This window comes from Triturus cristatus, chromosome 10 (assembly GCF_964204655.1).
Source record: "Triturus cristatus chromosome 10, aTriCri1.1, whole genome shotgun sequence".
Taxonomy (NCBI): domain Eukaryota; kingdom Metazoa; phylum Chordata; class Amphibia; order Caudata; family Salamandridae; genus Triturus; species Triturus cristatus.
The window spans coordinates 317,913,660-318,057,838 of record NC_140593.1 but is presented as its reverse complement, the minus strand read 5'-3'; the positions used below and the strand labels follow the sequence as shown (position 1 = coordinate 318,057,838).

Here is a 144,179-nt window from a genome sequence, read left to right as displayed (position 1 = left end):
GCTGTGAGCCAACAGTACTGCCCTCAGGCTCTAAAGTTGAGGGCTGCACCGCAGAACTTGTGCCCAGGAGTTTGCCTCTAATTCCCAACTGTTCTTTTTATAAGTCACTGGCTTGCTCAGCAATCCACATCTTGTAGTTTGAAACAACCCTGTCTGAACAGGTAATGAAACTGGCCAGTAATTGTTTGTACCAGGGATCAAGAATTGTGGCACAGATTTAATGTTTGGTTGACACAATGTCTTTTTCCACCCTTCTATTAACAGATACGAGAAGGATTAGGCTCTTTACCAACTCATGTGCATCTTTTTTTTGTCCACACCTCCGTATATGTCAGACACCTCCTTTAGCTGTTTCTGTATAATATGCAACAACAGGATAGCTTGGCCATGGTACTGACCTCCTTGCTGACTTCCCAAGTGAAAACCTCAAAAGGATGCAGCATCTCTGTCAGGCATTTGACTAGGCCCCTTTCATCCATCTCAATGATCATGCCTTTCACAGTTGCATCCCCTCTTTGTATGACATATTCATTGATCGATCTGTACTGCTCAAACTGGTTTCAACATGTAATAAGTTGAGTTCCAACATGTTGGCACCTCCTGTATGAGTGCTTTAACTGGCATTCTATTATCACGCTGAATGATCCTCAATAGCTTTAAAAGAATGGCTGAATGAGTGCAGATTCTTCTGCCGGTGGACAGTAAGTTTCTGACTCCGTCTTCTTTTTTGAGAAGGTCCTGTACAATGATATTGATGCAGCATGCCAAACACAGGACCCTGAAATAGCCACCATCTGCAAAATATGACTGCTATTTTCTGTGGCAACAAATCGAGTGTTAAGCCCTCTTGGTTGCAGCCATTCAAAGACCTTGTTGTTAAAGTCATCCAAGATGTTTGCAGCAGTATGGGATTTCTCCATGGCGAAAAAGGCAGCTGCCATTAAATATTTCACCAATGCCAATACCTGCAGATATAATTTCTATAATTACTAAGAAATGGATTTACAATGGAACCTTCTATTTGCCAGCACCTGAAATTAATGTCACCCTTTCGTATCTTTCCCACAAAAAATATGCTATTACACATAAATCAAGGGTATGTGTGCATTCTGAATAGCACCCATTGTAACAATGCCAGTTCCCTAGGGAACAGAATTAGATAAATCTGACATAAGCTAAGATGCACCACAAATTCATAAACAGTATCACTTTGTTTGTATTTAAATTAATATAAGAGGACAAGATAATCCTTGGTTTCAATTTCTTTATTCCAAATTCATTGGACAATGTGAAGCGATACAGCCTACGCGTTTCGTCCTAACACAGGACTTCTTCAGGGCAAAAGTAGGCAGGTGAGAAGCTTCAGAGTTGATTTGTTTGTGGCTATCCAATATACGCTGGGAATCTTCCATCCAGAAACGTTTAATTTATGAACCATATGTATACTCTATTTAAGAGAAAAGAACGTTCAAGATCATATTCGTAGAAATCCCAATTATGGGGATTCTTTCTCCTTGTCTGTATGCCGGGTTGGACTGGAGGTCGTGGTCCACTCACAAATGTGGAGGGAACCCTTGTACCGATCACGATCTGATAGTCATGACAGGCGGGCCACAGGCAAGTCCACTGTTACTGGAAGATGTACCTCGATCGAGGTACATCTTCCAGTAACAGTGGAGGAAGTGCAGGAAACACCACTTTGCGATGTGCAGCGGAGTTTTTTCCCTGCTTACGATCGCAGTATGTTCACGAGCGTGAGCTGCCACTCGGGTAGAATTTCTACCTGAGCAGCAGGACTATGAGCACAAACTGTAGTTCGCACTGCACTCCGCCACTCGCGGAACTTCGCGAGATTTTTTGTAATTTCGCAGAGTTCCGCGTAGAAAAACTCCTCAAACTACGCCCAGGCCTGGTTTCCAGTCCAGGGAGGACCTGGCCTGGCACTTCTTCTTTTTGCATTTGTCACCCCAAGTGGGACGGCTATGCCCAGACGTGGGTTCCGTGCTCTCCATGCCACTGGAGTCAAGCTATCCTGGCTGATGAGGGCTGAAAGCCCGAAACCGGTCCTAGGATGCTTGTTTCCAGTCCAGGAAGGACCTGGCCTGGCAGTTCGAGCTGGAATGTTCCATGTGGCACAGGGTCAAGACTGATTTGCATATGGCTGGGTCCAAACTGGAATGGCATGGTGAACAAAAAAACGATGGATTTAGGCCAAGATCTCTATACTGGGGTGAATGTATGACATTGTTCTGCATTCTGTCCATCAGTTGTTCTTTTTGCATTTATCATTTCACTAACCACCCAAAAGAGATCCCATGCGCAGTGATGCACATGTAATCAGTGGCTTAGCAACTGGTCCACATGTCTGCCATCCAAGCTTGTCCAACAAATTCCAACACATCGTGATTTAGCACTGGAACAGCAACTCTGGGAAAATAGGTCCTCCTGGAAACCTTCCATTTTGAGCAGATTGCCAGCACGAATTTTAGAAAACACACTCCTTCCATAAAAGAAAAAGGGAGGAGGTTTAGCGCTAACATTTTAGCCAGCTTCAAGCTGTACAAAGGTGCCATTGGGTGGTTGCATTCATACTGCCCCTCCAGCTTAAACATTCCAGTACTTACTTGCGCCCACTGGGGTGAACCACTCAAGAACTCCATCAGAGATCATCAGTTCAACAAGTACTTACTTGCACCCACTGGGGTGAACTACTCAAGAACTTCATGTACCAGCTTCCCTTGGGGCGACCCGGAGGAGGGGCTAGCGGAGTGCGGTCCATTGCGGTTGTTTATAAAAATGGCTCCCTTGAGCTTTGAGCTGACGAGCTCCTGGACGACGCAACTGCGTGCCTGTGCGGGCACTGAGGCCCTTGACGGTTGCTTGGCGGCCCTCTCTTCCACCCCTAACTATTTTCTCTACTGAGGAGGGAAGTTATCCCGAAACCCGAGCCATGTCTCGGGCGATATTTTAAAACCCGGGACATGTATCGGGTCTAGAGATCATCAGTTCAACAAGTACTTACTTGCACCCACTGGGGTGAACCACTCAAGAACTCCATCAGAGATCATCAGTTCAACAAGTACTTACTTGCACCCACTGGGGTGAACCACTCAAGAACTTCATGTACCAGCTTCCCTTGGGGCGACCCGGAGGAGGGGCTAGCGGAGTGCGGTCCATTGCGGTTGTTTATAAACATTCCAGGAATAGTAGCCTGATTTTCTTTTCTAGTGCCACTGATGTAGGCAGCTTCTTGAGAGCAGAAGGTGGTAAGCTCAATGTGCATATCAATCAGGCAGTCACAGTATTCTCTTGCCTTGGTGTCTCGACCTGTCTCTTATGCCATAGCAATTTTGCTGATGTGGGTGATACTACTGCACTGATGGGGAAAGGGTAGATTTGAATAACAAAAATGTCATCCTCTTCTTCACCTTCATCTTCCACCATTATCAGCTCACATTCCCTGCTCTCACCCCTTTTACCAACATGACTTGCAGGTTTTTGGCTGCTAAGGTGTGCCTCCCAGCAGATTGTGTAGTGTTTTCTCAAATGGGTGTTTGGCCTCCGGCTAGCACTCCATCTGTAAATGATGCATATGGCAATGTCCATCTCTTTCTCGCTAACTGTAAAGAAGTGCCAAACTGAGGAGGTCAACTTTCTGACACTGTCAATGCCAATATTGTAAGAAGTGGCGATAGGTGGGTATTTTTACATTTGCCTCTCTACAGTGCCTTCTTTTGCTGAGGTGGTTGTGGATGTTGGCCACTGCTGGGGCCTAGCAAATATGGAAGCTGGTAGTGGTGCTGGTATCCATGCCACATCCCTAAGAGCAGGTTGAGATGGGGTAGTGTCAGTCTCCACTGGGACTAGGCTAACATTCATGATGACTGGCTTGTTGTCATCCTCCTCTTATTCATCCATAACTCTAAGGCTTTCTGGAACATTCCTTTTCCCAAACCTCTCCTGGCATGTCTCAGACTGAGGCGGCATCCAAGTAGAGTCTTGCTCATCAAAAGGGGGGCATGCAGAAGACAATGGTGGAGTACCCCTCCTTGTTCTTGCTGGAGATCTGGGAGACAATTGATCTTCTGATAGAGGGGCTTCTTCTACTTCCTCAGCATGAAGCTCAACCTCCTGAAGTGCTCCAACTTCGGGAGGAGCTACTGCTATTGCTGGTTGTGGCTGTTGTTCCCTTAGCTGAGATTCCAACAATGATTGGGTACTACTTTGCAAAAGGAACTCCAATTCATTGTCACCGCTCATCGGCGTTACCGTGATTAGAGTGGCTGCCTCTGTTCCAGAAATGGGCTTGGGTGTAGTTCATGGTGGGGCCATTCATGTGGGAGTGCTGCTTCCACCTTGCTCCCTGGAGGCTGGTGCAGAAGGCACAAGTTTGCTAAAAAAAGATTCTGGTCAGCACAGCAGTGGTAGAAATCCGCTTCTTCTCCTCTACACTGGCCACTTTCTTGACAGCACCCTTCTTTGGGGCCATCTTGAAGCTAACAGTTGGCAGTGACACTTAGCTTCACAAGCTGAAGAGATGTCCATAATATGTGGTCACACGTCATGTCGAGAACAGGCCTTCTGTCTAGCAGTACTGTGGGTGATGTCTCTTTTCTTGTGCACATAACAGCAAACAAGAAAGAAGAACATCAGTGAAATGTGGCATTGTTGCAGTTGACAAAACAATTATAAATACGTCCCGCACTCCCATTTCTTCAAAGTTCATCGAGTGTAGTCATTTTGGGGTGCTATCCTGGTAAGTGCTATGTTCTGAAGCACTGTGAAAATACATATTAAGCTTGCTGATATTGTGTATATCAGTCCCGGGATGCAACCAGCACATTGTTGGATGAAAAAATCATCGTAAGCCAAAAAGTAATCAGTTTTAATCCACTTTCATCATTTTCCTTATAGGTTTTATTGTCCATGTAATTGAATAGGTGAAACATGATAATTCCAATGTGCAAATGCATGTATAATGCCACAGCCTTTAATACAGCATGTCGGATTCTCACATTTCATGTTTATATTTGACCCAATGCATTTCAGCCGTTCGGCCTTCGTCAGGGGTAACTCTGAAGTAAAGAAAAACATTGGATCGTGAATAGTTTCTCAAAACTTAAATACTTTCCTAATAATCTTAACAGTGTGAACTTAAAAACACTCTCCAATAAATAATCCCCCGTTTCTTATGAATAAGTAAAATCCGCTATTTGTTCAAAACCCATAACGTTAAAAAAACAACCGCATTAGAATCAAAATCATCATTTATTGTTAAACCCTTATGTTACTCAACACGTGCGCTACATTGTATCCCATTTCTATCTTCAACGTACAACGATCAAGTTCAAACCCATTCATAATATGCTCCCGCTAACATGGATTGCAAAAAGTTCTGACGTAGCTGTAACCCAACTAAGGCTTATATCCCCAATACCACGCCTTCCATTACCACGTGTTTCTCCACTGTGTGTGTTCATCGACATAAACAAAATACTTGAAAACGAAAATCAATCGTTATTGCCTCTATACATTTTAACGATACTCATCCGTGAAATAACATGCTTAAATAAACGTGACAAAAAACACAAAACAGTTCAGGATGACAATCATTTTGTTCAATAAATTAATATCAATGAAAATTATAATCAAGTTCATTTAATCCTCGGGTGCTGGGTCGGTTAGGACATCGTGTACACAAAACAATTATAAATACGTCCCGCACTCCCATTTCTTCAAAGTTCATCGAGTGTGGTCATTTTGGAGTGCTATCCTGGTAGGTGCTATGTCCTGAAGCACTGTGAAAATACATATTACGCTTGCTAATATCATGTTTCACCTATTCAATTAAATGGACAATAAAGCCTATAAGGAAAATGATGAAAGTGGATTAAAACTGATTACTTTTTGGTTTACGATGATTTTTTCATCCAACAATGTGGTGGTTGCATCCCGGGACTGATATACACAATATCAGCAAGCTTAAATTGTTGCAGTTGAATCAGTGGTACAAATAAACATTTTCACTTAGTGTGGTTAAGTTATAAATTCTTAACAATACAGTATATCAATTTGTAAAACCACACCAACATAAACTTTCATGTACACTACTGTTTTCTTTATGTGTATCAAGTTGGGATGTGGCACTCACAGATGTACAGGTAACATTGGAATGATCCTTAGAAAATGAATGCTGTTGTGTGGCTGTGCTAGTATAGCAGACATGGGGTTGATGCCTGATGTTAGGAAAATGGGAAAAAGAAAATTAATAAAATAGTTAGAAAAATTGTAAACAAATTAAAAACAAAGTACAAATATTGAAAAAAAGTTAAACAAAATACATCTGCATACAATTTATAACAAAAATTAACAAGAAAATTGAAAAAATGTAAATAAAAGTTAAAATTAAATAAAAATTGTTTGTGAAACTAGTATCAAAATAATAAAACAAATATAATTGCAGCTGTGCTATGAGAAGGGGACTGCCATGAGAAAACCAGTGGGATTTGGGAGGCAGAGAGTGGTACCGATTAAAAATGCTAAAAAAGTATACAATAATATATTAAACTCTCTTCATACAGTACACTTAGTATGAGCATTGAGCTAATAGGCCTCAATCATAACACACAAAATTGCCACCGACTAAATGGTCAAACAGCAAGCAAGGAGGCATGGCCACAACAAAGAACACATGCAGGTCTATGGCAAAAGCACACTGACTGGCTACACAAAATGGTCACTGAACAATGGTCAAACAACAAGCAAGGAGGCATGGCCATGGCAAAGTACAATTGCAGGCCTATGGCAAAAGCACACTGGCTGCCTACACAAAATGACCGCCAAGCACGTGGTTAAACAACAAGCAGTAGGAATGAAAAACAAAGAACACATGCAGGCCTATGGGCTTTGACTATACAAAATGGACTCTGGCCACATGTCATGGGGAACAAAGACAAACGGTAGACTATGGCAAACACACTCATGCTGGCCAGACAAAGGAGGAATGGTAAAACAGTTAAAAACAGGATTAATTCAGCAATGCCAAAACGAAAATTAAATGGGCTTCTAAAAAATGTTTTACAACGACATGTATCCTCCAAAGGCATCTAATATATCACCCCACCTATACACTGTTTGCAATAAAAAAAACAATGATATACCCCCCAAAAAACACATTTAATAATTTAATCCAATGCCATCCATGGCCTAAACGATGTTCCAATTCAACAGACACAACAGAAACAGTTGTTCATGCACCCATGACTAGTACTGGGCTTTCTGGCTAGAAGGCCCATTGGCAGACTAGGCTACATGTATTAAAAAACCATAGGAAAAATATACTGAACTGTGCAACATTTTTCCTTTATAAAAGAAGACAAATTACATGCAAAAACATAACTAGGCCCCTACTGAAACTGCAGGTCACGCAATAAAATAAATTAAAAAAAATTGGATAAAAATACAAATTAATCCTGGTGCATGCCCTCTATTAAACAATACTCTTATCATTTTTTTTTAACTTACTTGTGATATTTTTAAAAAAAAGAACTCAAATCCAATGGTGGATATGTAGCAGACACACAAATTGATCCTTCAAGCTCCAAATCCAAATGAGAAGTGACAAGGAGATAGACAAAGCACCTGGGGGGAGCCTGTTGGACAGGCACATGTTGTTGGAGTCTCTGGGGCACGTCCTCCTTGTTCAAACAATAAATGAAAAATAAAAAAAGGGCTCCTTGCCAATTGGACAGTCCATTTGAGAATGTTTATAACTACTAAGGGGCCGATTCCGATTCTGGCCGCAAAACGTACTGACCGACACGGACCCGAAACGGAGATCGACCGGCACGGACCGGCGCCGTACGACCTGTGCAGTACTATGCAACGCGTGTGAATTACAACCGACACGTACGGAATACAAGCCGTACGACCGAGCCGTAGGGAAAACAGTGATTCGCCCGGAAAACGGACGCAATTAGCACTGACCGACATGCACCAGGAATGAACACGACCGACACGTACCCACGATGTCCGATCCACACAGTACGATGCAATACATGTAAAACCAGACCGGCTCGCACGCAGCCCAAGCCGCATGACCGACACGCACAGAAAACAGGTACTTGAAGCAATAGAGATCTCCACGACCGACGCGTATGAAACACAGAAGAAAGTCAGCGTGAAAGACCCAGAGAAGCCCGCACGAGCCAACATCAGCATCCGTCTCAGTCAGAAGAACGTCTCCTTCATACCTTGAAAACCCAAAGGAAAAAATACAAAAAAATGGACCAAACAAGCAATGACAAAGTCAATAAATATAAAAAAAAATACTTGGAGCAAAGATACACCCACAACTCCACCTATATAAAGGAGACCAATCACTACCATGATGCTTTGCAAATGTAATACAACAGCCAGCAGAGAACACCATCACACAGCAACCACAGACACACTCACAACTCACCCATCACACAACTTTCACACCATTAGCACCTCACCAAAAGCACTCACACATACACTTAGCAAAACCGACACCCACCCACCCTCACTTGCACCCTCACATACACATCACTCACCACCACCACCCATCACCATGCCCCCAAAGAAGAATCCAAAGTTCACAGATAGTGAGTTAGAAGTGCTGGTAGACGAGATCATCAGAGTAGAGCCACATTTGTTTGGTACATTGGTCCAAAGGACCACCATGTCATAGAAAACAAAGATGTGGGAGAGGATTGTGGACAAGGTGAACACACAAGCACCAACGTTGCGCACAAAGGATGATATCCAGAACAGGTGGTATGACGTGCACAGGAGGGTCAAGAAACTCATTGAGGAAGATCACGCCTTGATTCAGCGCACTGGCGGTGGCCCTCCTGCCAAACCAGTATACTTCAGGTCCTGGGAGGAGAAGGTGCGGGACATCCTACCATCAGAGAGCATCCATGGTCAAGCAGACATACCAGAGCCTGGTGAGTACACAACCAACATACTCAATATTGTGTGGCAAGGGAACAGTGAAACCATGCACCGTTAGCAAAGCCACAGTAACCAATAGATAATCATCCCAAGATGTGTATGCTAGTCAGACAAACACCATATCTGCCATCTCATAGTGACTTGTAACTGTGTCATGACATGTACAAACCTACCAACAAATAGAGCAAGGCAGTGGCACAAAGCTAAATAAACACTGTCAGACAGTTTGCCACCACAAACACACTACCTCACAGTGCAGCTGACTGACAGGAATAGTGGGTATGCAGGTGAAGTGAGTGTATCCAAATTGGCCCATCAAGACCTCTCTGAACCATGCCCACATCACAGGGAGTGGAAAATGACTGGCAAGATGGCAGAAACTAGGTCCTGCTGTGGGAGCACAAGGCCTTGGTAAGGCTTGTGTACAAATCAGAAGAAGGACACCACTGCCTGACATCCTGAAAGACAACTTGCACGCCCTCCAATGGAAACACGTTTCATGGTGGGATGTCTGGCCGGGTGGGAAGGAGGACTGACAGCTCTGACCATACTTACCAGCATGTGGAGAAACACGCACCCCTCAACACAAACTCCACACAACTTACCGGGTAGAATGCATTGACACACTGTAGTGAAATATCACCTAAAGATACACCACACTGGGTGCTGCTGTGTGAAGCACAGGGTCTCTCTTTGGACTTGTAGCCAAACAAACACCATGACTTCACAGTCAGCCATCTTGGCATTGCTGTCACACTCCCTCACAGGGAAGCAAAGTCAAAAGGAAGGAAGTAGTTGCAGTCATAGACAATCCCCACCCACCTACATGGTCCAGCAAGCTCACACTGAACCATGCTCACCTCACAGGGAGTGGGAATGGACTGACAAGATGTCTGACACTGGGCTCTGTTGTGTGGAGCACACGGCCCTGCTGGTAACTGGGCACCAATAAACACCAGGACTGCAAGGTCAGCCATCTTATCATTGCTGTCACATTCCCTCACAGGGAAGCAGAGTCAAAAGGAAGGAAGTATGGGCATTCTGGGAAGGGGTGTGTAGCCAAGAGCATGATGGGAGTTGCAGTCACAGGCAATCCCCACCCACCTACATGGCCCAGCAAGCTCACACTGAATCATGCTCACCTCACAGGGAGTGGAAATGGACTGACAAGATGTCTGACACTGGGCTCTGTTGTGGGAAGCACAAGGCCCTGCTGGGAACTGGGCACCAACAAGCACCAGGACTTCACTGTCAGCCATCTTGCCATTGCTGTCACACTCCCTCACAGGGAAGCAGAGTCAAAAGGAAGGAAGTATGGGCATGCTGGGAAGGGGGTGTAGCCAAGAGCATGATGGGAGTTGCAGTCACAGACAATCCCCACCCACCTACATGGCCCAGCAAGCTCACACTGAACCATGCTCACCTCACAGGGAGTGGAAATGGACTGACAAGATGTCTGACACTGGGCTCTGTTGAGGGGAGCACAAGGCCCTGCTGGGAACTGGGCACCAACAGACAATGGGACTGCACTGACTGACATCCTGAAAGTTAACCTGCACCCACTGCAATGGTGGCATGCTTAATGATGGGATAACTTGCCTGGGGGAGAAGGAGGTCCTGGCTTGAAAAAAAATAACACGGATGCTGGCCATACACACACCTTCTCTGCTAAAACACATTGCACAAGTGGTACCAGTCACTCACAAAGTAACTGCCCGGGCAAGATGGCTGACATGGGTCTGATAAATGATGTGGCTGCAAATCACACATATGCACTGGCCAACCCAAACAAGTTCGCACACACAGCCATTGCAACCGTATGTTCAAACTCACTGTCTGGGGATGCAGTGTTCAGGGGTGCCCCCTGGCCTGGCTGTGGAGGTGTGTCTTGCAGATGACAAGTGTGGAGATCCATATATAGTACATTGCACAAAACACACAGGAACTCACATATACATCAGTGACAGGGGACATCTGACAGTGAATGGAATGGACACACCAATATAGCTGACACCGTAGCATGGTCTCATTCACACTAGGTGCTGTTGTGAGCTGCATTCCACTCCTACATCGTTCTGCAACATATGCATTATTCACACAACAAACCACTCACTGTCACAGATACTGTAGACACAAGGTCTAACCTGGACTGCATTGGAGGAGACATGCTACTCACAGCAGCAAAACCGCAACACACACAACACTGGCTATCACTGTCATGAGCATGGAAAAGCCAGAGAGCTGCCTTGCTCAATCCATATCACCATGGATAACATTGACAAGTCAATACACATATGCACGTAAAAAAACTCAGCACCAGACTCATTAACTATGGTGAAATGAGATGGGAACTAGGAACACAGGAAAAAAAACACTTTCTCCCAAGAGATCACAGGCATACCGGACTGTGACCATGTCGTACCAACACACCAATGTGATGCACAAAGACTAGCGAAAACTGCTACCACACATGCCCCAATCTTGCAATATATCCTAAGTGGAATTGCACGTATGTCCTCGTTAAAGGTCAAATGTGTACAGGGATGACACACCTGTGTCAGCAACGTGATGACCCTTGAGTAGTAATGGCCATGTACAGCCAAATCTATACATGAGCTGGGCATGCACACACTTCGACATGCACATTGAAATGTTTCATTTTGGCTGGGCAATGTGCCACCACAAAATCAATCTCTGTCGGTGACAACTTTAGAAAAAGCAGTGTACAGGCACGCATCCTGACGTACAGTAGAAAATATCATGTATGTGAACCATTGATGCCTGTAGAAACATAACTTATGTTGTGTGTCTCTTCCAAACACAGGTGGTGCTGGGTACACAGCAGCAAATGAAGAGGAGTCCCTGTCCCAGACTCTGGTGGGCCCTCAGCTCTCTGGTGTGGATTGGTCTCTGTCCTCTTCGGATGACGACGAACAACCTGGCACTTCCGATGTGAGTCATCATGCAGCACCAGCAGTACCAACATCTGCACCCCCTGTACCCACGCCTCCAGCATCTGGCAACAGACAGGGCACCCCTGCCAACACGGACAGACCAAGGCCACAGAATACCGACAGCACAGGGACACAGGACCCCAGTAAGCTACGGACAACACCACCAGCAACAACACCCAAGGGGGCCCAGTGTCACCTGTGCGTGCCGCCGCAGGTCTTGCCCGTGTGGATAGGGATGACGGGAGGGGTGGTAGGCAGAGGGGGCGCCTTGCAGAGGGGTCTGGACTGCATTATGACCCCCAACTGGCACGCATCATACATGGGATAGCACCGGAGGATTCAGCCAGGTAGTGGGGATCCTCAAGGACATTCAACAGGAGCAGGCTGCCCATCATGCCCACATGGAGGCAAAGTGGGATGCACTTACTGCGGTGCATCGGGACATACTCCAATGCCTCCGCCAGATAAGCACCAACATGTCCACACCTCCCTGTGTGGCCACAACATCTGTTGCCACACGATCTGCCAGTGTCACAGGGAGGGAGGATGACTCTGACGGAGAGTCCTCTGCACCGCAGAAGCCTGCACCTAAGGCTCCCCCCGAAGAAGAAGAGGGGTCGTCCGAAGAAGGACAAGTGAGACACAGATGTCCATGCACATCCCTCAGGGCCTATAAACCTGTTCTGGACAATGTTCTTTGTGTGCAAACTGTTCACCTTGTCGTATCTAACACAACTCGCCCACATGACATGTAGGGTTCATGTTGGTCCAATGTAGCAGTTGACTGTGGACTTTACTCTAGACATTTCAGCTACCAACACTTCCAACTTTACTGTGAACTTTGGTTTCAAAACCCAATGTACAGCACCCATCATCCTGTGCACTATCCTCACACATGTTTGTAAATACACTCACCAGTACACTATACTTGCCTCTGTTGTGATTCCAACTTGTCATGTGTCATGGAGATGTTGATCTGCTAAACAACACAGTGCATGCCAAATACTACAACAATGTGATCACCATTATGTGAGTCATGGAGATGTGACACATGTGAGGGAGACACACCTCTATGGCACCACAACACATAATCACTATGTCCATGTAACTCATCCCACACAATGATGTTGACCTGAAATACATTGGAATGCACAGGCACCACACCTATCCACAGTCAGTGGTAGCAATTCCACATGTGAGGTAAGCAAATGTCAGTCAGATGTGGGAAGACAGACAACGCACATAACAAAGCGTAGCACAGGTTCATTACACATCAGCAACAGGTCTATTCCACAATAGTTGCAAGGTAATTCTACATTACAGTGGACACACGGTCACAAAGTGTCGGAGAATTGAAGTCCAGGGGTGTGTGGTACATCACTTGATGGAAATTGACAACTTCCACACTGGTGTTGGATTCTGGGTGTTGGGGGTCAGTGTTGACCAAACAACAGGCAAAGTACCCTGGGAAGAACAGACACAAGACACAGTCAAAAGCACAGCAGAACAGGAGAGAAATGCAATACAAATGCACAAAACATGTCAAAATAAACCTACACAGAAACAAGTTAGCAGTTTGACACTATTGTGGAGTACAGACCACCTGAAAGGACACATCACTGCACACATCCAGTCAAGTTGTACACAGACACACTCAAACAGCAACAGAGCAGCCCCAACACATTTCAGGCTAACTCACTGCATTGACAGAACAACCCTGTAAACTCACATTCAGGTGAAGAAGTTGTTTTTGAGCTGTGTGCGGACGTCACCCTCATCATCATCATCACTGGCATCGTTGCCCAGGCCTGAATCCTCCACAGGTGGCGGAGGTAGGTCATCGTCATCCTGGATGAGAGGTAACTTCTTCTGCACTGCCATGTTGTGTAGCATACAGCATTCAAGGATAATTTTGCACACCTTTGCAGGGTCATATGGGAGGGCCCCTCCGGTCTTGTCCAGGCAGCGGAAGCAGCTTTTCAGGACACCAAAGGTCCGCTCAATCATCCTCCTGGTCCAACCACGTGCCTCATTGTAGCGCATCTCGGCTGGTGTCACAGGGTTCCTGAGGGGAGTCAGCAACCACGGCATGTTGGGGTATCCGGAGTCACCTACATACAAACAATTGAACAATTAGCTGAGTTTTGAAAAAGAGTGGAATACAACATTGCCAAACAAACACAATGGTAAACAGTCAGTACACGCCGACAAACCAGGCACGCTGATCAGGCATCTGTGACATCAGCGTTGCAATGCGACTACTCCTCATGATGTAGGCATTGTGTGCAGAACCGGGGAAACGTGCACACACATGTCTGCAAGACATACCACCAGAGCATTGATGGAGTGGAAATGTTTCCTGTTCCTGTATGCCTGCTCATGTTCCCGTGGTGGTACCAGGGCCACATGTGTACCATCAATAGATCCGATGACGTTCGGCATCCTCCCCAGTGTATAAAAAGCATCCTTTATTTCAGTAAGTTGACCTGGGCTAGGAAACTTGATGTACAGGTCAAGAAAATGCAATATCCCCTCCAAGACATTGCGTAGCACACGACTGAACATAGTTTGCGACATACCACCAGCAGTAGCCACAGTGTACTGGAAGGTACCAGTAGGAAAGAAGTGCAGGACTGACATCACCTTAACCTCTGGGGTCAGTGCTGTAGGGTATGTCCGGACAGGTAGCAGATGTTGCACCAACTGCTCCACCAACTCCTCAATCAGTGGCCTGGTGAAGCGGTACCGTCGGATGCAGTCGCGTTCCTGCATGGTTCAAGGTCTGGGAATGGTCTATGGACAGCTGGTGCCCTGCAGTACAGAGATGAACAAAGGAAGATTGTTGATTCATCCACCCATGTAGCGATGACCAAGCAAAATCTCACATGGTACATCATGACAATACACAAGGTACTGAGGTGTGTGCTGTTGGGTAAGGACACATATGTCACCTACATGCACATCACCTCACATCTCAGTCCACATGTCTACATAGGTTCCATGTAGTGCAATGGCCAATCATTGGGCTGTGTCACAGTACCTATGTACTGCCGTCACGTTACAAACACACACCACAGTGACAAGTGAGGCCTGATGTCTCCCAGGCATCACAGCTCTTTGACATGCAGATACCCAGGGTCCCTGTAGTGCCACATGGACACTGGCATGACATGGCATATCATGTACACGCCACTAAACAACCATGAGTCCCACAGGTAGTGGCCACTGTTGTCTCTGCAGGCCCTAAATGGACGTCATGTAGACACACACCCAACATCAATGTTGATGCACAAACCACATGAATGTGGAGACTGTCTCCTATTGGGCACATTTGATCAGCCACATCTGAGACACAAAATGCACACAGACTGTGGGTGTACATTAGAATTGGGGCTATAGGTCTCACTGTGACGTACATACCATCACACCCAGGACTCAGGGTGTATGTGACATGTCCTAAACATATCCTACCTGCAACTGTGTCCATGACTCAGGACCATAACTGTACAGTTGCACATCACAGTGGTAATGTGCACACCACACAAAGGATTCTGTCCCCATGAACACGTGCACAGCCTGGGAGTGGCTGCCCAAAAGTGCCACACAATAACCCAAATGTTGCCCCCCAAAACACTCTGGTAATGCAGCCTTACATGCCATGAGACACAGTGTGGCACATGCTGTAGTGTGGTAGGTGTGCACCTAAGTCCCTGGCAAGTAATTGTTTGTGGAAGCTGTCAAAAAGTCACACCAATGTCAACTGACGTGGGTGACTTCAACAGGGACGTATTGCACAGTTCTGGACTGAGCCGTGCGTACGCTTAGCCAAAGACCGCAATGAGAACCGATGCGGGTAACTGTCATGCATATGCGTCGTACAGGCATGGACTGAGCCGTGCGTACGCTTAGCCATTAACTTCAATGTGAACCAATGCGGGTGACTATCATGCGTACGCATTGCACAGTTCAGGACCGAGCCATGCGTACGCTTAGCCATTGACTTCAATGTGTACCGATGCGGGTGACTATCATACATACGCATTGCACAGTTCAGGACCGAGCCGTGCGTACACTTAGCCATTGACTGCAATGAGAACCGATGCGGGTGACTATCATGCATACGTGTCGTGCAGGCATGGACCGAGCCGTGCATACGCTTAGCCATTGACTTCAATGTGAACTGATGCGGGTGACTATCATGCATACGCGTCATGCAGGCATGGACTGAGCCGTGCGTACGCTTAGCCATTGACTTCAATGTGAACTGATGCGGGTGACTATCATGCATACGCATCGTGCAGGAATGGACCGAGCCGTGCGTATGCTTAGCCATTGACTGCAATGAAAACCGATGCGGGTGACTATCATGCATATGCGTCCTGCAGGCATGCACCGAGCCGTGCATACGCTTAGCCATTGACTTCAATGTGAACTGATGCGGGTGACAATCATGCATAGGTGTCATGCAGGCATGGACCGAGCCGTGCGTACGCTTAGCCATTGACTTCAATGTGAACCGATGCAGGTGACTATCATGCATACGCGTCGTGTAGGCATGGACCGAGTCGTGCGTATGCTTAGCCATTGACTGCAACGAAAACCGATGTGGGTGACTATCATGCATACGCGTTGTGCAGGCATGGACCGAGCCGTGCGTACGCTTAGCCATTGACTTCAATGTGAACCGATGTGGGTGACTATCATGCATATGCATCATGCAGGCATGGACCAAGCCGTGTGTACGCTTAGCCATTGACTTCAATGTGAACCGATGCGGGTGACTATCATGCGTACGCATTGCACAGTTCAGGACCGAGCTGTGCGTATGCTAAGCCATTGACTGCAATGAGAACCGATGCGGGTGACTATCATGCATACGCGTCATGCAGGCATGGACTGAGCCATGCTTACGCTTAGCCATTGACTTCAATGTGAACCTATGCGGGTGACTATCATGCATACATGTTGTGCAGGCATGGACCGAGCCGTGTGTACGCTTAGCCATTGACTTCAATGTGAACTGATGCGGGTGACTATCATGCATACGCATCGTGCAGGCATGGACCGAGCCGTGCGTATGCTTAGCCATTGACTGCAATGAAAACCGATGCGGGTGACTATCATGCATATGCGTCATGCAGGCATGGACCGAGCCGTGCATACGCTTAGCCATTGACTACAATGTGAACTGATGCGGGTGACTATCATGCATAGGCGTCATGCAGGCATGGACCGAGCCGTGCGTACGCTTAGCCATTGACTTCAATGTGAACCGATGCAGGTGACTATCATGCATACGCGTCGTGTAGGCATGGACCGAGTCGTGCGTATGCTTTGACATTGACTGCAATGAAAACCGATGCGGGTGACTATCATGCATACGTGTTGTGCAGGCATGGACCGAGCCGTGCGTACGCTTAGCCATTTACTTCAATGTGAACCAATGCGGGTGACTATCATGCATATGTGTCATGCAGGCATGGGCCGAGCCGTGAGTACGCTTAGCCATTGACTTCAATGTGAACCGATGCGGGTGACTATCATGCGTACGCATTGCACAGTTCAGGACCGAGCCGTGCGTATGCTAAGCCATTGACTGCAATGAGAACCGATGCGGGTGACTATCATGCATACGCGTCATGCAGGCATGGACTGAGCCATGCGTACGCTTTGCAATTGACTTCAATGTGAACCTATGGGGGTGACTATCATGCATACACGTCGTGCAGGCATGGACCGAGCTGTGTGTACGCTTAGCCATTGACTGCAATGTGTACCGATGCGGGTGACTATCATACATAGGCATTGCACAGTTCAGGACCGAGCTGTGCGTACGCTTAGCCATTGACTGCAATGAGAACCGATGCGGGTGACTATCATGCATACGCGTCATGCAGGCATGGACCGAGCCATGCGTATGCTTAGCCATTGACTTCAATGTGAACTGATGCGGGTGACTATCATGCATACGCATCGTGCAGGCATGGACCGAGCCGTGCGTATGCTTAGCCATTGACTGCAATGAAAACCGATGCGGGTGACTATCATGCATATGCATCGTGTAGGCATGGACCGAGCTGTGTGTATGCTTAGCCATTGACTTCAATGAGAACCAATGCAGGTGACTATCATGCATACGCGTCGTGCAGGCATGGACCGAGCCGTGCGTACGCTTAGCCATTGACTGCAATGAAAACCGATGCGGGTGACTATCATGCATACGCGTCGTGCAGGCATGGACAGAGCCGTTTGTATGCTTAGCCATTGATTTCAATGTGAACCGATTCGGGTGACTATCATGCATTCCCGTCGTGCAGGCATGGACCGAGCCGTGCATACGCTTAGCCATTGACTTCAATGTGAACTGATGCGGGTGACTATCATGCATAGGCGTCACGCAGGCATGGACTGAGCCGTGCGTACGCTTAGCCATTGACTTCAATGTGAATCGATGCAGGTGACTATCATGCATACGCGTCGTGTAGGCATGGACCGAGCCGTGCGTACGCTTAGCCATTGACTTCAATGTGAATCGATGCAGGTGACTATCATGCATACGCGTCGTGTAGGCATGGACCGAGTCGTGCGTATGCTTAGCCATTGACTTCAATGAGAACCGATGCGGGTGACTATCATGCATACGCGTTGTGCAGGCATGGATCGAGCCGGGCGTATGCTTAGCCATTGACTGCAATGAAAACTGATGCGGGTGACTATCATGCATACACATCGTGCAGGCATGGACCGAGCCGTGAGTATGCTTAGCCATTGACTTCAATGTGAACTGATGCTGGTGACTATCATGCATACGCATCATGCAGGCATGGACCGAGCCATGCGTATGCTTAGCCATTGACTTCAATGTGAACCGATGCGGGTGACTATCATGCATACGCGTCATGATGTGTTCATCTTGTACACGCTGCTTGTTGCTCCATCTCGTACCCGTTGCTAGCTGGTCCGTCTCGTAGCCGTGGATTGTGTTCTGGCGAATCGTACCTGATATGCTGCTTTTCCGGATGTTGTGACGTGCTGTGCGTGGCGACCCGTCCGGCGCGTATGAGTTGCGCATCGTACTTGTCCGGCCGGAAACTGCTGTGGGAACTGCTTCCGGGCCACTCGGTTCGGCGATCAGAGGTACGGTTCGTACGGAAAATTAAGCTTGAATCACAGCCTACGAGTCGGTCGGATTTGTTTCAGATATGCGCATCGTACTTCATTGCCCGGACGGACCGGCTCTGGGTACGAGTCGGTCGCAAGGTAAGGCTACAAATAGCTCTCGGAGAGCTGTCCGACCCAGATCTGAATCGACCCCTAATTGTCTTTTTGAGGAGATTTAGCTGCTTCTTGAGGAGAGAATCTTCTACAGGTTGCAGCCACGGTCGATCGCGCTCACTCACATACGTCACAAAAGAAGTGCCGGAAGTCACTGGTGCAGCATAAAGCCACTCAAATGGCAGAAAAATCTCACGGGTGACTAGAAAATCTTGTGGTCACTCACTAGCACCTAGTAAGTCTCTTATCGCTCACCCCACACTTTCAAAATGACATTTTGAGCGCGCCCACAAAAAAAATCTCTGCTTCGTTGAGGAGTGAAATGTAAATGTAAATGTCAAGGTACTTATAGAGCGGACTGTCACCAGACGGACACCTTGCGGTGTCGCCTTTGCGGTTTCCTGGCGCTGATACTCATACCGCTGTGGAACCCCTCCTGGCTTTCCCTGTGAAGTGTCCACTCCTGGGCACCCCCAGGGTGAAGCCAGGCATCCTTAGCGATGTTGGGGCCGGTGTGGAGGCTAAGCAAGCTATTGCCCAGAGTTGCAGCATGGGGCCAGTGATTAGAATTGGCACCGAGGCGAGAATAGACAGGTCCGAGGAAATTGAGCCCGAGCCCCGCCGAGGCGGGAATCGAACCCTGGTCCCTGGCCAGAACTCTGCTTCAGGGTCTGCCGCTCTAACCATTGAGCCACACTCCTCCTGCACAGTTTATTGGTAACTCCATTATCTGCGTAATGTGGAGTTGCCAAATTCCACAAACTCAGTGAGTGGAGCAGAGTCTAAAGCCCAGACCTAGTACTAAATCGGTTCCAAATGATTAGGAAATTACATACATCGTCGGAGTACTTACAGTACTGTCTCACAATGTGATGTTCCATGCCATTGAGGTGTGAGTATACATTTAGGGTACATGCTCGTGTGGAATAGTGGAAGTTCATTAAGTGGCTACTGACATGCAGCAGGTGGTATAATGCAGACATGTTGTGGTCATATGTGAGTGTGTACACTCAGTAATAATTTGGTATATGTGTATGACAGACAATTTGAGGTATTGTGAAGTCGCTTCCCTAGTATCTACAAGTTTAACCTTCTCTTCATGGAAAGGAGGTTCCCTGAGGCTCTTAAACTTTACCTGTTGTAATGGTTTCACAGTATGCTAAGGGAGATTGGTACTGGTGAGTACATCAATCAGGATTGGGCATGGCCATAGGCCTAGGTGGTCTCATGTCATATGGATATATGTGAGGACATCTCATCCAACTTTCAGCCATATAGTCACCATTCTAATTTTGTGTGAGACATGTGATACATAGCAAAGGTACGCAGTTCCACCTTTGTAGAGAGTGTTGTGACAGAGGACAAAAGAAGAAGTTTCAGCTGGTTTGTGTGAACAGTGTGGAATGGGCACTTCCATGACACCTCCTTATTGGTACTACACATATCGCAGGAAGTTAGCCGTATTTGGTGTCCATCACTTCATCATGAGGTGGGTTTGAGAAAATTACTAGTTGCTGTTGCAGGGCCTTGTGCGGTATGGGTAGGGATGCTTTAATTATAGCCATGCTAGTTGATGTCACCTGGTCACTGTTGTATGTCAAAAGGGCCTAGGTATATAGTGTGCTGTTCTATCCTCCTACATACATGATGAATGATATGTTAAAGACAAGGTAACTCATGAAATGGTGGCAGACTGTGGTCCAGACATCATTGTGTACAACTGTTGCAAACACATGTTGCATTCATGTATGTGCTAATGCTAATGTTGTAGCAAAGTTGACCATCCTAGTAGGTGGTCTGAGACAACATTTGTTGTGTTATTATTAATGAGCTGTTTCTCATGTGAGTTGACGTAATTGGAATTGACCATACTCACTTTTAATTTCAGCATCTACCCAGGCAAGCAGAGGGGCCCAGGTCATTGGGGAAACAGCTGGCCAATGTGGGTCTGGTTGTGACACTAATGCAGATGGACCCAGTGACTAAGAGGGTGAGAGGAGTGCCGCAGAGGACCCAGACTCAATGTTGTCATCCACAGTCAGACTCCTATCGCCACTTGTTGGTGGTGGCGGAACTCACCCATCCTGGTGCAATATCATCATTGTCTGCCAGCCCCGTTCCATCTTCACCCTCGCTGCTGCACCCCACCCAGTTGTCTGGACCCACTCCCCTAAGAGGGAATCTGTCTCCTCAATACCAGGCACCTCACCCCCGGCCCCTGTACCCTGTCCTGAGTGAGGAGGCTATTGACCTACTGAGACAGATCTCTGTTGGGCAGACTGCACAGCTGAATGCCATCCAGAGGCAGTCCAGCCAGCAGATACATATGCTGGCCTACCTGGAAAGTATTCATAGTAGTGTGCTTGGCCTATAGAGGTCATTTTAGGCTCTGGCCTCCTCATTGATGGCAGACTTCCACACATCCCACCTTCCACTCTACCTCCTGCCTCGTCCCCTTCCCAAATTGCTTTACCCAGACCTGTCCAGAGTAAACGCTTACTGAAGCATGCACCCACAACAACATTCACACACAGTACACACACACCAAAATGCAGGCATGCAGTCCATCAACAGACACACACCAACCTCACTAGCTGACAGACCCCACACCAACAAACACAGCCCAGACACAGAGCATACCCAGAACATCAACAGCACACACCCAAAAAACATGTAAATGTAAAATCCTACCCAAACAACAGACACCTACAACACAAACACAACATACATCACACCCACACTCACCTGCACCAACAACATGCACACTCAAAACATTCACTAACACTCTCTCTACCTCCAAAAGCCCACCCCTTGTCATCCTACCTCCTCAGGTCCCCAAGGAAAGCCCTATGTTTGTCCTTGCCCACACCTCTGCCACAGCCCCCCCAAAGTGAAACCAACCCCTCCGAATACCAACCCCAGCCCTTCCAAATACAAAATTAAGGTGCCTGGACTACCCACTAGATGCCCCTTCCTGGGGAGGTTTACCCGGCAGTGTCAGTAAGGGCAACATTGGTGGCACAGGATTGTGCTGTGGCACATGAACACTCAATAGACTGGCCATTTGGCTTTGTTTCGTTTTTGGATTTGTTTAAATCCATTCATGAAACACTATCACTGTTTTGAAGACATTAGACCTGCCATTACTTTCCTATTTATTTGATTTTATTGTATAGTTAGTACGGTGTGAGTACAGTTGTGTTTGTTTGATCCCTGATTGCTGATCCAACTACAGTGGTTAATATGATGTGACCTTGGAGCCAGTGCTGGAGTTAAACAAGTCAAGGCTAAATGTTGGATGGATGTCTATGTGGGTTGACATCCAGATGGGGCAGATATTGCATTGGGTGACATTTTATGTGGTAAGTATTTCAGCTTGGTCTGGCCACTGTCAGCGTCATTGAGCTTTCCCTGTGTTAGGTGTGTTGAAGTTAGATATTTTGTGTATACACTCATGGAGAGTGTCAACTTGTCATGCCTTTGTGTACTTCTGCATGGACATATGTCCATTTTGCAGTGTGTACTATACAGCTACTTCATTTAAATGTGTGCCATATGCTGTAAGTGCTGTGTTTGCTTTCATAAGTTGTACTTACCCAATGCCTACACTTGCCTGGCACTTGGTTATTCTATTGGCTGTCCCTTATATACTTCAGTTCCCAGGTTTAGTGAACATGGAGTTTGTCAGACATGTGCACAATGTACTGTTTCCCAGGGCCCTAGCCTTTTAGGCTTCCCCCTGATACAGGCATATCTATCCTGCAGAGAGTGTTTCCATTGTGCCTTTAGAATGTTTCTCACACTGAGTCTATCAATGATTCTATTGACTGACATTGCCATTTCATGTGGGTGATGTGTGGGAGTCCACTACAGATTTGTAGCAGAGAAAGCGTGCTTCACTTTATTGACGCATCCATACTGATGTTTCATTGACCTCACAGCAGTTGTTGTTTTGTTTTGTTTTATACAGCGTTAACTCGACCCAAAGGTATCAGAGCACTTTACATGAGCACCAGTTGCATCACAGATGGACACATTTGTTTTTGTTAGGCACGGCGACATTAAGTGATTTGCCCAGAATCATAGGATGTTGAGCGTCCCTGTCGAGACTCAAACCCGGTTCCCCAGCTTTGAGGTCAACTGCTCTAGCTATTAGGCCACATCCTGGGATGTGTACAATGTTAGTGTGTCACATTGACGATAGCATCTTGGTCAGAGTTGTCGTCACAGGACCTCATGGTTGTTGTGGTAAATTCAATGTCACTTTAGCTACACTTGAGAAAAATGATAACCTGCATGAATAGTGAAGAACAATAGTGATTTGGCAGACAAGTGAGAAGGTGCTAAAGGAATGCAGCATCTTGGTCAGAATTACAATCACAAGACATCGTGGTAGTTGTAGTCAGTTTTAAGGCACTTTAGCAACACTTAAGAAATGGAAAACTGCATGACTAGTGTAGATCAGTAGTGACATTAAAGACAAATGTGAAGGGGCAAAAGGAGTGTAGTATCTTGATCAGAGTTACAATCACAAGGCCTCATGGTAGTTGTAGTCAGTGCAATGTCACTTTAGCAACACTTGAGAAATTGTAAACCTGCATGACTAGCAAAGATCAGTAGTGACATGGCAGACAAGTGAAAAGACGCAAAATGTATGTGTGACAGGCATTAATAGGTGTGATATTGATGAGGTGGTGTTGTGGAACACAAATTGATGCACGAATCACTATCACTTTAAATAATTTTCTAATGCATGTCCATTTGTGTATAGTGTGCCTGTGCAGTACCAATTTTTATTGCCTAGGATGGCATCCTACAGATGTGTTTTAGAAGATTGTTAAAAAACAATACCCGACAGGGTCCCTGTATATGTGTATATTACTTGGGGACCCCAGGTCCCTTGCCTGGTCCATGGTGGGGCATTGTTTTGCAGAGGAGTCAATGGCTACAGGTGCTTGTATGACTTACCGCTGATTTCATCCACGACGGACTTGACTTTGAACATAGTCGAGCAGGTAGAGCAGCGGGAGGACATACAGGATTGGCTCCATGGCATCACAGGACATGCAGAGGTGAGCATGGTTGAGTTTTGGCCTTATATCCCTGCCTTTCTGCTGTCTCAGCAGTGGTACTTGGACCACCATGGTCACGCTGGCTATAAAGCAACTCGTAATTGGGCGGGTGGATTTATGGCGGTCAGAGTCTCCCGCAGCCTCATAGCCCCATCAGGACCGCTGCCCTCGGAGTTGGCTGGCGGTGTTGGTGAGTCTGCAGTGGTCTTTGCTAAACCAATCCACCCAGTAAATAATGTGGCAGTCAGATCACCGAGCTCTCATTGGTCAGACCGCCTCCGCTGGCACGGCGGTCCACAGACAACCAAATTCATAATAAGCCCCCAAGTCTGACTTGTGTAAGGTGTGACCCTATTTGGAGTGACAGAGTAAGCAAAAAATATTGATTGGAATGAGAGTGGGTTATCTTTACAAGAAATATATATCAATTGAAAGGCATATGAGTTCTCTGAAAAAAATATAGAAATTTTAGGATGCATCTAGATACTACAAGGTGTACAAATAGACGACAGCAAGCTCCAAATTGCAACAGAGTGGTCACCCAATAAAGATGGGTATTTTTTAAAATACATATTTAGTAAAGTAAATGTAATTCAATTGTATGTATTTAAATTGAATAAATATTAATGCAAAAGTAAGTTAGAAAGGGCTGTAGCATTTTATGTAATGTTGTACTACATTTAAAATGAATGCTACAAAATTATTTGCAATAAGATACGTCCTAAAATATTTTTACACCTTTTTTTATTTTTTTATTTTCCCTATATGTTACTATAGGGAGATCTCTGCCCCATAGGAATAGCCCTTTGCCTTCTTGTAAAAAGTGAATAGTAGTAACTTTCCACTCGGAAATTAGGTACCACTCTCTGAATTCAGTTAGTGTAAACATGTAAATCTGCACTCTGAAGTAGATTTACACTTATAAATGGCGAACAACTAAAAGTAATACATTTACCACAAAGGGGCCGATTATGATGTCAGTTGGATAGCCTCCGACCACTAGTCGGCGCTTTCCGACCGACACGGTCGTGTGAACTGGCCGGTCATTCCGACGCTGTTCCGACCGATTCTCAGAGTATTCTGGTCGATCGGAACCGCACCGTAATCCCCTATGGCCGTTTCCACCATCGGGATTATGATGTCAGTTTTCAGCAGCTTTTCCGTGCTGGACGTACTGACATGGTAAGGCAGTTGGAAAACCCCTAGCAGGGCCCCCTTGCCTCTGTGGTCTACGATTGGTGGTCGAGTGGGTACCTAGGGTGCCTCCCTGTAAATCCATGGTAAAGTGTACAGAGTCCTAAGACTGGCAAGTCAACAGAACAGGAGGGTTGAAGGCAAAAAGTTAGGGGGACAACCACATCAAGGATGCGAGGTCTAACAATATCTTAATAAAAAACATAAAATTTAGTGTAGACAATGCTGTGGACTAATCTTATTTCCTGTTTATGAAAAATGTTTTTTTTGAATCACAAGAAAGCTGTTTTAGCTAATTTTTAACACTAACATCTGTTTTGATAATTTATTTGTACGTTTGGTTGTTTTGCGAATAAGTATATTTTGCTTAAATAATGACACATTGGATAAAATTCCAAGTGATTTTATTGTTTGTGTTATTCTTATTGTGTGGGAGTTTTGAGGTCTCAAGTTCCAGTTTTTATTATGTAGCTAATTATTTTGTATCCCATAAAATTTGCATTCAGAATTAATTGGTGTGATGAAGGGAAACTGGTAGGCACTGTCCCCTCTAATAAGTAAAACCAACAACCCCAGAAATATTTTCGCCTTTCTGGGGCTCATCACTGAGGTGACAACATAAGTCCATATATAGCACTATGATCTGCGAACCCATGTCTGGCATACACAATTCAGGACGAGCACTAAACTGATAGATAGAAAATGTCAGACTAAAACTGGCCTAGCGAATATCTTCATATTACAAAATAACTGTGGTTAACTAAAAAGTGCGAAAGTCTATGTTAATTAAAATGTACATTTGTATGCAGTTTATAGTAGGTAATCATACTTAGAGTATAAAAGTATACATAGCCTTTTTGTTACGGTGTTCCGCAGTGGCTTAGCGAGCCCTTATAAATCCACAAACCGTGCCAAGTCTGATTGAGAACAGAATATACCGCAGCTCATATGCAATTCCAAGCGTGCTTTTATTTGTGCAACGACATTCCTCTACGTGTTTCGGAGCACTCCACTCCTTGTTCACGTGAACGTGAACGCGAAGCGCACCAAGCGCCCACAGCGCGCGCACGGTGCGCGCACGGTGCGCGCACGGTGAAAAACATGAAAAAAACCGTACAAATTCACTGAAAAAACCATAGGTTTCACACACGATATAGTTACGAATTAGCATTTAAAAAACCTTGCAAATTCACTTAAAAACCCATAGGTTTCACACATGTTATAGTTAGCTGGACATTTCACTCGTAAAAAACCAATGAAATTCCCCCGTTATAGTTAGTGGAGGCAACTATAACTCACGCGACCGCAATCCTCTGCGGATGACGTCAGATATTACATCACTGATGACATATGTGTCTTTATGAAAAATAAATATTTGTAATATATGTATAGCTAAAGATTAATGGAAGAAGACATGGGTAAATAAGTGTCTAAATACAGTGATGTAATATCTGACGTCATCAGCAGAGGATTGCGGTCGCGTGAGTTATAGTTGCCTGCACTAACTATAACGGGGGAATTTCATTGGTTTTTTACAAGTGAAATGTCCAGCTAACTATAAGATGTGTGAAACCTATGTTTTTTTAAGTGAATTTGCAAGGTTTTTTAAATGCTAATTCGTAACTATAACGTGTGTGAAACCTATGGTTTTTTCAGTGAATATATATATATATATATATATATATATATATATATATTCACTGAAAAAAACATAGGTTTCAGGCACGTTATAGTTAGGAATTAGCATTTAAAAAACCTTAGAAATTCACTGAAAAAACCATAGGTTTCAGGGGCGTTATAGTTAGCCGGACTTTTCACTCGTATAAAACCATTGAAATTCCCCCGTTATAGTTAGTTCGGCTAACTATAACTTGCGCGCCCGCAATGCACTGCTGATGGCGTCACATATTACATCACTCATGACATGGTCAGTGACATCACTCATGACTCTGTAAGCCCCTAGTATATAATAGGGCAGGAGATGAAAACTACCTCTTAAAACGCGCCACAGGGCGTGTTTGCACACATCACCTCAGGCCCCGTCCCCTCACTTCCCCACTGTGTAAACACGCCCGGTGGCCGTTTTAAGTTGGGAGATTCAGTCCCCTTGAATCCTAAGGGTCCCTAGGGTCCAACTAGACCACTAGGTACCTCCAGTAAGCGCCACAGAGCTGCGGTGCAGAGAGATGTAAAAAGGGGCATGGCCTAGACCACCTCTCTGCAACGCAGCGCAGTGGCGCTTACTGGAAGCACCTGGTGGGCTAGTTGGCCCCCAGGGTCCCTCAGGATTGAAGGGGAATTATTTACCCAACTTAAAACGCGCCACAGGGCTTGTTTGCACACGTTAACTCAGGCCCCGTCCCCTCCCTTCACCACTGTGTAAACACGCCCTGTGGCTGTTTTTAGTTGGGAGATTAAGTTCATTTGAAGCCTGAGGGTCCCTAGGGTACAACTAGCCCACTAGGTACCTCCAGTAAGTGCCACAGAGCTGCGTTGCTGAGAGGTGTAAAAAGTGGCACGGCCTGGACCACCTCTCTGCAACGCAGCTCAGTGGCGCTTACTGGAAGCACCTGGTGGGCAAGTTAGCCCCCAGGGGCCCTCAGGATTGAAGGGGAATTATTTCCCCACCTTAAAACGCGCCATAGGGCGTGTTACTTTGCACACGTCACCTCAGGCCCCGTCCCCTCCCTTCCCCACTGTGTAAACACGCTCTGTGGCCGTTTTTTAAGTTCCCTTGAATCCTGAGGATCCCTAGGGGCAAAATAGCCCACTAGGTACATCCAGTAAGCACCATTGCAGAGAGGTGTAAAAAGGGGCACGGCCTGCTCCACCTCTCTGCAACGCAGAGCAGTGGCGCTTACTGGAAGCACCTGGTGATGTAGTTGGCCCCCAGGGTCCCTCAGGAATGAAAGGGAATTATTTCCCCAACTTAAAACGCGCCACAGGGCATGTTTGCACACGTCACCTCAGCCTCCGTCCCCTCCCTTCACCACTGTGTAAACGCGCCCTGTGGCTGTTCTAAGTTGAGAGATTAAGTTCCCTTGAATCCTAAGACCTCCTGTTTGTTGTTGTTGTTGTGACCATGTGGCTGGGGTCATTTTGTGTAGTCAGCCAGTGTGCTTTGCTTTCCTCATAGGCCTGCATTTCTTGTTTGTTTGTGGCCATGACCCCTTGCTAGTTGTTGTTGTCAGACCATGTGGCTGGTGGCCATTTTGTGTAAATAGGCATTGTGCTTTACCCATCGGCCTCTTCTTCGTGGTCATGCCCCCTTGCTGGTTGTTGTAAGACCATGTGGCTGGCGGCCATTTTGTGTGGCCAGCCAGTGTGCTTTCCACATAGGTGTGCATTTGTTCTTTGTTTGTGGCCATGCCCCCTTGATGGTTATTGTTGTCTGACCATGTGGCTGGTGGCCATTTTGCATAGGCATCCAGTGTGCTTTTCCCATAAGTTTGCATGTGTTGTTCTTCTATCATAATGTTGCGGCCATGCATACTTGCTTGCTGGTTCACCATGTGGCAATGGCAGGCAGTCATTTTGTGTGTCCAGCCAGTGTGGCCCTTTGCCATATGCTTGCATGGATGGTTTAGCAAGGAGATAGCAGTTTAATAAATAATAACAAATTATATGCTTCAAGATAATGTCACTTATTCATAATTTTCTTATTTTTTCATTTTTTTAAATTATTATTATTATTATTGTTTTACCATTTTCATAGCATCTGGCATTAATGAATCAACCCTGGGTCTGCTATAGATGCCCAACAGCAATCATTGTGTAAGGATTATTCAATTGTCAATGCATTTGTCAGCTGCACCTCAATGCGTGCCACATCCCATGTGATGCATTGCACATAAAGCAAACAGTTACAGCTGTATTGTTTTGTTGTTGTTGCTCTTTCTAATCCTTTCTGAGTGTATAGTCACCATGAAAGTTTATGTTGGTGTAGTTTTCCGTTTAAGGAATTATCACTGTATACTATTGTGAATTATTTATAGTAACTTAAGTAACCACACTGAATGATATTGTTTGTTTGCCACATTACACTGATGATTTTCTTGCTTTTTTGCTTTTGGGTTCAAAAGAGAAGAGACATCACCCATAATACTGCCAGACAGAAGGCCTGTGCACGACATGACTCGTGACTGACTATGCAACACAGTAATTTCTTCAGCTTGTTGTGAAGCTAAGTGCCACTGCCACCTGACAGCTTCAAGATAGCCCCAAAGAAAGGTGCTGCCAAGAAAGTGGCTACTGGGGAACAGAAGAAGCAGATTTCCACCACTGGCGTGCCGATCGCAACCTTTTTCAGGAAAGTTGTGTCTGTCGCACTGGCCTCCGGTGAGCAAGCTGATAGTAGCAGTACGATGGGCCAAGCTATTCCATTGCTGCATCTCCTACAAGACCAGGTAAAGAAGGCATCTGAAAGGTTCGCCCCTGCAGGTGTGCATGAAAATACAGAAGCACATGCTTTGGTTGAGAGCTTAGTAATGCGCTTGGCTTCTAATATAAGGCTCCTACATTATATCATCGAGTCCATAGAGTACATAAGTGCCACACTACTTGATCCACGATACTAAACAATTCTGACCACTTTCATCCCTTTTTATAAAGGGGATGTTTTAAAATACGAGAGGTAGATTGTAGAGCAAGCCGAAGACTTGGAAGAAGAATGGCGGAAACTTCAAGTCCCACTCCTCAGTTCTGGGGTGCCGCCTTCAATTTCCAGAGAGGGCAGTCTTGTTCATAGCAGCCAACAGCCCCATCAACCAGAACACCGGCAACAATAGCAAAAGAAGGACCGGACCCAACCTCTGCATTATATTGGTTTCAATTGGCAGGGCTCAAGTCCAGTGCAGAGGTGATAGTAAAACAGGTAGAGCAAGTCGCAGCACCAATGACTATCCACAGGTTGTTCTGGGAGTATCTGGATGATCCAAAAGAGGTCTATGTGGATCAAAATCCAGTGATGTATTGGTATGGGAAGAAGTGCCAATGGCCAGAGTTTGAACTATCAACGAAAGGCTTGGGTCCTATCACTACCTGGCCTGGACCCCTCTAATATCAGAAACAAACAAATGACCAGATAGGATATTACAAAATTACTTCGCTGCACCTAGACAATCAGTTCTAAGTACATGTGATTTATTTCACATTAATTTCAAACGTTTTTCGCAATTTTTTGAACAACCATTTCATCATGGTATAGAGGGACACACCAAATTTTCAGTGTAACCTACATGCATTCAAAAACATGAATTACTCACAAATCACAAAAATAAAAAGTGAGAAAACTTAAATATCAAAATATGTACAACATAGACACCATTCATATCCTCATTGTCCTCATAGAATTTAGAGGTCACCAGTCCTTGTATAAAGCACCAGGAACAGGCGGACTTTGCACAGTTCAAAAGGTCCTGCCTGTATACTAGGCTGAAGACAATTACATGATGATCTCATGGGTCCTGTCACTGATGGGGGTTAATTTCTTTGACCAATTCCCATATATGGCCCAAAAAGCTAGTTAGCTGCAGCCGAAATGCCAACACGTTTCAAACCATGCTATGTTCTGGAGTTATCCTAAGGGCGTGGACTGGAGATGTCTAAACTGAAAAGAATATTAAAAATGTGGTGTAATTAAAGTTTTAGAAACCCTCTTCACGTCGATACATATAGGCATAAATTGCAACATCCTTGCAGCAGGATGAGGTACCTGATTTAAAAGAAAGAGGCTCCCATGTAGTGCATTAAAATTCATGGGTCAGCCGGTTTCTGGTGTTAATCGAGCTGTAAAAGAAAAACATAAAATGTGGATGTTGGCAGAAATGTGACTAATGCTGTAACGGCAGGTTGTGGCTAGAAACCGAGAATTTATCGTACCTTCAATCAAAGGTTTCGTAACGGATCTGCTAATTTGTGTACCAACGTTATCATCATAAAGCTGTGAAGGTTCAGGGATCCTTGTCCTAGTAGAAAAGAGGTCTGCGTTAAAAGGGCAATGCGAGCAAATTTGTAAAAGAGGTGCGAAGCGCTATAGAGTGTTACAGCCCTAATCTCTTGGACAGTGCTAGTCCGGTATGAACGCCTCTGAAAGAGTTGCGGAAGCACGAGGATTTAATGGCGGCGGGGCATCTTGCAAACAGCTAACACAGTTAGGCTCGGTGATTACCGCACGCCTAGCCGATTCTCAGCGTTCAGGCATGGACGACTTGCCTGATGTGTTTCCACAGTGTTCCGACTTGGCAGCAGCTCCAGTTAGTCAGCGTGTCTTCGGCAGAGTGAAGATCCACAGAACCGAGCGTTGCATGTCCACGGTGTCTGCAAGCTGCAAGCTGTGGACTGGAGTGCCGGCTCCAGTGTATTCTGGGTACTGTAGTTTGTTATAGAAATGGTCGATTTCTGAGAGGTCGTTGAGGCTGTGGATAACGGAATCAAATTTCATAATGAGGAATGCCTCTTTTTGGGACAGCTGGAGGGACGGGTCCCCGCCCCTGTTTGATGGACTTCTTACTGCTAATTCTGTCCATGTGAAATCATTTTGAGTGTGATTCATTTCAACAAAGTGCTCCACCAGAGGGGTGGATGGTGTTTTGTTCTTAACTCTTGACCGATGTTGAATTATCCGCTGTCGTATCTCCTGCTAGTTTTCCCAATATACACTTTGTTACAAGGACACAAGATTCCATATACAACATTCTTAGATTTGCAATTAGTGAAATCGTTGTGTCGCCAGTATTTTTTACGGTACGTAAAAAGGTTTCCTTCTATAGTTGTGCTGCATACTGAACATGTCCCGCATTTGTGGTGACCTTGTACTGGCTGAAGATTGAGAAGGGTACACTGCTTGTCTTTTATTGTTTTTCGGAATGTAGAAGTGCTGATAATCTGTTTGCCAATGCTCCGATTCTTCTTTAATGCAAATAACGGTGGACCTACATCCGGATTTGCCCCCTCCACCAAATGCCAGTTATTCTGAATGATCCTTTTGACTGACTGGGTGTGTGGGCCATATGTGGAGACACAAACGATACGTTGTGTAGAGGGGTTGTATTTTTTGGTCAACAAATGTTCTCTTGGTGTCCAACGAGCTCTTTTCAATGAATGTCTGAGCAATTTCCGAGGGTATCCTCTCTCCTTGAGTTTATGGCCAGAGTTTAGCAGGCTGGCAATAAAGTATCCTGCTTGTCCTATCACCAGTGTATCTGCTGAAACAGTAGCACAGGAGGAAGAAGAGCGTGATTGGTCCAAAATTGAATCAAATGTGTTAGCTGACGAACTTCTTGGTGAACCACCTGAGTTTGAGGACAAACTCTACTTCCTTGAATAAGTATGCCAGTACCTCCATAGAACTTTTCAAGTTTTCTTGTTGAACTTAGTTTTTTCTTTACAAAAAGAATTCCCAAAAATTAGCTTGGGGAACAATATAATTTTTTTGTCAGATTTATGCTGCCCCACTTTTTTTCTAATGAGTCACATATATATTGCTGGAATGCAGTTAGACCAGTGTGTATTAAAGAAGCCTCTACAATTCCTTTATGACATTGAAGACACTACCTGCCTCCGTTGCATGCCTTTCCCTAATGCCTATCCCTTTTTGTATCACTTAGTAGTAGAACGGCAGCCCCATAACATCATTTATTATGTACAGGACTGCCTGCCAATACCAAATTCCAATGTGTTGCCCGCATCAAAGATGATTGAATACCCAATACCTGAACTACCTATGCTTGCCTTGGATTGGATGAGGTAACTTCAACTATTGCAATAGTGAGTGACTGATTGCATGAGTGATGATTTAAGTTGATTTATTATTCATGTGGTGGCAGACACTCAGGGATGGTGTGTGTTGTTGAACTGAAATATGGGAAATTGATTATTGATTTGCATTGTTTGGGGCTTGAGTGATGGGTGCCTATTTTATTTTCCCTGTTATGATGATCAGCCCTTTAACACTTTAATTAATTGCAGGGGTTTTCTCCTTATGTTCGGGTTCTTCAGACACAAAAACTGTCAATTTAGTTATTGAACAAAAACCTATGCAAACTACTGCAATTCTGTTTCATTCTCTACGTGTTCTTCAACAGCAGTGCACTGCACTCCACGTCTATTTTGCTCTGGTCCTCGTGATTCATGACGATGATGATGACTGGTCTGGTTCTGGACTGGGTTGGAGTTACTCAGAGTCAGTCAGGACTGGAGGAGTATCATGGAAGAAGAACTCAGGGCGGGACTGGGAGCTGCAAGACTACCTCATCAGCACACAGCAAGAAGCAAGAAGTTATTGTGCATCGAATTCAGTTCAAAGGTAAACCAAGAGTCTGAGGTCTAGCACTACTCAGCTATTTGGAATAGAGAGAGGTGCATTTGTGAAATGCTGCTCTGTGTGTGTGTGTGTGTTGGACTTGTGGCAAAAGTGAAACTCTGACCGCCCCCTCTTGTTTCCTTTTTTGCTCTGCCTCTGAGTCTTCTTTCCTTGATACACTCCTCCTGAAGCTTACCTTCCTTCTGTCCTTCTTCTTGACTCTAGAATGCAGTTTCTCTTTTACAATCCGCAGTCCTCCTTCCAGTCTCCTTCACGCACGAAAGGCAAAAGCTAGAGGAGCACAACAACACTGCTGCTTACCTACCGGACCAGTGCAGAGAGGCCACAAAGAGTAGACATTCCAGAGGAGAATGTAGATGCACCACCCAATTTTGCAATACAGTATCATTTTTCTTTTAACAATCATATTAACTAAGAGAAGAATTGGGTGGGTGTGTTTACTCCCTAACCTAGAAGGCAGACAATTTGGACATATGGTAAATTGGGTCTCAGCCCGGGGCAGAAGGACTGTTTGCAATGCATGTATCTGTCCTCTGTCATACTCATTCTTTTGTTTCCTTCTAACAACAGATTGATGATGAATGATGTGCTGCTGCTTATTGCCCAGATGGATTTTGGCCTTTTGTTGTAGTGTTTGTCTTTGTCAAACCTTTCCCCAAATCCCATTACCCATCCATTCAGCAAACCCCTAGCCCTCTTTCCCTGAGTTGTGTGATTTATTGAGCTGTGGCTTAAAATTACACCATCAATAGATCACACACTTGGTGGGGCAGATGTGGTGAAAGCAGTAGCCCACACCAGCCCATTACCAATCAATGTATTAACATCATCCATAGCTTTTTAAATATAGAATGAAGAACATCAGTCATCAGCATCATCAGCACTAACCGTAAATTCCTAATCTAAGCTTGTCAAATCCAGATTTTGAGTCCATTTTTGATAACTTGTGGATTTCACAAGTAATACTGCTAGCTCCACATTATCCAAAACTTACTAGCATCCCTATTTTTTCTATTTTCGCAAAATAAGGCATTACCATTGTGTCATCACCATCACGTACTACTCAGGTGGTGTCAATTGTTTGAAAATCTTTGATAAATAATAAATATATATAACTCACTTACTCAGTCTTTCTACTTCCATTTAGTTGCCTACATGGACAATCATCAAAAAATCATTCAGAACAATCCTACAGTTGGATCTCACCTGGGTGAAACTGGAAGTGGTACCTCACTTGTGAAATTGAGATGCCTCCCCTGTTATTGCTGCACGTATATTCAGGTAAGACAACTAGTATGGCTGTAATTTAACTTAGTAAGAAATAAATTAACTGCTGCTGTTTTTTATCTAGATAGTGCAGACCCTTGATACAATATTGCCTAGGTCATCTCATCATGGCAGCATTCCCCATAATGGTCAAGATGGTTAGAGATGTATAAGCCTAGACTCTACAACTAAGTGCTACAATATCTCTAGTTAGTCTTAAATTACACGCACATATACCAGCTGCATAAAACTACCGAAAGGCAGCAGTGCAAAGTCAAAGTAAAATAACCTACTTCAAGCATTAATTTAGATTATAACAAATATGTTCCCCCTTTATTTATTTACAAAGCAACCAACCCTCTCCAACCAAACAACATGCCCACCCCTCCCCTAAACAAAACTGACCCTAGCCCCAAAACTCGAAATGTTCAACAAAGTCTCTGGAGTCGCATGTCCAACTCCCTTCTCACCCTCTCCAACCAGCCCCAACAAACAACAAATCCCTCCCTCCAAAACAAAATATTAAAACAGGGTAGAAGAGGGCATTATGGATGTCGGTCAATGCTCTGCTCTATTGAGGTGAGCTGGCCCTCGATAGTGCCCAGCTGCTGCAGGATGCGGCGCAGCAATGGCCTGTTGCCATTGTGGTTGGGGGGTGGCAGCAGTTGGCTGGCAGTACCAGCGGCGGGATGGCCGGGAGGCTGGAGGCTGAGGGGGACCAGCTGCACTGGGGCGTGGGAGCTGAGCTTTTATCTCTTCCTTTTCCAGGACCACCAGCCGCCGGTATTCCAGCTGGATATGCTCCAGCCTCTGCCGCCAGAAATGGGCTGCTCTCTTCTGCCTGTCGTCTGGTCTGGCGGAACCAGCAGGAGCAGCTATACTGAGAAAAACAAAAAAACAAAATTGTAAATAATGCTCCTTGCAAACAATAGCTTTAAATAACAGCATGGCACAGTAGCAATACATTTCTGGTCCCCTATGGCCATTGGAATTTATTTGATACGATGATTATGATTAGGAGAATCACAAGGCACTTTTATGGTATTTTTTTACCCACACATGTTCCCAAACATAAAAAAGCAGTGACTCTGTGGCAGAAAAATAACAGGCAGACTGGCAGAGAATAACATCACAGAATTAAAAAACAGTGATTGGATATTCTAAAGGCTTTTCAAGTAACTATAATAAGCAGAATCAGACACTTTCAATTGAACAATAAATGACTTATGACATGCACTATTATGGAGTTCAAGTTGTGTGTGGTGGTAAAATAATGAAGCCATGCTCATTGCTAGCCAACACCTCTGCTAGTTTGCTACTGGCTGAACCTGTAGTTGACAATTTCCTAATTCCAATGGCCATGCTCTTCGCCAAATGTGTTTCTCTTTCTACCCTGTTTTCAAAGAGGCTGCTGAATAATAAATAAGATCTACATCAGTCACACAGCTCACGTATGAAATATGGATATTAATATATTATCCCGTCTTCCGTAAGTAGAAGTTGAGGAAAATGAATCTAATGGACTGCAGACAAAGGAACCCGCCACCATGTTTTCCAACAAATTTATATGCTGGGCAAGAACCAAGGAAAGGGAAAATAATTTTCTCTACTGCAGGGGGTAGGGTAGAGAGATTAGACAGGTAGGGTAGAACATTTTTTCTATATATTAGAGGGGTCACTACACTGATGATAGATTCATCATCTTTGATTTATTCACTAGCGGTTCAATTCACAAGGAAAAAATCTGAACAAGTATAAATTAATCTGGTTTGGGAAACCATGATATATGTTCTGGAGTCACTTCACATGGGTATTGCATGATTAAATGTGGCACATGCTAAGAATGGCCCACCCATCCCTTCACTCATATACCATTTCCTTTCTTTTAAGTTACCTTCTGTTGTTTCATGTCCCCCCAAGTGCCTTTTGTGATATCTTGCTACATTTGCAGATAGAAGAGTGCTTAATAACTCAACCACCGCTGTGACAGGTAAAGAGGGTTTCACCTCACAGTCATCTTTGATGACGACAATGAGCAATGCCATGGCAATAGCTAGTGAGCATAGTAATTGCAAGACACATGTGACTTACCAATGCCAGTCCCTGCTGCTGCTTCTCCCCCTGCAAGATCTGAGCCGTCGCCGTCTTCTCCTGCAGCGGCACTGGAGCTGGCATCACCAATGTTCTGTGTAGCTAGAATATAAAACTTTACACATCATTTTCTTTTGATCCCAGATATGCAACCCCAAATAAACCAGTAATCAAGCAATGCAGCACTACAGGTCAGTTAGAACATATCTTCGAAATATCACTGTGGGCATTTGATTGGTTGGTTCAGAAAGTTAGACAAGCCAGTCATGGAATAACGGTCAACGAAAAACCTTTGAGGTTGGGTGGCAAATGCAATGCGAGTGGGACCTCATAATGTTTTCCAGCATTGCTGCCCTATCATTGGAAACTGGTGGTGTACTGTAACAATAAATGACCACTGTCTTGTGAACTGAACTGTGTTAGAGCTAGGCATAAACAGGAAAAGGAAAGCCTTTTGAACAAATATACATGGTAATTTTTTTAATTTGAAAAAAAAAATAGATTATTTAGGCCTGCTATCTGAATCTTCATGATTCACAATAGATATTGCCAACATTACAATAGACAAAATATACCCTAAGATTCTATGGTCCGTTCTATCCACAGCCTTTTATGTGAATGGAAAAAGCTAAGAGAAAATTGTGAATACATGGATTAAAACGGATTACAAGTGATCAAAATGGAGTATTTAATTCACAATGGAATTTGTGGAATACATCCTGATTTTGCTGTGCGACTGGTGGATGGAGCGCCAAGGCGCTCCACTGTTCATGATGTAATTTCCTGTGATGCCACTTGGTAGACAATCAGTGGGTGATATGGTATCTCTACCACTCTTCTGAAATTGTGGAGTCTTTATGCTTTCCCAATTTAGGTAAAGGTAGCCCAGGCCACTTGTCTGGCCTCTGAATGCAAATCACAGATATTCTTCAACCAAATGTATCTATAAAATAACTAGTTCAATTGGTTGCCTGGTGCTTTACATTTGTGAGCATATATTTTCTATTTAGTACAATAATATGCAGTAACAGTCATGAACCAGGACATGGAACTAAATATTCTAGTATCTGTTTCTTTCATGTATTATTATTCACTATTAGTGTAATGAAAAATGGAGCACACTGATCTGGAACCGACAAGTAAAAAATGGTTAAATGCATGTTGTGTGTGTGCTTGTGGCTCAGACTTTGTTCGTGTGAGATAAGTGTGTGTATGTGTCCACATGTGTCTGTATATGTAAGCATTTGTATGTGAGTGAATGTGAGTGAGTCAGTGACAGTTTGTGAGTGAGATTCTATGAGAATGAGGGCCATATTTATTATTTTTTTGATGCAAATCAACGCTGCACCAAAGATGCTGCACAGCCTTGAGATACAAGTAGAAATGCATGATATCCAAAAATATGGTGATTTGTTTCTCACCCTTCCCAACACATGCCCTCTTGTACCATAGTGCAAGGGTGTGTGCATTCTCCGAAGCATAGGTTTTGATCTGGAAGCAGTCCCTTTCAGTAAAAAAAAAAACTATTACTAAAGGCTTTTCCCACTTTGTATGTGTTATGTACAATGCAGCACACATGTGAAGTTGGAAAAGCGAGGAGAAATGAAAGCAATTTTCCTTGTTATGCCTGCCTCGAGGAATCGAGGGAACGAATGGTGGTTTAATATATGTGCGCGGCCACAAGTATGCACAGATCCCCATCGTTAAGATGTTCAGAGGTACCAGTGGCATTGGAAAAAGGTTGTAGTTTGGAGTTATTCAAAACTTCTAAACCACTGCAGCCAGAGAAGAATGAGAACCTGTTGCAACTGTCAGGCCATGACTTCAAGGTGAGATGTAGGTTACTCAGGCTGCGCCTCCAGGTGTGTTCTACTTGGACATTGTGCGGCTGGACAAGGGGGTTAGAAAAAACCCAGTATATTTCAAAAAATCACTTTGAGGCAAAACCGATAGAGTACAATCAGATTTAACTCGCAAAGACTGGATGGAACAGCCCGTTCTCACTGGAGATTTGATACAAACTTTAAAATTGGATGGCTGTCAGTAATAGTACTTCCAGGATTCAACAGGACAATTCTGGGGAATGCTGGGAGTTGCAGTCTTTTGGAGTGGTCACAAACTCTTTTCCAATGAAAACTTGGCCGGTTGCTTTCTCCAATGACAGTGAGGAAGCATATTAAAGAAGGTGCAGACAAACCTGGAAGACATGAGAATTTGAAAAAGGTACACTTGCTGAAACGCTTCATGCATTTTGAAATAAAAGGAGTTTCTGCAGCCCTGCCGTGTACTCTGGTCTGTTTCCAGGAGAGGGAATGATTGGTGGTTTAATATATATATATATATATATATATATATATATATATATATGTGTATATATATATATACATATGCAAAAAAGAAGTAGAGAACTCTGGGTAGTTCTCAAGTTTAGGTGGAAAGCAGCTCCTGTATAGAGCACTCTCAACACCAGCGACACTCTAGATCTGCTCACCTCAAATGTCTGCTTTTCTATCAAAGTTTTTAAGCATAGGATTAGCACAGTGCTATCCACGCCGAGATAGAAATGGACAAAGTCTTTTGCCATTTCTACAACAAAGTCTTTAAGCATAGGACTAGCACAGTGCTGACCTTGCCGAGCTGTAAAATGACAAAAGCCATTTACCACTCCAGGCACAGTATTACAGCTTTGAATTGGTAAAATACCAACCAAGCCAAACTGAAATGAGTAAAAGCAACCCCTGACACAGTGTTTCGCTCTAATTAGAGCTCTTCAGAGAGGTATAGCTTTGTCCAGACACAAGGGAGCACCCAGTATAAGTTAAAAAAATACCCTTTCAGGCATAGAGTGACGAATAAATTATGCAAAAAAGAAGTAGAGAACTCTGGGTAGTTCTCAAGTTTAGGTGGAAAGCAGCTCCTGTATAGAGCACTCTCAACACCAGCGACACTCTAGATCTGCTCACCTCAAATGTCTGCTTTTCTATCAAAGTTTTTAAGCATAGGATTAGCACAGTGCTATCCACGCCGAGATAGAAATGGACAAAGTCTTTTGCCATTTCTACAGCAAAGTCTTTAAGCATAGGACTAGCACAGTGCTGACCTTGCCGAGCTGTAAAATGACAAAAGCCATTTACCACTCCAGGCACAGTATTACAGCTTTGAATTGGTAAATATATATATTATTATCTACTGACGGTCGCCAGTAGATAGTTATAGTTAGGACCCTGTTTCCATAGGAAAACCGCAACATTCTATTTTGAATACCTTTGGCGCCGGTCGACGAATCCTCGCGAAATTTTCAAAACTAATGGGGAGCTACGGTCCGCTCCTACCCTGAAAGTCTCGGGGGGATTCGTCAAGCGGGGGCTGAGAAAAACATATAAATAAAAATATCCACACTTTCCCCACCCCGTGTGCCAAAGGTGCCCGTGGCGCACCTTTTGTGCATGGCCTAAATTTTCAAGGAGCATTTAAAATATTACCTTTCACAATGTAGCGCATAATATGTCCTCCATGTGCGGACGGTGCGCGAAGCGCATCGTGCGTACATGGCCCATCCAGCGTAATGTGGGCACGCGGTACGCGTAGCGCACCGCGTGCCCACCGTGCGTGCACGGCACTAACTGCGTAAAGTGGGCGCGCGGTGCTAACAGCGTAAAGTAACTTAGCATTTAAAAAAACGTACAAATTCACTGAAAAAACCATAGGTTTCACACACGTTATAGTTAGGAATTAGCATTTAAAAAACCTTGCAAATTCAGTGAAAAAACCATAGGTTTCACACATGCTATAGTTAGCTGGAGATTTTACTCATAAAAAACCTATGAAATTCCCCAGTTATAGTTAGTGCAGGCAACTATAACTCACGCGACCGCAATCCTCTGCTGATGACATATGTGTCTTTATGAAAAAAAAATATTTGTAATATATGTATAGCTAAAATTTAATGGAAGAAGACATGGGCAAATAAGTGTCTAAATACAGTATTAGCATCAGCAGAGGATTGCGGTCGCGTGAGTTATAGTTGCCTGCACTAACTATAATGGGGGAATTTCATAGGTTTTTTATGAGTAAAATCTCCAGCTAACTATAGCATGTGTGAAACCTATGTTTTTTTCACTGAATATTACCTACTGGCGGTCGCCAGTAGGTAGTTATAGTTAGGACCACGTTTCCATAGGAAATCCGCAACATTCTATTTTGAATAACTTTGGTGCCGGTTGACGAATCCTCGCGAATTTTTGAAAATAGGTGGGGCGCTACGCTCCGCTCCTACCCTGAAAGTCTCGGGGGGATTCGTCAAGCGGGGGCTGAGATAAAAGGGGGGTCCCAAAACGCGTTTTTCCCATGCATTTTTCCATAGGACCTTTAGACACAGCTACAGCCCGAACGGCTGAACAGAATTACTTGAAATTTGGCAGAGAGGTAGTCCTCAGGTCAAGGAAGTGCCTTTTGTAGGTTTGGTGTAAATCTGTTCAGTAGATCCTGAGAAAATAGCATTTAAAAGCATATATATATGTGGGCGGAGCCTAACCACACATCTCATCCTGAGATCTGATTGGCTGTCAGCACTTCATCCAAGAAGTGTTGGCAGCCATCTTGGGACCAATATACATGATAGCACCTCATTAAAAAGCATTGCAGTTAATAGAAGGTTTTAAGACTTTAGTTACATTATAAATCATTTGTTGATGGTACCATACTCATTTTAGGAATTGTGGTATGTTCTAAGGTGATTTCACCATGTGAAAAAGCCTTCTGCTGGGATATCATGATTGAGAGAAAAATATTTTCTCATGCTTTTACCACAGAGGTTTGGAAGGTGATCTATAGGCTAAACTGAGAGCTTATTTTCTGTAAATTCACATTATCTTTCTCAGTCATGTGAGAATGAAGTCTGACATTCTCAGTAAAACATGTACATCCAACAAGGGCAGAGACTGTCAGTTGATTCCTTTGTGTTCTACTGCAGCTTCCCAGAGTGTTCCAAAGAACTACTAGAGCGCTAACAGTCCTACTTATGATAAACGTATGGCACACCTGAAGCCATCTTGCTTGGATTAAAGTGGTAACTCTTAAAACATTTAATTTAAAAAGGAACAAAATGAGGGGGTTCATTTTTCAATAAAAAGTATGATTAGTGCTGCAGAAAGAAAAATTAGGGCACATTTTGAGTGACTTCTCAAATCCTCTTCTATTTCATTAAAAAATTCTGACATGCAGACTGAAACATGCACTTTCAATACCAGCAGCAGTTTTCCCTGGTGAGCAGTAGCTTTACTACAGTGATCTAATGAGCAAAAAGAGTGCTAACATTCTGAATTTATGGCAAATGTGTGACACATCTGAATGCCTTCTTGATGGAATCAAAGTAAAAAACTGAAAGTATTTCCTACTGAGGAGACTGCAGTAAATGAGGAAATTAGGAAACTTCATAACAAATAAGTCTCCCAAGATGGCCACCAGAGACAAAGGAGCCCAAATGTAGCCCAAATATCACCCAGATGTAGCCCAAGTATAGCCCAATGACAGAATGTCCCAGAATGTTCTTAAAAACAACTAGAGCGCTTACTGTCTTCATTATGACAAAAGTATGGCACACCTGAAGCCATCTTGATTGGAATAAACTGGTAACACTTAAAACATTTAATTTAAAAAGGAACACAATGAGGAGGTTCATTTTGCCATAGAAATTATGATTAATGCTGAAGAAAGAAAATGAGGGCACATTTTGAGTGACTTCTCAAATCCTCTTCTATTTCATTAAAAAAATTCTGACATGCAGACTGAAACATGCACTTTTAATACCAGGAGCAGACTTCCATGGTGCAGTAGTTTTACTACAATGATCTAATGAGCAACTAGAGTGCTAACATTCAGAATTTATGGCAAATGTGTGACATATCTGAATACCTTCATGATGGAATCAAAGTAAAAAACTGAAAGCATTTCCTACTGAGGAGACTGCAGTACATGAGGAAATTAGGAAACTTCATAACAAATAAATCTCCCAAGATGGCCACCGGAGACAAAAGAGCCCAAATGTAGCCCAAAATCACCCAGATGTAGCCCAAATATAGCCCAATGACAGAAGTGTGCAAAACACTTATTATTTTGTGTTTTTGCAGTGTTATATAGTGCAGACTTGTCAGGTATTGGAGTGCTTTACATGAGCATTGGTTACATCACACAAGAACACATTCATTTTGGTTGTAGACATGGGGAGACTAAGTGATTTGACCAGAATCACAGAATGTCGAGCTGAAGCAGAAACTTCAACCTGGTTCCCCAGTTGCAAAGTCTGCAGTTCTGGAAGTAACACCACATCATCTCCCCTAAGTGCAACATTTAATCAAGTGGTCAACTGGATAAAAAAACATAAAGATAACAAATAATTTAAAAGTGCTTTGTCGCTATTTGAAAACTCAGAAAATATGTCCTTATTTTAGCCTTTTAGAGCACTAACCATAATTTTGATGCCAATAAGACCCTCTCATATATGTAATTTCTAAAGGAAATGCTCTAGGTATTACAGTTTTGATTACATCAAGATGATGTCAGGCGTTCCACACTTTTGTAATAAATATAGAATGTTAGCAATCTAGTTGTTCATTAGGATACTGTTGAGAGGCAGAGGCCAGGGGCACGGACTCTGAAAATTGAAGGCAGGTAGGAGGGTGCAAAGGCAACAATTTAACCACACTGAGCAGGCAGGAAGGGCCGTGGAAGCACAACAGACTATGGAGGGCAGTGGAAAGGGGGGCAGGGGCAACAAACCAACAATACAGGACTTGCAAGAGAGGCTGTTGGAGGCAAGATCTATTACGGGTCAAGGAAGCTAGGGGCGGTCCCCAGATCCCCGGGAGCCACCACAGAACTGAGCAGGAGAGTGAGTCAGGGACAAAAGGGGCACCTTAATTTGAGCCGGGGTGCCTAGGAACGCTTGCTCCAAAAATGAAGAAAACAGACATATGAGACATGGAATTGGAGGCAGAATACAATGGCAGTTTAATGAGAAGATGCAACTTCAAAGAAACCGCAGAATAGAGACATAAAGTAAAAAATACAGAATCCAGATAATCATACAGCTGTCATGATATTCTCTGTATCTCAATTAATGTACTGACAGAGAGAGAGAGAAAACACATCTATAAATGCATCATGAGAAACAAGTTACACCAAGGAAAATGTTACCTAGGAACACTCACGTTTACTCTTAGAGCAAGCATTCCTGCAATTACAATACAAAATCTTTTAAATGCAAAAGTAAAGAGAACAATGGTTAAACATAACATGACATTTCATATAGGTAAAATAGAATAAGATACTTCAAGCAAAGCAGAGCAAGACATTTTAAGCAAAGGAAGACAAGAGCTCCCAGCTCTTGGGGAAAACCTGCACTGCCTGTTAACCTACATACAGACGGCGAGGTAGTCCGTCGATATCTGTGGGTGCTCCCTTTTTATATCATTTTGTGGGCTCCTTTGCACGCTACATCTACCTACGTATGCTACCCAAAAGCTTCGTCTGCAGATTTTACCAGACATTTCGTCATTTACCCACTTAATGCTGACAATGGACTGGGTGAAAAGGTCAGTCTCTCAGGCCAATCGCTTATCGTAAGTTCCATAGAGCAAGCAGAAAATAATGGGTATTGTACGGGAATTCAATATATTCATGTATAAAATCTCCTCAGTTCTCCTAACTTGACGCTCTGCGGTTGCCACTTCCTTAAAAGCGGGAAACCTGCCCAGGAAGCAAGTACCAGTCCAGGATGCAGCCTACTGTATGTCGACAGCTTCAGGGGGATGTTGAACTTTGATACCGAGCACGGAGCACTCGGGTAGGGTGGGGGCTACTGGTTTGGAGCAGAAGGCCTCGCAGACCTGCCTTCAGACTGCTATACACTAAAATTGCAGAGCTATGGTCAATTTAACAAAGAGGCCTACATATTGAACAGAAGGGCCTACAGAGGGGTTTTATACTGGCTGAGTGGTAAGGATGTCTCAGGATAATTATATAGCAACACAGGACCCGCTGGTCAATTTAATACGGCCTATAAATGCAGCTGGCAGGGCAAGGACAAGGGTCTCATACTTCAGGTGTGGACAGAACGGGCCAGGGGCCCCCTGTGATACAAAATCTACCCTCCTTCAAGCCTGTGGCAATGTAATAGACCATTGTGGGCAGAAGGAAGAGGCAATGGTAGTACAACCATACATGCCAACAGACCCGATTCAGCCAGGAAACGTCCAATGTTTTTAAGCTCAAATGGGCTTTATTTGATCTGTCTCCTGTCTACAATATCCTCTTTTTCAATGTAACTCAAAGGGGAAAATCAATACCCCAGTTTTTTTTCAAAATCTCCCTCTTACCAAGTTCAAAATGTTCGCAAGTATGGTACATTGGATCATGGAAGGAAATGGGATAGGGACATGGACTTGGATAACAGAGGACAGGAGGGACATGGAGAGGTGCACCAAACTGACCCTGCAGGGCAGGCATCAGGGTTTGCAGCAGCACAATACACCACACGGGAGTGCAGCACAACAATCCATAGAAAGCAAGAGGGAGGGGACAGGACCATGCACATGGACAACAGAGAACAGAGGGGCAAGAGGCAATGGTAGCTAGCTGACCATAATGGACAGACAGGAGAGAAAGCTGCAGCATAACAGACCATAAAGGGCAGGAGGGACGGATCAGGGGCATTACAATGGAACAGACAAGCCAGGAGGGAGGGAGTAGGGCTGGGGGCAAGGGGGCAGGGCAGGAGCAGCAAGATAGCCATGGAGGTCAGGCAGGATGGGCACTAGAAGCAAGACACACCATGAAGAGCAACAGTGAGACTGTGATGGCATACACACAGACCATGGAGGGAAGGTGGGAGGGGGTCAGGGGCAGCTAACTGACCACACAGGGAAGGTGGGAGGGGCCATGGCAGCACAGAAGACCATGCATGGCAAGTGGGAGGGTTAGTGGCAACACAATGGCTATGATGGGCAAGAAGGAGGGTGGAGGGGCATGCACAAAGGACGATGGAGGATAGAAGGGAGGGTCAGGACCTGTGCACAGACAAGAAAGTTCAGGGGAAGGGACCTCACAACAGACCACACGGGGCAGGCAGGAGGAGCAGCTGCAGCACAACAGACCAGGGAGGGCAGAAGGGTGTGGCAGTACAATGGACCATGTAGGACAGGAGGAAGAGGATAGGGGCATGGCATGTGGACAGGCAGGGTGGAGGTGACAGGGACAGGTTACAGTCATCTGACAATGCTAGGCAGGTGGGAGGGGAGTGGCAGCTCAACAGAACACTCAGAGTAGATAGGAGTGGCAGGTCCATGGGACATGGTGGGCAAAAAGGATGGAGCAGGGGCATGCACAAAGACATCGGAGGGCAGGGGGAAGGAGAATAGGGGCAGCAAGCTAAGCACAGAGTTTAAGCAGGAGGTCAATGATGGGGCATAGAATTGGGCAATGGAGGGCAGGAGGAGTGGACTGGTACATCATACTGAGGGCAGTGGCAGCACATCAGACCATGCATGGCAGGAGGGAGGAGGCTAGTCCATGGATTCACACAACAGAGGATAGGGAGGAAGGGGATGGGGCAGCAAGCTAACTGTTCAGAGAAGGCGGGTATTAGGAACTTTATTGTTTTTAAAACATTGTGTCTGTGCGAACTACTTAAAATATGAACAAGTATGCAGCATAATCTCACTTTTATTCAGGAAGAAGAGGACGTTTGTGACTGTGACTCCGGGCTCACTTGGCAGAAACACCCCCTGACCCTCCACCCCCTATCGCAAAATTTAATGCCCGTGAAAAGGGTAGGTGAACACAGTGTTATATAGAACATAGTCCTGAGAGCACGATTGAAAATGAAAACTAGATATAGTGTATGGTATAAACTATGCACCAAAAAGTGTGATATAAGATGAACCGGGCGTGAAATATAATGTGCAATACATTGTGCGCAATGACAGATTCATTGGAGAGCGCGAGATAGCACAGGCACTAGCGCGTGCTATGCGATATGCGCCTTGGAGTGTAATATGCACAGGGCAGTGTTGTGTAACCTAACTAGTCTCTAAAGTTGTAATATAAAATATGTGCTGGGGAGTGTAAGGTTGCATATGCACTGTGACAAAGATATGGATCCCAGATTGTAATATGTATGGCATAGCACTGTGCGTTATAACATAGGCATCGAGAAAGGCACGTTAGATGGGGCAATATAACCTGTGCGAAGACAAGTGTGGCATGACATATTCACGGGGTGGTGTTACAGTGCACATGGGCTAGAGAGTGTCATAGCATATGCACTAGCTAGTGGAATACAACACAGAGGTGTGTGGCACACGGCAGGCAATGGTGGGTGTAACACAGCATTGGGCTCTGTCAGGAGCGCGCTGTGACTCTCAAGTGATGTTCGTCCCCTTTCCAGAGAGTAAAATAAAAAGTATTACACATCCGGCAGTGGATGTGTGTTTTATTAACCGTGAGGGGGGTTTCTTGCATAGTTTTGGTCGAATTTTTGTCGAATCCCCTTTGAATGGCTTGGTGTGCATGTGTATTAAATGTGCCCGTCAATAGCTACCCAAGTTTGTATAAATAAACGACAAGGGTGTCTACCGGGATTAGGCACGGTAGGGCATCAGACATGTCAGAGCTTCACTAGTGTAAATACATTCCACGTGGATTCATTGCATGCATAGTCGCCTTTTAATGAATATCACGCAAATCGTCATGGTGATAGGTACGTACGGTTTGTCCAGCATGTCCTAGGTGTGTCTATAAATATATATTTTTTAAAAATAATAAAAAACAGTGGCCGGCCCTGGGGATTGGGGTCAAAAAAATATAATTAGGAGACTGGCCCTGGGGGATGGGGTCATCAGGGCCAATAAATTAGAATAAGAAGGGGAACCAAACAGCCCCCCTTCTTAAAAAACTAAAATAAATAAAAGACTGGCATCGTGCCGGAGGCCATGCCCCCTCCGTGCAGCACTCTGCAAACGCGCCCCCAACAGGTATCTCCAGTATGCGCCAGGGAGCTGCGCTGCAGCCAGGTGTTCTGAGGCCAAGCCCCTTTTTACACCTCTCTGCAACGCAGCTCTGTGGCGCTTACTGGAGGTACCTAGTGGTCTAGTTTGACCCTAGGGACCCTTAGGATTCAAGGAGACTTAATCTCTCAACTTAGAACAGCCACAGGGCGCGTTTACACAGTGGTGAAGGGAGGGGACGGGGCCTGAGGTGACGTGTGCAAACACGCACTATGGCACGTTTTAAATTGGGGATATAATTTCCCTTCAATACTGAGGGCCCCTGGGGGCTAACTAGCCCACCAAGTGCTTCCAGTAAGCGCCACTGAGCTGCATTGCAGAGAGGTGGTCCAGGCCGTGCCACTTTTTACACCTCTCTGCAACGCAGCTCTGTGGCACTTACTGGAGGTACCTAGTGGGCTAGTTGGACCCCAGGGACCCTCAGGATTCAAATGAACTTAATCTCCCAACTAAAAATGGACACAGGGCGTGTTTACACAGTGGTGAAGGGAGGGGACGGGGCCTGAGTTAACGTGTGCAAAAACGCCCTGTGGCCTGTTTTAAGAGGTAGTTTTAATCCCCATGCCCTCTTATATACTAGGGGCTTACAGAGGAGGTCATGCTAATCACAGGGGGACCCCAACGCATAATGTTCCCTAGTGTATGTAGGTGTTTTCACTGTATTCTAAGTGTCTTTTAACATAGCACTGGCTCTAGGACTGGTTAGTCAGGCTCAGTTACCACCAGTATCCGTGTGAAAAAGTTGAGGGTACAGGATGATTTTGCAACAAGGCTTCTTTCTGCTCTTCTTTTTATTCTTTCTGCACGTTATCCTTCTTCCTGCACTTATCTTCGTATTTGAGGACTTCTGTTGCTTCTTTCTGCACTTCTTTTGTTTCTTTCTGTGCATTTTTTCTTCTTTCTTCACATGTCCTATCTCTGTAGGCATAGTTAGAAATTAGCATTTAAAAAACCTTTGAAATTCACAGAAAAAACCATAGGTTTCAGGCACGTTATAGTTAGGAATTAGCATTTAAAAAACCTCAGAAATTCACTGAAAAAACCATAGGTTTCAGGGGTGTTATAGTTAGCTGGACTTTTCACTTGTACAAAACCATTGAAATTCCCCCGTTATAGTTAGTTCAGCTAACTATAACTCGGGCGCCCGCAATGCACTGCTGATGACGTCACATATTACATCACTCATGACATGGTCAGTGACATCACTCATGACATCACTGATGACATCTCAAATGACATCACTGATGACATCTCAAATGACATCACTGATGACATCACTGATGACATCATCCTTGTGATAGAGTGGCAGACCTCCTCTCACCCTAATATAACCTTTGATACACACATTCAAAAATAGAGACTAAAATTTTCAAAACAATGGACATACCAATACCAGTTACAACAACCTCTTCAGTAATTCTAAGATCCACATACACATCCACTCATTCACCAACAGTCCTATACAGTCACTCATACATGTACTCACTCATCATATGTACTCATACACCTATACATCCTGTTACACAATGCCACTCATCCATAGAGTTACTCACACACATAGTCACTCATGCTAATAAAGAATCAAACATACATTTACTTGCATATACAGTTATACACACACCACCATACTTACTTCTACGGAAACTTACACATACTTAGTCTTTTAAACAATCACTTATAGAAACACATACTTATTCATACAGGAACTCTTTCAATCTCTCACTCTCACATATACTCACATATATACACCAATAGTCACATATACTAGTTTAAAACATATGTAGTTACTCATAAAGACACTATTGAGACAGTCATTCACTCACTAACACACCCATACACACACTCATCCACCCATACAGTCCTGCACACATGCTGTGTTCAACACATACAAACAGTGAGTCACTCATTCATGCACCTATGCACTACGTAATACCCCCCACCGAACCATGCAGACACTCAGACTGATACTCAAAAAACCAACTAATAACCTATATAGACACCCATGTAGCTACTCACCAACCCATGCAGCCACTTATACACAAAGTGAGAGACTGATACAGATATTTACATATTTAAACATTACTCACTAAGCCATGTATTCACTATGATACACTTAATCAGTCAGTTACACAATCAATTTTTCAAAAACAAATCATCCATTTAGACACTTATATACCCATTTATTCTTCCATCGACCTTGAGATATACATATATAAAACATATTTAATTTTCAGAAAAACACACATTCACTGGATGATGTCATCAGTGATGTCATCAGTGATGTCATTTGAGATGTCATCAGTGATGTCATGAGTGATGTCACTGACCATGTCATGAGTGATGTAATATGTGACGTCATCAGCAGTGCATTGCGGGCGCCCGAGTTATAGTTAGCTGAACTAACTATAACGGGGGAATTTCAATGGTTTTGTACAAGTGAAAAGTCCAGCTAACTATAACACCCCTGAAACCTATGGTTTTTTCAGTGATATATATATATATATTACCTTCTGGTGGTCGCCAGTAGGTAGTTATAGTTAGGACCTATTTTCCATAGGAAATCCGCAACATTCCATTCCTAATAACTTTGGCGCCAAATGACGAATCTTCGCGAAAGTTTCAAAACTTTTGGCCAGCACCGGCCTGCTCCTATCCTGAAAGTCTCGGGGTGATTCATCAAGTGGGGGTTGAGAAAAAAGGGGGGTCCCAAAACGCGTTTTCCCCATGCATTTTTCCATAGGACCTTTAGACACAGCTACAGCCCGAACGGCTGAACAGAGTTACTTGAAATTTGGCAGAGAGGTAGTCTACAGGTCAAGGAAGTGCCTTTTGTAGGTCTGGTGTAAATCTGTTCAGTAGATCCTGAGAAAATAGCATTTAAATCAATATATATATCTGTGGCAGCTTACGGTGCCCTTACCGTGCGCTTACGGTAAGCTTACCGTACGCGTACGGTGTCGTGCGCGAGCGCGATTCTGATTGGCTGTTAGATCTTAGTAACCATTCGAATCGGTCGAAACCAGGAAGCGGCGGCCGCCATTTTCTCTCTCGCACTCTGAGGGGGGAGGAAAAACAAAGGCAAAAAACATGTAAAGGGGCTGTTTATACAGCTCCTAACCACCTAGCCTTGATTAAGGTTTCCCAAAAGAACCCCCAATGCAAAAAATTCAATTTTAATTTTTTTCAAAAAAACGCCGATTACGCTTACCGTACTCGTACGGTAAAAATTATTTTTAAAATAAAAATATCCACACTTTCCCCACCCCGTGTGCCAAAGGTGCCCGTGGCGCACCTTTTGTGCATGGCCTAAATTTTCAAGGAGCATTTAAAATATTACCTTTCACAATGTAGCGCATAATATGTCCTCCATGTGCGGACGGTGCGCGAAGCGCATCGTGCGTACATGGCCCATCCAGCGTAATGTGGGCACGCGGTACGCGTAGCGCACCGCGTGCCCACCGTGCGTGCACGGCACTAACTGCGTAAAGTGGGCGCGCGGTGCTAACAGCGTAAAGTAACTTAGCATTTAAAAAAACGTACAAATTCACTGAAAAAACCATAGGTTTCACACACGTTATAGTTAGGAATTAGCATTTAAAAAACCTTGCAAATTCAGTGAAAAAACCATAGGTTTCACACATGCTATAGTTAGCTGGAGATTTTACTCATAAAAAACCTATGAAATTCCCCAGTTATAGTTAGTGCAGGCAACTATAACTCACGCGACCGCAATCCTCTGCTGATGACATATGTGTCTTTATGAAAAAAAAATATTTGTAATATATGTATAGCTAAAATTTAATGGAAGAAGACATGGGCAAATAAGTGTCTAAATACAGTATTAGCATCAGCAGAGGATTGCGGTCGCGTGAGTTATAGTTGCCTGCACTAACTATAATGGGGGAATTTCATAGGTTTTTTATGAGTAAAATCTCCAGCTAACTATAGCATGTGTGAAACCTATGTTTTTTTCACTGAATATATATATATATATATTACCTTCTGGTGGTCGCCAGTAGGTAGTTATAGTTAGGACCTATTTTCCATAGGAAATCCGCAACATTCCATTCCTAATAACTTTGGCGCCAAATGACGAATCTTCGCGAAAGTTTCAAAACTTTTGGCCAGCACCGGCCTGCTCCTATCCTGAAAGTCTCGGGGTGATTCATCAAGTGGGGGTTGAGAAAAAAGGGGGGTCCCAAAAAGTGTTTTCCCCATGCAATTTTCCATAGGACCTTTAGCCGCAGCTACAGCCCGAACTGCTGAACGGAATTCCACCAAATTTGGCAAAAAAGCAAATGGACAGTCAAAGGACACGAAGTATGGTAAAAGAAGACAAAATCAGTATAAAGAAATACGCAAAAAATATTTTACAAGAGAGTAGTACATAATTTGCTGAAAGATACGAAGAAATATAAAAAGAGAGCTCTATTTTATAGAAAGAAGAAGCATATTGAAACCATTGTTGAAAAGGCTTTTGAAGTAAAAAGGAAACTATTCATTTTAGTACTAAACAGAATTCGATCACTAGATAAACCAATCCATTTAATGAAGAGAAAAAAAGTAATTAACAGAACTAATTTTTGTGATTTTTTTTGGTTGAGTGGAAACACAGTGCAAGTTCAGAACCTTCCTTTAATGAAGAGAGTTATTTACAGAGCAATAATTTATTGCATGCAGTTGACACCAGTGGTCGAGCTTATGAGGTTAGAAATGGTTGTCCAATTGACAAAGAGAAAATGGTTCCCAGAAATGCAGAAGAAGTGATATCTGATGAAGTTCTAGGGAGACGTCCTAAAGACCCAGTGTACACTTTGGGTTGCAGTAGTATTTGTAGTGTACATCCACTTCATTCCAAAGAATTGATGGGGAATACGATTGAGTTATTTCAAATGAAAAAAGCAAAAGGAAGTCCCATGAGCGTATGGGAAGAGAGCTTGGAAGTTCGTTGTTTCCCGCAGTTGTTTCCAACAGGACAAGGTGGACGATATGATGAACGTCCTGTGCAGATTCCTGCATCTGAATATCGGACAACAAGATTATATGCAGAAGATCCAAGATTTCGACAATTTATCCCTTATATGTTTCATCTTCTGTTTGAAAGTGACTTGTCTGGACTTTCATATGCAGTAAATCACATTTTAAAAACTGGAGTGCATCTACAAAATGTATCTGCAAATGATTTTATGGATAAGGTGCATCAGAGAGATGATCATTTAGAATCTAAGCTGATTAATCTGATGGCATGTCAGTGTGGGACTAAGGAATATTGGTACCGTCATCATGGAGAACTGAAATGTCTGCTACGGAACTTAGGAACTCCTACATGGTGTCCTTACCTTAAGCTGTGCTGAGTACGCTTGGGATGATTTACTTGAAGTTCTTCAAGAGGCAAATTCCAATATAAAATCTTTTGAATACAAGACACCTGTAGAATTGTGCTCTTTGGATTCTGTTAATGTATGCAGATATTTCAATCATAGATTTGAAGCTATGATGTCTTTTATCTGCAATAAAAAAAATCCTCCTCTTGGAGAAGTTGTGGATTTCTTTTGGAGAAAGGAGTATCAAGCAAGAGGTGCTCCTCATATACATATGTTGTTATGGATCAAGGATGCCCCCAAATTTGGAACTGATTCAGATGATACTTTTTTGTCTTTTATTGAAGAATATGCCACATGTGCTGTATCCAAAAGCACAGAAGATAAAAACTTAAAACAACAAGCATTACGATTCCAAAGCCGTCGATGTGGAAAATACTGTTGACGAAAGTACAAGTCTAAGGATAAGTTCTATACTAAATGTTGTTTTGCATTTCCATGTCCTGTATTATCCAAAGGAAGAGTGAACAGTTTTATGTCAGCTATGCGACATACCATCACAAGAAAGTCTCTGAAAAATACCTAGAATTTAAGAAGAAGCGAAGAGTCAAAATACATAAATGACTACAATCCAGTTATTTTATCCATGTGGAATGCTAACATGGATATTCAGTACTTTGCAAACAATTCCATTGCTGTTGCTCGATATGTAACGTCCTACATTACTAAATCAGAAAAGACGGTATTAAAAGAAATGTGGGAAGAGATTTCTCATGAGAAGACTCTAAGTAAGAAATTATACAGTTTCAATTTGAAGATGTTATCCCTCCGAGAAATTGGAGCATTTGAATGCTCAGATCGGTTATCATCTGCAAGTCTACACTCCAAAACTAGAAGAATCATTTGGGTGAGTCTAGGTCTTGCAGCACTGCGAAATCGGGTACTGAAATCTGTTCAAGACATTGAATATTTAGCAGAAAAAGAACCAGAAAGTACAGATATTTTGAAAACGAATATGTTGGACACATATTACTCAAACAGAAGTCATCATCTTGAGAAAATGTGTCTCTATGAAGTTCTGCAAAACTACACTTATAAACGGAATACTACAGAGAACATCAATGATGGAAAATATGAAGTCATTGGTTGTGAAGGATGTTTGGTGAAACAAAGGAAAGGAAATTTGATTAATCACAGAAAGTTGAGTTGCGACACTGCTGATAAAAGGGAATTTTACTATTTAGCACTTTTGCAACTGTTCAAACCATGGCGTTCAGAACTGGAAATACTTGGAGATTTTCAGAGCTATGAAGATTCATGTAATGCTTGGAAAGATAGCATACAATGCAGTGCTTTTGCAAATTATGTGAAAATGTTGAATGATGAAATTGATCATGATGCTACAATTGCAGCTGAGATTGCTAGAGACAGTTCTCAAGACAATCAAAGTTCTGCTGCACGGAGTCTGGAGAAGCTTGTTGAGAAGTTTCAAGAGTCCTGAAGAAAATGAAACTTCTCATTATTGATGAGGTAATCATGATCTCAAACTTAATGCTTGCCTTTGTGCATTTAGGAATGCAGCAAATTCTTAAAACAGAGTATGACGTGTTATTTGGAGGAAAACACGTCATAGTTTTTGGAGATCTACTGCAACTGACTCCTGTAAAAGGACAACCAGTATTTAAAACACTTGCGCATGAAGACACCAGAAAGTCTCTGGGTAGTGTTGGAAACGTGAACATTTGGTCATATTTTGAATACACAGAACTGACGAAAAATATGCGACAGGCAAATGATGCTGAATATGGAAGTATTCTTCAAGATATAAGAATTGGACTTCTGACAGAACATGGCAAACAAGCTTTGCAGTATCAATTACTTTCCAATTTGTTTCCAAATGAAAATGTAGTTCCTGAGAAAATATACATGAAAATTGCAGAAAATAAATCTGTAATCTGCTTAATGCCAACACTGCGCGAGTGCTCTATATTCAACGAAGAACTATTGAAACTGGAAAATGAAGAAATTAGAAAAATGGAATCCATCGATAAAATAGAGCATGAAGGAATCACTAATATTTTGACGGGAAAATTGAAAACAAAATTGGATTCTTTCGAAAAAAAGATATCTAAAACGGCTGGTTTAGAAAAGAATCTATATGCATGTATAAACTGTCGGGCGTAATTTGGATGTAGAAAAAGGTTTAGTTAACCCCTTCAGTGCCCATGACGAGATAGTCTCATCATGGAGCGCGGTTGCGCTGTGCCCATGACGAGACTATCTCGTCATGAACCCCGCCCGCTAATGAAACGCCCGGCATAGGGCGTGGAAAGGGCGGGGCACAGAGGGGTTAATGGAGCAATGGGTAAAGTTGTGGATTTTGTTAATGATCAGAAAAAAGATGGAATTGAATTTTTAAAAATTAAATTTGATCAGATTGAAGAAGTTAAAGAAATTGGTTGTTGTTCAGTTTGTTTTTTGCTTGTTAAAGATTTATATGTTATGTTATCAAAAGAGGGACTGGTGGGCTTTTATTGAAGAAGGTCCAGCATACATGCCCAATTAGTCATATTGAAAAGAAAGAGTATGCAGTTCCTAAGCGAGACGGGGGAGTGTGGGTGCAAGGAAGAGACCGTAAGAAAGGGGAATTCCTCTATTCGGAACTAGGGTCCTCACACACCCAGCAAGCTAGGTGTCATGCTTCATCATATGGACCTGCTCCTCGTCGGGCCGGCGCTGCAATGCCCGACGGGCACCCTAAAAAGGGGCTCTTTGGCGGAGATCTTTAGTTCCTGGCCGTATGATGCAGTGTGTGTGAGAGGAACCTAGTGGTGTAGATGTGAGTGCAGGTAAGTGGATTAAAACAAGTTGGAGAGTCCAGAAATATAATTTTATTAAGGGTGGCTCTCCACCTGATTAAAAATGAAAACAGAGTGGCAGCTGGCTGATATTATGATTCAGCTTGGCTAAGCTCTTCTGTGGTGGTCGACATGTTTCTTGCCCGGTGGTCCTATTGATCCGTGGCAATTCCTCAGGACCTATTGAACGGTCAAATAATCTACACAAAGTGGTAAGTACAACTGTTACCTGCACCTGTTATATGGAAAACGATCTCGCCATATGCCTAAGGGAACCTATTCTGGGAACAGCATTCCCGGGTCGAGTGGCGCGAGGGTAGGTTGATAGCCCATTCCGGCAACAACCGTCAAGACACCAGAATCTTGGTGTCCCGGTGGCGCCACGGCCACGGATAGGAGCAGGGTATTACACCAGAATAGGTTCCCTTAGGCATATGGCGAGATCGTTTTCCATATAACAGGTGGCAGGTAACAGTAGTACTTACCACTTTGTGTAGATTATTTGACAGTTCAATAGGTCCTGAGGAATTGCCACGGATCAATAGGACCACCGGGCAAGAAACATGTCGACCACCACAGAAGAGCTTAGCCAAGCTGAATCATAATATCAGCCAGCTGCCACTCTGTTTTCATTTTTAATCAGGTGGAGAGCCACCCTTAATAAAATTATATTTCTGGACTCTCCAACTTGTTTTAATCCACTTACCTGCACTCACATCTACACCACTAGGTTCCTCTCACACACACTGCATCATACGGCCAGGAACTAAAGATCTCCGCCAAAGAGCCCCTTTTTAGGGTGCCCGTCGGGCATTGCAGCGCCAGCCCGACGAGGAGCAGGTCCATATGATGAAGCATGACACCTAGCTTGCTGGGTGTGTGAGGACCCTAGTTCCGGATAGAGGAATTCCCCTTTCTTACGGTCTCTTCCTTGCACCCACACTCCCCCGTCTCGCTTAGGAACTGCATACTCTTTCTTTTCAATATAAAGATTTATATGCCCATAGGTAACAATTTCCATTTTCTCTGGCATATGCCGTGACTATTCATAAATCTCAAGGATTAAGTGTAGACAGTGCATTGGTGAACATTGGATCTACCGTGTTTAAAGAGGGTATGGCATATGTTGCTTTGTCGCGAGTCAGAACATTATCTGGTTTGTTTTTGATTGATTTTGATGACACATAGGTTACTGCAGCTGCAAACTGTGTAAAAGAGTATAATAGGTTAAGAAGAGCGTATGCTCCTAATTTAGGTCAATATCCTGTATTTGAAAAGCGTGTGGTTGGTCGAAAAAGAAGGTATGAGAATATCTGTACTGAAGGTGTAGAGAAGGGAAAAAACCAAGATAATGTTGTCATTGCAAGCAAAAAGAAAAAGGACACTGTTGAAGAGATTGTTGGTTATCAGTTTGAAAATAGTTCAGGTGTCAACTGCTATGCTAATGTAGTGGTTAATGTTGTTTTTTTTCTTGAAGGTTTGCAACAGCAAATTATGGAGGATCGGGAAAAATATTTTGTTCCTTGTTGCATTCTGTTTATGAAAAATTGAGAACTGATACAAGTAAAACACAAACTGTTTCTGATGTTTGTAATCTTTTGGATGTATGTTCTGGTTCTACACAATTTACGCAAAATATCCAACAAGATGATCAGGAATTTCTAATGTATATGCTTACCGTTTTAGAAAATGAAGGTGTAGAAATAGAAAATATTTTTGGCCTTTGTTATAAATGGGAACATCATTGTGAAAATTGTATGTATACATCTAGCACTAATGTAGACACTGAAAGATTTCTATATTTAACATTACCGGACTGTAAATCAGTATCTTTCAATAAATCAGTTAAAGCTGCAAATCAAAACATGGAGTGTAGCCAATGTAAATCAGAAATAGTATCAACATTATTTTTACAAAGATATGGACAATATATAATTTTAATGATGCAACGTTGTACAGCTGATGGAAGAAAATTGGACACTTTAATAAAACATTTTGTAGCAACTCTACTATCCATATCAGGAAGGAATTTTGTAGCAGTTGCAATAATTTTCCATGGTGGTCCTTCCCCAACATCTGGACATTACACTGCCTATCTATAATGTGACAAAGGCTGGACACTTTGTAATGATGCCCAGTTGGTTTTCAAACAACGTTTGCCTAGCGAATTACCGAATTCCTACCTAATATTTTTAAAGCCAAAGTTTTAGGAAGATAATTCAGCCTCTGCGGAATGTATTATTATAATTGCATAGGATTACCATTGGACAATGTGCATAGAAAGGAGGGCAAAAATACCATTTGGCCTCAAGGAAAGGTATATGTTTGAATTATGGACTTTTTCTTACACATTGTGTCGGTGTATATTTTTAAGCGACAACATTTACAGTGTTTATAAATTTAAGTTGTAACATTTTCTTAGCAGTAAGCATTTTCTATATGTATGATTTGTATTATCTGGTATTTTACTGAGAATAGATTGTTGTTTCTTTTTAAACAATCTTTTTGATTGTTTTTTTTTGCCCGCTGTTATGTGATGAGTACGATTGAAATCACTGTTTCTAGTAAAATTCAATATATTCTGAGAACAGCAAAAAAAGGCAAAGAAATTACTTTGTAAAATGTTTAAATTATGCAGTGTTCTTAAAAATGTATTATTACATGTTATAATTATTTTTTCTTTTCTTTCACAGATCCTAATTCTAAAATAAGCAATTTACCACAATTTACATTATAAAAAACAACTGAAAAAAATGCCTACCACTTTTTATTTCTATTACTGTGAAGGTAAGTTTAACTAAGTATTAATATGTACAATGGCCTGTGTTTGTACACAAGTCAAGAAAGGGGAGATGGATGGGGTAGATATGTGTGAAAAGATGCTCTGTGGACGTTTTAAGTTTCAGGATAAAGAGATATGTGCAGAAAGTGCCATAGAGTTGCATTTCCGAGAGGTATAAAATAGGACATGGCTTCAGAATACCTCTCTGCAACCCAGAGACTTTCAGGATTAAAACAGAGAAAATTCCTTAACTTAAAACACGTCACAGAGTGTGTTTGCACATGTCACATCAGGCCCCATCCCTTCCCTTCACTAATCTATAAACATGTCCTATCAGTTTGTCAAAAAGTAAGTACTTAAAAATGTATCTGGATATCTGTTTGCAGTACTGAAATTACTCTACTTATCACTCATATAGTTAAGGATTGGCCTAGCCATTAACCCTAGTACAAATTAACTTCTTTATATGCTATGCAAGCAGATCTGCAAGAAGCTAGAAACTATTAATTCAGTCTTGAAAACACCCAGTTTATACCTATGTAGTTTTGGAATCTCTCTGTCATAGGATATCGTGTGACCTGGAAAAAAAAGATTTGATTGGTTCATAAAATTTCCCATTGTACCTATTGAAGAACCGCAAACATTTCAATCATTCTCTCAGACATGCAGACATAACTCTGTGCTTACCTCCTATCACTCTCATGCAATGTTTCAAACAATGAACTAGTAATATGTTCTTATTGTAACAGTCTGCCAATACCTAAGCACTTATGGGACAAATTTAGAAGCATACTGTGCCAACAATATGTCACTTTGTGTAACATAGTTATAGTGCAAGACACTCTTACATATTTACAAAGAGAGGAAAAGGCAGTCTGGGTACCTTTTCTTCTCCATGTAAATACAACGTCATCATACAGACCACTTTGCGTTGAAAGGGCGTTCTATAGGGGTTGCTGTGTGTGTTTGCCCAGAACACTCAGAGAACAAGACACATCACCAGATTTATCAGAAATAATAAATCTGGACATGTGTGTGAATACTGCAGCATCCTCCAATTGGTGTAGCAAGGCACAAAAAGGAGAATTGTTTAAATTTCTCCTAATTTTTTCTCTTTGAATATATGCTACAATGCACAGCATACATTGAAGGAGAAAAATGCCTTAACTGATTGTTTTTGTGCTGGAAGATGTGTCTTCCTGCACAAAAACAAACTCCACACGACACAGATACCCTTGCACCATGGTGGAAGGGTGCCTGTGTCACCACATGGCTGCAGTTTAAGCAGCAGTGCAGAGGGAAGCATAGACTTGCAACATATTTATGTACATATGTTGCATCCCTATGCTTCGGAAGTACCAAAAACACGCTGTCGCTAAAGAGGTTACAGTGTCATGCTGCAGCAATTCCTTATAGTTCTGCACTTATACATTCACCATACACTACAAATGCATTAATTCAGTCAATTATGCACTACACATACATTCATCTAAAATTTCACACACTAGCATACAAATTTAGCTCTTTTTTTAACCAGAGTAGTTAGTTCTAAAAAGAACTTTGTTTTTTTGTTTTTGTAGTTTTATATATTTTTTTTGATTTTTTGAACAATTTTTTGTTTTTTTTAAAAAGGAAAATAAAAGTCAACTGGACGAACAAAACAATGAACTTTAGGGGGGAAAAAAACCTCTAGCATCGATGGTTATCGATTTTTCTGCAAATTAAATCGACAGATTGCTCACCGTAACACAGCAATCTATTGCATGTTATGCAGTGTATTCTTGCGTTTGCCAATTGGGGATGTATGTCCAGATTTGAACTTGAAGTGGACACTCCAGAAGTGCTCGGAACTTGCGGTGGTAGTGGTTGACTCTCTTGCGGTCTTCTGCACTCCTCTTTGGCTAGATTCACTGGATGCAAACATTGCAAGTGCTTCAGCATGCTTGCTGTGCCACAAGAATATGTTTTGTTGGGGTCTCCACGTAATAATACTGCTTTGCAAATTTTGCAAGTAACTTTGGTTGCGTTGACTTTTTTAAGTCCCTCTGGATAGGTAAAAAATTTCCAGACGATGGAGACAAAATTTTGCGGACGCTGTGGTTCTGGAACAAATCCTTCTTCATTGGACTGTTCAGATTCTGAGGATTCATGTTGTTGTGAAGCCATTTTTTTAAGTGAAAGCAAACCCAGGTCTGCAATCCCAAAAAAATGAGGCTCTTCTTAGCACAGGTCTTCTCCCAAGGAAGGTCTTAGAAAAGTGATTGAAATGTGTGGGGTCCTTCAATAGTTAGAATAGGAAGAGTTATAAACGAATCATCTCTCTTTTTTTCTGGTCACATGGGATCCGCGTCTGGTGCGCACATGCAGCACGCATCCAACGTGACTTCGCGAAATTGTATTTAAACGTAATATAGGTTTATTACAAGTAAAAGTATATAATTTTTATGATCACATCAGATAATGTCTTGCCCTAAAATTTATATTAAATATATATATATGTTTTTAGACATTAGCAAATTTTGCGGAAGTCGCGCACCCAGCGAGTCCAACACGTATATGACGTCACGCGGACCCGCGCGAGCGTCTCGTAACGTAATACGTACATGTCGCATATGCGCCAGGAGTCACAAACTGGTCGCAATAAATAAAGAAAATAATATTAATATATTTAAAAATATGTAAAATAAAATAGAAAAATAGAATTTCAATATTTTTTAAAACATTTGTTCAATTTATATTAAAAATATGTAATATAATTAAAAAAATAAAATATCAAAAAATAAATAGTTTACAGAAATGGTGTAAATCAGTATTAAAAAAATTAATATAACAATTAATACATTTAAAAATTGTCATTGAAAAAAACCATAGGTTTCAGACATGTTATAGTTAGGAATTAGCATTTAAAAAAAACTATGAAATTCACTGTGAAAACCATGGGTTTCAGGCATGTTATAATTAGGAATTAGCATTTAAAAAACCTTAAAAATTCACTGAAAAAACCATAGGTTTCAGGGGCGTTATATTTAGCTGGACCTTTCACTCGTACAAAACCCTAGAAATTCTCCAGTTATAGTTAGTTCAGATAACTATAACTCGTGCGCCCGCAATGCACTGCTGATGACGTCACATATTACATCACTCATGACATGGTCAGTGACATCACTCATGACATCACACATGACATCTCAAATGACATCACTGATGATATCACTGATGACATCATCTAGTGAATGTGTATTTTTCTGAAAATTAAATATGTTTTATATATGTATATCTCAAGGTCGATAGAAGAATAAAAGAAGAACTTAAAAGCAGATAAGAGCATTGTAATCCGTCAATCGGATAAAGGGGGAAACGTTGTTGTCTTAGACAAACAGAAATATTTGGCGAAAGGTCTCAGACAACTCAGTGATGACAAATGTTATTGTAAGTCCAATATGGCTGAAATATTGAAATCTAATACCATGTATAGAGAGACTCTGACTGAGTGGGGAGAAAGAGGTTTGATGGAATGGGAGGAATACAATGATTTAAATTGTGCACATCCAAAGGTTCCAATTCTCTATTTACTTCCGAAGTTACACAAGGACATATACAACCCTCCAGGGAGACCTGTAGTTTCCTCAATAGGTTCACTATTGGAAAATACATCTAGATTTATCGATTACTATCTAAGACCGTATGTAGTGGCATTACCCTCCTACCTTAGAGACACAACACACTTTTTGACGATAATTGATGGTATACATTGGGAGAATGATTACACTCTAGTCTCCCTTGATGTAAGCAGCCTCTATACCAGCATCCAACACAATCAAGGACTCCAAGCCAATCAACATTTCTTTAAAACTAGGTCTATCTCACTATTGCATCACTCATTGATGATTGTGGGTATGAGTGAGATCTGTCTAACAAATAATTTCTTTTTATTTGATGACACTGTATATAGGCACAGGGCACAGCCATGGGAACCTGCTTCGCCCCCCAGCTATGCAAATTTATTCATGGGCTGGTGGGAGGAGCAGGTTGTCGCACATATGGCGGAATTTGAAAATGTGGCTCTGTGGCTGGGCTACATCGATGATATTTTTTTCACTTGGTGTGGCGATAAAGAATCTGCTAGAGTTTTCATTGATAAACTGAATGTAAACAGACTCCATGTGAAGTTTACTGAACTCATCAGTAAAAATCTATGGAATTTTTAGATGTGTTTTTGGAAGTTAAAGATAACAACTTGACAACCAAATTATTCTGGAAAGAGACTGCAGGAAATAGTATCCTCAGTGCTAGCAGTAGTCATCCTCGAAACTTGGAACACAGCATCCCATTTGGGGAGTTGTTGCATGCTAAGAGGAACTGCAGCACTGATATCGCCTATAAATGTGAAGAGACAACCATGTGTCAGAGGTTTAAGGACAGGGGCTACAGTAAGAAGATCATTCAGGAAGCAATTTCTAGAGTAGAGAAGAAATCTAGAAATTAATTACTATACTCTAAGAAAGAGGAAGAGAGTAGTGACTGTATCAGGTTTATTACAATGTTCTCTGGTCAGGCCAATGAGGTACGCAAAATTTCAAAAAACACTGGCATATATTACTTACTGATGATCATCGCAAGAAAAATGTGGGCAGCAATCCACAGATGACATTTAAGAAAGGGTCGTTCATTGCGAGATGTGTTGAGTCACAATCATGTTACAGAACAAGACAAACTCAGAGGTAGACCTGGCTTTAGATGTTGCCGCAATTGTAAGGCATGTAGAGGGAGTATTGATTGTGATACATTGATGGTACCCAACTCCAAGAGGGAGTTTATAATTAAGAAGAATCTTGCATGCAATACAACTTACTGTGTAGATGTCTTGATGTGCCCATGTAACAGATGGTATGTGGGTAGTACTAAACATCAAGCAAAAAAGCGAGTGCTATAACATCTGCGTGCTATAAGAAATAATAACAGACAGTACCCTATAGCTCGCCACTTTCATGAGAGCCACATGCAGGATGACACATTGGTCTGTATGGTGGTTATTGACAATCTGGGTATGTGAGGGGGCAATAGAGAGTTGTCCTTGAGAAAATTGGAATCACGGTATATTATTGATCTAGAGAGTTTGGCACATAAGAGGTTAAACTTAAGTGAGGCACTGGCAATTCATTTACATGATTGAGTATTTACAAGGAACTTTTGTCCGCAGACAGTTTTGTTTATATCATTAATTTAAAAAATATTTTTTTACAGGTTATGGCACCTCTTTTTGCAACTGTCAAATTGTAACCTTAGAAGTTGCGTTGGATAGATGGATTTTACCAATTGGATTATATATGGACGCCCATATTGATTGAGATAATTCATTGTATTCACCATTAATGTTAACTTTACAACTGGAAATGTGGTTATCAAGCATGCCCACTGGGGCAGAGGTTGGAATGCATTGTATTATTATATATATATCGCCGTATGATGAAACCCACTTGGGTAATATTGTTTTATGTACAAATATTGAACATCATATCTTTATTAGTGTCCTGTGATGGACATTAACAGACGTCAATAACATTGGTTAAATGACGCGCTAGTGAGTACACCCGGAGGGGTGAAGCGTCATAGTACGGTAGATATGTATACATAGATATATTTTAAATAGTCAGGCATGTGGTGAACTAGATTTATTTTGGTCTACAAAACTTTGACATAAATCATTGAGCGTGACGTGACCGTTATTTATATAATTTCAAGATTACGTGCATATGCTGTCGAAAATGCAGAAACATATTCACTGTGATATATAATTGAGTGTGTAATATAATGTGGTTTAATTACTGATATCCATCATATTAAGGCCGTTATACATAATACCAATAATGATATTTGTACCATTTAGAAATGGCCGCGACAGTTGCTACGTTGTCCAGGCACTTGTGTGGTGAGTCCGTCTTCTGTTCATAGACGAGGAGGTGTATTTAATCATGGTGAATTTGTATACTTACGAGCGTGAACAAGGCATAAAGCCGAAACGCGTCGTTTTTTACCCTGCCATTAAATTATTTGCAGCAATCTGGGTGTCCGAATTTTTCCTGGAATGGTGGAGATTTGTGGAGTGCATATTAAGGAGTATCGGTATCCTACCTCGGACCGCCCGTGACAGCCTGATATTTTTTACCGATAATTGTGGATTGTGTAAATATATATATCTATGTTTAGATGTGGTCACAAGCATCGAGGAGTACCCATCCCACAAGACAGTTCGGTGGTTATGTGGCAACTGTTGGTAACTTCAAAGACTTTTTGAAAACACCGAACCGCCGCATCACCGCAATTCCGCCCCACCAACTCTGTTTTGGACTGTGACTGCACGGGTGGTTTTGACACGATACAGTCATTTTCAGGGGCCCAACACGGGAGTGCATGCGGAGGGATGAGGATTACGGTAACCAGCTCGACAGCCACATCAATTACCAAGGAGGCATGGGGAGCAAGCAGGGCCCAACCCACTGGGGAAGTACCTACGCTAGAGGACCTGCACTGATTGGACTCGAAGACCTGAGTCCTGACACACCCCCCTCGTCAGACTGTCACCGATGCCTCAACCAATCGTAGCGGGGCTTTGGGTGTTTAAACTGTGGCTGTGAACTGCACTTGCATTGCATTGTTTGGCGGCATCTGAGGAAGTCAGTAATTGACGAAACGCGTCATGCCATGGCCGAAATAAAAGAGCTTGTTACCTGTGATCCGTGAGTGCTTCAGCTTCTTTTTGAGGAGTGTGGTTCTATATATATATATATATATATACATACATACACACACATACACACATATATATTTTTTCGACTACAAAAACAAAGGTTACAGGGACGTTAGGATGTCATAGTTAGGAAACATCATTTAAAAACCTTATAAATTCACTTAAAAAAACAAAGCTTACAGAAACATTATAGTTAGGCCAAGATTTCACTTGTACAAAACCAGTGAAATTCAGCAGCTATAGTTACCTGAGCTAACTATAACTTACGCCCCGGCAATGCACTGCTTATGACCTCACATATTACAGCACTCATGACCTGGCCAGTGACATCACTGATGACATCTCAAATGACATCACTGATGACATCCTCCAGTGAGTGTAATTGTTTCAACATCGTTCTGAGACTTAAAGATGTACACTGTTAGTGCATAAGTTAAAATACTATTCTTTTGTACTACTGTATCCAAATTATGTCATCCGAGTGGCTGTGTGACTATCTGTATCAGTTTGAGAGTGGAAGTCTGAGTGGCTGTATGGATGTGTTAGTGGGTATGTGTGTAGCTATATGGATGAATAAGGGGCTGTGTGGTGGCTATTTTGTGGAGTGAGTGGTATCTGGGAATCTGTATGGGTGAGGTAGTGGCTATGTGAGTGGCTGCATAAATATGTGAGTGGGTGTGTGAGTAGCTGTATGGGTGACTGAGTAGCTTTCTGAGTGGCTGTTTGGGTAAAGGAGTGAGTGGTTCAATGGCTGTATGGGTGAGTGAGCAGCTGTTTAACTGTGTATAGGTGAGTGGGTGTCTTGGAGAGTGAATGTCTGTGTGATTGGCTGTGTCAGAGACTGGGTGTTTAAGTGGGTGTTTGGATGCATTAATGGGTATGTAAGTGGTTCTGTGGGTGTGTGAGCGAGTATGTGAGTGACTGTATGGGTGAGTGTGTGCTGTGTCAGTGGCTATATGAGTAAGTGATTGAGCATGTCAGTAACTGTATTGGTGAGTGAGTGGCAGTGTAAGAGACTGTATGGGTGAGTATGTGGGTGTATGAGTAACTGTAAGGATATATGAGTTGGTGTGTAAGTGTTTGTATGTCTGTATAACTGGATGTATGAGTGGCTGTATTGGTGAGTGAGTGGGTACATTTGTGACTGTATGTGTGAGTTAGTGGATGTGTGAGTGGCAGTATGAGTAAACAGTTGTGTGATTGCATCTATGGTTGCGTGACTGGCTGTTTAAATACTGGTATGGGTCCATGCATGGGTATGTGAGGAGTTGTGTGAGAGTGAGAGTGGGTGTATTAAATATTCAATGGGTGTGTGAGTGGGTGTGTGAATGGTTCTATGGATGATGTTATCAATCATGTCATCAGTGATGTAATTTGAGATTCATCAGTAATGTCACATACCAATGCTAACTTTTTATACATGTTGTTAAATTATATAACTTGACCGTCCACTAATGTTAAATAGTTTCTTCTCAAACAATAGACTGCAGTCAAGACAAGTGCGAACATCAGCCTCAAGCAAAACCAGTCTTAGCCAGTACCTGGGTTTTGCATGTAAGCAGGACAAGAACACCATGTGCCAATTCACAAAGTAAAATTGACATGTGTGGTTATACTTATGTGTAGATCTACTCATACATCTAGGTGTAACTCTCTACTTTTTTCTATTCACTCATTTCCTCGGTGTAGACTTGTCTCTACTCTCTCAAATGAGGGAGTAGAGACTCCTACCAACCATTTAGTACTAAAAACTTTCTACTAATAATTTTATGGTTGTTTGTGGAGAGCTCAAGGTGGAAATCTCCATATAGGAGATAGTATGAAAAACTTTTGGGGCTATTTTTTTTGTTAAACAAATTAATTATTTTAATGTAATTTATAAATGAAAATTAATTCAATTAGTTATTATTAACTCAGAAATAATAGAATAAAAATTTATAAAATATTGCTTCCTCAAATTGAATGCACATTATATTTTAAAATATTTTAAATACATTAATTTAATTTATATATATTAATTTACAAACAATCTGTAAAAATTATCATCCACCCTCATTAAAAAAATTAAACTTAATTTGTAATAGTCATGGTTAATAGATATTTTTTTATTTATTTTTACATTTTTTAATTTTTATTAAACAACTAAAAGTGATCAATAATTACACATAATTTTTGACCCTAAAAACAATATGTTATATAATTTAAATGTAGAAATATTTGTGTTAATTTAACATTCATTCCTATGCAGTGTTATGCTATTTCCCTGCCTCTAATGCTTTCTCCATTGTATTCTTAGGAGAGTGTTACAGAACTAATAGTTGGCCATCTGTGGGGCTTGACTTTCTATAAGACTGGATGGAGTATATTTAAGCATGTTTTGATACTATTAGGGCTGTAATACATTTAGAAGTGCATTTTGTCAAGTGAAGTCGTCTTATGTGTTTGTATTAGAATGTTGCTCACTAAGCCCTGCTTTAATTTTCCCCTAATCCTACCACTTTTCTAGTATTTATATCCAACTTTCCCACCTCTCCCCATTGTCCTTCCCACATTTGCTTCAAAAACATATGCAAACCTTTGTGCAGATGTCCACCACCATGGAGAAGAATATTTATCCTGCAAATAAACCTAAAAAATAGGTTGTTAAGAGGTGTTAGACTTTTCTAAAGTAATATTCTCCATAAAACTGGAGTATGGAGCACCTTCAACTCAGGAGTCCAGTAGGTCCTGCTCATTTAGAGAGGTTTGTAGAAAGGGTTTTTTGCCTCTTCTCTTTAGCACATGTGTTCAAATTGGGCCTTGCTTGTGAGGTACTGTTTGATTACAGACAACTCCAAATATACTTGTGATTCTATGGAGGAAACTGTCAAACCAAAATGAGATCTGAAGACATTACACTGGGTAAACCCCAACTAGGTCTCACATTTATCTGGGTTCCTTACAGGCCCTAAAACAACAACTAGAAAACCATAGAATGTATTAATGAAAAAAGCTATCTTGCTCAGGGTCATCTTTAGTTGTGTTTTAGCTTCCATAAAGCATAAATGAAAGTTGAAAGCTTGTTCTACAAGTGCACCAAATGAGTTTCAACCCACCATGTTCATTAAACCAAAAGAATAGATAACTATAGGACATTAAGTGAGAGATTGGTCAATCTTTCAGAAACCAAGGTTCCAGGGCTTTTTCCCGCATTCCATCAGTTTTTATCATGTTGATCAAAAGAAGCTAGGGGCATTTGTATCAAGTTCCGTTTTTGCAATTCTCAAATAGCGATTTTTAGAGAATCGCTATTTGAGAATTGCAAATCGGGATGTAATAAAAAATTCGCAAATGTTTTGCGATTCCTTGGCATTCCTTAATTGTGATAAGCAAATTGCTAATCGCAATTAAGGAAAACCTTCCAATTCATTCCTATGGGCTAGGAGGCCCATAGGAATGAATGGGAAGACATTCTCATTTTGCGATTCGCAATTTGAGAATCGCAAAATGAGAATGCAATTCCAAGGGTGCCAGGATGTCAAAAGGACACCCAGTTGCACCCCTGAAACATGTATGTACGCACTTGTGGCGCACATACATGCCCTACGGGCATGTCTGTGCGTCACATGGCACTTTGAAAAATGCCCAAAAGTGCATTTTTCAATGAAATCGCAAATTAACACCAACTTGAAGTTGGTGGTAATTTGCGATTTCTTACGGCCAAATTGCAATTTTTCTAGGCTTCATACTTTGCATTTAAGGAATCGCAATTTGCGATTCCTTAAATGCAATCGCAAAATAGAGAATCGCAAATTTTGCGATTTTCTATTTTGCGATGCCCTTTTGGGATGATACATCCCAAAAGGCCTTTTCCCATTCACAAACGGGCCGATTCTGAGAATCGGCCCGTTTGCGAATGGGAAAAGGGTTTGATATATATGCCCCCTAGTGACTTATGATGGCCTATCCTAGTACTATCAAGTAAGGGTGGGCGGAATTTGCGAAATTGACTTTTGCTAATTATCGCAGAGTTACACAAAATCTCCGCGAGCATGCAAAACTTTTGCGAAGATGCGGAGATTGCTTTTCCCACCCGTTCGCGATGTGTTTTTGCATGCTTGCGGGGAAATATATCTCCAACTTGCCCATGCGGTTGCTAATGGGCACCGCCATCTTGCTCGCAATGCTTATTTCCTGTTCGCGATCGCAATGACGTGTTCGCGATCGCAAACTCTCGCTGGATAGCATGACCGGCTACCAACAATCCAACATCTTGTGGCGTGCGCGAACGGATAGGAAAACTCGTCGGCGAACGCAGGGACCCGGTAAGTCGCGACCGCGTGCGCGAGAATGCATTTTTAAAGCGCGAACAAGAAAAATACTTCAGTTTTGCGGCAGGTTGCGAAAGTTTTGACATTTACGCGCTCTCCGCGGAACGCGAAAATGTCAAAATATCACAAATTCCGCAAACGGAACGAAATTTACCGCCCAGGCCTACTATCAATCAATCAATCAGGGAATTGTATGTGCGCTACTCACCCTTGAGGGTCTCAAGGCGCTGGTGGGGGGTCTGCGGTCTGTTTAGCTGAAGAGACAGGTCTTGAGGGTCTTCCTAAAGATGTTCAGGGAGGGGGCGCATCTGATGTCTGCCGGTAGCTCGTTCCAGGTTTTAGCGGCAATGTGAGAGAATGATATTCCGCCTGCTCCTGCTCTGCAGATGCTGGGGATTTCGGCTAGTGCGAGGTTGGAGGATCGGAGGTTTCTTTTTGGGTATGTGGAAGTTGATTCTGTCATTGAGGTATTTGGGTCCGTTGTCCTGTAGGCATTTGTAGGTGTGGGTGAGTATTTTGAAGGTGATCCTTTTTTTCACTGAGAGCCAGTGGAGTCTAGGTGTTTGCTGATGTGTGCGTGCCGAGGGATGCTGAGGACGAGTCTGGCGGCTGTGTTCTGAATTGTTTGTAGTTTTGCAGAGTAGGGACTTGTTGATGCCGGTGTACAGTGCGTTTCCGTAGTCAAGTCTGCTGGTGATGAGTGCGTGGGTGACTGTCTTCCGTGACTCGGGGTGATCCATTTGAAAGTCTTGTGGAGGATGCCGAGGGTGTTGAAGCAGCTGGAGGTGACGGCGTTGAACTGTCAGTTCATGGTGAGTGATGAGTTGAGTATAATGCCAAGGTTTTTGGCCTGGTCCGTGGGGGTTGGTGGGCTTCCTAGGGCGGTCGGCCACCAGGTGTTGTCCCATGCTGATGGGCTTGTTCCAAGGACGAGGACTTCTGTCGTCTCGGTGTTGAGCTTCAGGCAGCTGTTGGTCAGCCAGACTACGACGTCTTTCATTCCTTTCTGAAAGTTAAGTTTGGCGGTGGTGGGGTCTTTGGTGAGGGAGAGGATGAGCTGGGTGTCGTTCATGTAGGATACGATGTTGAGGCTGTGTTGTCGGACGATGGCTGCGAGGGGGGCCATGCAGATGTTGAAGAGGGTCGGGCTCAGAGATTACCCCTGTGGGACTCCGCAGGTGATTTTCGTGGGATCAGAGAGGAAGGGTGGCATTCTGATCCTTTGGCTTCTTCTGGTGAGGAATGATTAGAGCCAGTCTAGGGCTGTTCTTTGCATGCCGGCGTCATGTGGTCTGGCGACTAGTGTGCAGTGGGAGATGGTGTTGAAGGCCGCTAAAGGCCAAGTGGGATGAGGGCTGCGGAGTGGCCTTGGTCCAGGAGGGTGTGGATGTCATCTGTGGCGGCAAGTAGGGCGGTCTCGGTGCTGTGGTTGCTTCTGAATCCAGATTGTGATGGGTCGAGGATGGCGTTCTTTTCAATGAATCGTGTCAGTTCCCTGTTGCCGTTTTCTCTGCAACTTTGGCTGTGAAGGGGAGGAGCGAGATGGGCCGGTAGTTCTTGAGGTCGGTGGGGTCAGCTTTGGGCTTCTTGAGCAGGGGCCTGACTTCTGCGCACTTCCAGTCATCTGGGAAGGTGCCTGTTGTGAAGGTGGTGTTTATGGTGCGTTGTAGTTCAGGTGCGATGGCGGCCGCGGCTCTGTGGTAGATGTGGGGAGGGCAGGGGTCTGTGGCGGCCCCCAAGTGGATGCCTTTCATGGTCAAGGCAGTGTCTTCGGTCATGATCGGTGTCCAGTAAAGGATGGTTGGCTGGCTGGTGTCTCTGGGTGCCGGAGGGGCATCTGTGGCGTCTGGTGCATGGTCGATGAAGTTGTCGTAGAGGGATTTTGATTTTGTGGTGCAAGTAGATTCCAAGCTTGTCGCAAAGGTCTTCGGACGGGGTGATATCTGTGGCTTCGCTGCATGGGTGCGTCCTTCTCCAATTTGTAACTAGGGTGTTATAGTCTTTCTTTTTTTTTGCAAGGATAAAGTGCCATGCTATGTTTCTTAGTAGAAAACCAGAAGTACAAATTAAAATATCAGAAGAGTTGAAAGCTAGGCTGAGGTAGATTAGGCCGCTGGATGGAAATGTCTCTAAAGAAGAAAGGCCTTGACAATGGTCTTCTAATCATCTTCAGAATTAAACCGTCTGATAACCTTGAGTTGTATAAGTTGGAAGTGAGCATGGCAAAGGTGTTTATATGGGACTGCAGCTTCAGCCTTTTATTAGGTGTAACTCTCAGCAGTTTGGCATTGTGAACAAAGATGTGGTGCCAGTTTAGAGGGTGTAAAGAGTCAATCCATGATTTCACTGGTAAGTAATCTTCTGTGAAATTAAGAAAGAAATTGTTTTTGAGAATTACGTTTTATGTGGTAGGTGGAAATCGAAGTTTGAACTGTCTTCAGCTTTATGAAGAAGAGCAAAATGAACTAGGGAGAGGAAATCTTGAGCTACAAGTGAGTGTCATTAGCGCACCCAAGTTCTTAAACTTAAAGACTTGAAGACGACCCTATAAGGTTCCAAATATACATTGAACATAATTAGTGAGAAGATGAAGCGTTGAGGGACATCTTGTTGTCAGAGAGAATTTCCAATTTTAACTACATGAGACCAATTGGGTAAGTAGGAAGTGAACCAGGTGAGAATATTCCCTCAATGCCCATTCTGTATTTGTGCACTTTGTTTAATGTGGAGTAATTGACCATATCACAAGCTGCAGGAAGGTCTAAGAATACCAGTGCCGAATTGGGCATTACATACATCCAGGAACAAAAGATCACAGCTGACTGTGTGACGGAGGGAGGTTTCAGTCCTGCATTGTTGATAGAAGCCAGATGGACAATTATCAAGAATATTGGTAACTAGAATGTGTGTTGCATAGGCTGAATGGGCGCACTGCTTTCTAGTACCTTGCCAAAGAAGAGTAGGGCATATGCAGGGCAGCTATTGAAGACTACATTATTTTCAGCCAAACATTTATTTAAAAGAGATGTGACTTGTTCAAATTTGAAGCAGGCCGGAAGGTTTCTTGTGAAAGAGATACAATGATTAAAGAGGTCTAGTAGGACAGGATTGAACAAGAAAACTCCTTAGCAATGTTGCAAGACACCGCATCAGAAAGCGAGTCACAGTTTTCAAATTAAGGATGGAGTTATTTAGAGCATTCTCTGTGATGTGCACAATCATGAACTACTGCTGTTGAGTTTTAAAAAATTAGAGGGCACATTATCAAGGACTGTGTTAAAATTATCGCCGGTTTAGCGGCAGAAAAATGCCGCTAAAGCGGCAATAATGGGCTTGATAATATGCTCTGGAGAATTCCAATAGAAGTCCATGTTCACACCAGAACATGGACTTCTATTGGAATTCTCAAGGGCATATTATCAAGCCCATTATCGCTGCTTTAGCAGCAGTTTTCTGCCGCTAAACGAGCGTTACTTTTTAACGCCGTCCTTAATAATATGCCCGTAGATTGAGGGCATTCATAGCATACATTATTGGAGGAAGGGATCGCTTTATAGATTTTACTTTTATGTCAAAAAAGTGCCTTAAACTCTTTCAGTTTTTTGGGGATCTTCACACGTGAAGACATAAGACAACATACTAGAAGATTTGACAATGTCAAGAGGAGTTTTGGACGATTGTTGGTGTTAGCTAACAAATTTAATTTAGCTGAATAAATGTGATGTTATGGCACGACACGGAGGCCAATATTATGCAATCTCCTTTTATTGCCAGCTCACACAGCACCAACAATTAACAAGAATTTAGAACTTTGAAAACATTCTAATCAGCTATATAGTCCAGCAACAGGCAGCCATCTTCCTTCTTTTATGCTGCTGCCCACAAGATAAGTAATCTTTACTCTCTCCTTTCAAATTATCTTTATAACTGCCTTTAATGCGAGCTACGATTAACTATATGTTTCTTTAGATGTTATTAGATCATATGCGCTACATTGTGCTTACTGTATGCCTGCGAGATGCTAATTTATTGACTTTAAGGTAGTTACACCCTTCTCTTTTCCCTACTTCCTAAGCCTTGGGCTGCCCCCTCCTTCACGCTTGTTATTTCCCTTGTCTCTCAGAGACATCAAAATCTTGCCCCTTCACCGTCAAATGGCCCAGATTCAAAAGACGCGCCGGGGCCTTGCTCGTACCAGCGCGGCCCCGCACGCCCTGCTTTCTACATCAACGTGGCTCACATGACCGGCTCCAAGGCTGCCAGCATGTACGCGAGCCGATTTCACACAAAAAAAAGCGCTTACCACAATAAACTAGCCTCTCCCCTTAACACCAATCCTCGTGGCATAAAAACGCTCACCTCTCTCCCGGTGTGGCCGCAACTCCCAACGCGACTGCACCAGGACTATTTTCTAAGCTGAAATATGAAACGAGGAAGTGAAGCCTCAACTTGACAAATTAGAGCAAAGGCCCATTCACATTCATAAGGTACGTCACCCAAATATTAGAAAGGGGAGGGGTGTGCGTTCCCCCTCCCTGAGCTTGGTAAGGTTCTGGTGCCAATATTTTAAAAAGGGGAGGAGCGCACTTCTCCCCTTACCAAGCCTTGAGAGCCTTCCCTGCCCACCAATGCAGGCAGGGAATGCATGTCTGCTGTCCCCTGGCTGAAGCTTTAAAAACGCTCCTGCCCAGTGGGTGCAGACATGTGTTTCCTTGCACGCGCTCCTGCAGGCATGAAAAATCTGTTTCTTTTTGTCCAGCAGGAGCATGGGAAAAAAACTGCTTCCACCACGCGGGAGCAATGCTAGCTGCTGATGCACCCATAATGTCCTTCTGCTTAAAAAAAAGAAATGCCCCATAGGATGGAGTCCCTGGGCACTAGTGGCATGTGGAGAGGTGCTGCGTGCCCCCTCCCCTTAATAAAAAAGAAGACCTCTGTGTGATGGGTCACCAGGGCCATAAAGGCTCAGGGAAGGGGGCTCTGCAACCTCTCCCCAATACATTTAAAAAAAAAAAAGAGTGTCCGGAGTAGCAGCTGCTCAATCATAATTCACTGTTCTTTCAAGGAGTGTCCCATAATACCCTGCAAGTATTTTTTATTTATACTTTTTTGAGCTTTATTGTGCCTCTAGAATAGGAAGGGGCACCACCAATTATTTTTCAATGTCGTGGGGGGCTGCAAGGAATGTATTATCCCCCTAGCAACATTTTTAAAAATGTACGTCTCTTGGTACATTAAAACCATGACCCTTGAGAACTTATCATATTTTGTAAAGCACTCTTAGCTGCAGCTCTATTCTCTTCAGCTGGAGTGCAAGGCTCTCTAGTGGTTGGTTTCATGATTGCATTTTGTAGGCTGAGAAATGTTAAAAGAAAGACTCACATGTTGGCTTTATTTAAAACAGAAAACAATATGCCTCTGTGCCTTTCTTTGAATATTTTTCAGCCCACAAAATACAATATTAAAAATTATGTTAAACCTGCTGGCATTGCTAGATATCCACACACGAAAAAGAAAGGAGGGAGTTGGTGGGGGTCCCTGACAAACACTGTATTATCAGTAAAGTATCAGTAAAGTCCACAATTCTGTTAAATTGTAACTTAAACACATAAATATGGGGTGCTCAGGAAGGAGAAGCCCCCAATTCCTCTCCATGTTGGAACAAGTCCAAGTCTTCAAAAAAGATTTTCCCAGCACTTTCAAATGAATTAATGTATAGTTTTGTTGTTTGTCATTGATCTCTTTTTATTTTCTTTCAAACACTATTATATACTTTTCATTGCATACGCCCATTGCTTCAGCCAACAGGTGTTTCGACTATGCCATAGGGTGTTGCAAAGACTTCGTCAAGGCTACAACAACATATGTAAAGACTTAACATCAACCCAATTTTAAACATGATTTGAAAGTGCTGTCACCCAAACCAGTTCTGGTCAAACACCACGTGTACAAGAGTTATCTAGGCATGAAAAATCTGATGAAGTAAAATAACATTAACACCTGAATAAATTATATATTAGTGGCACACTATGTTGAAAGAAACATGTGAAAGAAACAAGAAAAAACGTGTGGAAAAAGGGGACCCATCAAGTGAATCTTTCCTCTAAGCTAGAAAAGAAGATCTACTGATCAAAATACCACTGTGAAGGCTCGCATAGTAGTAACTGCTTACCTAGTGTAAGGCAATTTGGAGCTGTCTTTATATTAAAGAAATCTCCTAGTATCTAGTCATCCAAGTCTTAAAAATATCAAGACCCTGGTTATTATCTCAATGACAAACAACACAAATCTATGTGAATTAATTTGAGAATGCTGGGAATCTAATCCTGTCCTCTGGGAGGGTCTGTATTCTCACCAACAATCTTCTCTAATGGGGGAAAGTCAACAAATGGAGGAGGCACTATGTAGCATTGAAGATCACCAGGGAGGTGTACCAATGTTGGTGAGAGTGGCCCATGCCGTGGATGAGATCAAAACATCTATTCAAGGTATAGCAGAAGTACTTCTATGTATGCCACTCTGAGAAACCTAATGGGGACCTAGTTCAGGGCTTATGTCTACATGTAAGACTCATCGCATGGTGAAGTTGTGTAACACACAACAGACTATAATAACCTTGCACACAGCATTAGTGGAGTACTAGACCTGTGTAATCAAGACATCTGAATCATGATATGAGGATGACAAAAGTGTGCTCAGTGATAGATTGTGTACAGTGTATTGATGATGCGTGGTTAAATGCTGGAAGAAGAAGGGATGAGGTGAGACAGAATACCTGACATCAGCTGCAACAAAGATGTGATATTTTTGAAAAATGTTTGTTCATTGGAAAAGCTGAACACATTGTGCACATGCATACCTTCAATGGTAATTTTAGGGGGGTGACAGTTACGAGTGGGTATATTTTATATGCCATTACCTAGGTGGACAAGCAGCACCAGTGAGAGTTATAATTTACCTATAAGCCACATGTCAAAGACATTTCCAGCAACTAAGAGGCATACAAGAAGTGACAGTCGGCAGACATAACTTTAATGTGAAGCAGTCCTTGTCATTGAAGATAGTTTGCCCATGAATAGAGTGACAGTCGGCCTGGCAGTTCGGTCTACACTGCTCTCATAGGGAACAGGGTCAAGACTGATTTACATATGGCTGGGTTCAAACTGGAATGGCATTGGGACCAAATAAACAATGGATTTAGGCCCAGATCTCTGTACTGGGGCGAATATTCAACATTGTTAAACATTCTGCCTATCAATTCTTCTTTTTACATTTGTCACCCCGAGTGGGATGGGTATGCCCATATGTGGGTCCCGTGATCTCCATTCCACTGGAGTCAAGCTAGTCTGGCTGATGAGGGGTGAAACCCCAAAACTGGTCCCAGGATGCTTGTTTCCGGTCCAGGGAGGACTTGACCTGGCAGTTAGTGCTGGATTGTTCCCATGAGGCACAGGGTCAAGACTGATTTGCATATGGCTGGGTTCAAACTTGAATGGCATGGGGAGCAAAAAAGCTATGGATTTAGGCCCAGATCTCTGTACAGGGCTGAATGTTTGACATTGTTCCATTTTTTGTCCATCAATTGTTCTTTTAGCTTTTGTGTGAAGCATCCCCTGGCATTGAAGATAGTTAGCATATTAGTGGAGTGCCATGGTATATGTTGCAGAAGTGGTGTTTTCTATAGTTTAGTTGTGTAATGCCACATGGGTGCAATCAATGGCACCTAATAATCAAGGACAATGAGCAGTACCATTGAAATCCTTTATCTCCCTCTGCCTTTCCACTGGTTGCCACTAGTGTAGTAGAATTAGGTGTAACTGTTTTCAATAGCAAATGTCTTAATTTTTTGTTGATTATTTGCATGTCTCTTCCCAATTTCTCCCTTGCATTTCCCTAAACCGCACACATTAAGTAATGCTTATTTCCCTTACTACTTATTTCCATTCTCCATCTACTACCCCTTGTCCCTCCCATATCTACAACAGAAACATATAACCCTGTGCGCGGAGATCTCCACGCAGATGACAGAGAGTTCTTTGCACATAGGTAGGTCTGGCATAGGCGAAGACCTCTGAGCGGATGCTAGTGAATAGCATCAGTGAGTTAGTAAAGTAGTACTACTGACGTACTACTTCCCATACTCAAAAATGCTTTTGAGAAGAGACCCCACAGGGGCCTAATCAGAAAGGCATTTGGAGTACATAATGTAGCACTCCATTAGTACTGTTCTATGTACTGTTAACTGTCTTTGTGTATTGGCATCATGAGTCACAGTCACTCATAAATAAAAAAAGACTCTGTCCAATTTGCAGTTTTACTACTAGGGACTTGGACATTTTGAAGCCTATTCACAAAGCCATGTACAAGTACGTAAAAGAGTACTCCTGTATTATTATTACTCGTACTCCTTAATATTTTTGAGGAGCAGTCCCTCAATAATCTCATACATCAACATGTTTATAATCCACTTTTGCATGATTAGCAAAACAACTCCAGTTTTTACTCATTCTGTACCCTAAGGTAAATTTAAGGTACTATAACATAGAAGGTAATTCACAAATACCTGCAGATCGCTAACCAATTGGAAATATCTGTTTTTCAAATCAAACGCTGAATTGCTGTACTTGCTTTGGCATTAACCAGACAGCCTGCTCTTGCACTGTTTTAAAAATACATGATGTGTAACACAAGGGTTTCCTGTTAATTAAGCTTCTGTTCTGAATCCAAAATAACACATCATTCCCCAGCTACCTCAGGTGTCTAAAATATGTGTATAAAGGATTCAGTCTGCACACTCTGGGCGATATTTGAGAATGCAAAGTCATAGAGGGCTTGCATTTCAATGTGCAGGTAGGGAGGTAGCCAGCGGCATGCATTATGATGATCGCTGCGCTCATTTTATGACCTCGCACACCCAAAGCTGATTATATCGAATGCGGTAGGAGAAAAACATCTTGAGATTCTGCTCAGAAGAACAGAAGGTATTTCATAAATAGAACAGTTGGCTACAGATTACTGAAGCATGGAAGACGAAAAATCATCAGTTCTCCATGCACCGTCATGTTACATGTTACTTTCCAGGCAGAGAAAAACTGTTGAATAGTTTTCTTCAATAACTAAATCGTAGAAAAGTTCGAATATGTGTTATTTATTTCTATTTTCTATTTAGGGAGTTTTGTAAAGCGCTTGGTGACGCACAGCGGCGTGTCCCCGCGCTAAGGAGCGGCTGCTAACTGGAACCTACAGAAGTGGAATACTTTACTGTTCGAATAGTGTAGTTTTGAGCTTGGCTCTAAAGATTAGTTCAGATGGTTCGAGACGCAATATTAAGGGTAATGTGTTCCATCTGACGGCTGCAAGGTACCTAAAGGATCTTCCGCCCATCCGTGCTCTGGACACCTTGTTATTTTTTTAAGCATATTAAAAACTGCGTCCCTTCTGATTCTCTGTGAAACATACGAAAGAGTAATTTTAGGGTTTTAGTTTGATGCTTTTAAAGTATGTTTAAGTTAGAATGTTTTTTTCTTTTTCGGGAGGGCCGAGCTCCCGGTTCAGTCATTGCACTCACTCCTTCCAGCGCCTCCTTTTCTATTGACATGTTTTTGTGGTTGTCTGTACCCGTTTCCTTGCAGATGTCGGTTTCAGGTCTCGGCTGACAGCGCAGCTGCGTAACCTGCTCTTCCTAATGAGTATAGTGAGGATAAGTGCCTTATATCTAGAGATGCTGATTCTGCAACAATGGGGACTCAGGTTCGAATCCCCACTTGATGTTCCTGAGATCTTGTCTAACCGCAAGGGTTGCTTCCATGCTAGGTCAGTGCTATATAAATGCATACCAGAATGAACCGGCGCCCCCAGCGCCTAGAGGAGGGGCGCCCTTAGTTGCGCCACGAGACTGAGCCTTCTCCAGGCTAAGAAGGGGGTGCAATTAATGAGGAGGGCTGGTAATGTCCTTGGGGTGCGCAGGAATTCCTGGACAAGATATTTAAGGCTGCGCCCTGGAGCTTTCTGCCTCTTTGTCCCCTCAGACCTCCGGCAAGCTGCAGAGGCGCGTCGTTGACCACCCACCCACCCGGCAGAAGAGCGAGGCGTCGGCAGATGGTGGAGCACTGACTGTTAACAACAAAGGGGAAGGCACAACAATGGAAGTTCAGCGATTGGATTGACCCTGGGAGGGGGTAGGATCCACGTGTGCAGAGAGTTGGCGGGAAGGGGGGACCGGCCTGCCAGTGGTCCTCGACTCTACTGCCCTAACCCGCCACTTATGGACTGAGATGAATCTTGGGGAGGCTGCCTGTGTTCAGGTACCCCCGGAGGGCCGGGGCGCTATGCGGTGCCGTGGATTGTAAGTAATGCAACTGTTTGCTGTAGCGCGTTGGGGCCTGCCGGCACAATGTGCGCAGCTGAGTGGGGAGCTTGCCGGGCAGAGTCGGCCAAGTTCAACTGTGCGGCCAAGCTCAACTGCAGGTGTAATGCTGTGCATAATTTTCTTAATGCCTATGACAAGTTGATGCGGCTAAAGTGTACGCCCAAGACTGAAATGCAAGTGAAATGTCATGCCTAATATACTTAATGCCTATGACAGGTTGATGCGGCTAAAGCATGATGTGAATAATTTTATATATCCAAACAGGATGGTTTCTCGTATTGGTCTGAGATGAATTACCTGGTTTGATGTGAATAAAAAGTCTACGCCCTTGACTATATGCTCTGTTTCTCAGAGTTCTTGGGCATAGCGGGTGGAAATTAAAGGAAATGGCGAGGAGTGAATGTCACGTTGTGCCCATACTATGGCTTCTGCGTCTGATCAATTCAGCTATGGGGGGTCTTTGGCTCAAGCCTGAGATTTTTTGAGTCTATACTTGCAATGACAAGCATAAAACGAAATTTCCCTGAATGCAATATGCGTTGGGAGAAAAAGACAGCACTGGCACACATGACATGGAGCTATTTGGTAGCAATGAGCTACCCCCCAAATAGTTGAAAAACACGTTGTTGTTAAACATATTTAAATGTAGACAAATGTAGTTTTCAAATGTGTAACAGGTTATTGATAACTGAATCACGGGGTTTGCAAAGCAGTGCAGTGGGGTCATAAATGTACAGCTTTACAACTAATGTGATTCAACCAACCCAATCCTGCTCTTTAATGAATCTATGTCTTCAACATTTGCTTGATGCAGAGAGTTGTTATTTGAGGCAGTCATCATTCCATGTAAGCAGCACGCAGGAATCTAAAGGCGTGAATTTCCAGTGACTTCTCAAGGCTGTAAAACTGCCAGTGACATCTCTTTTGGTAAGGACGTTCCCAACAACACCTCTTCTAGCAATGTCACAGAAGTCAATGTTTGCTCCTTCCAGCTCACAGCCCCCCCCCCCCCACCCTCTGGGAAATTTGAAAGTTAGCTCCTCCCATCCAGTATTCACCAAGAAACCGTCCAAATACTCAGGCACATATTTATAAAGAAGTCCACAAGGAAAGGATGCAAGTAAAGTTGCTGTGTTATGTTGTGTGAACTAGAGCGAGTAGAATACCATGTAGTAGCCATAAAGTTAAAATACTCTCCACTTCAGTCCATGTATCTATCCATTCAAGTGTTCATCCTTCCATCAACCTGATGATTTCCACCATTTCACCTTATATTCTCTCATCCATTCAGTCTTTCATGCAACATTCAGTCTGTCACCATTCCATCCATCCGTTTACCCATCCATATCCAAACCTATCCATCTATCTTCAAACCTATCTATTAAACACATATATCCTTTCAAGTCAGTCATCTATCCTTTCACTTACCCATTCCCCCTCATCCATCCACCCATCCATCCCTTCTTCCATCCATCCATCGTTTTGCTCATCTAACCACTCTTTCACTCATCGATCTATCCTTTCACTCCATACATCCATACTTCCTCCTTTTTACTTATCCATCTTTCAACCCTTTCACTAAGCCATCTATCCTTTCATTCATCCATCCATCCTTCGACTCATTCATCGACTCATCCATCCATCCATTTACCCTTTCACACATCCATCCATCCATCCTTTCACTCACGTATACATCCATCCACTCTTTCACTCATTTGTCCATCCATTTACCCATTCCCTCATCCATTTGTCCTCCTTTTCATCCAGCCATTCATCTACCCTTCCATTCACTCATCCATCTATTCTTTCGCTTATCCATCCTTACATCAATCCTTTCACTCATTCATCCATCCACCCTTTCACTCAGTCCACCCATCCATCCACTCATCTAGCCATCAGTTTTCTCTTTCACTCATCAATCCATCCTTTCTCTAATTATTCATCCACCATTTCACTCATCCATCCACCCATTCATTCATCTATCCATCTATCCTTTCTCCTTTTTGCTTATCCATCCTTTCACTCCATCAGCCATGCATCTATCCGTTCACCTTTTCACTCATCCATCCAACCACCATTTTATTCACACATTCATCTACCTTTTCCCTCCTCCATTGGTGCACCCCTTTCATCCAACTATTCATCTATCCTCCCTTACACTCCTTCCTCCATTCTTTCACTCATCTGTCCTCATACCCCTCCTTCCTCTCATGCATCCATCCTTTCATTCATCTATCCATGCTTCCAATCGGTCCATAAATCAAGCTTTTCACTCCATCCATCCATTCATCCATTTACCCTTTTACTGAAACCAACCATCCTTTCACTCACTCATCCATCATCTTTTCTCTCATCATCCCTCCATCCACCCTTCCACACATACATCCATCTATTCTACCATCCATCCATCCTTTCAGTCAGCTATCCTCAAATCCATCCATTCACTCATTCACTCATTCATCCATGTATCTATTCATCCACTTTTCCACCCATCTACCATTTCACTCATCCATCTATCCAACCTTTCACTCGGTCACCTTCCCACCCTTTCACGTTAATTATGAGCATTTGTCTGTCGACTTGCAAATAGAACAGGACTATCAAAAACCCCATCATGATGTAGCTGTTAAAGCCAGGGGTTTGACGATGACCCTGAGTGCCATATCTCATAAGATGTGGCACATTCTGCTGTCTACCTGGCGCTCTTTAGACAGCCATACACCAACGCAGACACCCTTACGCCATAGTACAAGGGATTTTGCATTATCAGAAGCATACATTTTTTACTGGAAGGATCCAATTTCAATACAAAAACTATGCATTTAGATGTTTTCCACTCTGTGTGGTGTACAGTGCAGCACGTATGCAAAGTGGGAAGAATGCGGAGACATTAAAACATTTCACCTTGTTTCACATGCCTCGAGAGGGCACTGAATATTTTGTGCAAATTCCAATCTACAATTCTTTGTAAATAGGGATTTGCAACAAAACCCATGGGTGTTTTTTATGAGAAATTCCGAGTACCATCCATGGAACGCCTTCAATATGCAAAGTAACGCAAGGTAGAGCATAATAGCAATTTTTCTGGTATTTTGGGTAACCATCTAATGCAAATCATGGTTTGCATAGGAATGAAAATCCCACCTGAATGAATACTTTGCGACAGGTTTGCATTTGAAAAGTAACACAAACCGAACGCAAAGCATTTGTACATGTGGGTTAAAAACTTTTTACTTTCTGCATGGTTGGCAATGGAGTGGGGAGAAAAGGAGGAACTGGCTGTGAGCACAAGGTGCACCCCTTTTCTCCCCTGTGGGTAAGTGGTCAGAACTACAAATCTCTCTGGACTTCTGATAAGGACCATAGTTAAATCACTTTAAAATTTATGAATTGTGCTCTGTCTCTCCTTTGTGTCTTTCTTTTTTTTTTAGTTCAAAATAAATTTTATTGAAAGAATAAAGGTGTCAACATAAAATATATAAAATTAAACATAGGTTTTCGTAATACAAAGAAGCTGGAGAATTGGAATAGTATACGGTAGCAATAAAACGCAATAAGGTGAGAAAAGTATACAATTAATATCAAAGTAAGACAAAGGAATAATCAGGGAAATCATGGCGGACTTCCTGTTGGCATGGCATTGGCAGGCGACAATGTTTGGCACTTATGTCAATATACCCTTTGTGTCTTTCTAAGTGATACGACGACTATAGATACTTTTCAAGGACGTTAGGCTTTGTTTTTCAAGAATATTACCTTCTAATTTGAATAAACAACTCGCCTCCTGAATACGTTCACACTGAATTTTCAAGTTGTGGGCTTGGGGGGTAATTTAGGCAGTCTGTTTTCTCCAGCATGTTCTGTCTGTTTCCGCATTTGATTATTAGATGTGATGACACGTTTGCCTGTGTGGCTTCTCACAGATGGCATAGACATTTTGTGATTAAATGGCAAGTGTAAACCAACTGTCATCTTGATCACAGTTTTTCAGATTACTCCCCCCTGTGTTGGTTTGCTGCTTTAATGAAGTTCGCACCTAACTTTGAGTGGCACTGTACTATGCAGAGTGCTTCTTATTTCTAGCGGGTGCAAGTCACACACAATGTACACTACAGAAATGTTCCCGCTGTAAGAATGCTGATACAGAAACATTGTCAATTTTGTTAAAAATGCTAATTATATTTTTTAACTAACATTGTGCTCATCTCCAGCTAAAACAAATGTTATAGTTTCTGGCGTCTCACAGTGCACAGAAAAAAAACGAAATGACACAGTTTAAAGAATGCTCTCCAACATAATCACAGTCATATGTTCAGTAGGCCATGTGACATACTGGAGTGGGAAGAAAAGAGTGAGAAGCCAACATAGTGCACTGACTGTGGGAATGGCATGCAAGCGCTTGAATATTTAGCGACCCGAGATACAGAACCACTTTGCATTTGCAAGCCCTGAGTTTGCAACCACAAAAAATACCCTTTGGCTTTGTAATAAACCCACTTTGCAGGTCAGAAATACTTTTCCAGCTCACAAAATGGGAGTATGAATCCTTTCCAAATTGTAATTTGGAAGGAGCGTGAAACACGTGTATCCCTTTCTAATAGCAATTCGGAATGGTATGTATTCGCGGTTTGCAACTTGAAATGAGGTTGCAAACCACTGAAAAGTGACAAGCTCTTTAACACCTTTGGTTCGAGTGTCGACCACTGGGCGACATCAGCTCCACCTTCCCACTGGGGAGGGTTAAAAGATCCAGATATTCCTCTTTTTTAACAAACAGGCGGTGGAGATGTGGAATTGCTTCCGTGTCAGCCCCCACACCCCCTCCCGGCCATCTGTGATGTCAGGGTGTCATGAGGCACTTTGACATCACAGATTCCCCTCCGGATTACTGAAAGCAACAAGGGGAGTGGTCTATTCTGCTCCAGTGGAAAAATAAATGCCTCAAAATCCTCCCTACGTTTCAGGGAGGCCTTAATGGAAAGGGGATAGTCTCCCCTTTGCAATGTAGCTTCTCTGAAACAGTTTCCTGGCTGTGAAGCGTGATTGCACTGCGATCCACAGCCAGAAAATCTATTAGGCCACCAGGGTAATTTGTTAGGAGACGGCCCTCGAGGTAACTGGATTATACCCCCGGAGGGAAATTTGAAATAAAAATGTGTTTTTACACTGGGGGTACAATCGGCTCCCAAGTGGAATGTAAAAAGTTTAAAATGGTGAAATAATCAGGAGGTCGGTTTTCCTTGCATACGGGCCAAAGGCTGACCTCCAGTAGGCCCGCACTTTTTTTTTTTCTTAAATGTGATTTTCCCCGGGTGCAGATTGCAGTCCTCATTGGAATCACACATTTTCCCCAAAAAACTAAAGAAGTGTAGGAAGAAGGGTTGACACTCAGAACATGGGTATATCCTCTTTGAGGGCCCTATATATGATTTTCGATCTCATGAGGGGGACAGATTGTGCCCCTCAGGGGAAAACACACATTAAAAAAAATATATATATCCATGAACATATATACATATATATATATATATATATATTATCTACTGGCGGTCGCCAGTAGATAGTTATAGTTAGGACCGAGTTTCCATAGGAAATCTGAAAATTCTATTTTGAATAACTTTGGCGCCGGTTGACGAATCCTCGCGAAGTTTTCAAAACTAATGGGGCGCTCCACTCAGCTCCTACCCTGAAAGTCTTGGGGTGATTCGTCAAGCGGGGGCTGAGAAAAAAGGGGGGTCCCAAAACGCGTTTTCCCCATGCATTTTCCCATAGGACCTTTAGTCGAAGGTACAGCCCGAACGGCTGAACAGAATTACTTGAAATATGGCAAAGAGGTAGTCCTCAGGTCAGGCATGTGCCTTTTGCATATATAGTGTCAATCTGTTCAGTAGTTCCTGTGAAAATTGCAGTTAAAAGTACATAAATATCAATATGCGCGCACCATGCGTGCACCGTGCGCGCACCATAACGTGCGCGAGCGTAATTGTGATTGGTGGTTACATGTCAGTCAACATTCGAATCGGTCGAAATCAGGAAGTGTCATCTGCCATTTTGTGTGTGACAGTGAAAAAGAAAGGTGGAGAACGTGAAAAGGGGGCAGGGTACAGAGTTCCTGACCCCTAGCTTTTGTCAGGGGGTCCCTGAAGGACCCCGAAGGGTGAAAAAAACATTTTATTTTTTTTTCAAAAAAATCGCGAGGTGGTGCGCGCACCTTGCGCGCACGTAAAAAAAAAATAGAATTAAAAATCAAATTTAAGTGTTTAGATTTTAGGTGGCTCTAAAAAGAGCTGTTGTGTTAATTGAGGAACAAAGGAACAAAAAAATGAAAAAAATTATGGGGTGCCGCATGTGTGCTGCTGTATCTTGCTCTCTATTAGGGGAATGCTGGTGTCACCATAAGAGAGAAGAGCATTGCACGCATTGCACCGTATATGCACCCTCTTGAACAGAGGGTGCATATCCAGAGGAACAGAAGAAGGTGAAGCTGCCGCCGCAGATGAAGTGCTCGGCTGAGCTGCCGATGATGTGCTCGGTTGAGCTGCTGCGGATGTGCTCGGCTGAGCTGCTGGAGGGTTGTCTCTAGCAGCTCGAGCATAAGCCATAGGATGTATTCCTTTAACGTGCCTGATCATAGTGAAATTACTAAAAGATTATTTCTTTTTAGGATCTCCTCTTGATAAGACAACACCACAAATAGTGCAGGGGACTTTCGGAACATTCACCTTCTTCTGCCCCTCTGGAAATGTAAAAAATTGCCATATAAAAGAGTCTTTCTGTTTCCTCTGTCTCTGTGTCACAAGGGTCTCCTGCTCACTCCCAGAAGATGACTGCTGCTCTGCCATTCTCAAGTACTGGAGTACTGGAAAAGCTGCTCAGCTCCTTCTCCCAGGGAATCAGAAGAAATAATGAGGGGAGTGGGTGTGGTGTTGGAAGTTTCTGGAACTAAACTACTTTAAACCAATGAAAAGTGTTGTTTCCTAATCACATGACTTGCCGTGCGCGCACGGTGCGCGCACGGTACGGAGCACGTGCGCATGCGCGTACGGAGCACGTGCGTACGGAGCACGCGTGCATGCGCGTACGGAGCACGCGTGTATGGAGCACGAGCGCATGTGCGTACGGAACACGCACGACGTACGCATGCGCACGTGGAGCACGTATGAATGCGCACACGGAGCACGTACGCATGCGCGCACCGTGAGCGCACGGTCAAAAACCCTTAAAAAATAATTAAAGTGTTTATAAGTTTATAGAAGATATTAACTATGCTGTTCAACTTTATCCAAATTAAAAAAATAAAAGAGCTGAGCCATTCCATATTACAGGATACAGTCAATCTATAACTATATACATAGGTAGCTTATTGTAAAATAAATATTTAAAAAAATATAATAATACATTCATAAATTAGAATTTAAAAAACCTTGCAAATTCACTTAAAAAACCATAGGTTTCACACACGTTATAGTTAGGAATTAGCATTTAAAAAAACTTGCAAATTCACTGAAAAAAACATAGGTTTCACACACGTTATAGTTAGGAATTAGCATTTAAAAAACCTTGCAAATTCACTGAAAAAAACATAGGTTTCACACACGTTATAGTTAGGAATTAGCATTTAAAAAACCTTGCAAATTCACTGAAAAAAACATAGGTTTCACACACGTTATAGTTAGGAATTAGCATTTAAAAAACCTTGCAAATTCACTGAAAAAAACCTAGGTTTCACACATGTTAAAGTTAGCTGGACATTTCACTCGTACAAACCATTGAAATTCCCCCGTTATAGTTAGTTCAGCTAACTATAACTCGCGCGCCCGCAATCCACTGCTGATGATGTCACATATTACATCACTCATGACATGGTCAGTGACATCACTCATGACATCACTGATGACATCTCAAATGACATCACTGATGACATCACTGATGACATCATCCTTGTGTAAGAGTGGCAGACCTCCTCTTATCCGAATATAAACTTTGAAACACACATTGAAAAATACAAACTAAAGTTTTGAATACTATAGAGATACCAATACCAGTTAGAACTAGGGGTGGGCGGAATTTGCGTAATCGCGGTACGAAAATCTCCGCGAAACGGTAAAAAATCTCCGCGAACACGCAGAAATTCCGCGAACACGCGGAATTGCTTGTTCGCGATGCTTTTTTCCTGATCACAATCACTGTTTGCGTGCTCGGGGAGAAATGTCTCACGAACATGCATTTTGAGAACGCGAACAAGCAAAAATTTTGCGAAGTCGCGGAAAGCGGAATTTTGGGCAATTTCGCGTTCTCCGCAGAACGTGAAATTACCAAAATTACGCAAATTCCGCGAACGGAACGGAATTTACCGCCCAGGCCTAGTTAGAACAACCTATTCAGTAATTCCATAATCTACATACGCATCCACTCATTCATCAACACTTCTATATAGTCACTCATACATGTACTCAGTCATCATATGTACTCATACACCTATACATCCTGTTACACACCTACACTCATACATAGAGTTAATCACACACATACTCACACATGCAAATAAACATCCATTTACTTGCATGTACAGCTATACACACACCAGTGCACTTACTTCTACAGAAATGTACACATACTTACTCTCTAAAACAATCAGTTATAGAAAGACATACTTATTTATACAGGAACTCTTCCAATCGCTCACTCTCATATATCCTCACTTATATACATCAATACTCACATATACTAGTTCAAAACATATGGACTTACCCATAAAGACACTATTGAGATAGTCATTCACTCTCTTACTCACTCATACACACACTCATCCACCCATACTGTCCTGCGCACATACTGTCTTCAAAATACATACAAACAGTGAGTCACTCATTCATGCATCCATACGCTAAGTAACATCCCCCACTGAACCATACAGACACTCATACTGATACTCTAAAAAAGAACTAATAACCCATATACACACTCATGTAGCTACTCACCAACCCATGCAGCCACTTATACACAAAGCGAGACGCTGATACAGATATTTAAATATTTAAACATTACTCACTAATACTTGTATTCAAGTCAGTTATACAATTAATTTTACACAAAAAAACATCCATTTAGACACTTATTTACCCATTTTTTCTTCCATTAACCTTTAGATATACATATATAAAAATATTTAATTTTTAAGAAAGACACACATTCACTGGATGATGTCATCAGTGATGTCATTTGAGATATCATCAGTGATGTCATGAGTGATGTCACTGACCATGTCATGAGTGATGTAATATGTGATGTCATCAGCAGTGGATTGCGGGCGCGCGAGTTATAGTTAGCTGAACTAACTAGAACGGGGGAACTTCAATGGTTTTGTACGAGTGAAATGTCCAGCTAACTATAACGTGTGTGAAACCTATGGTTTTTTCAGTGAATTTGCAAGGTTTTTTAAATGCTAATTCCTAACTATAACGTGTGTGAAACCTATGGTTTTTTCAGTGAATTTGCAAGGTTTTTTAATTGCTAATTCCTAACTATAATGTGTGTGAAACCTATGGTTTTTTCAGTGAATTTGCAAGGTTTTTTAAATGCTAATTCCTAACTATAACGTGTGTGAAACCTATGGTTTTTTCTGTGAATTTATATATATATATATATATATATATATATATATATATATATATATATATATATATATATTACCTACTGGCGGTCGCCAGTAGGTAGTTATAGTTAGGACCCTGTTTCCATAGGAAAACCGCAACATTCTATTTTGAATAACTTTGGCGCCGGTCGACGAATCCTCGCGAAATTTTCAAAATAGGTGGGGCGCTGCGCTCCGCTCCTACCCTGAAAGTCTCGGGGGGATTCGTCAAGCGGGGGCTGAGATAAAAGGGGGTCCCAAAACGCGTTTTTCCCATGCATTTTTCCGTAGGACCTTTAGACACAGCTACAGCCCGAACGGCTGAACAGAGTTCCTTGAAATTTGGCAGAGAAGTAGTCTACAGGTCAAGGAAGTGCCTTTTGTAGGTTTGGTGTAAATCTGTTCAGTAGATTCTGAGAAAATAGCCTTTAAATCAATATATATATCTGAGCCAGCTTACGGTGCGCTTACGGTGCGCTTACCGTACGCGTACGGTGACGTGCGCGAGCGCGATTCTGATTGGCTGTTCGATCTAAGTAAACATTCGAATCGGTCGAAACCAGGAAGCGGCGGCCGCTATTTTCTCTCTCGCACTCTGAGGGGGGCAGCATAAACAAAGTCAAAAAACATCTAAAGGGGTAGTATATTTAGTTCTTAACCACCCAGCATCGATATAGGTGTCCCCCAACAACCCCCAAGGCCAAAAAAACAATTTTAATTTTTTTCGAAAAATCGCCGATTACGCTTACCGTACGCGTACGGTTAAAATAATTATAAAAAAAAAAATTATCCACACTTTCCCCACCCCGTGTGGTGCCCGAAGGGCACCATTCGTACATGGCATATACCAATCAAGGAAACTAAAAATGAATACCTTTCACAACGAAGCACATAATATGTCCCCCATGTGCGCACGGTGCGCGAAGCGCATCGTGCGTACATGGCCCATCCCGCGTAACGTGGGCACGCGGTGCGCACAGCGCACCGCGTGACCACCGTGCGTGCACGGCACTAACTGCGTAAAGTGGGCGCGCGGTGCGCGAAGCGCACCGTGCGCGCACGGAACGAACTGCGTTAACTGGGCGCGCACGCCACGAATGGCGTAAAGTAACTTAGCATTTAAAAAAACGTACAAATTCACTGAAAAAACCATAGGTTTCACACACGTTATAGTTAGGAATTAGCATTTAAAAAACCTTGCAAATTCACTGAAAAAACCATAGGTTTCACACAAGTTATAGTTAGCTGTACATTTCACTCGTAAAAAAACAATGAAATTCCCCCGTTATAGTTAGTGCAGGCAACTATAACTCACGCGACCGCAATCCTCTGCTGATGACATATGTGTCTTTATGAAAAAAAAATATTTGTAATATATGTATAGCTAAAATTTAATGGAAGAAGACATGGGCAAATAAGTGTCTAAATACAGTATTAGCATCAGCAGAGGATTGCGGTCGTGTGAGTTATAGTTGCCTGCACTAACTATAACGGGGGAATTTCATTGGTTTTTTACGAGTGAAATGTACAGCTAACTATAACTTGTGTGAAACCTATGGTTTTTTCAGTGAATTTGTATATATATATATAAATTCACTGAAAAACCATAGGTTTCACACACGTTATAGTTAGGAATTAGCATTTAAAAAACCTTGCAAATTCACTTAAAAAACCATAGGTTTCACACATATTATAGTTAGGTGGACATTTCACTCGTAAAAAACCTATGAAATTCCCCCGTTATAGTTAGTTGAGATAACTATAACATGCGCGCCCGCAATCCTCTGCTCATGACGTCACATATTACATCACTCATGACATGGTCAGTGGCATCACTCCTGACATCACTGATGACATCATCCTTGTGATAGAGTGGTGGTCGCGCGAGTTATAGTTATCTCAACTAACTACAACGGGGGAATTTCATTGGTTTTTTACGAGTGAAATGTCCACCTAACTATAACATGTGTGAAACCTATGGTTTTTTAAGTGAATTTGCAAGGTTTTTAAATGCTAGATCCTAACTGTAACGCGTGTGAAACCTATGGTTTTTTCAGTGAATTTGTACGTTTTTTTAAATGCTAAGTTATGTATTTATTATTATATTTTTTATTTATTTATTTTACAATAAACTAGGTCTTAAAAAATTAATATCTTTTTTTTAATGGTTTTTCACCGTGCGCCCCGTGATTTTTTGAAAAAAAAAAAAAAATGTTTTTTTCACCCTTCGGGGTCCTTCAGGGACCCCCTGACAAAGGCTAGGGGGTCAGGAACTCTCTACCCTGCCCCCTTTTCTCGTTCGCCACCTTCCTTTTTCACTCTCGCACTCAAAACAAACAAAATGGCGGCCGACACTTCCTGATTTCGACCGATTCGAACGCTGGCTGACATTTAACCACCAATCAGAATTACGCTCGCGCACGTTAGGGTGCGCGCACGGTGCGCGCACGGTGCGCGGCTATAGATATTTATGTGCTTTTTAATCAATTTTCTCAGGAAGTACTGAACAGATTGACTTCATATATGCAAAAGGCACTTCCCTGACCTGAGGACTACCTCTTTGCCAAATTTCAAGTAATTCTGTTCAGCCGTTCGGGCTGTACCTTCGACTAAAGGTCCTATGGAAAAATGCATGGGGAAAACGTGTTTTGGGACCCCCCTTTTTTCTCGGCCCCCGCTTGATGAATCCCCCCGAGACTTTCAGGGTAGGAGCTGAACGGAGCGCACCCATTAGTTTTGAAAATTTCGCGAAGATTCGTCAACTGGCGCCAAAGTTATTCAAAATAGAATTTTCAGATTTCCTATGGAAACACGGGCCTAACTATAACTATCTACTGGCAACCGCCAGTAGAATAGATAGATAGATAGATAGATAGATAGATAGATAGATAGATAGATAGATAGATAGATAGATAGATAGATAGATAGATAGATAGATAGATAGATAGATAGATAGATAGATAGATATAGATATAATGGCAACTCTTTCCAGCACTTCCTTTCGGCGAACATGGAAAACAACGACCACCAGGGAAGCTTGAAAATGACAGGAAGATTTATTTCTCACTCCTCACATGACGCGCTTCGGGTATCAAGTGCCCTTGATCACATAGCGAGATAGCGGTACGTCATTAAAGTTATATACACTCATTTTTTCAATCTTTTTTTGCTGCTACACCACGTGATAATAAACAGTGAAGAAACATTTGTGATGTGGGGCTTTTTTCTATGCGACTTTATATAGATCAGATCATTGTTTAAATCTATAATCTTTACGCATGATTAAAAACAGAATACATGTGTATATGTTTGTTCAAATAAGATGCCCAACTTGTCTTGCCAATATATTTCTCTTGCAATTTACGCAGTTATATTACTCTGTACGTATTGAACAACATGAATTTATGAATTGCACAATATATGCCGTTAATAAGGCAATAACGTTGAATCCCCAAAGTAATTTCCTGTATGAGTCATACATATCTTGATACGTGCTCAATATAAAAGCAAGTGTGCAAATTCCAGCATAAGTGCAAGACATTGTGCAAAATACGCATCTAACATGTGCAAATTACGCAGTGTAAACAAATAATAACTTTGAATCTCCAAGGACATCAATCGTCTAACAAACGCCTGACGTATCATGTACAAAATATGCAGATATATATGCGCACCTTCTCGCCTAAATGCAAAAATAATGTGCAAACTACGCAAATTATGTGCAATTTGTTGCATAATATAGCAAAATGTATCTGAATGGGCATAAGTAATATGTTGGATACAATTAACATGAATTAAAAGCCATTGTTTTTTTAAAATATATAGCTACCTAATCCATTTGATTATAATTAAATTTGAAAATGTATGTATGAATACCCAAAGCCACAAGTGACACAAGTTCTTATATAGATAATTCTATTATGTATTTGCCATTAAGTATAAAGTGCCTAGTGCAAAAATGCCTATAACCCCTCAAAAAGTGTATCAAATTCAAAATATTTATAAAGTGATTAAAATTGGGGCAAGCTGGACAGATGTTGTAATATTAATTATATTGGTCACAACGGTTATTGTCATAGTAGAATATTGACCCTATACCTTTTATAGCCCTTTATATGATAGTACATCTTTATACATATATCTTCTCCTCACTATCTTAATTCAATCGTGTACTATTACAGATGTAAAAGCCTTACACTTTATAAGAAGGTGTGCATGTCTTCTGTATTATTGAGGCCATACGGAAATCTACTATCAAGTTCTAAAATATATTTAGTTTCCCACTGTCTAAGTGCTCTTTCTCTATTGCCTCCTCTCCGCGGAGCTGGAACTGAGTCGATAACAAAGTAGGATAGGCAGTTGATGTCCTTGTTATGGACTTCTTTAAAATGGCGTGCGACAAGATATGCCGGATCGCTATTAATAATAGCCTGAAGATGTTGCAATATCCTCACATGCACCTGGAGCTTGGTACTTCCCACATACCTAAGTCCACAGGTGCACATGAGCACATATATCGCAAAATCAGTGCGGCAGTAGTAATTGCCTCTGATGTCCAACTCATTCTCTCTGAATGGAGTACTGTATTTAATGGTATTTATTCCAAATTTACAAGCACGACAGGTTGTGTATTTGTAAAAACCTTTTCTAGGTTTCAACTAGGGGTGGGCGGAATTTGTGTAATTGCGTTACGCAAATCTCCGCGAAACGGTAAAAAATCTCCGCGAACACGCAGAAATTCCGCGAACACGCGGAATTGCTTGTTTGCGATATTGTTTTCCTGTTCGCGATCGCTGCTTGCGTGCTCGGGGTGAAATATCTCGCGAACACGCATATTGAGAACGCGAACAAGCAAAAAATTTTGCGAAGTCGCGGAAAGCAGATTTTTGGGCAATTTCGCGTTCTCCGCGGAACGCGAAATTACCCAAATTCCGCAAATTCCGCGAGCGGAACGGAATTTGTCGCCCAGGCCTAGTTTCAACCATACTTCCCTATGTTCTAACTCTGGAAAATTTCCTGAGAGTTGTCCTCCCATCGATTGAGGTTTTCTGAATGTAAGCAAAGGTTTTTCTGGCAATCTATTACTGAGAACATTATCAGTCAGGATGATAGGCCAGTTCTTGTTAATTATGGCTCTGATTTTCTTTTCCTGACGACTGTACGTCGTAATGAGTCTGGATTTGTCTTCTGATGTATTTTCTAACCACTCTTCTTCTGTCTCCTGTACTAGGAGCGATGCCCTGCTTCTCTTGCTGGCTTTCAATACTGCGTCTGTTAGTACCTTATTAGTATAGCCTCTTTTCCTTAATCTGGATAGGGCCTCATTTTGGCAACTCTCAAAATCTTCTGATGTGCTGCAAATGCGTTTCAATCTTAACATTTCTCCATAAGGGATGCTTCCAATGAGATGTTTAGGGTGTGCACTGGTTGCGTGAAGTGTTGCATTTCCTGTTGTGGGTTTTCTAAAAGCCGTAGTGGCTAACTCATTATTATTAACATAAATCAAACATCTAAAAATTCTATTTTAGTTTGGCTGATACATGATGTAAAATGTAAATTAAAAGCATTAACATTAACAGTTTCAATAAAATCTTCTGCACTCTTGTGCCGATTAGGATCCCGGAAAAAAATTCCCCGTATGACTCGTATCCGGTCTTTTTACCGTACGAATCGTACAAGTGCCATACAAACTGCCAAGTACGATTCGCATGGGAAAAAGTCCATACGAATCGCATTGGGAAAAATTCCCCACACGTCCTCGGGTCAGAAAATGTGTCCGACAAGTCCCCGGACAATTTACCGTACAAATGTGAAAACTGAAGTCCGACCGCGCAAGTACGATCCATCTCGTGCGTCCGATGTCACAACCGGATGGAAAAAACACCGTCCGCACCGAACTCCTATAGCAACCATGGAGACATGTGCCTGCATACGCGCCCAACACCCCCCCAGCCCCCGTATGTACGCGCCCAACCACCCCCCAGCCCTCGTATGTACGCGCCGAACCCCCACCCGTGCATGTACACCCCCGTACATACGGACCGTACACCCACCCGTGTATATACACCCGTGTACGTACGGCCCGTACCCCCACCCACGTATGTATGGAGCGTACCCCCACCCCAACAGTGTATGTACGGCCCGTACCCTCACCCGCGTATGTATGGAGCATACCCCCACCCCAACAGTGTATGTATGGCCCGTACCCTCACCCGTGTATGTATGGAGCGTACCCCCACCCCAACAGTGTATGTACGGACCGTACCCCCACCCGCATATGTATGGAGCGTACCCCCACCCCAACCGTGTATGTACGGACCGTACCCCCACCCACGTATGTATGGAGCGTACCCCCACCCCAACAGTGTATGTACGGCCCATACCCTCACCCGCGTATGTATGGAGCGTACCCCCACCCCAACAGTGTATGTACGGCCCGTACCCTCACCCGCATACGTATGGAGCGTACCCCCACCCCAACAGTGTATGTACGGACCGTACCTCCACCCGCGTATGTATGGAGCGTACCCCCACCCCAACCGTGTATGTACGGACCATACCCACACCCGCGTATGTATGGAGCGTACCCCCACCCCAACTGTGTATGTACGGACCGTACCCACACCTGTGTATGTATGGAGCGTACCCCCACCCCAACAGTGTATGTACGGACCGTACCCCCAGCCGCGTATGTATGGAGCATACCCCCACCCCAACAGTGTATGTACGGCCCGTACCCTCACCCGCGTATGTATGGAGCGTACCCCCACCCCAACCGTGTATGTACGGCCCGTACCCTCACCCGCATACGTATGGAGCGTACCCCCACCCCAACAGTGTATGTACGGACCGTACCCCCACCCGCGTATGTATGGAGCGTACCCCCACCCCAACCGTGTATGTACGGACCATACCCTCACCTGCGTATGTATGGAGCGTACCCCCACCCCAACTGTGTATGTACGGACCGTACCCACACCTGTGTATATATGGAGCGTACCCCCACCCCAACAGTGTATGTACGGACCGTATACCCACCCGCGTATGTATGGAGCATACCCCCACCCCAACAGTGTATGTACGGCCCGCACCCTCACCCGCGTATGTATGGAGCGTACCCCCACCCCAACAGTGTATGTACGGCCCGTACCCTCACCCGCGTATGTATGGAGCGTACCCCCACCCCAACAGTGTATGTACGGACCGTACCCCCACCCGTGTATGTACGGAGCGAACACACACCCCACCAGTCTAAGTACAGAGCGCACCCCAGGCCCCAACACCAGCACCCTCACCCAACATCGCGCATGTACGAGTCGTACCAAGCCAGAGACAAGGATAGCACTGTACAACAAAATGGCCGATGTACGCACCGTACAGACGCTAAAAACACACGTACACAACCAGGACAAAGCAAAACAACACAAGAAGACTCCATTCGAATCGCACAAAGCCACAAAACATGTCCAACAAGCACAAATACAACCTATTCACTGACCTGCAACTGCCAAACCCCCAAACAGAGGCCCAAAACACAACCACTCCTTATAACACACCCACCCAAAGTTCAAACACAGCCACACCCACCAATGAACCAATAAAAAGTCCCAACACACACAAACCATGATCCTTTGCAACAGACCCACTGCTGCCAGACCACACAGAGAAACAACTGCACCATACTACAACCTCCACTACACCTTACACCTGCACACCTTCACACAACTACCTTCACAAACACCCCCTCATCACATTCACACACCTGCACAACCACACCCACATACCCACAACCATCCACACCCACACCCCCCACAACCGTCCACACCCACACCCCTCACCATGCCCACTAACAAGAATCCAAAGTTCACTAGCCAAGAGTTGGTGGTCCTTGTCGACGAAATCCTCAGAGTCGAGCCACACCTCTTTGGAACATTGGTCAGACAGACCAGCATTTCCGAAAAAACAGCCATGTGGCAGACGATTGTCGATGCTGTGAATGCTGTTGCGTCCACCAGAAGGACCAGGCATGAATGCCAAGCCAGGTGGTACGATCTGCGGAGGACGGTACGCCGCAAAATGACCGACGACCACAACCAGGCCAACATTACTGGAGGAGGGCCGGCCCGCAGACGCGTACAATACCATCCCTGGGAGGAGAAGGTGATGGCCATACTGCCGGTGGTGGCAGTGGAGGGAGTAGAAGGACTCCGAGAGCCTGGTGAGTACACAAACAACTCACCTCACATGGGGGGAACGTCATCCACAACCAAACTCACAATCATGCACGCAACCACCCCAAAGCTATCGCATGACTCAACCATACTCCATAAACACACACATGCCACTAGTGCCACCATGCCCCATGCACCCAGCTGGACAATACCAAGTCACAGGCCACAGAAAACACCAACACAAGACACGGTAACCCGGATGGCGGGAGTGTGGGCCTCAAAAATCAAATAGTGCAACTCAGAAGCAGACAACAATGCCCTCTGCCCATATGGCCTAGGTCACAGCCAGACAAACAGTGTGTCCCCACACAGGAAAGACTTGCCTGCAAATGGCGGACGCCTTGCATGAAGACATGGGGGTGAAGGCACTTTTTGCACATGACAGCAGCCAATGAACAGCCAACACTGTGAAAGAGTGGCAGCACACACCACCACAGCAGCAGCGCAGACACAGACACTACACCCAATGGGTGCCTGGAGATCAGAAACAAACTCACATGAACAAGCCAAGGGCCATTCAAGGATCTGCAAAAAGTGTGTGCCTAGGAAGCTGGGCTGAGGTGACAGAGGGTGACACACAGAGGGAGGGAGAGGGGGAGAGAGAGGGAGGGAGACACAGGGAGACGGACAGAGGGAGTAGGCTGACACAGGGAGGGAGGGAGAGGGGGACAGAGAGGGAGTGAGAAAGGGATACACAGGGAGACCAATTCAGCCTTGGGTGGTGTGGGAATGTCTGCTCGTCAGCAGGTGGACTGCGTGCATGTAGACAAGGGTGGCCAGTGCCTGAATCCCCCTCTCTTCTCCATGGCAAAACACTGGGCCATGTCTCAACCTGTGCACGAGCACAACGCCAGCTACCTGCATTATATAAGTGTGTGGAACAACTCCATGTGCCCACGTACAGTGCAACACGGAAGGCGCCAATGCATGGCTCGCCACACCTGCTCACTCCACTGCTGACTGCAGTCACAATTGACGCAGCAAGTAAGACTGTGTCACACATAGGTAAAGTCTCAAAAGCTGTGGCCAAGGGACATACCCATGCACAAGTGCACTGTGAGTGGAATGCAAGACATATCCAAATACCCTGAGGAAATGTGCCAACTTTGAAACAAATGAAACATGGATGTTGCATGGAACAAAAATAACATTGTCTCTCACACACAGGTCACTGTCGTGGATCACCCCCCAACACTGGGGGGGGAAGACTCACAGGACCTGGCTCTGTGGGAGAACGATCTCACCGGCAGCGACGACTCTCACCATTTTGTGGACGACCCGACCAACCTGGCCCCTCTGGTGTCCAACCACCTGCAGCACCTGCGTCAGGTACAACTGGGCCAACCACCACCCCCACTCCTGCCACATCCCAGGAGACACCCAGGATCCCTGCCCCACCACCACAATGCAGCCAGGCTGACCAGGAAGAACACGGTGTACCGGGCACCCAGGAGGAGGCAGGCAACAACGCAAATGCCACCCCTCAGGGGTCCCGGAGACCCGATGTGCCCACAAAGGCAGGCCAGGTGCAAGTGGGCAGGGGTGGTGGGAGTGGAGGACGGCGGAGGCACGAGCCTGACCAGTTGGCTGCGGAACCGGTATATTCCCATGTAAGAAACATCCTGGACACATACCGGCAGGACACCACGGGCATGAGCCAGGTTGTGTCCACCCTCAACGAGATGAAGGGGACCCTCGAGGAGATCAAGACCCAGCAGGCCCAGCAACATGCGGAGCAACATGCCTGTCAACTGCGACACCAAGGACGGATGGAGGACAGACAGGCTGAGCTCGTGACGGTGCTCACGGGAATTAACCAGTCACTCCGTCGGATAGCCGACAACATGGGCAACCCTCCCTGTGCCAACAGGCGAAGAACATCACCACCCACAGGGAGGGATCAGGAGGAGGAGGATACATCCGACGGAGCATCCCAAACATCGTCACGGCCTGCTTCTGAGGGTTCCCGCAGGAGGGCGGGTCATCCACGGAAAAGACCGTGAGGGTCGGCGCAACAGCACCATCTCCCAGGACACCTGGCCTGGCACCTGGCCCACTGGCCCAAAAGCAGCACATCAGCAAATGACATTCTCTGCAACATGGACTTGCTGGTCACTGTCTGACCAATGTTGACAAAGACTGTGGCATGGACTTTGATGATTTCCAATGGCAAGGACACCAACTCCCCCAGTGAACTTTGGATTCCACACACCCGGAAAGCCCCTCTTGTCATACCCCCCCCACCAACATGTACCCCAACACAAATAAAAACTTACACGATCAAGAGATGATGCCTACATTTTGCATTATTACCTTACATGTGTCTTGTAAAGTCTAACCATGCCTGAGTTCTCATATGACTTCAACCATCCATACCCTGGGGCCTGAGTCTGGCACAGGACACACATGGGTCACAATGTATTAGGCAAGACAGACATGGAGCACCATACACACCCGTGATGGGCCCAACCAGCTGAGGGGGTGGCCGCACAACCGTGCCGACAGACATATTGAGTACAGCAACAGTCATGCGCAGAGGTCAGGGATCATGTGGAGTGACCTGGGGGGCGCCCAGGTATGTGTAGACAGGTGGCAGAACCATGTCCTGCAAGCTTGAGTCAGGTGGATGCAGAGAATGGTGGCCTGGCCAACGTTGGATGCATGGGGATGGCACATGTCACAATACCCACACAGTCATGGACATCATGCACAATACAGAGTCTAATCCCAGACAAACAGCTTGCATCTTGCTACTCTACACATAGACACATAGCCACTATCACTGAAAACCATGCCAGACATGCCGTATGCACCGTGGCAACACACTAGCATTGACTGAGAAGAGGCACCTTGGAGGCATAGGGACACCTTTATTAGTCATGTATTCCGGAATGCAGAGGCAACTCGGAGTACACATACACAGGTCATGTGGAGTAACATGTGGGTCCAACACTGGCACCCCCCTTCTGCACCACAAATGCTTGATATCCATGGAACTGGCACACAAGTGTCGGGTAACAGCTAAACACCCCCTGCTGCTCATGGAGGGCCTGCCATACACCATTGATCCTCTGATGTGGAAGTCCCACACCATGTCAAGCCAATGCAAACCGTATGTGTCTGAGGGCAGTGTTACACACATTGAGGCCATCATCACAATCCACTATCCCATTACAGATGACTGTCAACAAGTCTGACCATCTATTCAGGTGTATCCAGCTACATGTCATGTGTCCCATGGTGATGCGACATGTCTGCAGAGGAACCAAACATCGACAGGGGCAGTGTGCACACATCGTAAAGAACTGCCACACCCAATACACCCCTGATGCATCCCTTACCCTAAGGAGACTTCCAAACTTGTCCGTGCGTGTAACGCTGAGTCAGCACACGATGACGTGTCCATGAGGAATAGCAGTGCCACAACAATGCAACCAGCAGACGGCATGCGCAAGTACCTGGGGATGAGAGACACACAAGAAGTCAGCCACAAAAAGCACATCCACTTGCATGTGCATGTACTCGACACATGTAAGGATGACAACATGCTAGGTCACAATTATGACTGTGGAAATACACTCATCACTGGCACCATCACTCGAGTGACACATCCACACATACCTTTGACTCACGTGGCATACATGCAGATGGACACACACATCGCAACACATGCCACACGGGGACCAATGCGTGCACACTCAGACACTGGTACTCACCACTAGGCAAAGAAGTCGCGTATGAGCCGACTCCGGATGTCCTCTTGCGGAACCACATCCTCCACATCACTAGCCCCATTGCCAAGCCCTTCGTCCTCCACGGGTGGATGGTCCTGATCATCTTGATCCAGGATGAGTGGCACAGCTTTCTCAACTGCCATGTTGTGCAGCATGCAGCAGACCATGAAGATTTTGCAGACCTTCGCCGGGGCATATGGGAGGGCGCCGCCGGTCTTGTGTAGGCACCTGAATCGGCTCTTCAGGAGGCCAAATGTCCAATCTATCACTCGCCTTGTCCGGCCATGGGCGGTGTTGTAGCGGAGCTGGGCCAGCATGCTGGGGTTGCGGAGAGGTGTGATCAGCCATGGCATGTTGGGATAGCCAGCGTCCCCTACATGGAAACCACATGGACATAAGTAGGACAGGAGAAGCGGTCGGGCTGGAAGTCTACGCAAAATACAGGACAGACAGAGTGTACCCACCAACAACACATGCTCGTTCGTTGCGCAGCTGCGTCATCATTTCAGGCACCCTGCTACGCCTCATGATGTAGGCATCGTGTGCTGATCCTGGAAAACGAGCACAGACATGTGAAATCACCATGTTGGACAGACACACCACAAGGGCATTGATGGAGTGGTAGTGCTTGCGATTCCTGTATGCTACCTCCTGTGCCTGTGGTGGTACCAAAGCCACATGTGTCCCATCTATGGACCCAATGACATGGGGCATCCCTCCCAGGGCATAGAATCCACGCTTGACACCAGTCAACTGTTCAGGAGTTGGGAAATGGATGAACTCATCCAGGTGAAGCAACTTGGCCACTAAAAAATCATGCAGCACACGGCTGAACATGCTCTGGGACATGCCACCAACATGAGCTATGGTATATTGAAAGGTACCCGTGTCAAGAAAATGTAGGGCTGCCATTACCTTCAGCTTGGGTGTCAGTGCCGTAGGATACCTGTGCAGCGGTTGCAGGTGTAGTGCCAGCCTTGCCGTCAACTCCTCAATCAACGGTTGGGGGAAGCGGTAGCAGCGTATACAGTCATTCTCCCGCATGTCAGTCAAGTCCGGAATTGGTCGGGGAAGAGGCGGCGCTCTGCAGTAATTTGGAAGTGACAAGGAAGAGTGAGTGCAGTACAACAACAATTTATATGTACTGAGCACATGTTAATCTGTCAATAGACATATGCTACATACGGAGTCAGGTATGTGCTAGATGCCCTGGACACGTATGGCTGCCAGGTGACACTCCTACCAAGACCCAGCTACACACGGAGATTGTGAACCTCCACATCCCATGGCATGGGACTAGCTGTGTCCCAGTGTAAGTGAACAGCCAGACGCAATACAGGAGTGACATACATCAACATATCAGCAGAAGTAGGATGTTGATTGCAGAGACAGGTAGCAGAACACTAGAGCCACAGGTCACATGGCATTACACTAGGACAGCCCACACACCTTGCCATGAAGGTGTACATGTCATGACTGACCACACATACATTGAGAGGATGCAGACAGGTCCTTGTTACGCTACTCCGTGTCCCATGCATACATACACACCTTACATCCGATACCACATGTGGCCTGGTGTGCGTAACAGTGTGCCATGGCCATCTACACACAGACACATGTTGGTTGCAGCAACAGCAGATGCTTTTGAGGGAACACCAACATCAAGCTAATGTGAACACACCACACATACATGACATAGTCACATCGTGCAACGTGGGTAGTCACATGTCAGGTGTGGCAACCCCTGTAGCGGGCATCAGGGGACACTTGCGTGTGTTGTTGACTGTGCCATGCCAGTGACGCTCGTCTCAAGTGTGCTGTACGACATGCAAACATGTCAAAGGAGTGAAGGGCATGTCTGGCACATAGTGCACCGTCACACATAACATCTGGACACATCTCATCATACATCTATTGCCTTCACAACTCAGGAGTAATGTGCCACATCACAGCCTTTCACACCTGTGCCCCACACATGTAGTACTGCACAGACAATGCCTTGATGTCCATCCATGGACAAGTATGTCAGCTCTATTCCTTTCTGTGTGCTGCCTGTCACCACTGTTAAGTGTGTAAGGCACCGTACATTCGCTCTGAGGGCGTGTGTACGTTCCCTATCACTATGGGAGTGCTGCCGTAGGCCTACCCATAGTGATAGTGAGTATACAGGCGTGTGTACGGTCCGTATCACTATGGGTACGCATACGCGAGCACACCCATAGTGATAGTGAGCGTACACACGTGTGTACGGTCCGTATCACTATGGGTACGCATACGCGAGCACACCCATAGTGATAGTGAGCGTACACGCGTGTGTACGGTCCGTGTCACTATGGGTACGCATACGCGAGCAAACCCATAGTGATAGTGAGCGTACAGGCGTGTGTACGGTCTGTATCACTATGGGTATGCATACGCGAGCAAACCCATAGTGATACGGACCGTACACACGCCTGTACGCTCACTATCACTATGGGTGTGCTCGCGTATGCGTACCCATAGTGATACGGACCATACACACGCGTGTACGGGCCGTTGCTATGCATTTGGGGTGCCCTAGGGCCCCGGAACGCACCGTACCTGTGTGTGAATCTCCAAATTACATAGGGGACACATGAGGGACAAGTATAAAGCCCTACATGCATGCTGGTTGTCATGGAGACCAAGTTTAAAGTTTGAATTTTTTTCATCAGGTGCCCAGCAAAAGTCGGTTTGAATGAATCTACTTTGTTGCAAAGTGGTTGTGGAGTTTACATCATGCTCAAGAAAAAAAAAGAGCAAAGCCACTGACTGTGCTAGGTTTAAAGGGATTGGAGGAAACATAGGATGCAAATGTGAGTGACCAATCACTCTGTACTCCTGTGCATGAAACAGGCCAGCAAGGCAGATATAAGGCAGCCAGGTCCCATGAGAGAGCACTTGCCTGCACATCTTTTGATTCTACAACACTGCTGCTGCTCGTGATTCCCTGGCACCATGTCAAGGTCTGTAGAGAGGGCCCAGCCTTTCACCCTGGAGGAGAATCTGGCATTGCGGGATGTGATCCTCCCACAGTACCCCACGCTGTATGGGCGACCAGGGTTTCAGGTGAGTGCAGAGTCCACTAGCACAGACTGTGTCCCTTTTTTGTGACTGGGACTTCTGGCATTGTGTCCAGGTGTGACACACATGCATTGTACTGTAGAGTGGGTCCCAGGGGGGGAATGCCTGATGTCTCCCAGCCAGAACATCCTGTGGTGCATGTCTGCCGTCCTCACTTGAATTGTGTTTACTGTGACAATCACTGCATGGTGCATGCCACATTCTGCCTGTCTAATCCTCCCGGGAATGTTGCTTCTACAGTCCTCATGTGATTATGTGGTCAGCCCAGTGTGACAGGTGACTGTACCCACAGATGTTTGTTAGTTCAGTGTACCTGTGCTGAGAGTGTCCATGTGATGTGTTCGTACCCTGGACATCGGTGTGTGTGTAAGTCCCCTGTCATGTGGGTGGGTGCATATGTGGAGTGTAGCACCCAAGCTGCATGAGGGATGGATATACCCTGCCCATCTGATGCGAACAGGGAGCAGTGCTGTGTGTCTGACGTGCAGAGCCAGCCCCACACCTGTGAGCCCCCCCAGTCTAGTGGCACATGTGCAGAGTGTGGTTTGTTGCTGCATTTGGCAATGGCAGGTGAATGTCCTGTGCCTGTGTGTGTCTGTGTACTTTGCTGAGGTAGCGTCAGTGGCCTGTGGCATGTGACTGCTTTGAGGTGCTGCACATAATCCTGGTGTACCTTCTGATGCACAGGCACCACATGCCACCTGTGAACTTTCAATGGCATGTGGTGCATTTGCCATTACACAGAGAAAAATGTCCCTATGACAAAGGTGCAATGCTTTGGCTGCATACTATGCCTTGTTAAAACCAGCAAAATTGTTCTAATGTGTGTCTCTGTGACATGTGGCAGGTATATTGATGTAGTCTCACTTTTTCAACCCCACAGGTAGGCGCCGTTGCCAAGGAGCACATCTGGAGGGACGCCGTCAGTGCCGTGAGGAGGACGGAGGGTCGCAAGCGGCGCCTGGCCCAGGTGAGAAAACGCTGGCAGGATATCCGGTGCTGGACGCGGAGGATCGCACGGGTCCTGCTGGGGGACTCACCTGTGGGCCCTAAGAACCATGGGCATCGCCGTCTGACCCACATCCACAAGCGTGTGCTGGCGGTGGTCTTTCTAGACATGGACAGGCGCTTACGGGAGAAGCAGCAGCAGGAAGGGGGTAGGTACATGTGTGTTTGTTGTGTGTCACCAGCATTTGTAAGTGCGCAGTTGCATGGATACACTGCCAGTGTTTAAATGTGCGGTGCAGGTCCTGTCAACCACAGTATAGCGGTGCTGTCCTTCCTCCCTTCCCCTCCTTGCCATGTGTTCCCTGGTCTGTGTGTAGTCACTCTTTCACAAGGTCATCTGGGCTGGCAGTTTATCCACGTGACCAATGCTTGCAGCATCATGTGTGGGGGTGGTGTGTAACAGGTTTTGGGACCTTGCCTGTGCCCTGTCCAGTTCAGTACTTGTGGGGTCCATGTCAATTGGCACTGATGCTGAGTCCAGACATAGGAGTATGTCTCTGAAGTGTAATGCCTTAAAGCAAGCATGTCCTATGTTGTGGCCTGTGACATGATGTGCATGAGTGTGCGATACGCAGAGTGCAGGGATGGTGGCCTGTGTTGCAGTCATTACCATTCAGGACCATGGAATATTGTGGCCACTACTGTCCCCTGGGGCATATTTTGCTAGGTATCATGTGTGTCATCACAATATGTGGACACTCTCAATGTCTACAGTATAGGATGTGCTCTGTGCCATTGTCCCCTGGCACCATGTATATTTACGTAACGTGTTCTACAAGTGTCCACTGTACAGCCTGACCTAATTTTCCTCGTTCATACTCACGGTGGCCAGTGCCTGTGTGTCTTGTTACAATTACTGATGATGGCCATTTGTAAATGAGATCGTTGTACAGGCGCACATGGGGTATTTTGGGTCCAATATGGGTTTCTGGCAGCCCATGTGTATTTCTCCCTGCCTAAGAGATGCAAGTTCTTCCTGTGTCTCATCAAATTGTCTCATGTAGGGGGTGGTTGGTGCGGGCAAGGCCTACATGTCGACACCTGAAATCTCATTGCTCGGTCTGGCCAGTGTGTGATGTTTGTCTGGACATACACTCAAGGTGCAGTGTCCCATTCATGTTGGGCATGTCTTTAAGTATTACCTTTGCAGCATGTGCCTCAAGTTCATGGAGATGGTCCCTGCTCATCCCTAGTTACGGCAACGCTGTGTGGTGCAGATGCAGTGCTGGATTGGCCCCAGAGCCTGGCTCCTCTGTCCAAATCCATATCATGTCATTTGCAAATGTGTCATGCTCTCCATAGTTTCTCAGTGGCATGGTGGGTGAACCAACTGTGTGTTGCAGGGCCTATATATGTACCTTGTATTGTAGATGTTACTCATCTTTAATTTCAGGCTATGCACTGTAACCTATGTAGATTTGACTCATGTGACATATGTATACAGGTGTCTGATTAATTCCTGTTTATTCACCTTGCCCACAGCATCGTCGGGGGACACGGATGGAGACACCGGCACGGACCGTGCGGAGGGACCGGGCACCAGTGCCAGCAGTGACACCTTAGCTGGCACATCGAGTGGAACTGAGGCCGAGGGAAGTGAGCCGGAGGACCTGTCCACTGCCACCACAGATTATGAAGCTGACGGGTCCGAGGCTGAGCACTCCGAGGGGGCGGAGGCTGCTCCAACAGCTGACAGCAGCACAACATCTCTCCCCGCCCCTCCATTGCCATCACCGGCCTCCCACTTGCTCGTGTCCCTTCCTGGCGTGCTAGGTCACCACGTGTCTCCTTCCTGCCAGGCACCGCACCCCCTGCCCCTTTATCCACTGCTGCCGCCAATGCCGAGTCTGTGGACATCCTGCGGCAGTTGCAGGTTGGTCAGGCTGCGATGCTTAATGTCCTCCATGGCCACAGCCAAGTGCTCACCAACATGGAGGCATACTTGGAGGGCATTTCAGCATCGCAGGCTGACCAACGCAACTTGCTGAGGTCTATTGACTCGACACTGTCTGCAGCAGTGGGTCTCCTGCAGCACTTCGTCCCACCCCCTACCCATGCCCCATCCACACTTCCCACTCCCATGCCTGCCCCACGTACACCCAGACATCAGCATGCACACACCCCATCAGACACAGGCACCACACCAGCAGGGAAGGCAAAGCGCACACCTCCTGGCACGCACACACAGGGTGAAGTAGGCACACCCACTGGGTCGGGGGAAACGGAAGACACGCAGCCAGAGTGGGAGTCCACATTCCTCACGACCACCACCCTCCAAATCCACTCCCCTCAGCTCTCCTGGCCAATAGTCGGACACAGGGTCAGTCCTGCCCAGTCTGTCCATCAGCCCCAGTGTGGCACCACCCCGCAAGCGATGGAGGCAGGACACCGGCAGGGGAGTTGAGTCCCCCCCCTGTCCACCCCCCCCAAGAAGCGCTGCGACCCATCCCTGTGACCCCCCCCCCTCCTTGGGGCCTGTGGTTCCTTCGGGTGCAGGGGAGACACTGAGCGACCTGGCAGTAGTGTGCAGCGCCGTGCTCGAATCCACCTTTGGCGCTGCCCCACCCCCTGTGTTGGAGTCGTCCGTCCCTGCACCCACAACACCTCCCCTTGCAACTCCTGTCCCTGCGGTGCCTGGTCCTTCCCCCAACATGATGCCCCCCCTGTGGAAGACAAAGGAGTCTGACTGTGCAGGCAAGCTATGGGACACACGTACCACTGTGTCCCCCATCCGGATTGGAGTCATGGACTGCCCTATGGGCCTTGTATATATTGACATTTATGATGATTATTACTTACATCCTGCTGAATAAAGCAATTTGTTTTTTTTCCTTTGAAAACTACTGTTTATCTGGTATTGCTGTTGGTGGACCTGCTCCATGATTTTGGGTGGTGATAATGTGTTGGGTGTGTGGGAAATGTAGTCTTGTGCTGGTCATAGGGTGGACCCTGGTATCTGTGTGCCATCACAAGCTGTTGGCTAAATTACTTTGTTCATGTAAACAGTTACTGCATGGTGACATCGTCCCAAGGTGTGTTCCTTCCTCTGTGTAACCTGACATCTTCCCTGCAGGGTGTTTCCACTATGTGGTGCTGAGCTGTGTCTACATCAGCTGGGGGTGTGACGGACTCCTTCAACTTTGCACATGCATGCTGAGCGATGTCTCCACCTGCATCATTCGTGTTATCCTTGGTGGTCACTGTACTTGTGTATGTAGACTGTTGACAAGACTTCATGTGGACATGTTCTCTTTTAGGCGCTATGCATGTGTGTACTCTCAGCCTCGCACACATGTGGTACATGTACTGCAGGGTCTTTGTGCACCTGACTGACATTTGTGGGCATTGTATCTGTGGGTACTCCACCCTTTGCGTTCCATGGGCACTGCTGGGAGGACTCTGCACCCACCCCTCCTGCATCTGGGCACTGCTGGGAGGACTCTGCACCCACCCCTCCTACGTCTGGGCACTGCTGGGAGTGATAGGCCCCCACCCCTCCTGTGTCTGGGCACTGCTGGGAGGACTCTACACCCACCCCTCCTGCGTCTGGGCACTGCTGGGAGTGATAGGCCCCCACCCCTCCTGTGTCTGGGCACTGATGGGAGGACTCTACACCCACCCCTCCTGCGTCTGGGCACTGCTGGGAGTGATAGGCCCCCACCCCTCCTGTGTCTGGGCACTGCTGGGAGGACTCTACACCCACCCCTCCTGTGTCTGGGCACTGCTGGGAGTGATAGGCCCCCACCCCTCCTGTGTCTGGGCACTGCTGGGAGGACTCTACACCCACCCCTCCTGCGTCTTGGCACTGCTGGGAGTGATAGGCCCCCACCCCTCCTGTGTCTGGGCACTGCTGGGAGGACTCTACACCCACCCCTCCTGTGTCTGGGCACTGCTGGGAGTGATAGGCCCCCACCCCTCCTGTGTCTGGGCACTGCTGGGAGGACTCTACACCCACCCCTCCTGCATCTGGGCGCTGCCTGGAGGACTCTACACCCACCCCTCCTGTGTCTGGGCACTGCTGGGAGTGATAGGCCCCCACCCCTCCTGCGTCTGGGCACTGCTGGGAGTGATAGGCCCCCACCCCTCCTGTGTCTGGGCACTGCTGGGAGGACTCTACACCCACCCCTCCTGTGTCTGGGCACTGCTGGCAGTGATAGGCCCCCACCCCTCCTGTGTCTGGGCACTGCTGGGAGGACTCTACACCCACCCCTCCTGCGTCTGGGCACTGCTGGGAGTGATAGGCCCCCACCCCTCCTGTGTCTGGGCACTGCTGGGAGGACTCTACAACCACCCCTCCTGTGTCTGGGCACTGCTGTGAGTGATAGGCCCCCACCCCTCCTGTGTCTGGGCACTGCTGGGAGTGATAGGCCCCCACCCCTCCTGTGTCTGGGCACTGCTGGGAGGACTCTACACCCACCCCTCCTGTGTCTGGGCACTGCTGAGAGGACTCTACACCCACCCCTCCTGTGTCTGGGCACTGCTGGGAGGACTCTGCACACACCCCTCCTATGTCTGGGCACTGGTGGGAGGTCTCTGCACACACCCCTCCTATGTCTGGGCACCGCTGGGAAGACTCTGCACACACCCCTCCTGTGTCTGGGCACTGCTGGGAGTGATAGGCCCCCACCCCTCCTGTGTCTGGGCACTGCTGGGAGGACTCTACACCCACCCTTCCTGTGTCTGGGCACTGCTGGGAGTGATAGGCCCCCACCCCTCCTGTGTCTGGGCACTACTGGGAGGACTCTACACCCACCCCTTCTGTGTCTGGGCACTGCTGGGAGTGATAGGCCCCCACCCCTCCTGTGTCTGGGCACTGCTGGGAGGACTCTACACCCACCCCTCCTGCGTCTGGGCACTCCTGGGAGTGATAGGCCCCCACCCCTCCTGTGTCTGGGCACTGCTGGGAGGACTCTACACCCAACCCTCCTGCGTCTGGGCACTGCTGGGAGGACTCTACACCCACCCCTCCTGTGTCTGGGCACTGCTGGTAGTGATAGGCCCCCACCCCTCCTGTGTCTGGGCACTGCTGGGAGGACTCTACACTCACCCCTCCTGCGTCTGGGCACTGCTGGGAGGACTCTGCACCCACCCCTCCTGCGTCTGGGCATGTATGCTCCATACATACACTGTTGGGGTGGGGGTACGCTCCATACATACGCGGGTGGGGGTACGGTCCATACATACACTGTTGGGGTGGGGGTACGCTCCATACATACGCGGGTGTGGGTATGGTCCATTCATACACGGGTGGGGGTACGGTCCGTACATACACTGTTGGGGTGGGGGTACGGTCCGTACATACACTGTTGGGGTGGGGGTACAGTCCGTACATACACTGTTGGGGTGGGGGTACGCTCCATACATACGCGGGTGTGGGTACGGTCCATTCATACACGGGTGGGGGTACGGTCCGTAAATTCACTGTTGGGGTGGGGGTATGCTCCATACATACGTGGGTGGGGGTACGGTCCGTACATACACGGGTGGGGGTACACTCCATATGTACACTGTTGGGGTGGGGGTATGCTCCATACATACGCGGGTGGGGGTACGGTCCATACATACACTGTTGGGGTGGGGGTAAGCTCCATACATACGCGGGTGTGGGTACGGTCCATTCATACACAGGTGGGGGTACGGTCCGTACATACACTGTTGGGGTGGGGGTACGGTCCGTACATACACTGTTGGGGTGGGGGTACGCTCCATACATACGCGGGTGTGGGTACGGTCCATTCATACACGGGAGGGGGTACGGTCCGTATATACACTGTTGGGGTGGGGGTACGCTCCATACATACGTGGGTGGAGGTACGGTCCGTACATACACGGGTGGGGGTACGGTCCGTACATACACTGTTGGGGTGGGGGTACGGTCCGTACATACACTGTTGGGGTGGGGGTACGGTCCATACATACGCAGGTGTGGGTATGGTCCTTTCATACACGGGTGGGGGTACGGTCCGTACATTCACTGTTGGGGTGGGGGTATGCTCCATACAGACGCGGGTGGGGGTACGGTCCGTACATACACGGGTGGGGGTACACTCCATATGTACACTGTTGGGGTGGGGGTACGCTCCATCCATACGCGGGTGAGGGTACGGGCCGTACATACACTGTTGGGGTGGGGGTACACTCCATACATACGCGGGTGGGGGTACGGTCCGTACGTACCCGTGCCCACGCTGGGGAGTGCTTGTGCAGCCCGTACCCAGGCCTTTGGCCCATGGGTACGGGCCGTACCGCCATTGTTGGGGTGACGTGGGTGTGGGTGTGGTACGACTCGTACCCACGCTCTTAAGGCATGGGTACGGTACGTACCTGTATTGTTGTGTTGCTGGTTCGCACCGTCGCCCACTTCCGTTGTGGCGGACGCTGGCGTTGCTGGACACGCCCCCACCCCCTCGAAGTGACCAGGGCCTGGAGGTCAGGTATGTCCAGGGCATGTGTGCTGTGTGACTTGGGTGGGGGTTTTGTGTCCTGCCCTTGCCCCCCCCCCCCTTTGCCCCTGGGTGTTGTTCTGACCTTCTGCGGTGTCTGCGTCGGTACCTGTAGAGGAGGTCGACTGCTATGAGGGCCGGGATGACAAGTAGGTTCGGGTCCATGTCTGTCCGTCGCGTACAGGTGCTCCTTGTGCGCGTCGTATTGATTTCCCGGCAGTTTTTGGCTGCCGGAAAATATTCTCCGCGCGGGATGACGTTGGTTCGAATCGTACTTCCTGGTTCGTGGAACGCAGGCTGCATGCGTCCCGACGTCACATCGGCGCTTTTCCGGATGTCATTTGTATGTTTATTTTCCTCGGTTGGTGTTTTGTACGATTCGTACGGAAATAGTGTTTCCGTGCGAATCGTACTTGCATGTTTGTAAAGTTTTGCAACCGGGTACGAGTCGGACGGAGAATACGCTCCGACCGACGGTTCGTACCCGGTTTCTCCAGGATCCTAATCGGCACCTAAAGTGTCTCTATTCCAAACAATAAAAACATCATCGATAAAACGCAACCAATGCAAAATTCTATTCTCAAAAATGTCTTTGTATTGGGTTCTGAGGACCTGCTCCTCCCAATAGCCCACATGTAAACACGCGTAGCTAGGGGAGAAGCAGGCCCCCATCGCAACACCCTGTATATGTCCTTGCCAAATAGGAAATAGTTATTTTCCAAACACCATGTAATCAAGTATATCAACATCTTATTATGCATGAAATATTCACAGGGTCTGGAGTTTAGAAAATACTTAATTGCATTGATTCCACATGAATGTTCAATACTGGTATATAGCGATTCTATATCCAGAGTCACAAGGATCATATTACTCGTCCATGCAATGTTTTTCAATTTATTCAAAAAGTACCCAGTGTCTTTTACAAAGGAAGGTAATGTTCTTACTAGATCTTGTAAATAAAAATACACATACTACCCCACCTGTTCGGTCATACTTTTGATCGCTGAAATGATGGGGCACCCGGGAATCGGAGATTTTTTTTTGTGGATTTTTGGTAATAGATAAAGAAAGGGAAGAACTGGATGTTCATTAAACATAAAATGATATTCATCTATCGATATTAGCCCCTCTTGTTTCCAGTTTTTTAACTCTTTCTTTAAGGCTTCCTTTGCTTTGTTATAAGCCGTCATTGTCGTTTTCTCATAACAGTCCATATTGTTTAGTTGTCGCATGGCTTCCTGTACATACTGTTCCCTGGACCAGAGAACAATGTTCCCTCCTTTATCTGATTTCTTCACAATAATCTCCATGTCGTTACTGAGTTTTTTCATTAAATTTTGATATTGCACCTGATTAAAATTTTATTTACTTTTTTTGAAGTTAACCTGACGGTGGAGTTTTTTTATTTCTTCGACAACACATTCATGAAAAATGTCCACAGCGTCTTTAGGCATTACTGGAAGAAATTTCGATTTAGGTTTATATGGGCATTCTCATGCACACTTTTGTAACAGATCAATTGCATGTAACTTCTGTTGAGTAGAGTCAAAAGGTACCTCTTGCTTATCATTTCTTAAATCGTGCATGGTTAGTGTTAGAAAGGATAGACGGACCGGGAGAGTCGGCCGGGGTCAGGAGGAGAGGTCTCCGGGGAGAGCCGTCTCCAGCGATCGTACAGACAAGTAACTTCCCCCCCACAGACAGATACCACACACGGATAAGGTTCAGTGTTCTTTATAAGCACTTCTTAAGGTACGGTTGAATGGTACAAGGAGGTCTGGACTCAGGGGTCCCCTCGATTCAAGTCTCTCAAAGCAGGGTAAGGGGTAGCGGGACAGTCTGTCTACCAGTCAGGTAGGTTGGATGAGATGATGATTAGCTCACAATCCTCGAGCTTAGTTGGTACGGGCCGCGGCAGCGCCAGCAGGTCCCGGAAAGATGGTCGATGTACGGTCCGCGGCAGCGCCAGCAGGTCCCGGTGAGGATGGTCGTTACAACGGGCAGCGGCAGCGCCAGCAGGTCCCGGAGAGATGGTCGATGTACGGTCCGCGGCAGCGCCAGCAGGTCCCGGTGAGGATGGTCGTTACAACGGGCCGCGGCAGCGCCAGCAGGTCCCGACGAGGATGGATGTTGTAGAAGGCCGCGGCAGCGCCAGCAGGCAGGACGATGGTTCACAAGAGCGGGCTACGGCAGCGCCAGTAGTCCGTCAGGGCTGAGTTCTCTCGGTGTCTCTCGACTCCAGGATACAACTGCCTTCCTGCTCCGGAGTTGCCCCAGTTATAGGGCAGGCGCCCTTTGATGTCCGGACCCTCGCACTTGGAGGTCGGAGGGCCCGGGATGAAGGTGTCCAGACACCCAGCAGGGGGTGGAGCCAGCGCCTGGGGGGGCTGGAGGCGATCGGCACCTGGCGGGGGAAGAGCTCTTGACACTTCGTCCTCCTATTGACCTGCCAAGTGGTCCGCTCACCTCCCGGGTGGATGGTGGTGCCGGGATGTCGGGGCCGGCCAGGCCCGGGGTTAGGGTCGGGGCGAGGCCACGCGGCCTCGTGGTGCAGGGCCCAAGATGGCGGCTTGAACCGGCCGGGGGAGCCGGTGGGGCTGGGCCCCGTGATGAGTAGAGGTCCGAGGGCAGAAGATCCGTCGGGAGACGGGGTACAGGTGCTTTTCGTGGATTATGCCTGGTGGGCCGGAGCTCGGGCCCTGTCGTGCGGGGAGGGAGCAAGCCCTTCGTGTGGCCTGTCCAACATGCGTCCCCCCCAGCTGAAGGCGGGGAGAGTCACCCATCTCCTTGGGGACTCTCTTCGTCGAGGCGGAAAAAGCGGGACAGGCCATCCGCGTTGGCGTGGTCTTGGCCTGGTCGGTGCTCTACAGTGAAGTCCATTCCCTGCAGGGAAATGGACCAGCGCAAGAGTTTTGGGTTCTCCCCCCGCATCTGCATCAGCCACTGCAGGGGTCGATGGTCGGTCTGTACCCGGAAGTGGGTACCGAAGAGATAGGGCCGGAGCTTTTTGAGGGCCCACACCACTGCGAAGGCCTCCCTCTCGATGGTGCTCCAGCGCTGTTCTCGGGCCAGGAGACGTCGACTGATGAAGGCCACCGGCTGGTCATGACCTTCGGGGTTTAACTGAGAAAGGACGGCTCCGATGCCGTGGTCGGAGGCATCGGTCTGTACCACGAATTCCCGACCGTAATCGGGGGCCTGGAGCACAGGGGCGGTGCACAGGGCGGCCTTCAGCTTCTCGAAGGCCGCTTGACAATCGGGGGTCCAGTTAATCCGCTTCGGTTGGTTCTTGGACGTGAGACCCGTGAGGGGCCCCACGATGCTGCCGTAGTCCTTCACGAACCGCCGGTAGTAGCCGGTGAGCCCCAAGAAGGCTCGGACCTCGGTCTGGGTGACGGGGGGCTGCCAGGACTGGATGGCAGCAATCTTAAGTTGTAGCGGGGCCACCAGCCCGCTTCCCACTTGGTGCCCAAGGTAGGTCACAGACCCTTGGCCAATTTGGCACTTGCCGGCCTTAATTGTGAGGCCGGCCCGCTGGAGGGCCTGCAGGACCTCTTGGAGGTGACGGAGGTGGTCGGGCCAGTGGCGGCTGTATACAGCGATATCGTCCAGGTAGGCAGCGCTGAACTCTTCGAGCCCCGCCAAGACCTGGTTCACGAGGCGTTGAAACGTGGCGGGGGCATTCTTCATGCCGAAGGGCATGACCTTGAATTGGTAGTGGCCATCGGGGGTAGAGAAGGCTGACCGTTCCTGAGCCCTGGGTGTGAGGCCGATCTGCCAGTAGCCCGCTGTTAGGTCGAAGATACTGAGGTAGCGGGCGGCCCCCAGCCGGTCGATCAGCTCGTCTGCTCGGGGGATCGGATGAGCGTCGGTCCGGGTGACAGCGTTCAAGCCCCGGTAGTCGACGCAGAATCTCAGTTCAGGTGCGGTGCCGGGGGCAGCGGCTTTGGGGACCAATACAACCGGACTGGCCCAGGGACTGTCCGAGGGCTCGATGACCCCGATTGTGAGCATCTTGGCCACCTCCTCCTGTATGCAGGCCCGTACCCGATCTGGTACGCGGTAGGCCCGGTGTCGGACAGGGGGACTGTCCCCGGTGTCCACGTCGTGCAAACACCAAGGGGTGACCCCGGGGGTGAGGGAGAACAGGGTAGCGAACTGCAGCAGGAGGTTCCGGCAGCCCTGGCGTTGCTCCGAAGTGAGGGCGTCAGAGAGCCGGACCCCGTCCACGGAGCCGTCATTCTCCCGAGTCTTCAGAAGATCCGGGAGGGGTTCGGAGTCTTCCTCTGCCCCACTGTCCGTAGCCATCAGGAGGCTGAGTTCTGAGCGCACAAAGTGTGGTTTGAGTCGGTTGGTGTGGAGGACCCGAAGGGGGTTCCGGGAGGTCCCCAGGTCGATGAGGTAAGTGACGGGGCTTTTGCGCTCGACCACTTTGAAGGGCCCCGTCCACTTATCTTGCAAGGCACATGGTTCGGTGGGGGACATCACCCATACTTGTTGTCCAGGCTCGAACTCAACGGAGGAGGCATTGTGATCATACCACTTCTTCATGTCCTCCTGGCTGGCCTCGAGGTTCGCCTTGGCCATCTCTCTGAAGCGCCGGGTCTGATTGCGTAGGGCCAGGAGGTATTTGAAGACGTCTGGAGGGGTCTTTAGGGGGGCCATCTCCCAACCTTCTTTTACTAGGCTGAGGGGCCCTCGCACAGGGTGCCCGTACAGGAGTTCGAAAGGGCTAAAACCGAGGGACTTCTGGGGAACTTCGCGGTAGGCGAAGAGGAGGCACGGGAGTAGTACATCCCACTGGCGACGGAGGGGCTCTTCCAATCCCCCAATCATCCCCTTGAGGGTGCGGTTAAAACGCTCCACTAGTCCGTTCCCTTGGGGGTGATAGGGGGTCGTGAATCTGTAGGTGACCCCGCATTGTTGCCAGAGGGACTTCATGTATTTGGATATAAAGTTCGTGCCTCGGTCGCTGACGACTTCTCGGGGGAAGCCTACCCGGGAGAAGATCCCCATTAGGGCCCGGCCAACCACCGGAGCTGTCACGGTCCGTAGGGGCACCGCCTCGGGGTAGCGGGTGGCATGGTCCACCAGTACTAAGATGAACCTGTGTCCTTGTGCCGTGCGGGGGTCCAGAGGCCCCACGATGTCTATCCCCACCCTCTCGAACGGGGTGGTGACCACCGGGAAGGGTTGCAGAGGGGCTTTCAGCTTCCGACCACTCTTCCCGCTGGCTTGGCATGTGGGGCAAGATCGGCAGTGGTTCAGGACGTCGTTCCTCATCTTCGGCCAGAAAAAGTGGGTCACTAGGCGGCTGTACGTTTTATCTTGGCCCAGGTGTCCAGCCAGGGGGACATCGTGGGCCAGGTTGAGCAGAAAGTCTCTGAAGCGGAGAGGTACCACCAGTACTCGACCGGCCCCCAGCTCGGCGATTCTTTGCTCGCTGTATAGCAGGTCGTTATCCCAGTAGACCCAGTGAGTTCCGGTGGAGTCCCCTGCGTTCTGGGCGCTGGCTTGTTGGCGGAGTCCCTCGAGGGAGGGACAGGTCTTTTGTTCCTGGCGGAACTGTGCTTGGGTGGGCCCCCCCTCTTGACGCCACTGAGCCAGGTCAGGAAGGTCCTGGGGTTGCGCGTCCCCTTTGGCCGTCGGGTCTGCGAGGCTGGCCTCGTCGTTGTCTTCTACTGGGGCGACTGGGGGCGGAGGTGCTGGCCACTCTGGTTCTTCTGATCGAGGGACGGCACGGGCGGCCATGGACCGGGTGGTTATGCAGGCCCAGTCCGGGAGGCCCAGCATCCCCAGGTGCTCTCTTCTCTCAACGGTGGCCCACGGGGAACTCTCGAGGTCATTCCCCAGGAGGCAGTCCACGGGGGCATCGTCCCGGACCGTCACCTTCAACAGGCCGGAGACCCCTCCCCATTCGAATGGAACGCAGGCCATTTGACACATACTTTCAGAGTTGTCTGCCGAGCGGACGGGGCAGAGAATGTTCGGCAGGATCTGCTCGGGCTTCACCAGGTGACAGCGGACGGCCGTCACACTGGCGCCTGTGTCACGCAAGGCCTCGGCTCGCTGTCCATTAATGGTCACCCACTGACCGTATTTCCTTGTGTTAGCGGGTAGGGGAGCCCGCGGGACCATGTCTCTTCCCCCTAAGCACGCCAGGACCATGGCGGCCGGTTCCCACTCTTGCTGGGCCGGCTCATACTCCTCTGGTTCCTCCAATGATCACTCTTCCCCCAGGGCGGCGGCAGCTACCTGGCGGGGCTTGGGTGTTTGGTTCTGCGGGCAGCTCGGGTCATTGGCGTAGTGGCCGACTCGTTGGCATCGGTGGCACGTGACGTTGGCTCGGACCCCAGGACGCCACGGGGGGTTGCCCCGACCGGCCGGAGCCGGGGTGCTGGCCACGGGTGTTGCGGGCAAGGCGTCTCTCCCTCGCCCCTGGCCCCCTCCTCCTCCCCGAGGACGGTGCTGGCCTTGGTTGTTTCTGTTCTGTTCGTGTGGCCCCCTCCGGCCCACTCGGGTGCTTTCCCATCGGTCAGCTTCGGCGGCGAGCTGCCGGGGGTCAGTCAGCTTACTGTCGAGGAGGTGCTGCCTGAGCTCGACGAAGCAGTTGTTCGACAGGTGCTCCCATACCATCAGGTTAAAGAGTTGTTCGTAGGTGGTGACCTGGCTCCCCTTTATCCACCCCTCGAAGGCACGGCTGAAATAGTTCACGTATTCTACCCAAGTTGTACCTGGGATCCGGGTGCAATCTCTGAACCTCTGGCGGTACATCTCGGGTGTGAGGCCGTAGCGGGTGAGGAGGGCAGCCTTCATGTGGTCGTAGGACGACATTTGGTGATCTGGGAGCTGCAGTAGGGCATCGCGCCCCTCGTTGATAAACCTCCCCCAGAGTCCGGCTCCCCAATCACTCCGGTCGATCCGGTGGGAGGTCATGGCGATCTCGTAGGCTTTAAACCACTGTTGTATGTCGTCTTCTCGGACATACTCGCGGACAACATCCTTGGGGATGTGGACTTTTTTCTCGATTGGCCCCGGGGTGTGTGGTCGCTCAGGCACCCCCAGTTCTTTATTCTGTTTCCGAAGTTCTATTTCCGCCAGTTTGCGCTCGTGCTCGAGCGTTATTTTTTTTTCCTCCAGCTCTCTCTGTCTCTGCTTCTCTTCTCGTTCATCTCGGAGCCGCATGTGCTCGAGGTTGAGTTTCTGTTCAGCTAACTTGAGTTCCCCATCCATCTTGAGTCGTGCCATTTCCAACTCGTGCAATCTGGTTCTTTCTCTTTCTCGGATCTCCTCCTGCGAGAGGCCCGTTCCCCGCTCCTCGGGAGCCGTGGCGTTCCCCTCTGGTGTGATGCTGCTTTGGTCGGAGGGTCCGGCGACCCCAGTTTCTGTCCACGACTCTAGGGCGTGCTTTAGATCATCTTTGGTACTCAGGCCGGTGGTAGCAATGCCAAGTTCTATGCAGAATTGTCTCAGTTCGCGGTGGTTGTATTCTTCTAATTTATCCATTTGGAATTTCTCGGTGGAGTTGCTATCTTTGGCTGACATCGTGTTGTTGTCGTGGGGTGAGCTACTCTCTGTACGATTACGCGTTGATTCGGATCGCGCCGCTGGCCACCAATGTTAGAAAGGATAGACGGACCGGGAGAGTCGGCCGGGGTCAGGAGGAGAGGTCTCCGGGGAGAGCCGTCTCCAGCGATCGTACAGACAAGTAACTTCCCCCCCACAGACAGATACCACACACGGATAAGGTTCAGTGTTCTTTATAAGCACTTCTTAAGGTACGGTTGAATGGTACAAGGAGGTCTGGACTCAGGGGTCCCCTCGATTCAAGTCTCTCAAAGCAGGGTAAGGGGTAGCGGGACAGTCTGTCTACCAGTCAGGTAGGTTGGATGAGATGATGATTAGCTCACAATCCTCGAGCTTAGTTGGTACGGGCCGCGGCAGCGCCAGCAGGTCCCGGAAAGATGGTCGATGTACGGTCCGCGGCAGCGCCAGCAGGTCCCGGTGAGGATGGTCGTTACAACGGGCCGCGGCAGCGCCAGCAGGTCCCTGAGAGATGGTCGATGTACGGTCCGCGGCAGCGCCAGCAGGTCCCGGTGAGGATGGTCGTTACAACGGGCCGCGGCAGCGCCAGCAGGTCCCGACGAGGATGGATGTTGTAGAAGGCCGCGGCAGCGCCAGCAGGCAGGACGATGGTTCACAAGAGCGGGCTACGGCAGCGCCAGTAGTCCGTCAGGGCTGAGTTCTCTCGGTGTCTCTCGACTCCAGGATACAACTGCCTTCCTGCTCCGGAGTTGCCCCAGTTATAGGGCAGGCGCCCTTTGATGTCCGGACCCTCGCACTTGGAGGTCGGAGGGCCCGGGATGAAGGTGTCCAGACACCCAGCAGGGGGTGGAGCCAGCGCCTGGGGGGGCTGGAGGCGATCGGCACCTGGCGGGGGAAGAGCTCTTGACACTTCGTCCTCCTATTGACCTGCCAAGTGGTCCGCTCACCTCCCGGGTGGATGGTGGTGCCGGCATGTCGGGGCCGGCCAGGCCCGGGGTTAGGGTCGGGGCGAGGCCACGCGGCCTCGTGGTGCAGGGCCCAAGATGGCGGCTTGAACCGGCCGGGGGAGCCGGTGGGGCTGGGCCCCGTGATGAGTAGAGGTCCGAGGGCAGAAGATCCGTCGGGAGACGGGGTACAGGTGCTTTTCGTGGATTATGCCTGGTGGGCCGGAGCTCGGGCCCTGTCGTGCGGGGAGGGAGCAAGCCCTTCGTGTGGCCTGTCCAACAGTTAGCAATGTTTGTACATCCGATGCCTGTAATTTTGGTTGATTAGTCACATCCCGAGATTCTTGTTTTTCTTTTCCAGTCCTGTTTTAATCATAGAGAATTTCTTTAATTTTAACTTACGTATGAAACTGAAAATATCAACTCTAGTGGTGGCATATTCAAAGTTACTTCTCGGACAATAATTAAGTCCTAGGAACAGAAGTTGTTCCTCAGCTTTGGTCAATGTTATGGTAGACAGATTAATGATAGTTTTCACATCAGGTACTACCTCTTGCGCTAATAGTTTCTTTGATTCCCTCTCCGCTTCGCGTTTCCGCCTTTATCTGTTGTATTCTTTTCGGTTCGTGGCCTCAATGTTTGCCTCCGAGTCTCCACTAAAAAATCAACTTCTTCGCCCAAGCTTAGGATCACTTTATTGAGTGCTCTATCAGTACTTGTTCCTTCCACACTTGACTCACTGGTTAGTGACTCAGTATCTGTTCCAACAATATTGGTTTCAGTTTCACATGTTTGTGCACAGCTTAAGATATTTGGTTTGCTCGTACTACTCATTTTTAATTTCCTTGCGTTGTCGTATTTGCGTGCAAATGTGTAAATTTGACCCAGCTCATAATCCGCCTAGTCCCGAGCAAATTTATGTACTTTTCTGGCTTTTATTTTCTCTTCATGTTTTTTTAGATGTTCATTCATTTCATTTCTCTTAGCTGCAATGAATTCCTTTTTATCAGATTTGCTTAATTCTTTATTCATTGTTTCAATTTCTATCAGTAACGTTTGGCGGTCAATTTCGGCATATTTCATTAATATATGTACCAAATTCATAGATGCTACCAAGTAACTTTCTCCCCACTCCCTTAACATCGCTGGGTTGGGGTTATCAAAACTTGGAGCCAACAGTATTCTGAGCCCTCAAGGTACTCTATCTGCCTCAACGTACTTTGTAAGGGACTTGTGTTCCCACCACTTAGTTATTTCATTCTTCATTTTTTTCTCAAGATTCTTTAACATCAGGTTAATATCATTGTCAGCCTTATCGATCAGTTCTTTAGTGGTAGGAGCATTAGAATTGACCATTGGTATATTCCCGAATAATATGTCCGCTGCTGCCACCCGTTCATGTACCGCGTCAAATGACATGTTTGGAGGTTTTATGTGAGTTTGAAAAACAACTCGTTCTACGTATTTTTATCAACAAATCCTATGCAAGCTTCCGTTTGAATCTCCAACCTACGTTCATGCCATATCGCTCACCAGTGTATTGGATGTACCTTCGCGAGTCCTCTGACTCAACCGTCGGCGTCCACTTCCTGGTGTTCGCTTTTCCGGCTCGTAGGGGGTATGCAGCAAAGATTCCTTCTCGGATCCACAGCAAAGTTTGGGTTGAAAGCTGCCACCAACTTGCGGAGAGGGGTCCGTTGAACTGGAAGCAACCTGACTTCCGTATATTAGTATAATAGCAACTCTTTCCAGCACTTCCTTTCGGCGAACATGGAAAACAGCGACCATCAGGGAAGCTTGAAAATGACAGGAAGATTTATTTCTCACTCCTCACATGACGCGTTTCGGGCATCAAGTGCCCTTGATCACATAGCGAGATAGCGGTACGTCATTAAAGTTATATACACTCATTTTTTCACTCTTTTTTTGCTGCTACACCACGTGATAATAAACAGTGAAGAAACATTTGTGATGTGGGGCTTTTTTCTATGCGACTTTATATAGATCAGATCATTGTTTAAATCTATAATGTTTACGCATGGTTAAAAACTGAATACATGTGTATATATTTGTTCAAATAAGATGCCCAACTTGTCTTGCCAATATATTTCTCATGCAATTTACGCAGAGTTATATTCCTCTGTACGTATTGAACAACATGAATTTGTTAATTGCACAATATATGCCGTTAATAAGGCAATAACGTTGAATCCCCAAAGTAATTTCCTGTATGAGTCATACATATCTTGATACGTGCTCAATATAAAAGCAAGTGTGCAAATTCCAGCATATATATATATATATATATATATCAAAAAGGGTCAAATCTCCTGCCTCACGACAGTCTGATTCTGTTTGGAAAAACGCACTCACTCACAGAAGCTTAAGGCGGCTTCATTTTAATTAATTGCCATACTCAAGGCTTGATCACAAGGGCTACAATGTGGCAATATATATATACATATATCTATATATTATCTACTGGCGGTCGCCAGTAGATAGTTATAGTTAGGACCGAGTTTCCATAGGAAATCTCAAAATTCTATTTTGAATAACTTTGGTGCCGGTTGACGAATCCTCGGCTCCGCTCCTTCCCTGAAAGTCTCGGGTGGATTCGTCAAGCGGGGGCCGAGAAAAAGGGGGGGTCCCAAAACGCGTTTCCCCCATGGATTTTTCCATAGGAACTTTAGTCGCAGCTACAGCCCGAACGGCTGAACAGAATTACGTGAAATTTGGCAGAGAGGTAGCCATAAGGTCAAAGAAGTGCCTTTTGCAGGTCTGGTGTAAATCTGTTCAGTATTTCCTGAGAAAATAGCATTTAAAAGCATATATCTATACGCGCGCACCGTGCGCGCTGGGTGCGCGCACCCTGCCGTGCGCGAGCGCAATTCTGATTGGTTGTTAGATCTTAGTAAACATTCGAATCGGTCGAAACCAGGAAGTGTCGGCCGCCATTTTGTCTCTCGCACTCTGAGGGGGTGAAAAACAAAGGTTGAGAACGTGAAAAGGGGGCAGGCTGGACAGTTCCTGACCCCCTAGCATTTGTCAGGGGGTCCCAGAAGGACCCCCAAGGGCCAAAAAAGTTGTAATTTTTTTCATGATAAATCGCGGAGTGCGCGCAACGTGCGCGGACGGTGGAAACGGAAAAAATTCTGCGAACGTTGCGCACCGTGCGCGCACGGTCCAAACTGCATAAAGTTGGCGTGCGGTGCCCGAAGTGCACCGCGTGCCCACCGCGCGCGCGCGGTGTGCGAAGCGCACCTTGTGCGCACGGTAAAATTAAAAAAAAAAAGATATATATATTAATAACTTAGCATTTAAAAAAACGTACAAATTCACTGAAAAAAACACAGGTTTCACACACGTTATAGTTAGGAATTAGCATTTTAAAAACCTTGCAAATTCACTTAAAAAACCATAGGTTTCACACATGTTATAGTTAGCTGGACATTTCACTCGTGAAAAACCAATGAAATTCCCCCGTTATAGTTAGTGCAGGCAACTATAACTCACGCGACCGCAATCCTCTGCTGATGACATATGTGTCTTTCTGAAAAATAAATATTTATAATATATGTATAGCTAAAGATTAATGGAAGAAGCCATGGGTGAATAAGTGACTAAATACAGTGATGTAATATCATCAGCAGAGGATTGCGGTCGCGTGAGTTATAGTTGCCTGCACTAACTATAACGGGGGAATTTCATTGGTTTTTCACGAGTGAAATGTCCAGCTAACTATAACATGTGTGAAACCTATGGTTTTTTAAGTGAATTTGCAAGGTTTTTAAAATGTTAATTCCTAACTATAACGTGTGTGAAACCTGTGGTTTTTTCAGTGAATATATATATATCTATATATATATCTCTCTCTATATATATATATATATATATATATATATATATATATATATATACACCAACAATCCCTCCAGCCTGGAAGAAATTGGGACGCACTCTCAACAACTTGATTTTACGCATTTAATTCTCTTAGCTTCAAAAGGGAACAGGCATACGAAGATCTACGCGTTTCGGTATCGCAGATACCTTGCTCACGATCAACTGTTGCTTTGGGTCCACCCCCTATAAGTTCAAATGTTGTTACATCATTTCCTGTTTGTGACCCAAGCTCCCTAGGCATTGTGGAGAATGTAGTGTTCGTGAATTCACACAATTACTTCAATTATCATGTTTATATGGCAAAACATTATGTAGTGCACTATTTACAAAAACAAATGTATTATGTCTTTTGAAAGTCTCTGGCATAAAGCCCTTGTGGTGCTTATGTTCACATTGTCGCCCCTTCGGTGGGGTTTGTTCCCAAAATAAAGTTTTAAATCAAATCAGAATTTTTTGGCCAAAATCATTCGCATTGTTTATGCTTTCTTTGCGTTGTTGCCCCTCCAGTGGGGAGACTGAAACTGTTACCTCTTTTTTGGTGTATCTTTATTCCACAAGTTGGTAATTTACAAATTCTTCTTCTTTAATGTTTCATCACGTGATTATGTTTATTTCACATGTTGTTGCTGTGTGTTGTTAGGTGGCTTGCAATGTGTTGATTATTTCATAAATTGATTTGCTTTCATATCCCTTTAATTTACGATGTTTAAAAAGATCTGATTACTCAAAGATGTATGTAAAGCTCTTCTGATTGGTTAAGACCGTGCGGTTGTAATGTTCGTAATTTGAGAATGTACCTTGATTCATTGCGGCGCAATTGTTTTTCCCGATCTCCCCCACGTTCTTTTTTGGGGATGGTTTGCCCGGATATGCTCCAATATATTGGAGCACATCCGGGCAACAATACACAAGGACAGATCCAACGCAGTAGCTAAACACATGGAGCAATGTCATCAGGGAGACTGGAAACAGCTAAAAAATTTTGGAATTGAAACCATCCCCAAAAAAGAACGTGGGGGAGATCGGGAAAAACAATTGCGCCGCAATGAATCAAGGTACATTCTCAAATTACGAACATTACAACCGCACGGTCTTAACCAATCAGAAGAGCTTTACATACATCTTTGAGTAATCAGATCTTTTTAAACATCGTAAATTAAAGGGATATGAAAGCAAATCAATTTATGAAATAATCAACACATTGCAAGCCACCTAACAACACACAGCAACAACATGTGAAATAAACATAATCACGTGATGAAACATTAAAGAAGAAGAATTTGTAAATTACCAACTTGTGGAATAAAGATACACCAAAAAAGAGGTAACAGTTTCAGTCTCCCCACTGGAGGGGCAACAACGCAAAGAAAGCATAAACAATGCGAATGATTTTGGCCAAAAAATTCTGATTTGATTTAAAACTTTATTTTGGGAACAAACCCCACCGAAGGGGCGACAATGTGAACATAAGCACCACAAGGGCTTTATGCCAGAGACTTTCAAAAGACATAATACATTTGTTTTTGTAAATAGTGCACTACATAATGTTTTGCAATATAAACATGATAATTGAAGTAATTGTGTGAATTCACGAACACTACATTCTCCACAATGCCTAGGGAGCTTCAGTCACAAACAGGAAATGAGGTAACAACATTTGAACTTATAGGGGGTGGACCCAAAGCAACAGTTGATCGTGAGCAAGGTATCTGCGATACCGAAACGCGTAGATCTTCGTATGCCTGTTCCCTTTTGAAGCTAAGAGAATTAAATGCGTAAAATCAAGTTGTTGAGAGTGCGTCCCAATTTCTTCCAGGCTGGAGGGATTGTTGGTGAATATTTAGCGGCGTGGTTCGGCCGCAGGGACACGCACCCACGAGGAGCGCTGCAAAATACTCGGTAACCAGGAACCGTTGGAGTGGATATATATATATATATATATATATATATATTTCCTAATGGCAGTCGCCAGTAGGTAGTTATAGTTAGGACCTAGTTTCCATAGGAAAAGCGTTTTTTCTTTACCCAATAACTTTGGCGCCGGTTGACGAATCTTCGTGAAATTTTCGAAACTAGTGGGGTGCTCAGGTCAGCTTCTGTCTTGAACGTTTCGGGGTTATTCGTCAAGCAGGGTCTGAGAAAAAAGGGTGGTCCCAAAACGCGATTTCCCCATGTTTTTTTCCATAGGAAACTTTAGACACGGCTACAGCCTGAACTGCTGAACGGAATTACACCAAATTTGACAAAAAGGTGGCCCTTGGTTCAGAAAGAGTCCTTTTTGTTAAACGGTGTAAATCCGTTCAGTAGTTCCGGAGAGATTAAAAAAATAGAGGTCAGAAAATCAATTTCCCATAGGAAACTTTAGACACAGCTACAGCCCAAACTGCTCAACGGATTTACACCAAATTTGAGAAAAAGGTAGTGCTTGGTTCAGAAAGCGACCTTTTTTATAAATGGTGTAAATCCATTCAGTAGTTGCTGAGAAATTCAAAAAATAAAAGTTTCGATATCTAGGGCAGCGGTGGATTCACGAACCCTCCCGACCACAAGCTTCACTGTGATTGGCTGCCAACACTCCAAACCAGGAAGTGTTGGCAGCCATCTTGTGACTCGGTAGAACTGAGTTACAAGAAAGCAGTGAAACAATGGTGAAAAACAAGAAACGGGGCAGGGTAGAAACGCCCTGGCCCCCTAGGCCTGCTCGGGGGTTACACAAGGACCCCCAGGGCCAAAAAAATCATTTTAAAAAATAATTTCAGTGGAATTCACGCTGGGGTCGTGAATCCCGCCGAAATTATTATAAAAAATGAAGCGCGGGCTCCCGTGCTTCATTTAAATGAGGCTCCCGGGTGGGCCAGGTCCCGGGGGCAATGCTAAAATGAAAGAGTGGGGGCCCGCGGGGGCCCCCGCAGCCCCGGGGACCACCACCTCCCCAGGGCTATGCTAATTATGTGCCTCTAGGAGGGCATGTTCTTGCACGGGACCCCTGGGTGCTAGTGGCAAACTGGGAATGAGCGTCTAGTGCCGTGATTGAATGACACCGGTTGGACGGCTGTGTAGGGAGGGACACTGCAGAGTCCAGCTGCTCTCTCCATTTCAGTCAGTCCCAGCGGCACCAGAGCACACATGGACAGCTACGTGTGCAGCCGCGCCTACGTGGCTCGGCCAGTCTTCCTTCCCTCCGGATGCACGGAGGCTGAAAAAGAAAAACTGGCCGCAGTTTTCAACTATTACAGAATCTATGGGTGATCTGCAAAATCTACATGGAGTGTAGAAATCTGTGTGTAAGCACTGGGCGCGCGCTACTTTGGGCAATAATATCCAATAGTAACTATGAATACAGGGCATACCTCTAACAAGACAGCCTAATGATCACCTAGGAACACTTGCATGCTGCTTCATCACTGCCTGCGTATATAGAACCCAACGCACATGCATGTTTGCACAGGACGCTCAACCCACTGAGCTAGAAACCTGGAAGGGGTGGGCAGAGGGGTAGCGGGGCTATGTGTGTGTGGGGGGATTGCATGTGGGGGAGAGGTTGTGTGCGCGTGAGGGGGGAGGTTGCGTGCGACCATGGAAGAGATTGTGTGCACATGGGAGTGTGTGGGAGAGAGACTGTGAGAGAGAGATTGTGTATGTGGAAGAGATTGTGTGTGAGAGTGTGTGTGAGTGTGTGTGTGAGTGCGTGTGTGAGCGAGTGTGTGTGTGAACGAGTGTGGGGGCCCGATTCACAGAACTAACTTAAGACAAAATCCTAAACTTACTACCATTTTGGTATTCACAGAAGGCACTTACTCATTTTGGTATTCACAGAAGGCACTTACTCATTTCGGTATTCACAGAAGTTAGGAGTCCTAACTTTAGGACTCCTAAATGCCTTCTGTGAATACCGAAAGTCTTAAAATTAGGATTTTTCTCAGTTTAGTAGTAGTATAGTTAGGACTCCTAACTTTAGGACTCCTAAATGCCTTCTGTGAATACCGAAATTCTTAAAATTAGGATTTTTCTCAATTTAGTAGTCCTAAGTTTAGGACTCCTAAGTTTAGGACTCCTAAATGCCTTCTGTGACTACCGAAAGCCTTAAAAGTAGGATTTTTCTCAGTTTAGTAGTAGTATAGTTAGGACTCCTAACTTTAGGACTCCTAAATGCCTTCTGTGAATACCGAAAGTCTTAAAATTAGGATTTTTCTCAATTTAGTAGTCCTAAGTCTAAACTTAGGACTACTAAATTAAGAAAAATCCTAATTTTAAGACTTTCGGTATTCACAGAAGGCATTTAGGAGTCCTAAAGTTAGGAGTCCTAACTATACTACTACTAAACTGCGAAAAATCCTAATTTTAAGACTTTCGGTATTCACAGAAGGCATTTAGGAGTCCTAAAGTTAGGACTCCTAACTTCTGTGAATACCGAAATGAGTAAGTGCCTTCTGTGAATACCAAAATGAGTAAGTGCCTTCTGTGAATACCAAAATGGTAGTAAGTTTAGGATTTTGTCTTAAGTTAGTTCTGTGAATCGGGCCCTGTGAGTGTGGGTGTGAGTGCGTGTGTGTGTGAATGTGTGTGTGCGAGATTGTATGTGAGAGAGTTTGTGTGTGAGAGAGTGTATATGTCTGTTCGTACCTCTTAACCCCAAGCACCGCTCTGTAAACATCACGTGACAACAGCGTGGATCTGTAATAGTGATTGTTTTGTGTATTTATGGAGATTATGCAGTTTTGTCAAACACCCTGCGTACAGACAAAAAGTATAGCCCTTTGCTGTGGTAATCCTGTGTCACATAATTAGTTTTGAGTTACATTTTACACGATGCCGGTGAAACCGTTCATAATACTCTCTTTTTGCACTTCGCTGGTTAATTTGTGCTCGAATGGGTCGATTCCCCCATAAGATCTATAGCAGGGAGCAGCAGTGCTACACGTGAGTGGTACAATGGTGCACTCTCCACCCCACCCCCTTTCAAATACCTCTTTGATTCCTCTATCTATAGCGCTTTGCTACTAACACGTGGCTTCACCGCTTGGGTTTCTTTGGAGTAAACATTGTGTAATACTTGTTTTATATAGCGCTTGCCACCACCATTTTGCGGGGTTGTGGCACTGTAGACAATATGTGCTTCTTACCAGCAAAGTTTGTCTGCTGCTAGACTGCAGTCCTGAGAGGTGATTAGCAGCGGGAGGCGGTTACGGATGAATGAGTGCATATTAAAAGCCTAACGCAGAATGCTGAACTATAACAAAGCGCGTGATACCATTAATAAAAATAAATAAAATAATAATAGTTCTCAGAAAAGAAACAGTAGGAGTTAAAAAGAGTAAATAAACCCAGCAGTAATGTTATTAATTGTAATATTCATAGAAACAATCATAAAAACAAATCCAATATAATGACATTATTAAGAACCGCAGCAAAAATAATGTAAAGTGTGGTGAAAGAAAATTTAGTAATCCAATGGAATGGCAACACTAACAACGAACCACTAGAAAAATAAAAACGGTGGGATTTTCCTATGGCTAAGATCTTAACCTTGAGGACACTAGTTTAAGGCAATTTATTATTTTTTGTTAACTTTTTGTTGGCATCAGATTTCAACAACCAATAATTAGCGTCAAAACCTGATAGAATTCACCCTACAAACAGCATGTGGCAAAGTATACAGAATCCGCCACATTTATTTAACTTGTCCAGAAAGCGCAAACATAATGATAGTAATGTTATTATAAAGCCTTCTGCTGGGGGGGTTTCAACGCGCTGTACCTCAAATGAAAAATGAAAAATGAAAAACCGCATGTGCTTTTCTTACCGATTAGAAGCATTTCAGGAGCCCGATTAGTGAGTGGGATCCATTCCTTCCCCTCACTCGGCAGAGTAACTTTCGATCCAATTAGTGAAAAGGACCAGGTAGCATTTCCTCTTTTCACAACAGCGCAGAGAGCACTGTCAGCGCTTAGAGGCAGACGAGGCGCTACTCTACCCAGAGCACGCTCAGACTTCTCATAGCTGCAGCTCATTTATATCCGATAAAAGGTAGGGTTTTAGACAGGGATATCCCTTAGTCCGTCCTCTCTTCTGGTGCCTCTGCTCAAGGCCATTAACAGCTGTTTCTTGCTTCCACTGCAATTGTTGGCTCAGCCGAAGACGAGGTGGAATAATCAGGGGGAAGGGGGCAGTTACCAGCTGTGGACAGGCCTGCATGCGTGCTGCAAAACCATTAGCACCCGGCGCCATGCTTTCACCATCCCACACAGAAAGTAAATACCACTGTCTGTCCAGTCTCTCACTGCATCACACTCTCAATGAACTTCTAATGCAGGTCATAAGCGACAGTCGAAGCCAGCATTCTTTCTGATTGGCTGACACAATCTGGCCACTGCAAACAAAGCCAATAATGTCTAAGGAGTAAGTTGTTCAGGTACCTATCTTTTTAGGTCTCGTGGCGTGGCAGTGCATGCACTGCTCGCGAGATTTATTGCAGATGAGTACTTTGTGAAAAGGGCTTGAAGCCCCGCCCCTTATTCGTCACTGTTTATGTTAAACGGTGGGCTGCCATTGGAAATAAGGTTTCTAGCGTGCCTCCTTTTCGCTTTTTTGCCCGGCCCATCCGGACTGGATCACCTGCATTACGGCTGTCGTGAAGAAGTTACTTATCAGAAGCTTTGTCACGCTGCCTTGTACGCGCCAGTACGGCTCTCTGATAGGGCCGGGCAAAAAAGGAGACATGGCACCGCGTGTTTATTTTTGCATCTCGCTTTCACTTTAAAGTGAAAGCACGATGCAAAAATAAACAGCGGATGCCTGGCGAGCGCTGTTTGGGGGTAAATCAGTGCCATGTTTGTGATCGCTAATCAGGCCTCTTTTTACCTCACAGCACACACTGCGCATCCAAGCATTGATACCTTGTCTTTCATCTACAGTTGAACTGGCGCCCATTATGCCATCATTGTATGCATAATTTGTTTGTTATGGCCATACGAGATACATTTGTACTAAACAAAGTATACCAAAGTGTGCGGTATTGTATCTGCGCTGGTTACACGTTGCACACAATGCGCCACAAAGCCGTGTCCCTTGCTGAAGTCAACAAAGCCACATGGCCGGCCTTTTATCTGTCTTCGAGTGCTTGTTTGGCTGTTTTACGACGGGTCCACATTGTTGTCTGGTCAGTACTCTGTCCGTCAGGCCTGGCCCGGCTCTCATTGTTCCATTATCGGCACCTCTGCGGCTGCAGGGTGGGGGGTGGGTCCACACTGCTGTGAGGAGAGCTGCAGGACCCCTAGTGTAAACACAACCTCCAGCGAGCTGTACACTAGGGGCAGAGTTTCGGCAGCGCGCATTGTTCTCTATGTTTTTCAGCCTCTAATTTTGGCTAGAGCGAGATTAGTTCAATTTGAATCATAGGTTGTTGCTCATGGCCTGAACCACTCCATGCATTATCCACGAAAGGGACACGCATTTGTATATGAAAATGTATCCCTTGAGTACACGTACAGGTCAAGCATGATTTGGTAACAGCAAGCGGGGAGGATTTGCAGCTGAAAAACGATGGGGCTTAGTTACAAGCTGCTTGCGCCACCGGTGTGTTTCACGTGGGAAAAAGTGATGCACTGGCGGTGCATGGGGCTTGTAAATATGCCCCTATGTTTTTCGCCTGTTGATTTGTGATGAACTGAGGGATACTCCGCGAGGCAGAGAGTTAAAAACACGAGAAATAGTAATAGATTGATTATAGGAGAGGCAACTGTCCTGAGTGTACAACATCATGCCTTTTAGTCAGAGCCAATGTTTGCTATTTTTTAGAGCTGTGAGGAGCAGGGTAACAAATACTTTTATTGTCTGTCTCCTTTGCGTTTGATTCTTTGGTACTGCAATCACTCGGGCGAGCAGATTTTGGAGCCTCTGACGTCACTTTCTAAAGCAATTTTAGAACTTTGGGGATTTTGAGCCGGCAAGACGTGGAATCTCCCACCCCCTCACCCCACCTGCAGCTCACCTCACTCACTTGCTTCACAGTGACGTGGAGTGCAGGTGAATGTAACTAGCAATACACATACCCTGGTGACCCCGGCTGAATGACAACAACATACAACAAACCTAACATATGCCTCTGTTCCAGAGGTGCTCAATAGACCAGGGTCGCATCTATCAATGGTGCAGCAGGCACAGTGGCACCGGGGCGCTGAATCCTGAGGAGCCCTCTGCATTTAATTTTGGCTCTGTTTTACTACCTAAGTGCTTGAAAGCAGGGGTATTTCCTGGCCTGCAAATGTGCCCCCACTGTATTCGGCCTGCTCTTTCAGCCTCTTCCAAAATCTGGGGTGTACAGCAGGCCCCTGAAGCGCAGCCCACCCCAAACCAAGTCAATGAATATCTGTGAGATATGGATGCGGTACAGGTCGTCACATTTTGCAGTGTGTTGTTGGGTGCTAATATTGTGTTAAGCCCAGGCGCGCAACACCCATTGGACTCAAAGGGCTTCAGCCCCCCCCCGTCGTGTGTGGCAGCCCGGGATGAGACGGATTCCCGGGCAAAAAAGCAGCCGCACCCGAGCACTTCACAGGTCTTTAAATGACCATTTGCATGTTAATGAGGCCTCGCTGTTGTTTCACCCCTTCTAAGAGCCTCTGCAGCTCCCCTCTGCCTATTGCTTAAAGTTCAGCCCCCCCCGAAATTTTTGCTCAGCCCCCCCCGAAATTTGGCTCTAGTTGCGCCTCTGGTTAAGCCACAGCCCAAAATATCGAATCTATCTGCCACACCCCTCCCGTAAAAATTGCAAGAGACCAACTAGGAAATTGATTTGCTGTAGATTTGTGGGCATCTGCTGAAGAACCGACTCACAGCTGACTGGCGGAACAACCATTGGAGTAACCAGTCACACCGTTCACCAGGGGCGTAGCTTCAAAATATGAGACATGAGAGCGAGTGTGTGTGTTTTTTGTCTGTCGGCGTGTATGTGAAAATGCCAGGTGAAATCTAACAGGCACCTCACCATGCCCGACTGAAAGCACTTGCACCCGGCTATTTACTGCAGAAACCACTTTTTAGGGAGGTGTAACACCCTCAAACAACCCACCCCCAAGACACGCCCCTGCCAGTAACATACTGATTGAAACACATGTGTTGAATGGTGCCACCAGAGCAGTTCAAACCAACGGAGGCCAGCAGAGTGATCGAAACCAATTCACACCAAGGGGAGCTGACGGCAAACATTTCCCACTACTCGAAACTAGGCACACGGGACAGCTGGACAAAACTGGATTTCCCAATACTCGAAACTAGGCACACTGGAATCTGTGAATATCTGGCCCAATATTAGTTTTTTCTAGGTCACAAAATCTCTCTATTATCATGTTCTGTAGAACAGTAGACTTTTTAGCTCCTTCCTTGACTTTACATCAAACCCCTTGATGTGTGAGAAGCGCTTTGGGTTTTCGTTTGTACAAATTCCTCTGTAGGATCCCTCCACCCAAGAAATTTCAATGCAATAGGTCTGGCATTTGCGAGAGTTTAAGCTATTGGCATTGTAAATGACCATGCCTTTTATTTATGTTTTAAAAACCAACACATAAATAAAAGGCATTGTCATTTACAATGCCAATAGCTCAAACTCTCGCAAATGCATTGGCCACTGCTTGTTATTAAATTATGGCGAAGCATGACAACCTAGAAAAAGCTAGAATAGCATAAAGTGCCTGTTACAAACCAGTGAGCGGACCTGGCTTTCCGGCTTCATGCCTTAAATTGTATTTGCAAGTAGTTGTAAATACCCCAGGAAAAGCCATCTGGTGCTTTGAATGTGTGTCAAATTCACCATGGGCCATATTATCAAGGAACGGCGATAACATTATCGCCTCATTAGCAGCAGGAAACTGCCGCTAAAGTGGCGATAATGGGCTTGATAATATGCACTAGAGAATTCAAAGAGAAGCCCAGGTTCTGGTGTGAACCTGTGCTCCTATTGGCATTCTCAAGGGCATATTATCAAGCCCATTATCGCCGCTTTAGAGGCAGTTTCCAGCCGCTAAAGCGGCGATAATTGTAGCGCCGTTCTTGATAATATGCCCCCATATTTTTTGCACACTTTTGCAGTACTCAACTGCATGAACAAATGCATTTTACAATGGAAATGTCACATCCTGATGCACACAATTTTGGATGTATGGGATTTGTTATACTATAAAGTGTGTTTTCAAGAGAGGAAACCTAACCAGTGTGGCTGCTTTTCCACTGCCATAAAGTCACGATTAATTGTGAGACAGGGAAGTACTACTGAAGAAGGTGAACAGACTTGAGCTGGTGAGTTTGTGGGTACTCGCATTTTTCAGGAAATGGGCGCTCCTCAACATTAACTCACATTAAAGGTAGGAGTGAGTCCGTGCAGTTCAACAACTCCCTCGTTTCATGGAGGTGTAGAGGGAGGGGTTTCCTCCAGTGGGAAACTTCCCCCTCCTAGAGAAATAATTAAAAAAAAAACATTTTAGCAAACATATTCGTGCAGAGAGGAAGATTTTGTACCTACATTCTGCATCAGTACATTCGACAGTTTGATGCACTCTTAGACATCTACGACTGTCGCAGACTTCCAGAAGTACTTCAACGATTCTTTGAGAGTCCCACAAGAGTCAGAGGTCTACTGCAGTGGAGCAGTAATCTTCAGAGTACATTTCTGACTCTACACGTGGTGTTTTGAGAATCAGGGCCTATGCGGTGTGTAAAGAAAACCTGGAAGAGCAAAACACTTTACACTGTAAGCTGATAAAACTTAAGTCACATAAGCACTTCTGTACAGCAAAGATAAGATCTGTGCTTTAATAGTGGTCTGACAAACTGATAAACTATCAAACCCAAGATGAGGAACACAAACCTTCCCTGGCAGGTGCGCTCAAGAGCAGCTTTCACAACACTGCTTCACTCTTACTTGCAGGGTGAGTTTCAAAGCACTTAAGCCTGTGATGGCACTGTGATTTCCCACCTGCAGCCCCTAAGAACCTCAGCTGCAGGGATTTTGTGGGGGTTCCCGGGTACTCGGTATCTCACTGTACAGTACACTGGAGTTTCCTTTCCACGAGAGCCCCCCCCCCCTAGGTGGGCAGGAAGCGATCAGCACCGGTTCGTCTCTTCACCCAGTTTCACAGCATGAAAACCACTGATTGTGGCCGAAAGTGAAGGAATGCTCTGTCTTCATGTTTAAAATGAACATCTGGACGAAAATGGAGAAAATCTCAGAGAAAAGGGACTTACATGCCTCAAAGCAGACCAACAAAATACACTAAAGCGCTTTCAAGTTAATGAGAACTTCTGAACAGTTAATGATGTCCTTAACCATAACTCTGTGCAGCTGGACAGCGCCTGGCACTGGCTGGGGTTCACTGACTGCAGACTGACCTGTTCGGTCATTGGAAGACTGCAAGAGTACCAATGTCTGAGGACTGACCAGTCTGAGGGAATCCTGGGGGACTTTTAATGTTTGCAGATTGGCAAACCTCTGCGGATGGAATGTCAGAAGTTTGACCAGTCCCTATTCTTGGAACCCTGTGAGAGTTTCAGTGGTTGCAGATTGGCAAACCTCCATTATTTTAGGTCTGCAATAGTTCCAGTGTCTATAGACTGACTAGTATCCACTGAGGGAATTCTGTGGTACTCTAAGTGTTTGCAGACTAGTAAATCTCATTTAATGGAATCTTGGCAGTTTGATCAGTGTCCATTGTTGGAATCCTGAGTGGGTTTCAATGTTTGCAAATCTCAGTCATTGGAAGCCTGCAAGAATTTCAATGTCTGCAGACTGACCACTGTCCATTGTTGAAATTCTGAGCGGGTTTCAATGTTTGCAAATCTCCGTTATTGGAAGCCTGTGAGAGTTTCAATGTCTGCAGACTGACCACTGTCCATTGTTGAAATACTGAGTGGATTTGAATGCTTGCAAATGTCTGTCATTAGCAGCCTGCAAGAGTTTCAATGTTTGGAAACGGACCATTATCCCTTGTTGAAATTCTGAGAGTTTCAATGTTTTCAGATTGGCAAATATCCACCGTTGAAAGCATGGAAGAGTTTCAAAGTCTGCAGCCTGACCAGTTTAGTCATTGGAAGCCTGCAAGAACAGCATTATTAGTAGACTCTATGAAGTTTCAACGTTTGCAACAAACCAGTCTCGATCCCTGGAGTCTGGCAAGGGTTTCAATATCTGCAGATTGAACAGTTTCCACTGATAGAATTCTGAGAGAGTTTTGTAATGTTTGCAGACTGGAAAACCATTGGAGGCTTGTGAGAGCTTGAGTGTTTGCAGATTGGCAAACCTCCATCCTTGGAAGCCTGTAAGCATTCAAAATCTGCAGATTGACTCATTGCCATTGTTGGAATTCTGCAAGAGTTTCCATGTTTGAATACTGGCAAATCTCCGTCAGTGGAGGCCTGCAAGAGTTTCAGTGCCTGCAAACTGACCAGTCTTCATTGATCGGATCCAGCGAGATTTTCACTCTTTGCATACTGGCAAATCTCAATACAGGCTCACCAGTCTCCGTTGATAGGATTCTGCAAGAGTTTCAATATTTACTTACCATCAAATCTCCATCCTTGGAAGCCAGTTTCAGTGTTTGCGGACCGCCTGTTTCTGATGCTGGATGCAAGCAAAAGTTTCCTTCACTGCAGACTGGCCACTCAAACTCTGGGGGCCTGCCAGTTTCAGCATTTGGAAATGGCCAAGTCTCCATCCCTGGAAGCCTGTCAAAGTTTATCAGTTTTTAATTAAAAGTGTTAAAGATATAAAGCCTGCAGTGTGCAAAACCAGAACAACAAAGTAAACTCATTAAGACCTATACTGAACTAGTCCAATAGTGGTTTGACTTAGAGATTAAAAGGAGGAGGGCGTGCTTGGGGACTTCTCATCTGAAGCAAAGCTCATAGCAAGAGCTCCATGTTCACTTTCCGAGGCCATTGAGATAGAAGAGATCAGAGCCATCCAACAATCTTCCCCTAGCCGTGCCCATCGACCACAGCTGATGCACCAGTACGGTGTGATCCACAGTGTTGAAAGCAGTAGAATGGTCTCGCAGGACACACACAGAATAAAACGTCTTAAAGTATTTTCAGTCCAAAAACGCGAATGAAATTATTTTGCTTATGGAAATTGGTTGTGGTTCTCCGACTGTTCAAAAGATTTTCAGTGTGGCATGCCTGCAATGGGACTAAATATTTCAATACTGTAGTCTCCAAGTTTGCAGTTTTCAGAAATGGGCATGGTCTGATCACTAGTGACATTCTTTTTCATTCTGATAAATCCCAAATGCCAATTTGGGGAGAGTGGCTCTGTGTCAGTCCACAGCTGGTCCCAAAAAGACCACAATAAAAGGGGGCAAAAATGGAGTAGGTGGCCGGGGCCCTTATTGGACCTGGCCTCCAAATCAATCCACCACAACATACACAAATTCCCATCATGCTCTCTGGTCACAAGGCAGATTGCACCAAAAAGCAAAGACTTTGGATGCCTCTTTTGACTATAATCTGGTAATGAACTCCATGGTAGGGCCTGTGGAACAGGTACAATCGTTAAATTAAGGAAGGTGTATACATTGATCTCAGATCTTATTGAATAACAGCAGGAGAATACGTTTGTGTTTGAAGTGGGGCGAGGGTGGAATTAAACCCAAAACATATGAACACAATTTTTCTGGGAGGCCAGGGCTCTCACAGCCAGAGTATATGCTGAACGCAGTATGCCGGCTCGTCTGCGGAATACCCAGGGGCTTCTGTGTCGCTCTTTATAAAGTATTTGCGCCAAGCACCGGTGATCTAGTCAAGAGACCTTTAGGTGCTTGGACTCAATAATATTTACAAGCTAGCTGCTACCTATGTTTGTGAAACAATTCTTCCCTATGTCCAGGAATGCTTACTACTGTCAGCCTACCAGTTTTACGACATATATCTAGATCAAAATGTTAATATCAAGGAGGCTGGACACAATCTGTCCTTGCACCTCAAATGCGGAATGCGCCCATGCCCGAAATTAACACAGCCCATGAACCTTAGTCAAGGGTCTATAAAGCTTCTTTTTTCATTTGATGGTGCGCCATCTCGTTACATGATCTCTGATGCTAAATGATTAATTGAATGTACCATGGCACTGTGGACATCCTTCAATTTAATTAAATATATGTATATATATATATATATATATATATATATATATATATATATATATATATATATATATATATATATATATATATATATATATATTCACTGAAAAAACCATAGGTTTCAGGGGTGTTATAGTTAGCTGGACTTTTCACTTGTACAAAACCATTGAAATTCCCCCGTTATAGTTAGTTCAGCTAACTATAACTCGCGCGCCCGCAATGCACTGCTGATGACGTCACATATTACATCACTCATGACATGGTCAGTGACATCACTCATGACATCACTGATGACATCTCAAATGACATCACTGATGACATCACTGATGACATCATCCAGTGAATGTGTGTTATTCTGAAAATTAAATATGTTTTATATATGTATATCTCAAGGTCGATGGAAGAATAAATGGGTATATAAGTGTCTAAATGGATGATTTGTTTTTGAAAAATTGATTGTGTAACTGACTGATTAAGTGTATCATAGTGAATACATGGCTTAGTGAGTAATGTTTAAATATGTAAATATCTGTATCAGTCTCTCACTTTGTGTATAAGTGGCTGCATGGGTTGGTGAGTAGCTACATGGGTGTCTATATAGGTTATTAGTTGGTTTTTTGAGTATCAGTCTGAGGGTCTGCATGGTTCGGTGGGGGGTATTACGTAGTGCATAGGTGCATGAATGAGTGACTCACTGTTTGTATGTGTTGAACACAGTATGTGTGCAGGACTGTATGGGTGGATGAGTGTGTGTATGGGTGTGTTAGTGAGTGAATGACTGTCTCAATAGTGTCTTTATGAGTAACTACATATGTTTTAAACTAGTATATGTGACTATTGGTGTATATATGTGAGTATATGTGAGAGTGAGAGATTGAAAGAGTTCCTGTATGAATAAGTATGTGTTTCTATAAGTGATTGTTTAAAAGACTAAGTATGTGTAAGTTTCCATAGAAGTAAGTGTGGTGGTGTGTGTATAACTGTATATGCAAGTAAATGTATGTTTGATTCTTTATTAGCATGAGTGACTATGTGTGTGAGTAACTCTATGGATGAGTGGCATTGTGTAACAGGATGTATAGGTGTATGAGTACATATGATGAGTGAGTACATGTATGAGTGACTGTATTGGACTGTTGGTGAATGAGTGGATGTGTATGTGGATCTTAGAATTACTGAAGAGGTTGTTGTAACTGGTATTGGTATGTCCATTGTTTTGAACATTTTAGTCTCTATTTTTGAATGTGTGTATCAAAGGTTATATTAGGGTGAGAGGAGGTCTGCCACTCTATCACAAGGATGATGTCATCAGTGATGTCATCAGTGATGTCATTTGAGATGTCATCAGTGATGTCATGAGTGATGTCACTGACCATGTCATGAGTGATGTAATATGTGACGTCATCAGCAGTGCATTGCGGGCGCGCGAGTTATAGTTAGCTGAACTAACTATAACGGGGGAATTTCAATGGTTTTGTACAAGTGAAAAGTCCAGCTAACTATAACACCCCTGAAACCTATGGTTTTTTCAGTGAATTTCTGAGGTTTTTTAAATGCTAATTCCTAAGTATAACGTGCCTGAAACCTATGGTTTTTTCTGTTAATTTCAAAGGTTTTTTAAATGCTAATTTCTAACTATGCCTACAGAGATAGGACATGTGAAGAAAGAAGAAAAAATGCACAGAAAGAAACAAAAGAAGTGCAGAAAGAAGCAACAGAAGTCCTCAAAGACGAAGAAAAGTGCAGAAAGAAGGATAACGTGCAGAAAGAACAAAAAGAAGAGCAGAAAGAAGCCTTGTTGCAAAATCATCCTGTACCCTCAACTTTTTCAGACGGATACTGGTGGTAACTGAGTCTGACTAACCAGTCCTAGAGCCAGTGCTATGTTAAAAGACACTTAGAATAGAGTGAAAACACCTACATACACTAGGGAACATTATGCGTTGGGGTCCCCCTGTGATTAGCCTTACCTCCTCTATAAGCCCCTAGTATATAATAGGGCATGTGGATTAAAACTACCTCTTAAAACAGGCCACAGGGCGTTTTTGCACAGGTTAACTCAGGCCCCGTCCCCTCCTTTCACCATTGTGTAAACACGCCCTGTGTCCGTTTTTAGTTGGGAGATTAAGTTCATTTGAGTCCTGAGGGTCCCTAGGGTCCAACTAGCCCACTAGGTACCTCCAGTAAGTGCCACAGAGCTGCGTTGCAGAGAGGTGTAAAAAGTGGCACGGCCTGGACCACCTCTCTGCAATGCAGCTCAGTGGCGCTTACTGGAAGCACTTGGTGGGCTAGTTAGCCCCCAGGGGCCCTCAGTATTGAAGGGAAATTATATCCCCAATTTAAAACGTGCCATGGTGCGTGTTTGCACACGTCACCTCAGGCCCCGTCCCCTCCCTTCACCACTGTGTAAACGCGCCCTGTGGCTGTTCTAAGTTGAGAGATTAAGTCCCCTTGAATCCTAAGGGTCCCTAGGGTCACACTAGACCACTAGGTACCTCCAGTAAGCACCACAGAGCTGCGTTGCAGAGAGGTGTAAAAAGGGGCTTGGCCTCAGAACACCTGTCTGCAGCGCAGCTCCCTGGCGCATACTGGAGATGCCTGTTGGGGGCGCGTTTGCAGAGTGCTGCATGGAGGGGGCATGGCCTCCGGGACGATGCCAGTCTTTTATTTATTTTATTTTTTTAAGAAGGGGGGCTGTGTGGTTCCCCTTCTTATTCTAATTTATTGGCCCTGATGACCCCATCCCCCAGGGCCTGTCTCCTAATTATATTTTTTTGACCCCAATCCCCAGGGCCGGCCACTGTTTTTTATTATTTTTAAAAAATATATATTTATAGACACACCTAGGACATGCTGGACAAACCGTACGTACCTATCACCATGACGATTTGCGTGATATTCATTAAAAGGCGACTATGCATGCAATTAATCCACGTGGAATGTATTTACACCACTAGTGAAGCTCTGACATGTCTGATGCTCTACCGTGCCTAATCCCGGTAGACACCCTTGTCGTTTATTTATACAAACATGGGTAGCTATTGACGGGCACATTTAATACACATGCACACCAAGCCATTCAAAGGGGATTCGACAAAAATTCGACCAAAACTATGCAAGAAACCCCCCTCACAGTTAATAAAACACACATCCACTGCCGGATGTGTAATACTTTTTATTTTACTCTCTGGAAAGGGGACGAACATCACTTGCGAGTCACAGCGCGCTCCTGACAGAGCCCAATGCTGTGTTACACCCACCATTGCCTGCCGAGTGCCACACACCTCTGTATTGTATTCCACTAGCTAGTGCATATGCTATGACACTCTCTAGCCCATGTGCACTGTAACACCACCCCGTGAAAATGTCATGCCACACTTGTCTTCGCACGGGTTATATTGCCCCATCTAACGTGCCTTCCTCGATGCCTATGTTATAACGCACAGTGCTATGCCATACATATTACAATTTGGGATCCATATCTTTGTCACAGTGCATATGCAACGTTACACTCCCCAGCACATATTTTATATTACAACTTTAGAGACTAGTTAGGTTACACAACACTGCCCTGTGCATATTACACTCCAAGGCACATATCGCATAGCACGCGCTAGTGCCTGTGCTATCTCGCGCTCTCCAATGAATCTGTCATTGCGCACAATGTATTGCATATTATATTTCACGCCTGGTTCATCTTATATCACACTTTTTGGTGCATAGTTTATACCATACACTATATCTAGTTTTCATTTTCAATCGTGCTCTCAGGACTATGTTCTATATAACACTGTGTTCACCTACCCTTTTCACGGGCATTACATTTTGCGATAGGGGGTGGAGGGTCAGGGGGTGTTTTTGCCAAGTGAGCCCGGAGTCACAGTCACTAACGTCTTCTTCTTCCTGAATAAAAGTGAGATTATGCTGCATACTTGTTCATATTTTAAGTAGTTTGCACAGACAAAATGTTTTAAAAACAATAAAGTTTCTAATACCCGCCTTCTCTGAACAGTTAGCTTGCTGCCCCATCCCCCTCCTCCCTATCCTCTGTTGTGTGAATCCATGGACTAGCCTCCTCCCTCCTGCCATGCATGGTCTGATGTGCTGCCACTGCCCTCAATTTAGTATGATGTACCAGTCCACTCCTCCTGCCCTCCATTGCCCAATTCTATGCCCCATCATTGACCTCCTGCTTAAACTCTGTGCTTAGCTTGCTGCCCCTATTCTCCTTCCCCCTGCCCTCCGATGTCTTTGTGCATGCCCCTGCTCCATCCTTTTTGCCCACCATGTCCCATGGACCTGCCACTCCTTTCTACTCTGAGTGTTCTGTTGAGCTGCCACTCCCCTCCCACCTGCCTAGCATTGTCAGATGACTGTAACCTGTCCCTGCCACCTCCACCCTGCCTGTCCACATGCCATGCCTCTATCCTCTTCCTCCTGTCCTACATGGTCCATTGTACTGCCACACCCTTCTGCCCTCCCTGGTCTGTTGTGCTGCAACTGCTCCTCCTGCCTGCCCCGTGTGGTCTGTTGTGAGGCCCCTTCCCCTGAACTTTCTTGTCTGTGCACAGGTCCTGACCCTCCCTTCTATCCTCCATCGTCCTTTGTGCATGCCCCTGCACCCTCCTTCTTGCCCATCATAGCCATTGTGCTGCCACTAACCCTCCCACTTGCCATGCATGGTCTTCTGTGCTGCCATGGCCCCTCCCACCTTCCCTGTGTGGTCAGTTAGCTGCCCCTGACCCCCTCCCACCTTCCCTCCATGGTCTGTGTGTATGCCATCACAGTCTCACTGTTGCTCTTCATGTTGTGTCTTGCTTCTAGTGCCCATCCTGCCTGACCTCCATGGCTATCTTGCTGCTCCTGCCCTGCCCCCTTGCCCCCAGCCCTCTGTTTAC

At 45.2% G+C, this 144,179-nt stretch overlaps 1 long non-coding RNA gene across 1 annotated transcript; it reads right to left on the bottom strand.

Annotated features, from left to right (window-relative positions):
• Window positions 1-35,755: 35,755 nt before the first annotated feature.
• LOC146789375 (uncharacterized) lies at window positions 35,756-131,091 on the bottom strand. Its single transcript, XR_014969791.1, has 3 exons — window positions 130,956-131,091; window positions 37,155-37,256; window positions 35,756-35,943 (listed from the first exon to the last, which is right to left on the bottom strand). It is a non-coding gene; the product is annotated as an uncharacterized LOC146789375 (long non-coding RNA).
• Window positions 131,092-144,179: the final 13,088 nt, after the last annotated feature.